The sequence below is a fragment of the Neolamprologus brichardi genome, chromosome 3 (genome assembly GCF_056152115.1).
Source record: "Neolamprologus brichardi isolate AB-2024 chromosome 3, ASM5615211v1, whole genome shotgun sequence".
NCBI classification, from domain to species: domain Eukaryota; kingdom Metazoa; phylum Chordata; class Actinopteri; order Cichliformes; family Cichlidae; genus Neolamprologus; species Neolamprologus brichardi.
The window spans coordinates 18,109,019-18,211,628 of NC_142106.1; the positions used below are offsets into that span (position 1 = coordinate 18,109,019).

The 102,610-nt window shown below is 38.2% G+C and overlaps 4 protein-coding genes, 1 long non-coding RNA gene and 1 pseudogene across 5 annotated transcripts; 4 read left to right on the forward strand and 2 right to left on the reverse strand.

Annotated features, from left to right (window-relative positions):
- Window positions 1-28,219: 28,219 nt before the first annotated feature.
- Window positions 28,220-31,633, reverse strand: LOC148103709 (low affinity immunoglobulin gamma Fc region receptor II-like). Its single transcript, XM_087838190.1, has 4 exons — window positions 31,447-31,633; window positions 29,212-29,466; window positions 28,529-28,774; window positions 28,220-28,356 (listed from the first exon to the last, which is right to left on the reverse strand). Exons 1-4 carry the CDS (start codon window positions 31,631-31,633, stop codon window positions 28,220-28,222), a joined length of 825 nt encoding a protein of 274 aa, XP_087694316.1.
- Window positions 31,634-35,336: 3,703 nt separating this feature from the next.
- Window positions 35,337-36,258, reverse strand: LOC148103710 (syncytin-A-like; annotated as a pseudogene).
- Window positions 36,259-38,939: 2,681 nt separating this feature from the next.
- Window positions 38,940-39,660, forward strand: LOC118456070 (uncharacterized). The gene is made up of 3 exons (XR_004844339.2): window positions 38,940-39,034; window positions 39,233-39,385; window positions 39,531-39,660. It is a non-coding gene; the product is annotated as an uncharacterized LOC118456070 (long non-coding RNA).
- Window positions 39,661-41,682: 2,022 nt separating this feature from the next.
- Window positions 41,683-93,750, forward strand: LOC148103711 (butyrophilin subfamily 3 member A2-like). Its single transcript, XM_087833068.1, has 12 exons — window positions 41,683-41,788; window positions 42,119-42,460; window positions 42,602-42,895; window positions 87,928-88,059; window positions 89,789-89,874; window positions 91,040-91,102; window positions 91,280-91,375; window positions 91,574-91,669; window positions 92,298-92,378; window positions 92,705-92,767; window positions 93,283-93,348; window positions 93,649-93,750. Exons 1-12 carry the CDS (start codon window positions 41,683-41,685, stop codon window positions 93,748-93,750), a joined length of 1,527 nt encoding a protein of 508 aa, XP_087689194.1.
- On the forward strand, window positions 51,358-85,201 carry LOC118455850 (uncharacterized). The gene is made up of 20 exons (XM_087839516.1): window positions 51,358-51,489; window positions 52,495-52,590; window positions 56,308-56,400; window positions 57,201-57,299; window positions 65,450-65,545; window positions 66,986-67,054; window positions 67,994-68,095; window positions 70,717-70,791; window positions 71,130-71,186; window positions 72,432-72,506; window positions 73,718-73,810; window positions 74,879-74,971; window positions 77,514-77,588; window positions 77,924-78,013; window positions 79,673-79,753; window positions 80,049-80,147; window positions 81,974-82,027; window positions 82,190-82,243; window positions 83,915-83,947; window positions 84,658-85,201. Exons 1-20 carry the CDS (start codon window positions 51,358-51,360, stop codon window positions 84,697-84,699), a joined length of 1,608 nt encoding a protein of 535 aa, XP_087695642.1. The 3' UTR covers window positions 84,700-85,201.
- Window positions 93,751-96,192: 2,442 nt separating the features above from the next.
- Window positions 96,193-100,961, forward strand: LOC148103712 (butyrophilin-like protein 2). Its single transcript, XM_087833077.1, has 10 exons — window positions 96,193-96,259; window positions 96,695-97,036; window positions 97,420-97,713; window positions 97,808-97,933; window positions 98,190-98,287; window positions 99,272-99,367; window positions 99,931-100,029; window positions 100,347-100,448; window positions 100,628-100,732; window positions 100,827-100,961. Exons 1-10 carry the CDS (start codon window positions 96,193-96,195, stop codon window positions 100,959-100,961), a joined length of 1,464 nt encoding a protein of 487 aa, XP_087689203.1.
- The last annotated feature ends 1,649 nt before the right edge of the window (window positions 100,962-102,610 follow it).

The window sequence follows — 102,610 nt, forward strand, 5'->3', positions numbered from 1 at the left end:
TGGACATATGTGATGCTGTCATCCTCCCAATGATCACAGACCTGTGCACTTATATTCCTGCAGTTTTGTTCAGCAGCAGTTTGTGTGTCATTAACCAAACACAACTTTGAAATCCTACCACTGCAAGATTGTTGACATCATCACACAACACTTAATGTTGTTAGCATCATGCTACATCAGCTCCCTTATATTTACATAATGCAGCTTTAATGTGACTCTGGTTTTGTTTCATTATTGTGTCTTAAATGTAACATTTCATCTGCAGGGGAGTTGGAATACTGACATCAGCAAAAAGCTCCAGGATGTGAAACAAGCAGCAGAGCAGCTGAAGGCTGAGCTGGAGTCCAGAAGTCGTGAGGTTTGTGTTTCCATAAACATTGGGAATTTGTTGACTCAACTCTCTTTATAAATAGAATAAAAGTACACACAAGTATTTTGTCACCATCACACCGTACAATATGTGTAGAAAAAGAATTCTGGGCTATATTTATTTAAGAACATAAAAAAGTCTCTATGCATATTATTAGTGAGGGAAATCACAGAATCTTTGGATCTTTGAGTTTAAACGCGTTGAGACAGTTTACAGCCAAACATCAGTCACAGCAGATATTTTTTTCATGTGGGTGTTGTGAAAAAATAAATCAAACAGACTTTTTGAGATTTATTTAAACGGAGTGAGTCATGACCTTGAACACAGTTTACAGTTAGTTTGTTTTAAATCTGATCATTAGTTCAAGTAAGTTACAGCTACAGACCAACGGCAAACTGAGGTTAAATCAGGTGAAACACAAATTTCACATTTCTACCCTTTTGAGTATTTTTAATTATTTTAATAACAGTAAAAATTAAAATAGAAAGTTCACATATTACAGAGTTTACGTGAACACATCATAAACTGGAAATATAAATTACCATTAGCAGTTTAACTGTTATCTAAACTTGATTTAAATAAATTTAAACTTGATTTAAATGAAGCTGTTCACTCATGAGAGATTGTTGTTCAATTAAGGAAAACATTTGGTGTGAGACATCTTTATCAAAGTTCATCTTTAAATCCATCAGCTAATGTTTCTAATGTGGAAAACAATCATCAGCAACACACACTGGAAAGCGAGATGATAATGAGCCTAATGCGAAGATGTTCTGTGACCGCTGTATATCCTGGACTTTGACAGGTATCTGGGTGATGCTGAACCATCCAGATAAAAATAAAAACACCAGTTAGCCAGCAGTGTGTCCTGTAGGTCAGTTTGGTTGAACAGATTTCAGAAAAAGCTGCTATAAAGTCATATGGTTCACAATCTGCTTCCAACAGGGAGAAGTGAAGCTGAACTCTGTGTCAAAGATTTCAAGTTGCAGTTATTTATATTTTGTATCACCTTAAATCTTCACTCAAAGACAAGCATCTTTGATAGTGTATATGTAGATGTATCATTTATAAGAGACAAATGTTGTTCGTTTAATATGTTGGCATTACTAAATTTGGCTCAATGCTTACATACATGTGTAAAAAGAAAATGTACGAGCTGTGATAACGGTTTCTGATAGAATGAAGAGTAGACTGATATATTAAATATTCCTTTATTGGGTGAGAAAATCAGACCATGTCATAACTGCTTTAAGTCATACAGAATAGATATCAGAGCCTTAAACAGGCTGACTTCTGCTAAATGGGTCAAACTGGGCAGAAAGTCTACAAACACATAACATCCTTATAGAATATGATGTAACACTATAGATCAACTTACCTCAGAATATATAAAGCATATAAACAATTACAGCAATATGATGCAACAAACACAGCAGTACTACTGATCCAAAATACTCAAAGCTTCATAGAACTGAAACAAACATTTATTTTTAGCTCCATTCTGCTGCTGATACATACTTTAGGTTTCTGAATATTAAACTTGTTTCTGCCTTTCATAGTGTGTAACTTGAAGGCCCTGAGTACTTTCTCCCACACTGAAAACACTGGGATGATCAAATTATTTGAACATTACCTAATAAGACTGATTCAGGACAGACAATTAGTTATTTTGAACTTTTCTAGCAGTCCTTCACAAACAGGGAACAGTCTGTCTATTCTCTCCATCTGTCAGCTGCTGCTGGCTCTTCCTCCTCCTCTTCCTCACACACTGCTGTTTTTGTTCTGGTGGATCATCAGGGGTGCAAAGCCTCACAGATGCCTAGCAACCATGATACTAACAGCTGGAAACGTGTCATACAGCGTTGTTTGACAGAAATGAAGGAGAACATATTTTGTACATTTTTTTTCTAATTGAGCTTTGTGTGATTTGATAAGTATCAGAGGCTGAGACCACAGGACTGTAAAACATGATTGTTGGGCTTCATTTCTGTACTGAACAGTCATTTAAGATTAGCTAGTAAATAACAATTAGCTAATGTTGTTCATGAGTTTAAAGTCATCTCACTTTGGTAATGTAAATATAATATGGCCAATATTAAAGTTATTATATTAATCATTATTAGTCATTACAGCAATGAACTTGAACTCTGTGTCAAATACTGAGCTTCAGTAAAGATTCAAGTTGCATTTATTTATATTTCCTATCACCTTAAATCTTCACTCAAAGACAAGTCTCTTTGACAGTGTATATATAGATGTATTATATATATAAGAGACAAATATTGTTCGTTTAATATGTTGCCATTACTAAATTTGGCTCGATGCTTACATATATGTATAAAAAGAAAATGTATGAGCTGTGAAAACTGTTTCTGATAAAATGAAGAGTAGACTGATATATTAAATATCCCTTTATTGGGTGAGAAAATCAGACCATGTCTGATGCAGAAATATAAACATCTGTCTTTCTTTCTGACAGATGATCAACTCTGAGAAGGAGAAGGATGAACTCATTCGGGAGCTGATGAAAACATTTCCTACACTGGAATCAAAGGTCAGTGAAAGCATCGCTCAGTAAGTAAAAATAACATGATTCTAGTTAATCTAAACCTAAATCTATGTTAACTGGAAGTAGACTATGTTTAGTCAACAGTCCACAGCTGATTGTCTCCATAGCTGGATCAGTATAAGAACAGGTCACCCAGATTAAACTAATTGGTGTTACTATAAATCACCACCTCATAGTCTCAACATATAGACTCTGTTCTTAAGAAAATGAGACAGACCATAGCTGTGGTTAGGAAATGCTCCCTCTAAATAAGATGTTATTAATGCACAGTCGAATAGATAATAAACGTTTTTGGCTTCCAGTACAAACTAAATTACACTTTGGCTTCTTTTTATTTATAAAGAAAGCAACACTGTTAAACACAACACATCTTTTCTCTGCTCAGCTGCAGTATCGTATGAAATACACAATCATGCTACACGGTTTTTAACAAACTGCAATTTAGTAATTCCTTGATCCAAAACCAATTTTATAAAGAAATCGTTATATTGAGAGCATATTTTAAGTGGAATAAACTGCCTTATGCAATTAGAGAACTAGCTACTATTCCTAATTTTAAAAAAAAAATCTATTTACACAGTTTTTAATTATTGTAAATACTGTAAGAGGGTTTTTGACTTTTATGCATTGTGCACGAAGACCAGCAATAACTGTTGTGGAAGCTAATGGGGTTCCTTATATATAAGTAAAAAATAAATAAAAACACCTAATGTTGTTAACATCATGCTACATTTCACCTGCAGTGGAAGAAGAACACTGATATCATCAAACAGCTCGTGCAGGTGAAACAAAAAGCAGAAGACCTGAAGAAACAGCTGGAGCCCCAAACTCATGAGGTTTGTCTTTCCATTTTTCTATAATTGAATAGAATAAAAGTGCACATCAGTACTTACTCACCAGCAGACTTTACAATATAAACGAAAAATAAACAAATCTAAATCTAAGGGTCTAAATATATCATCTATACATGATCTTGAGGCAGTCTACAACCAAACATCAGTCAATGTCATGGTAAATTTTCTGTGGGAGGCAGAGTTGTTGACTCTCAGGCAAAACTGTGCTGGAAATAGTTTTATTGCTAAATTCCTAGAAAACAGGTGATGTGAACATGAACTGGGAACTAACTCTTTGAAATACTACTACAGAAACTTTCTAAACAGACAAGACACACAGCTAGACAGAGCTCACAACACCAAATAGACGGAGACACAGACATCATATACACAAGAGGACATCAGGGCAGAGAGGAGACACCCGGGAAACACAGCTGGACATGATGCACACAGGACAGGAGACTGAAATAAAACGGGAAACATGAGAAACACACACTGAGACACACTGAGGGCAAATGAGACGGAGAGACATGACTGGGGACCAGAAAGGCAAATACGTATGGAGACAAGACTGAGACACAAATAACAAACAGAACTAGACACAAGAGGACGGGGAAAACAGAGGGAGGGATTATTCTAACCTAAACACACTTAAAGCATAATATAAATGAAACCAACATAGAATATTCAAACATTATAAAGTCCAGAGACCTCAAACCACTGTGTCATTGACTCAGGACCATGACAGTCAAAGCAGAAACTTCACTTTTGGTGTTTGTGATCATGTAGAGGATCAGCTCTGTTTCAGCTTCTCATTAAACTAAAGCTGCTGCTTCACTTTACATACATGATTTGTTGGCTTTGTGTGATGGTGCTGCTGTCGTAGGCTGATGGAGAGGAGTAAACTCACTGCTGTGTTAAAGGATCGTTCCTGATCTGATTGTCATTCAAATATTAGAAGCAACAAGTTTCAGTTTTCCAGTTTAGATTTCAATCTGGAAAGTCTCCTGTTGATCTCAGTAGAGAGCATTTCTTCCTTCTGCTCTTTCATCATGTAACATTTCACCTGCAGTCTGAGGAGAAAACTGAAACCATCCATCAGCTCCAGCAGTTGGAACAAGCAGCAGAGATCCTGAAGATTCAGCTGGAGTCCAAAAATCAGCAGGTTTGTCTTTTCATCATAAATATTATGAATTTGCTGACTCGGCTCTTTATGAATAAAATAATTGTCCAAATCAGTATTTACTCACCAACAGACTATTTAGCTAAATAAATAAATAAATAAATAAATAAAACTAAATGTAAAGGTCTAAAATATATTTTAAATACGAATTTAGAAGCTATACATGCTGCTGTTGATCTCAGTAAATAAACAGTCACCTTTATCCCTGTACAGTGATTTTTAGATGTTGATGAAGGAAGATGAAACACTGTACAATCAACTCCTCAGTAAAGTAGAAAATGTTTTTCCCATCAAATCAGAGTGTTTTCTAACTTTGATATGTAGAATCTATCAGAACTTAATATTTGGTCTAATGTAGATTTTACTTAAACTGACAGCATTTTGTGTTGTTGAAATTTGAGCTTATTTCACATGACATATTGATGTTATCACACACCTGATCAAATAGCAGGTGAGATTTAAAGCTTCTGTTTATTTTTACGTTTGATGTGATTAACAGTGTATAAAGAAACAAAGACAAGAGTGAGAATATTGCACATTGTAGCGTTTGACCCAATAAACATACGCTGGAGCGATTATTTTGACAGCAAACTTTTATTTGGAGATGTGGGCTCATTCACAGCCACTCCCGCTCTCTTTGTGCTGTCACGTCCGCTCCCCCTCCGACTGTCACTGTCAACATAAAAAGACACACAATCAATGTCAGGACCCAGCACACCTGTCGACCCCGCCCCTGCGCCGCCCCAGGAGCTCACTGTGTCACCCCTCCTGTGCAGCTGGCCAGAGACCACACCCACGCCACACACATTTATTTCAGTAAAGATACAGTATCCTGTAAGAGCTGTAACAATCAAATTTAAAATGAATTCTGAAGTGAAGGCAAGCACCGGGGAAATATGTTCAAGTCTTTTAGTTCGTGTCAGAAGACGAGCTGCAGCATCTGGACCAACTGCAGCTGGTCTCCAGCTGGGATGTAATAAAAGCATGGATCCTCCTTTCAAAGCTTTTAAAAGATAAAAATGATTTCAGAGATAGATATAAGGTTGAAAAAAGACCGCTGTACAACAGGGCTAATCTGTTTTTTCAAATGCGAACTTTCTGTCAATTATAACCCCCACATTTTTGGCATGCAATTTAATAAAAGGCTCAATACTGTGCAGGTTAACAAGAGAGGTGCTGGGATTGCAACTTGGTCCAAAAATGATCACTTTGGTTTTGTTCTCATTAAAGTTAAGGAAGTTAGAAGACATCCAGGCTTTAACTCCACCAAGACACTGAAGTAAGGGTTCAGGTAGGACAGAACAGTTTCTGTTCAGTTGAAGGCAGATCTGAGTGTCATTGGCATATGAATGGAAACATGTTATATTTTCCAAAAAATAGACCTGGAAGCAGCATATAAATAGATAATAAAATTTGCCACCACAAGTAAGGGGGAGCTGAGGAAGAGATAAAATCTCCAAAGCTCACAGAGAAAGTCCTGTCAGACAGGTAAGACCTGAACCACTCTGATGGAATGACCTTGATGCTGCAATGCTCCAACTGTGAGATCAAGATCATGTGGTCAACAGTATTAAAGGCAGCGGTCAGATCCAAAAGCAGAAACAGCTGAGTCACCTGAGTCAGTGGCTAATAAAAGATCACTAAGAACTTTTAAAATTGTAGTTTTAGTGCTGTGAAGAAGATTTAAACCAGACTGAAACCTCTCAATAGCACATTGTATTTGTTCAGCTGCAATCTTTTGTAAATGGACAATCTTTCCCAAAATTTTTGATAGAAAAGGAAGCTTTGAAATAGGCCTGAAATTTGGGAGAGAAGAGAACTCGAGATTAGGTTTTTTAAATACAGGCTGTACAACAGCATCTTTAAAACAGGCTGACACAACAACTGTTAAAAATCCTTAAAAAAATAAAAATAAATAAAAGATTAAATTAAGATATTCACAGTCTGAAGGTAAAGGTTCCGTAAAACAGCTGGACTCACCTGCCAGGCTTCTGCCACAAGGATTAGATGCAGTTCCTGATTAGTGATGAAGTCCTTAAGAATGAAAGTTTTGTTTGTTAGCGATCGAGCACTAACAAGACTTATCCTTCAATTCAATTTTATTTATATAGCGCCAAATCACAACAAAAGTTGCCTCAAGGCGCTTTATATTGTACAGTAGATACAGAGAAAAACACAACAATCATATGACCCCTTATGAGCAAGCACTTTGGCGACAGTGGGAAGGAAAAACTCCCTTTTAACAGGAAGAAACCTCTGGCAGAACCAGGCTCAGGGAGGGGCGGCCATCTGCTGCGACCGGTTGGGGTGAGAGAAGAAAGACAGGATAAAGACATGCTGTGGAAGAGAGACAGAGGTTAATAACAGATATGATTCAACACAGAGAGGTCTATTAACACATAGTGAGTGAGAAAGGTGACTGGAAAGGAAAAACTCAATGCATCATGGGAATCCCCCGGCAGCCTACATCTATTGCAGCATAACTAAGGGACGATTCAGGGTCACCTGGTCCAGCCCTAACTATATGCTTTAGCAAAAAGGAAAGTTTTAAGCCTAATCTTAAAAGTAGAGATAGTGTCTGTCTCCCGAATCCAAACTGGAAGCTGGTTCCACAGAAGAGGGGCCTGAAAACTGAAGGCTCTCCCTCTCATTCTACTTTTAAATACTCTAGGAACAACAAGTAGGCCTGCAGAGTGGGAGCGAAGTGCTCTAACAGGGTAATATGGTACTACAAGGTTATTAAGATAAGATGGGGCCTGATTATTTAAGACCTTGTATGTGAGGAGCAGGATTTTGAATTCAATTCTGGATTTAACAGGAAGCCAATGAAGGGAAGCCAAAACAGGAGAAATATGCTCTCTCTTTCTAGTCCCTGTCAGGACTCTTGTTGCAGCATTTTGGATTAACTGAAGGCTTTTCAGGGAGTTTTTAGGACATCCTGATAATAATGAATTACAGTAGTCCAGCCTGGAAGTAATAAATGCATGAACTAGTTTTTCAGCGTCACTCTGAGACAGGATATTTCTAATTTTAGAGATGTTGCGCAAATGGAGGAAAGCAGTCTTACATATTTGTTTAATATTCCTGACAGGAATTGTGGAACAAGCTACAAGTTAGCGTTTTTAAGACAAATAAAAAAAATAAAACACTAGTACAATCAGAGTCAGATGGCAGGCCGTACACACTGACGCAATCTTGGTTTCTCTTAGACAAAGTAGAGAAATTTTATTCTATACAGTGTGTATCATTAAGAAAAAGAAAACCACCAATCAGACTGATTATGGTTGGAAACATGTTGCTCACAGTGTGAAGCTTCAATAATTTTGTCACTTTTATCAACAAAGCGCTGCAGAAACATCAACATCTGTCTTTTTTTCTGACAGATGATCAAATCTGAGATGGAGAAGGATGAAATCATTCAGAAGCTGATGAAAACATTTCTTACACTGGAATCAAAGGTCAGTGAAAGCATCTCTCAGCAGACAGAGGTAAACATGGACACATGTGATGCTGTCATCCTCCCAATGATCACAGAGCTGTGCACTTATATTCCTGCAGTTTTGTCCAGCAGCAGTTTGTGTGTCATTAACCAAACACACATTTGAAATCCTACCACTGCAAGATTGTTGACATCATCCCACAACACTTAATGTTGTTAGCATCATGCTACATCAGCTCCCTTATATTTACATCATACAGCTTTAATGTGACTCTGGTTTTGTTTCATTATTGTGTCTTAAACATGAGTGTCTCCTTCTGCTCTTTCTTCATGTAACATTTCACCTGCAGTGGAAGAAGAATACTGACATCATCTATCAGCTTCAGGAGGTGAAAGAAACAGCAGAGAAACTGAAGCAGCTGGAGAAAAAAAATCTGGAGGTTTGTGTTTCCATTATAAACACTTTGAATTTACTGACCCAACTCTCTTTATGAATAGAATAATTGCACACATCAATATTTACTCACCATCAGACTGTACAGTATAAATGAATCAATAAATCAAAATCTTAGCATCTCAATTATAAAAAAAAAATCCCAGATATATACCTGTAAGAATGTAAGAAAAAACAGTGTGCATGCATAATCCCAAAAGGCTGATTCTGTTCATCTGGACGTAGCGTTTTCAATGGAAGAAACGTTTGGTCACTCATCCAAGTAACTTCTTCAGTTTCAGCTGACTGCAGGTTTCCCAATCTTATGAACAGTAGATTTATATAATTAATTAAAAAAAAATCAGCAGAACTTATGTGTTGTGGGAATTATATAACTTTTATATCATGTTTATTCTTCTATATCCTTTTTATTAAAGCATTTATTCAATTTATTAAACACACGTGTGGGAAGATACACAGCACTACATTGTCAACACAGATCTCTGCTCAAAGCATACTTTTAAAATAGTTTTATTATGTCAGGGTTCATGCCCCTTCTTGCGTCAATAAAGAATATAACAGGCATAAGTTATAATTAATGACATTTAAACAAGTTTACGTGTTCAACAACATTTTGCCCTATATGGCTGTCTCACCCTCCAGATGTTTCCTGTCGACTTACTCATGGCATGCTTATCTTTAACACCTAGTTGCATCATTAGTTGCTAAGCAAGCATAAAGCAAAATATGTTTCACCTTTACCCTAGAAATAAATCTATGTGATGTCTGTAAACATGATATAAAAATGATATAATTCCCACAGTGTGCATATTATTAGTAAGGGAAAAGTAAAAGCTGGTTTTAGGTTTAGAAACTCTAAATTGAAACTAAGATATTTCCTTAGTGTTATTTACAAATATTCATTTATATTATCCAGCTTATATTTACATAATACAGATTTTATTCCTAGCTTTATTTAAATCCTATTGTGTTATTAATATTGTGTCTTAAACGTGAACATTTCCTCCGTCTGCTCTTTCTTCATATAACATTTCAGGTTAAGACACATGAAATCATCAAACAGCTCGAGCAGGACAAAGAAACAGCAGAGAAGCTGAAGCAGCTTCAGGTTTGTCTTTCTGTTATAAACATTCTGAATTTACTGACTTTACTGAACTCTATTTATGAATAGAATGATTACATACATCAATATTTACTCACCGTCAGACTATTTAATATAAATGAATAAATTGATATTAAATTTAAATCTACGTGTCTCAGTTAAATAAAAATAAAAAAATCCAGGACATATATATGTAAGTATATAGGAAAAAAATTGTCCACACATATTCCCAGAAAGTTGATTCTGTTCATCTGGATGCAGCTTTTTACATAATTCATTAAATCAGCAGCACTAATGAACATTGGGCTGTGCGTGCATAGTATTAGTAAGTAAAAAGTAAAACCTGGTTTTAGTTTTAGAGACATTACATTGAAACTAAGATATTTCCTTACCATCTTCAGTTATTTACAAATATTTATTTATATTTTCCAACTTATATTTTCATAATACAGCTTTTATTTACAGATTTAATTTAACTCTGGTTGTGTTTTCATGATTGTGTCTTAAACATGAACATTTCTTCCTTCTGCTCTTTCCTCATGTAACATTTCAGCTCCAGGGTAAGACAGACAGTGAAATCATCAAACAGCTCCAGCAGGACAAAAAAACAGCAAAGAAGCTGGAGCAGCTTCAGGTTTGTCTTTCTGTTATAAACATTCTGAATTTACTGACTTTACTGAACTCTATTTATGAATAGAATGATTACATACATCAATATTTACTCACCGTCAGACTCTTCAATATAAATGAATAAATTTATATTAAATTTAAATCATCTGAATGCAGCGTTTTACATAATTCATTAAATCAGCAGCACTGATGAACAATATTTACATAATGCAGCTTTTATTTGACTCTGGTTGTGTTATTATTGTCTTAAACATGATCGTCTCTTTCTTCTGCTCTTTCCTCATGTAACATTTCAGCTCCAGGGTGAGACAGATAGTAACATCATCGATCAGCTCCAGGAGGTGAAAGACAGCAGAGAATCTGAAGAAGCAGCTGGAGTCCCAAAATTGGGAGGTTTGTGTTTCCTTTATACTCAATGAGAATTTGCTGACTCAGCTCTCTTTGGTAATACAGAATAGCCACATTATTGTCATTCAGAACATATACAGTTAGTGTCAGTATTTACATCAAATTGTACAATATAAATAAACATTACCCCACCACACACTGACTTTTTATTATTAATATTAAACTGAAATTTAGAGAGTCCAGTTAGAGAAAACGTCTTGATGCAAAGATCCAGATGATCATAATGTCTCATTATTTAGTGTAAACACACAGTCATAGATAAAAGGAAACCTCTGTTCAGTTTTTGGATTTTGGTTTATTGTTGGCTGATCTGTCATTATGGAAACTATATCATTTCAACAGTGACAGTTTATTATATTAACAAATAATATGTGTCATAAAAAATCACAACAATTACAACAACAAAATTTCAACAATTATAACAAAGTTAGACGGTGCATAAATTTAGGAGCCCCAACAGAGATATTGCATCAACACTTAATTGAGCTTCATTTGCAAATATAACTCAAGACACCTCGGATAGCCTTTGATGAGTGTCTGGATCCTAGATGAAGGCATGTTTGATCCTCCTTCCATACAAAAAAGCAAAAAAGCAAAAAAGCATCAACAACCTGCTTCAAATCATCCCACAAAATTTCAATGACATCCATGTCACGGGAATGTGGTGTTATTCTTCCACAGCACAGTGTCAGTCTGTCTCATCTAAATGAGCTTTTATACAACAAGCGATTCTGTTTGTGGTGTGAATGCAGAAAGGCCTTCTTTTCATTAGCCTCCCATACATATGTACAAATACACATCTGCAGCAAGATGCTCTGCAGGGTTTTGGAGGTGATTCATTCTCACAGTGCGCTGCATATGCAGCTCCTGTAATTTTCTTGGCCTGACCTGAGTTCAGCCACAGCTGTGCCTGTGCTCTTCTATTTCCTGATTACTGTCCTTATAGATGAAACTGAGTTCAAACCGCTGAGATACGTTTTTGCAGCCTTCCCCTGAACCACAGTACTGACAATCTTTGTTTTCAGTACTGTTTCCAGTACTCATATTTAAATAAAGTCATTGATTAATGAATTGATTTATGTAAATTGGATCAGTGTAAGAAAATTGATAAATGGGAGGCTTTTAATTAAATAACTTTTATTAAAATTCAAATACATGAGTTATTTTAGTCATATTTTTCTATAAGCAGGCCTGAAAAATGACAGAAAGCGCTCACAAAATGTCAACACATGAGACTTTTTTCCATGTCTTTTAATGTGCAGTCAGAGAAAAATGATTCTATAATTAGCATCAGCTTCATCAGGACAAAGAGAAGATGAGATGCTGAGAGGAAAATGTAGGATTTGAGGGACCAGTTAAAGTTGATGAGGTTCATCTTTCCTTTATCAGCTTCCTGAATTTGTTTATTCAACTTTGTTTATTACTGTAATGTAAAGAAAATTTTAGAATTTAAACTTTTTTGGATGATTATTTTTGTAAATAAGGAATTTGTATTTACCGAAGCAGATGATTTTACATTCCAGCATAAACCAACCAACAAACCCATAAATATCCATCCAACTAACTAACTAACTAACTAACTAACTAAGACAGACAAAAAAGAGCACGTGTTAATAATAATCAAGGAGCTCATTAAATGCCAGTTAAACATTTAAAAATAACACGTGTTCTAAAACCTTTGACTGGTGATCTAAATAAGAATGACAGCTGTTTTACTACATTAAGAAATAAACTAATCTAAATAAATTAGGATATTGCAAATGTAATTAGAAGAATATTTCCATTAAAAATATACTGATGTTTTCATTTCTCTCCTCTGCTATTTGGAAAAGATGCTCCAGGCTGAGAAGATGAGGAATGAGGAAACTGACAGAAAACTCAAAGAGGTAAATCTTTTCACCCAAAGCGCTGCTGTCATCTCTCTTTTATCTCTTTGTATACAATCCAAATTTGGAATTTCTTCACAAACATTAATTTTCCAGCACAAAAACATATTTAAGTTCATAGCTGTGATCTTTTTCTTCATTTCTCTTCTGTCCTTTAGTTGGTAAAGCAGCTGAAGGAGGAGAAGAAGAAAACTGAGCAAAATCTCAATGAGGTAAATCTTTGTCACCCAAATCAATCACCTGCTATTATCTCTGTTTTCTACGTGTTCAGGTTATAATCATACATGAGAACAAACCTCAGACACCAAATAACTGTTAGTGAAGCTCAAGTTTGTTCTCACTGTTTTCAAACTTGAAACTTAAAAACGTCATTAAACACTTTATATTTACATAACACATGTTTTAATTTACATTTAAACTGTTTTTTTTTCTTTAGTGAAGTTTGTGAATGTATTGTTGTATCATGTCTAATAATAATAATCCCCCTGAATTTCCTTCTAAACATAAAAAACATAAAATCCAAATGCAAAAGTGTTTCAAACACAAATGCAGAAAACCATTAACTTGGATATTTACCACACAAACCAGTAAAAGAAACATTTTAATTCCAGTTCATTATTTTATCTCTAAGCACTCTCTGTGTTTCTAAGGTAACGACTGCACATTAGATTTGTACTGGATCCATTTAAACAATAAAGGTCACTGCCCCGCAGTCTGATAAAAGAGAAATTGCTCACACAAGTGAATTTAATTAGACTGAACAAATATTCTTGCTGTGTGACTTGTGTTCTAATAGCTGCAGTGTAAAAGAGACTCAGCAGTATTTATATGTTTTTACATCACACAATTAATGGATACACACTGACCATTCAGTGGTTTTAGTAAGGTACGATTACCAGGTAAAAAGAGAGACACATTTGTGACACAGAAAACTCTGACTTTAATGTAGACATGAAATATTAAACCATGGAGCCATCCTCTCAAAAAACGCAGACAGTGTTAAAGCAGATTTAACTCTGTCTGTAAGGCTGGATTTAAGGAATAAGTGTTCTCTGTTATAGTTTGTTAGAATATGTGTAGATCCATCGTGTGTGAGTACAATACGTGACATCACTGGTTTGATTGGTTGGTGCTAATAGACTGACATTAGTTTTTTTAGCGAACTATAGCTGCAACAATGAGTTTCATGCTGAAAAGAAAAACAAGCATATCCTTCCCACTTTCACTGTCTGTCTCTGAAGCAGTCAGTGGTTCTTCAATGATGAAACAGGAAACTCCACCTGTTAGCTTTAAGGTCTGCAGAACACTTTATGGAGTGTGGAGCTGTTAGAGTCATGTGCACTGGTGGTTCACCTGACTAACAGCTAAAGTCTGACACTGTAACCTGTTTGATTTAGATTTTTCTTGGTGGGCTCAGGTTTACAGACTGAGAGGTGCTATGAGGTGGCAGAGCAGATGTTCACAAGCTGTGAGCAGCAATATTTTAGGCAATATTCAGGTCATAAGAAACCAAAACATATTACAACTCCACTGTAATAAAACAGAGAAATTATAAACAGACGCGACTTTAAACTGTTGTTGGGAGGAGTTACATGGAAATTTAAATGTTTCAATGTTTGTTTTACATTCAATTGATTCTCTGGAGTTTTTGTTTATTTACATTAAGCAGTAATACAATACAGTTGTATTTAAATAAATTGGAGCTTTAGCTGGAGCTTTAGTGAAGTGTGGATTTTTTTTTCTTCCAAAAAACATCTTTCACTTCCTTTTCACAGCTGTGATCTTTGTTTTTATCTCTCTTTTGTCTTCCAGTTGGTAAAGCAGCTCAAGGAGGAGAAAACTGAGGTAAATCTTTGTCAAATGAAACACCTGCTATTATCTCTCTTTTCTACATGTTTTATGTAACAGGTTCCTACATGTGCATCATGGGTACATTTCTTACTGCAGCATGATTGGGAATCCTTACATTCATCATCTTACACTCACCTTAGATGTCCTTTGGTTTGTTTGCTAAAGATTAATTTTCTTTCCAACATCCATTAATTTCTTTTCTTTAGTTATAGCAACTTAGCCATCTACTTAGATTTTTAAATCATTGTTTATCCCATGATAATCAGAAGAAGGATGGTTGGACATTATTTTAAGAATTCTGGTCGGGTTTGTTTCTTAGCTCCGTACTTATTGTTGTTACTTCCTCATACTCTGGGGGGATCTAACAATTTGTTATTTTGAAAACTGACTTGGAGTTCACACAGACTTGGTTCTTTTTGCTTTCAGAATGAACATCTGAGCAGCCTGTGTTACTTTATTTCTTTTATTTTCTCATCATTCTAATAGCATGAATCTGATGAAGTACTATGATAAACCTTTAATCTTATAATCACTGAACTTTATATGTTGCTCTATAGAAACCAAACTAATATTACGGGGCAGCTGAGGGTGTTGGGACAAACACTTTAAATCTGTCTTCCAAGTTTAGAGACTGTAGTTTTTACAGCTGTGATGAATTGTGTTTACAAACGAAGAACACTAACTGATGTCTGCCAACAGGAATCCCTTGGATCTCGGTTGATGTCCAAACTTAGGAAATGATTCAATCAAAACGAATCCAGAAGTTGCTCAACATGTAACTGAGGAGATCTTGAGGTCAAAGTGCTTCATCATGGAGAAACTTGATGTCTGTTATGTCAGTGATTCATGTTTAAATAGTCAGTGGTTCAACTTGAAAAACTTTATTCAGTCAAAACTCGGTTAAGTGAAGTAAGCAAAAGCTTATCATCCATCTAAAATTCCCAAATACTAAAGTTTTTCAGTCCTTGTTCAGTTGTACAGAAAAATGAATAAACCTTATCAACTAAAAATATGTTGAAAATGCACTGCTGATTTATTAACTTAATTTTGTTCTTTGAAAGATTTTAAACTTGTTTTAAGTTAGTAAACCAACCGATCAATAAGAAATTGATCAGGTAACAACTCCTGAGCCAAAGCACTATTCTGGGAACATTTTTGTGTCTGTGTGTTTAACCCTTTAAGACCTATCATAGAACCAAGTCCGCCAGAGCTTATATTATATTTTTACATGCTGTGGAGCCATTTTTGGGAGCATTTCAAGTTGCTATACATCAATACAACCATTATAACCCAAATTTTAATAATATGTCTGCATTAAGTGCATAGTAATTACATAAATTGCAAAAAAGTGCAATAAACTACAAAAAAATTGAAAATCGTTTTTGTTTTTTTAACATATATTTCTAGTTAGAGAAATTTAAGAGGCTTATGCCTCAAAACTGTAAATACAAAAAAGTTGCACAAAATAGTTTCCCACCACAGGACATTTATTTTGAGTGTCTTCATAGTTTTATTTTTGAAATACACCAATTTTTATATACTGCAGGAAAAACGAAAATAAATATTATAATGCAAATTTGCAGAAAAAGCAGCATATGGATCAAAATAAACTATTTTCAGCAGTGCAATATGAGTCCTAAGCATCCCAGAAACGACACAGAAAGTCATAAAGTCAAACATAACTTTTAAAAACACCAGTATAGGCTCACGAGGCCCTGATGGTAAAAAACTACATTTCCGCGAAAATGGCGTCACTTCTGGTTTCGGGCAGGTAATGGCGGACATGCGAAAGTTCGTGCTGACGTCTATTCCAACGTAGGAAATGTTACAAACAGCTGATCGGATCGGCAAAGCGTGTTTCTGGAATATTATGTTTTTGTTCTTGCAAGCGCTTTTTATGCAGTTTTTGCAAAGCTTTATGTGGAAGGAAACTGTGACCTAGGACAAGCTGATGGCATTAGATGTAAGTACAACTCCTCCGGTTTCATATGCAAAAAAAAATATTGCACTAGCTTACGTGGTTGCAGTGCTACCGGGATTTAAAAATAGTTACGCAGAACAGAGCGTGCCCGCTCCTACCGGTTTTAAAGGGTTAATATTGTGTTCATTTTTCTGTGTCAGACAAATAGAACTGTAATGTTGCTGTATCTGTGTTATGGTGTTTCAAAACCATGTTTATATAAGTCTGAGTTTAAATGTTAATTAAAGTGAGAAATGGAAGTGATAGGTTTGTAGCTTGAACCTATTCGCTGGAACGTTGAAGACAATATAATTACACAGCAAAGCAAGACACAAAGTAGGCAAAGTTCTTCATGTTTCTCGTGCACGGGAGAGAACCGGACAAACGCCGTTCCTTCGCTTGACCCCAGTTGCTCTCGTCCGCTCCCCCGTAACACTGCTCTTTTATTGAGGTTACATGAATATGCATAGGTTCATTAACATACGACGCATATATAAGTAAATATTTCTAAGCATAAATGACAATCAACATTACAAAACCTAACATTCCCCCCTTTTTGACCTTTATGCTAGAAAAGTTCCCAGTTATGATCACCTCATGTCTGACAGTTTCAATGCAAACATTTTTATACACAGCATATGTCAATCACCCTAAATTACTGTAAAAGTACACAGTTTAACAAATGTATTAGCAGTTATCCCATTCCTCATTGATCTCATCCAATGGCAAACTGCATCCTACGAGCAAACAAATGAATTGTTAATTTAATAGTTAAAATAAGAAAGTAACATTTTCAACAACATCCCAGCTATGCGGTGATCACCCATCATCTGTGCAGAGTGGTTTTAGTTCGGCAGGGCGTCATGAATGTCTCTTCCAGTTGTTTCCATCACTGTCCATATGTATGTAGAATAGAAATTCAAACATACCAGTTAGTTTTGTTGTTTGTCAACATGGGTCTCAGTTATCTCCAAAGCTGCAGACCTCTTCAGCACTCTAGTTTTATGGCCTCTACCAACCCCCATCACCTCACTTCAGGCCTTCGTCCTGCGAGGGGGATACTTATGACTCCTCCATTGTCCATGCTCTGCAGAAAAACCCCTCTGTGGAAAGGGTGCTGGGTCCAGTTATGTTACTGCTGTTAAGATCCCAGCAGTCTTCAGAGTGTCATCATATGCACAGTACAGTGACACAGCATTAGGTGATGTTCATAGGAAACTGCTGCCATCACCACCATAGCTTCTGGTTCATGTGCTTTTCACAGAATCATGATGCCATCCTTGGACTCCCTCTGCGCTGTCGATGGAGCTTGGCACGCTCCCCTCATCCTTCAGGTGCCCGTCTGTTGTCCACAATCTCCTCTGTTGGCCTCTGGAAAGCCCCCTTGGCACAGCTCTCATTCCAACGCAGCTTCAGTTCCTTGCTGTGGCTCCAAAGTCTGATCTCATGATGGGCCCCAACCAGCTCGACCTTTGACCTCAACCACTGCCTGGGCTGTCAGCTATGCCTGGAATGGTTCTTGCTTCTCACTGGACCTCTGAAGATTTCTCAGGAGATGACTGCTGCACCTGTATTTCCTTGCTAGGAGGAAAAACCTCTATTTGGAGAGCATGTCAACAATCATCAAACCACATTCTTTAGTTCAGTGAACTTCACTTATAGGCCATCAAAGCCTCATCTGAACCTGAATGCAACACTTGCATAGGTTTAATACCTGTAAATAAACTGTTAATCACACAAATCACTGCAACAATAATAGAAAACATTGTTTCATGTTAATCCTGGACCCCTCCTCTTGACGCATGGACACTCCCATGAGTCAACTCATCAAACCAAGATTCCTGTCTTAAAGAAAAAAGGTTAGCTAGATCACGTCTCAGGCAACATCAGGGTGTCTCCTCCGGAGTAGCTCCGTAACCCTGCAATAAAAGATGTTAGTGTGTTTTGCATATTAAGTTTGCTTAACACCTGGGTCTGCCAGGAGCCTGCATACACACCATCATGGCCTGGAAAACAAGATCTGGAAGTGAAATCAAACTTCACACTTGTAAACAATTGTATCATAAGAGTAATAAAGCATTCAACATCAGCAAGACAAGTGTCATGTGCAGGTTTTCTCAAATCAGTAAACTACAATTATTACCATAATTTGCCTCAGACATGGATCATCCCATGTGCTCAGTTAACATTAATGTAATTGGTGACTTCCCTTAAGCAAAGTCACTCCACTCATGTATCACTAGGAGCTCAAAAGTGGCCAGTTAATGAGCTCCATATTCAACTATTCCATAAACAATGCATCTCTTATTTGTTTTTCTCATGTCACTTGTCCGCTTCTGCTGAATTCTCTACATGTACTCTTAGAAAAACAAACATTAGTAACACACATGGACAATCCCGGTGGTCAGGCGCAGGTCGACAGGTTCCAGAGGTGCTGTAAAAAGACCATAAAGTTAGCCATCCATAGCTGTGGAAAGAATGTTATTCACATCAACAAAGTAACCTTCACATTTTCCCCAAAACACAGTGTAACAGCATCACCACTCATAACCTGTAAACACAGTTTTCTTCACACATAAACCCAGAAATCCTATAGTAGGAAAAAACATCAACCAGCTGTCCTGGTATAAATCACATGATCAAATCACATGAAGAACTGTAATGCTGTAGAAAAGAAAATGCAAATGTTAGCGCTGCGCAGATGTATACACTCTTTCTCACAGTTTCCTCTGTGAGCAACACAAGGTAGTGAATAACACCCCTGGTAGATGCACAGACACAGAGAGTGGCATTTAAAAGGTTAAACCATCACGCAACCTCGAATGTTGCTGGCATCTTTCTGCTCCTGTAAAAGGAAACACACATAGATTCATCTGCACCTTTGTCAGGTGGGGGTTAACTTCGCACAGTCATGTTACATCAGTAAAGTCTTGTCAGCTTTCGTCAGCTTTTACCAATCAGGTTTTTTTTTTTTTCCCCTCTTTCACTCATTCATTCATGCATTCATTCTTTCTTTGCTGATAGTGGAACCTATCGTCGCATTTAGATTTCCACTCTCAGCAAAATGACGTCATTTCAAAAAGAAAAAGAAGAACTTTAGATCGGATTACCTCGCTGAATCCTTTTTGGGCAGGAACTTACTTTGTCCCCAGATAAGTGACTTTCTCCTGAGCCCATTTTAATGTGGAGAAGCTCACTTGTAACAATTTTCTCGACGACGTGTCGTACAGCGCTTTCTGTTCTAATCGTGCAGATCTGCTCAAACAGAGATTATCGAACAAAACTTTCAGTGCACAGTGAAAGTAACAAAAATAAAAAGGCCTTGTTAAGTCATGACACAAGCTCCTCATCTCAGGAGGGTAAATCATACCATTAGCATGATTCATCATACCATCATACTGATTGGCAGGCTCAACTTCACAACAAAAGAAGAATCATCAGCTAGATTCACTCCAAACCAACCATCAGCTGCACAACACACAACATAGGCCTAATGTCTTCCCAGGTCTGTGCTCTTCACTCATTTAGGCCACACACCCATTTTATTCAGTTTTCCTTTTTCCCTTCATCATAAAACGTGTGACATGTCATCAGGTATTTCACAAAAGACGTTTGTTTTGACGTATTCAGAGTTGTGTATCTAGGTACAGGATTCACTCGCACATCAAAACAGGAAACTCAGTGTTTTAGAGTCTCCACTCAACACACAACAAACTCCAACACATCTCATTCACTCGTGCTAGAATTCAGTCACCTTTCATTAATCTAAGAACGATCAACTAATTTGCATATCAGCTATTAACCCACTAAGATGACAGGACAACAGAAATGCATGTTCAAAATGTTATCACAAAAAATAGAATTTCCCTCATACAGTAAATTACTTGTTCTGCATCAATCAAGCAGAAAGCATCTCCCAATTTACTATATTAACAACTAAATTTATTGTCTGATCACTGGGTGGTCAAACCAGAATCTTTTTTTTCCCCACAAAAGTTAAACTGTTGTCCTGCAACCTAGAGAGTTAGTTGTCAACATTGGATAAATTCAGCATTTGATAACAAGTGTCTGTTATATTGACACAATTTTAACACTGATGAGAGACAACACGCTGATTTTCATTGTGTATTTGTGTTATTAGAATAGAATAGAATAGAATTCAACTTTATTGTCATTGCACATGCACAGGTACAGGGCAACGAAATGCAGTTTGCATCCATCCAGAAGTGCTTTAGTGATATAGATATATTACAATATATATTAGCAATAATATAGATATGTAAGTATGTTACAGAAATGGGTCTATTATGGTATGTTATAATGTACACGGTATGAAGTATGTTAGGAATATTCTATAACTATAAGTATGTACAGGCTGTAGTGAGTACAAGCTATGTACAGCTATGTACAGGATATAAATATGAAAATAAAAAAACTATACAGAAATCTGAGATATACAGTTATACAGAAATGTGAACTATACAAGTTATAAACAGTTGTAGGATTGTAGGATTAAAAATTATCGTATGATTATTTACACAGAGCTATACAGTAGTGCAGTTAAGATAAGTGAAATATGTGGATAATTTCTACAGAGGTATATAAAGTGCTAGTGATTGTGAATGGTGGTTCAGTCCATGTTATTATTGTGTGTTTGAGGGTACGGTTGTCCATTGTGTGTGTGTGTAGGTGGTTGTGGGTGTGTGTGTGTCCAGTCCATGAGTTTAACGTGGGTCAGATGTCAGGAGGCAGAGTTCAGGAGTCTGACAGCTGTGGGGAAGAAGCTGTTCCGGTACCTGGTGGTCTTAGTCCGGAGGCTCCTGTAGCGCCTCCCAGAGGGCAGGAGGGTGAAGAGTCCATGTGATGGGTGACTGGGGTCTTTGATGATTTTCCCAGCCCTTTTCAGACACCGCTTCCTGTAGATGTCCTTTATGGCAGGAAGTGGTGCTCCGGCGATGCGCTGGGCAGTTTTCACGACCCTCTGCAACGCCTTCCAGTCCGAGGCAGAGCAGTTCCCGTACCAGACTGTTATACAGTTGGTCAGGATGCTCTCGATGGTGCAGCGATAGAAGTTCACCAGGATGTCTGAGGACAGGTGGTTTTTCCTCAGAGTCCTCAAGAAGAAGAGGCGCTGGTGAGCCTTCTTGACCAGCTTGGAGCAGTTGGTCGTCCAGATGAGATCCTCGGAGATGTGGACTCCCAGGAACTTGAAGCTGCTCACACGCTCCACAGCCGTCCCCTTAATGTGGATGGGTGGATGTGGGTCAGCATTCCTCCTGTAGTCCACGATGAGCTCCTTGGTCTTCTCTGTGTTAAGCAGCAGGTTGTTTCTGTATTAGGCAGGTTTAATCAATGTCTGTGGAGCTGCATCTCCAGCAGGGCATGTTCTTAAAGCTGCCTTTCCTACACACTTCTCTGCTATTATTTAATCATTTTGTAACTAATGTGCTATGAGTCCACTGGTCTTTGCATCACACGAGGTGACTTGGACAAGATGATAAACAGACTCACATGCTTAAGATGTTGTCTAATCTTCATGAGCTCTCTTGTGTTTGTGTTAGTAGGGTTAATGCATGTTTTGCTTGTGTGTGTGATTTTGTATGTTTCTTTTTTTGCAGTGTTTCAGACTCCTTCTCAATTTTCCAACTTAAGCAGTCAGTTTTCTTTTTCCCAGGTTTGCTAACCCAAATTTTGATTTCCCATATTAAAAACAAAATTCCTATGTGTTCTCACCACTCCTCTCACTCTATTGTCCTCTCCCACTTCAACAGTCCAACAGCCGGCAGTTCTCCTTCAGCTTTGTCCTGTGTTTCACTGTCTCTTCTTGCCATTTTACTCCAAAGGTGGCAAATGTCAAACTCCAACAGTCTCCTCAGTTCTCCTCAAACGTTCTTTTCACATGCACAGTGAAGTTGCAGCTTGTTGGGAACACAGTGCCATTCATCCAATCAGGCAGGATGATGGGTTTGCTCTTCTTCTCTGATGCTGTTTGTCCACACTGCTGCTGCTTGCTGGGACTCTTTGCTCAGGACTTTGCTGCTGTCTCTTTATCTGCCATGTTATTGCTCTTTGGAACTGCATTCCTTGTCTTCAGGGAGGAGTGAGAGCTCGCTTGTGAGATTGAGAGACACATGGTGCTGTAAGTAAGTTAGCCAAAAACTTGGCCTGAATGTTTCCAATGATGTTAAACTATAACTTTCTTCCGACCGCTGCATGTGGAAAATTGATTCAGGTCTGCTTTTCATCTGAAAGTGACAAACTAAAACATGTTCATTATTATTATCACTGCTTAATCAACACACATCTCTCTCTCTGTTTTTGCGAACTGTCCTTTCTTAAAAGCAGAAAATGAGATTGTGGTTGTTCTTGGCTGATAAACACAAAACCTTTTTCCTATGATTATTTTTCATCTACAATGTAAATTTTGTCTCTTTTTTACTCCTTTTTTTTTTTCTTTACAATAGCTGGTGACCTGCAGAATCACCGCTCTCACAATCAGAGGCAATTACTTTTACACAGCGCACAAAAACACTGTGACGTCAGACACATTCACACTCACTTTTTTCATCTGCATAAATAAATCACATGGCTGATGATATGTGCCATGGTGATCCATAAATATGATCACAAGTTTATTTAATTATTTTCAACCCAACAAAACAAATAAACAGAAACATAATGCAAGATGCAGAAAAACTGCTCACGGAAACACTGCACACTCCAGTTATCACAGTTATCATAGTTTCGTTTCCCTCTCTTTGATGAGTTCTCAGCCAGCTCTCGATCTGATAATGTGTAGCTTGCTCATCAGCTCAGAAGAGACTGCAACGCAACCTCACACAGTGGTTGTGTGCTTTGCCCCACAGTGGCAAAGACTTGCACTTTCATATTCAGATTCTCCATCAAGTAGTTTTAGCTGCTTCATACAGGGTTCAGCATATTAGTTGTTTTCACAGGTGTGCTCTATATCTCAACCATGGCTCATATTAAGATGACAGTTTTACCAAACAGGTCAAGTGCCTCTATGTACGTCATTAGTTAAAATATTTGCCTATATCACTTCATCTCATATATCATTGTACTTAATTTGAACAACCCTAAGCTTAATGCAGATTCTTTTAACAATTATCCACCTCAATTAAATCTATGGTCTGGAGCACAGGCCGTTGTCGATCAGGGCAAGCTAAAGAATAAACATTTTGTGTCAGCAAGGGGTGGGGGAAAGCCATTCACCAGAGCATATCTTAAGTGCTGCTGATGTGGGCTGGCCTTCTCCACACGCTCTTCAAGGCTGGTGTGTTTTCTGAAAACTTCTAACATTTGAATCTCTTCCATTTATAAGCCTGCGATTAACCGCACGGCTCAGGTCCGCGTGAAACCCGCGCGACCGTGCTCGCGTGAACCCGCGCTCTCTTTTATTTAAATACTTTGCGCTGCCAGGAGCAAAGTCCAGCATAAACGTCTGTCACCCTCTGACGCACTCTTGGTTGCTTTGGAACCCATGATAACAACAACAGCCGGTGTCACAGACCACGTGTTCTGCTCCGCACCCACTCACACAAACACACTCAAACACAACAACAACAACAACAACAACACAAAATAGGCCTATTCCGGACTCACACCGGACCGCTCGGGACCCTAACCCAGTCTTACGGGATCCTAACCCAGTTGTGGGACACTAACCCAGTCGCGCGACAAAACCCAATGAAGGGACGCTCGGGACACAAACCCAGGGCGATTTCAAAACCGGACACTCACCGGACGCTTGGGCCCTTGGGCGATTTTACCAAAACCTCTTTTTTCAGGACACTAACCCAGTTCTGGGACCCTAACCCAGTTCTGCGGTTATAGAGTCGCTCTCTCAACTTACTCGGCGTTGCTTAGCGTGTAATGTAGCCTCAAATCCCGCCGATCGTCATTCATCGAGGAGAAAAGACAGACAGCCAATCCACCTGCCCGATGACAATTTCTCACATCTCGGGACTTTACTACAGGAACTTCCTGGCTGACGTCAGTCTTTCAGCGTGTCTCTTCTCCCCTCGGTGAATGTCGACTCCAGGGCTCCGGCTCTCGAAGGACCAATTAATGATAGGTTTGTAGCTTGAACCTATTCGCTGGAATGTTGAAGACAATATAATTACACAGCAAAGCAAGACACGAAGTAGGCAAAGTTTTTCATGTTTCTCGTGCACGGGAGAGAACCGGACAAACGCCGTTCCTTCGCTTGACCCCAGTTGCTCTCGTCCGCTCCCCCGTAACACTGCTCTTTTATTGAGGTTACATGAATATGCATAGGTTCATTAACATACGACGCCTATATACAAACAAAGAGTACCTTGCCTGTGCGGTGTGTGTGTGTGTGTGTGTGTGTGTGTGTGTGTGTGTGTGTGTGTGTGTGTGTGTGTGTGTGGGGTCAGAGTATGACCCCATAAATGACTTCCCTAAACCTACTGGTCTGGAAAGTCTAGCACTTAGCCTAAAACAGATATAGCCACGTTTATCCTACCATAAAACAATAAAACAAGTTACGACCTCTTCCCATGCTCCCAGGATGTAGGTGTGGATTCCAGAACACTGGAATGCACACCAAGCCTTTGCAGACCATTAAGGATCACACATCCTATCACTACACAATTATTTAAACACCTCTACCAATCTAAGACTAATTATAAAACTCTAAGCATATATAAGTAAATATTTCTAAACATAAATGACAATCAACATTACAAAACCTAACAGGAAGAAACTATGTTGGATTTTTAACGCTAAATTTCAAACTTATTACAAAAAAAATAATATTTCTAATTTTTCCTGTGCTGTATATAAACATATTTTGTTTCTTTCTTTTCTCATACATTACATTTACATTAACACACACACACACGTATGTATATATATATATATATCCCTCCTGAGGGAAAACAATAGAGGCAGCCGTTCCACACTTATCCCAGCAGGTATACACTCACACTTTCTGACTGTGCTTGAAGACTGACTTGAAGTCAAACGCAATAATCCGGCGCTGGTGGAAGCTCCATCGCTCTTCTAAATAGCTCCCCAGACGAGCCCAGATGAGGAGCAGGTGTGTGGCAAGGACTTAAGGTGTGGCCAGTCCTCAAGCTAGGCCACGCCCCTCAGGCCTGAAGGAGCCTGTAACATGGCCACAGAAAACAGCAACACACACACACACCTGCCTACATACAGAGGTGGACAGAGATAAGAGGAAGTGCAGACAACACACCAAATGATAATAATAATGACAATAATAACAATAACAACAGTCATAGTCCCCACTGCCCACGGACCCTGAGTCCCCAGATCCCCCAGAGCCGAGTCCATGACAATATATATACATATGTGTATTACTCACATCTTAAACCACAAGCTGAGACTGAAATGATCACACTGTATTTTAACTCTGCTGTGAACAAACATTTTCTCGTGCGGTTTGTCTCTAAGAAGCTAAAATTACTCGAGTGTCTGCAGCATCTAAAATCACTACACGCTGAGTAAACTGAGATACTGAGTGCTCTTTAAAATCTGCTGGAAAAAAATCATAAAGAAAACTAAACTAAAGTCAAACTATTTTTTACAGTCACCCATCATGTAGCTCTTATGATTGTCCAGTTTTCTGCACTGTTTTATTACCTAAATGTTAAAACTTTCAGAACATTCTCCATTAGTCATGAATCAGTGATCTTTATATATAAATATAATTTATTTCTGTGTAACACTGAGTTTTCCAAAGTGAAGTAATCCCACTAACAACAGCAGCTGAACCACCATCACAATGATGAAAATAGTCCTCAACGTTAGGAACACGTGAACGACAGAACAAGAAGATGAGCAGGTCTCTCTGTGAAGTGTTCAACTTGTAACATTTTATTCAGTCAAGACTCAGTTAAGTCAAGTAAGCAAAAGCTCTTCTCATGCACCTAAATTTCCCAGATACTAAAATTGGTTTAGTCTTTGTTTAATTAAGTAGAAAATGCATAAATCTTATCAACCAAGAATATGTTGATAATTCACTGCTGTGTCTGATTTATTAAGTTAATTTTATTTTTTGAAAGATTTTCTCGAACTTATTTTAAGTTAGTTAAGCAACCAATCAATTATTTGATCAGGTAACAACTCATGAGCTAAAGCACTATTCTGGGAACATTTGTGTGTCTGTGTGTTTAATAGGGTTAATATTGTGTTCATCTTTCTGTGTCAGACAAATAGAACTGTGATGTTGCTGTATCTGTGTTATGGTGTTTCAGAAACATTTATATTTAATAAAAAAATGTTAAGTGAAGTAAGAAATGGAAAAAAGAATCTTGATATTTTAATATTAAATTTCAAACTTAATACTAAAAAAAATAAAGTTCTAAAACATGTTTCACATTTTTCTTTTTCTGTATGTAAACATATATTTTGTTTCTTTCTTTTCTCATAGATGATATTTTCACTGGGTGTCACATAAATGGACCCAAAAGCAGACACTATGCTCAACAGCGACAAGTTTACAGTGAGTTTATTTGCGACGAAGTAGTAAAAGTTCACGGCGGGAGTCTCGCGGGGCAAAGTGCCTGAAATGGGAGAGAGAGTGGAATTAGTCCATGGCGAGGTTTGTGACGACGAGAGATTAAACAGTGAGAATGGGGGTTTGCCTTACTTGTAGCGCGGGGGGGCAGGAGAGCTGTAGATCGAGGGCAGGTAGTTAAGGGCAGTTTCCAGCAGATGAAGAACTGCAGATGTCCTTACAGGTGGGCGACAGTGTGGGAGGACACCAGGTGAGGCTTGGATCCGCCGACTAGAGGCGGGCCGCTCTTCACCAGGGAAGAATAGCTGAGCCCCGATCACCAACACCCGAGTGGATGACACTGGGATTGTCTTTATATATATATTTTTTGTCAATTATTTTAAAACAGTTAACAAATTTAAAGGTGAATGAATGAAATGAAAGTAGTAACTCACATCCACACCCCTCTGTTGGGTCATTTTATTTTAAAATATGTTAATATATATATAAGTTATTGTTCTTGCCATGCTTACTATTTAGCTGCAGAAGATACACTGACATGTTTGCAGCTACAAGGCTTATGTAGAATTTTTAAGCCACAAGCTGGCACTGAAATGATCACGCTGACATATTTTAACTCTACTGTGAACAAACATTTTCTCATGCGGTTTGTATCTAAAAAGCTAAAATTACTGGAGCGTCTGCAGCATCTAAAATAATCACACGCTGAGTAAACTGAGATACTGAGAGGTCTTTAAACATGCTCAGCAGGCCTGTGGTTTTAAACTCTTCTGTGCATGACGAGTTTAACAGCAACCAACAAAGTCAACGGAATAAAAAAGGAAAAAAAGTATATAGTAAAAAAAAAACTGAAGTCGAAGTATTTTTTACAATATTTGCAATCACCTGTCATAGTGTAGCTCTTATAATTGTCCAGTTTACTGCACTGTTTTATTATCTAAATGTTAAAACTTTCAGAACTTTCTACATCAGTCATCAATCAGTCATCTTTATATACAGATACCATTTATGTGTGTGTAACACTGAGTTTTCCAAAGTGAAGTAATCCCACTAACAACAGCAGCAGAACCACCATCACAATGGTGAAAATAGTCCTCAACATTAGGAACACCTGGACGGCAGAACAAGAAGATGAGCAGGTCTCTCTGTGAAGTGCTGCAATGATAAAAATACATCTGCTGTAAAACAAGTAAGGTTTACCTTTAAATGACAGAATGGGAAAACTGATTGTCTCCACTTAATTATATTTAGCTACACTCTAAAATTATAATTTAGTCTAGCTCTTAATGTCTGATTCAAAATGTCTGATTTGTACCTGTGACAGTCAACAAGCTCTCTGGTGATTCTCCAGTATTAAAGATCATACACTTGTAGAGTCCTTCATCAGACCTGGAAACTTTGTGGATGGTCATCTCTCCTGTGTAGCTGGTCCCAATGAGGAAGCCATCTTTATAGAAATCAGCTGTGAGGTTTGAAGTCTTTGTCTTGTTCCTGCAGCGCAGAGTCACATTGTTTTCCTCCTCGACGGGGACAACAGGACTCTCTAGGACTACAGAACCAGCTGAAAAACAAGACTTTTTATCTGATACAGAAATCTGTAACATTTCAAACCAAACAAGCAAAACACTGAAATAATAAGTGGAACATTTTTTTAGTTAACAGCTGCCATGGCAATGGAATTTTGGACTCATTGATAGTCACTCATTTTAATGTTAATTTTTATTAATAGTACATAAGACTGAACAAATACTGTGGCTTGATTCATCAATATTGTGGCAACATTTGAATGGAATCGTTATGGTTCATTAAAATAATTAAATTAAATGCTGTTTGCAATTAATAATCACAATAATAGTTCAGAATACTATAGTTATAGATACCAATAGAACATTTTTATGTTAGAAAATGTTTCTGAATGACATTTATAAATCCATCAGGTCATAAATGACGTCATCTTTTCATAATAAAATATTTCAGTCACTCGAGTGTTAAACATACGAGTTATGGTGATGTTGACACTGATGCTTTTCTCTCCTGCTCCAGTCTCACACCAGTATTCGCCGCTGTCTGTTGCATAGGCTCGATGAAGCGCACACAGTAGTGTTGGTGAGCTCTCATCACACACTGAAATGAAGGCCTCAGTATTTCTAATCCCTTTTAACTGAGAAGCTCCATCAAGACCCTCACAGTGAAAGAAGACAGACTCCAGTTCAAAGAACTGCAGTCTTTTTGGGACGATGCGAAACACAGCATCTTAACCAGAAAGAGATCAAATGTAGTTACTGTATAGAGTAAAGGAACAATCAATAATTTCTGTAGTAAACAAAAGTTTGTAGACAAAATCATGTGATTTAAGAGAGAAACTTGCTCAGCTGCTTACCCCTGTTTTCAACATGTGCGGCCAGCAGAATAAATACAAGTAACACTGAAAAATTAAATAAATTATCAGCCAAAGAGTTTCTTACTGCAAATATAAACTCTGTTACAAATGAACTTCTGCGCACGACCTCCTGCTGAATATTTATAAATTTATATTTATAATAATATAATTTATATATTTATAAATTATGACATTTTAATCTGTCAGACCTTCAGTGAGTTTTATTTAATGCAAACTGTGAACATACTGACAAACATGACAAAGACCAGATTGACAGAAACACTGTAATTAAATAAGTTTCCAATGCTGTTAAAACCATTTGTGGAAGTTTTATTCAAGTACACAGAAATATGTAAAACCAGAGAACTCACACATTGTGAAGCCGACAGCTGTAACCTTCATGTTGTCCTGCAGCTGAATGTCTGAGCCTGAAATGCAGCTGCTCTGTACTGCAGATGAAAACTTCCTCTTCCTGTGCAGTTTGACTTTAATAACATGAAGCCTGACTCACTGTGGTTCTACCAGAGAGCAGGTTAAGGACAAAGAGAGTAGTTAGAAGTTTGATACTGACCATGAACTGCAAAAACAAGTCCAGCTGAAACTATTCTTTACATACAGATGAGTTACAATATATTTGTGTCTTTGTTTTAGGTTTTGAGTATTTATCGCTTCCTTTAAATTCAATCTGCAGATTAAACAGCAGTTTAAGATTAATATTGTGTTTTAATTTGACATTAACAAACAAATTTGACAGTTTTTGACCTCTACTACCCCAGTCTGCACGTCAAAATGTCCTTAAGAAATATATTAAACGCCATGTTGCCCAAATGCATCCACCAGAGTGTGAGTGAATGTTAAACTGCTTAAACACCAAGTGCTCTATGAATGTCTGTGTGATTGTATCAATGAGGCTTGTAGTAAAAACAGCTATGAGCACTCAGTCAGAGTAAGAAAGACTGAGAATGCATCATCTATATTTATTCAGAGTATAAACTGTATTTATAAATGTCTCACATGTGAAGTCTCTTTAAACCACATACTCTATTGTTTTTATTACATGTGATTAGCTGTTGTGTGTGTCATGTGTCATGTGTAGTGTTATCTGATTACTGTTGAGCTCATAGTGATGAAAAGTGTGAGTGACATTGCTTAAGGAAAGTCACCGGTTACAGTAATGTTGAATAAACACATGGGATGATCCATGTCTGGGGCGAATTATGGCAATAATTCTGGTTTAATGATTTGAGAAAACCTGCACAGGATACTTGTCTTCGATGCTGAATACTTCATTACTCTTATGATCTACAATTGTGTGCAAGTGTGAAGTTTGATTTACCTTCCAGATCTTGTTTTCCAGGCAATGATGGCGTGTATGCAGGCTCCTGGCAGAGCCAGGTGTTAAGCAAACCTAATATGCAAAACACACTGACATCTTTTATTGCAGGGTTCCAGAGCTACTCCGGAGGAGACGCCCTGATGTTGCATTGGCAATGATCTAACTAACCTTTTTCTTTAAGAAAGGAGCCTAGTTCTGATGAGTTGACTCATGGGAGTGTCCATGCATCAAGCGGAGGAATTCCAGGTTTAACATGAAACTATGTAACATGAAACAATGTTTTCTGTGATTTCCATGAGTTTTTCATGATGATTTTCTCCACGGCTTTTTACTGTGACTTGTGGGATTAACATGTTATGGACAGGTATTAAACATCTACAGGTGGTAAATCCATGTTCAGATGAGGGTTTGAAAATCTATAAGTGAAGTTCACTAAACTGAAAGGATAAATGTGGATTGATGTTGGTTGATATGTTTCCCAAATGGTTAGAAGTTTTTCCTTCTAGTAGGGAGCTACAAGTGCCACCCAAGGCAGAGTATTGCTGGAAGAAATCATCCCAAGGGTGGAATCTCCTGACTGAGACTGGGTGCTGATCAGAAGTCTTCAGAGACCCAGCAAGAAGCAGGGACCATTCATAGCAGAGCTGACAGCCCAGGCAGTAGTTGAGGTCAAAGGTCGTGCGGTTTGGGGCCCCACTAGTCATTATGAGAAGATTCCAGAACCACAGCAATAACCATAAAGTTGTGTTGGAACGAGAGGGTGAGGGGTGAAAAGAGCGCCCTCCTCCAACAAGAGCGCACCAAGCTCCAACTCAGCGACTGCAGAGCAGACTCTGTGCCACCCAAGAGGGATCATGAACGCAGATGACACCTTATTAAACAATCAGGCAGTTGTGCCTGAAGTAGTTCCGTGTGGTTTTGTGTTAAGGGGGTCGTTGGTGTGACATTTCTAATCATCTTATAACTGATATGCATTTACATGACTCTCTGAACATCACAAACTCTGTTAGATTCCTGATTAGAAGTGACTGGAGTAGTTATAGCATGCAAGTTTTACAGCAACCTAACTAATAATTATTTGTGTATATTTTGTAGGGTAGCTAGACTGATTTTCTAGCATGTAAGTTCCTGATGCGTAAGTGCATTAGGCCCTCATTGTCTGAGTAAACATAGTAACAACAGTTGTGAGTTCTTTTGACATGTGTACTCAGCTTTGACACGTTGTTTGACAGCCTAAAGTAGGATTTTGGGTTCATCACATTTCATTGAGGGATTTTGATAGGTCTCAAACATGCTGGAAGCACCTAAGGATGAGGTTGTTCTTCTAGAGTTAAATGTGGTTGTTTTGGTTTCTCCAATCACTGATGTGGGGACAGTAAAGATAATTGTAAATGTCTTTGAGAGGGTTTACACTGTTTAGATGGGTCTACAGTAGTAAAGAGTACAGCACACTGCATAGATAGAGAGAAAAGATCTCTCTCAGATATCTCTGTTGTAAATGTTGCTCAGAAGTGTTTGATTTATGTTGGCTGTGTGGAAATTCATGGCTACGTCCGGGTTGTACCCCAGACTGTAGATAGCACTAACACTGAAGTTAGTTTATGTTTGTGGTATTCACTTAGGTACAAATATAGTCACTGTCCTTTATGGCAAACATCTGGACAGGGCAAAGTAAATGGCACAAAGGAGTGTGTGAGATGTTTGGTGAGGCATTTGTGCCTCAATCCCTAATAACACTGGGAATGAGGGTCTTTTACAGAAACCGTTAATAAAATGGGAAACATGGGTTGATGTATTTAATGATAAAGTGGAAAATATATCACACTGAAAGACTTCCTTGTCTAAACAACGGGTTCTTATGAAAGAGCAGCTTGATGTAACTAAGGTTAAAGTTTTCTTTTGCAGATGAACAACGAAGGCTGTTTCATTTCTGTATATGATCTCATATTGTGTTTTCTTTTATGATATAACTGCCATCCTTTGAAGAAAGGGTGGAGACTCAGATGGAGCGAAGATGACCATAAAGTGTGAATTTGTTTTTTTTCCTTCTGATTATAGGGAAGATGCACATTATGGAATTTCTTTGAGTACGCAATTGTGCTGATGTTATGTTCAGTAGTTAGAAAAGAAATCCCCATGTTTTTATGTCATTCTTAATTGTGGTATCACAAAGGGTGGAATGTGGTGGCAGATTTCTTTTCTCATGTATTAATTACATATTTAATCATATCACATTAGTTATAGTAATATCACTTTCTCACTTTACCATAGTAAGAGCACTCCTGCCACTACTTTACATGCATGTGGAAAGTTAACACAGTGAGTCCGTTGTAATGGGAGACATTAAACAGATAGTGAGGCTCCTTCTGCTTATCAGGGATGTAAATCCTTAGGTGAAGGCTAAGCAGAAAACAAGGTCATAATTCTCTCTGTGAGGGAGGAGGCATACCCCCCCCCCCCATTGCAATGTGTTTATTAGGCCCACTTCAAATCAAGCTCACTGGGTGAGTTGCAGGTTATTGTTAATATTTCCATAACACAACGTTCCATTTTCAACCATATAACTCTCAGAATATGTCGACCCTATGCTTACTTGTATTTATCCATTTAAAAGGAAATCCTTCAGCCACTTGAAAATCCAACTTAACTAATAAGCCATGTCTCCACATCAAGTCATGCTTTTTCAATATGAAAAAATACTACTACTACACCTTCTTTATTTACCTGTATTTACCTAAAAATAAAATCGGATCCATCAGATCCTCTGCTAAACCCACTTTGATACTGTGATATAGAGCCTTTACTTTCTATGTAATACATCAATCTATCATTGATCATTCTCTCCATTATTTTGCATTTGTTAGAAGTCAATGCTATTGGTCTGTCATCCCCTGGTTTTGTTTCATCTTTCCCTGGTTTGCGTATCAGGATTATCACTGCTTCCTTCCCACTCTGTGCTTGTTTCCCACCTTTCCAAATCTTATTGTAGACTTAGTAAGACATCCTTGGATGCCTCACTATCGTGATTCATCGTTATATAGCAGATCTGGTCTTTTCCCGAAGTTGATATCTTGGATTTCTTAAGTGCTCTGTTCAATTACTTTTTTGTAAATTATATGCTGTATTTAGTAAATCATTAGTGTCTTCCTCTTAATAATTCTTGATTCTCAGCCAGTGTCCGTTCTTTTCCTCTTTTCCTTTCTTCATCAATATTGTCTGAACTGTGAATTTTAGCAAATGATTTTGTCATCACATCAGCCTTCTGTTCATTTCTAATTGCTTTTATTTCTCCATCACCCAGGATTGCATCCCCATATTCTCTTTTAATCCCATTAATTTTCCTTATCACTGACCATACCTGATTTATTTTAGTCTGTCCTCCCAATGAATTACAAATATTCCTCCACAAATGTGTCTTTGCATTTTTTATCATTCTTCTCAAATTACCCTGTGACCTTTTATACTCAATAGGATTCTGAGTGCTATGATTTCTTTTCAACATTTTGAAAGCTTCATTTCAAGACTTAATGTCTACATCACATTTCTTTCTCCACCACAATAAGATCTTCTTCTTGGTCTTACCTCCTTTCTTCATTATTAATTGATTAGTTGCTTCCAAAATGGCACAACACAGATAAATGTAAATCATCAGCATCAACACGTAAATCAGCTCTTTGTAACTGCTGTTCACTTATGGGCCTAAATGATTCCCAGTCAGTGCTACTGAAATTCCACCTCTCTACTGCTCCTATTTCATACTCTTCCACATCAAATTTATTTCTATTTCTGTCATTATAGGATAGTGATCACTGCCTATTGTGTTTCTTTCTGTCAAGAGATGTATTCTAAAGACACTTCTTCAGCTGAGAGTCAGAGAGTGGAGACACACACGCTGCAGTTTTTACTTGCAAAGGCGGTCACAGAGCGCTCATACCCGAGAGTGTGGCTCAGGGACTCGCGCTCTGCCACTGCTCTGGTCTTTATTTATATACAAAGGTAATACAACAGTGAATACAATGAATACACTTTTAGGAATGTTATGTGTATGTGAGTGTGTGTGTGTGTGTGTGTGTGTGTGTGTGTGTGTGTGTGCGTGTGTTTGAGTGTGTGTGAGCGGGGAAGCGACTCTTCCTGGTACGAGTGAAACTGCTTGTTCAGCTCTTATTATCGCTGTGGGAAGAAACTGATAAAAGAGAACAGAACAAGTCTCTGTAGTGAACAACAGTCTAAGTCATCAAAAGGTCATCATGCAGTATTCTATCATATGTAAACTTATATCATTAAAAGCTCATACTGACTACTAAGTACAATTCTCCATTGACATTCCCTCCTGTTGTCATGTATAACTTTTAGTGAGATATCAGTATGTAACATCTTGTTGTACATTTTCTGTCACATCGTCATTAATCACACAAAGTCTTCATGTTCCAACAGGTCGGGGTCATCATCATCATCATTTGTCACGGCTATGCATGCAGCAACAGTGGAAACAATTATGTGGTTAATCATGAGTTTTAGACATGGCAGTATACATGTTACAAAAACACAAAATAAAAGTAAAAATACTCCAACTACAATGAGTAGTCTTTTTAGCACCTGTAGCCAGGAGCCAGTGTAAAGCCAAGAAAACCAGTCACTTGTATCACTTACATAGTCCTGATTTTGGGCCTGTTGGATCTGTCTCAAGGTGTTCAGGGCGTCAGTCATGTTTGATGAGTGTACACTGTCTGGTATGTAAGTGCAGCAGGTGTTGTTGAAGAGGACGCAAAGTCCCACTTTCTCTGCTAGTATCATGTCCAGAGCTACTCGATGTTGCATCACTGCAATCCGAAATGCATCAATTTCCTGGTTCTGTTGTTCGTTGATCTTACACGAAGCGTTCAAGAAGAGTCCAAAACGGTAGTCCAGAGTTTCAATCCTCAGCATGTTTTTTTCCAGTTCCCACCCAGGGGAACAATGAATGGAGTACTTTCTGTCCGGTAGTCCATAATTTGAATTCCTTGGGTACGTCGCTCCCCCATATTGGGTCATGTGGCTGAATTTTGGGGAACGTTGATCTTCTTTTCCGGCGTGCTGTAGAAGTGGTGTTTACTGCGGTCAGCCTGAAAGTGTGGTCTGACAGGAATATGGGAGCATATGTTCCTGTCCAGCCTGGGGGCAGTATGAAATATGCCTATTGTCCACATAGCCAGGCCATTCCTTGCACCCAGTACGTGCCATTAGATGGTCCAGTCGTGTTCACAGGGGCACCTTCTCCTCCTTCAGCGGTCTGGTTGCAGTTAGTGGTGTTTCCAAGCGGCCTGTTACCTTTGCTTTGTTTATAGCACATGGAGTGGTTCTTCCCTGGGGTTTGGTCCAAGAACACTGGGAAGTGTATTCCGGTTTGTCACATTGAAGTTGATCCAGAAGTTGATTTTTTCAAATCTAGTATCAATCAACTAATTTGCATATCAGCTCATAATGCGCTAAGTTGACAGGTCAATGGAAATGCACGTTCAAAATGTTATCACAAAAGAGAATTTCCTTCATACAGTAAACTACTTGTGTTGCATCAATCAAACAGAAAGCATCTCACAATTTATTGTATTACCAAATAAATTTATTGTCTGATTACTGCTTGGTCATACCAGACTCTCTCGGTCTTTATTTTTTCTTCTCTGTTTTCACAAACGTTTCACCTATTGTCGAGCTGGAGAGTTAAATGTCAGCAGTGGATAAATTCAGCATTTGATAACAAAACTCTGTTAAGTTTTCCCTGTTTTAACACCAATGGGAGATACAGGCGCATGTATAGTGTGTGCTATAGTGTAAGCTGTTCTTCATTGCATGTATGTGTGTTAGTACACTTGCATGCAGGGCCTGTGGGCCTGTCTCACCCAAAAGGGCATTTTCTTAACAGCTGCCTTTCTCTTGCGTGTGTTAAGAAAGGCAAATGTGCTTGTAGCAGTTGTGAGATTATTATGCTGTTATATGTTACATTATACCTGTAATCAAAATGAGTACTGATACTGCTGTAGGCCACATCATACTTATTGTGTGATCAGTATGTAGTTTTAGTTTGCATCACACTTCTGATTTAAAAGAATGTGAAAATCATTAGATTTATTATATAGGTTTGTATTATCCTATGCTGCTGATTTTCTGTGAGTGAGTTAGACTATTTCATGACATTTCATATTGCTGAGCTATGAAGAGAATATTGTGTGCAGAGAGTCAGGGCCTTGCTTTTCTGATAGTAGAGACAACAGAGCACATTGCACGGGAGCTCCACCTCCACCTTTTGTTGAAAGCAGAAAAACAGGGAGCCAAGGTCATAACTCAGGCTCACTGACAGTTAGAAAGAATGTGAATGCTTAGTTTGTGGCTGTGGCACATTTTGTATGGCTTCTTTTCTTTTGTTTGGTAGCTTTCTGCCTTCACCTGAGAGGGTGTGCCCTAAGTATGTGACTTCCGGTCTCCATAATTGGAGTTTATTTAAAGATACCTTATGGCCTTGCTCAGCCAAGTGACGTAACACAGCCATGGTATTTTGCTTACACCCTTCCTCTGTGTGGCCAGTCACTAAAATGTCATCTACATAGAGTAGAAACTGTCTCACCCCTCAAAAGTGAAGCCAAATAGATGTTGTGAGTCGGGGTGTAAAGGCACTGAGAAAAAAGCGTTTGATAAGTCTATCACTGAGAACCATTGTTCTTTTGGAGTGACTTGATTCAGTATAGAGTGGGGATTTGCTACTACTGGTGGCATAATTTCAGTGATTTCATTTATTGCACGCAGATCATGCACTAGACAGTATTTTGCAGTATTAGCTTTCTTCACCACTTAAACAACACATCTCCTCTCTTTGTTTGTTTTATTTATTTATTTTAAATTCTCCTTTCTCAAAAACAGAAAATGAAATTGTAGTTGTTCTTGGCTGAGAGACACAAGACCCCCTTTTTTTCCTTTTTTTTCAAGACAAGAAACTAAGTTTTAACTTTTCTGCGTTATCACCTAAAACAAAGCAAACAACCCAGCTCTCAGCTGGCTCTGAACTTATCATCATCAAGGTCGCATGGTGAGAGCTACTTCAGAAGTCAGAAAAGCAGAAAAGAAAGTTTTGAAAGAGAAAGTACGCTGTAGAGGTCTGTGCAAAGTTATTCTTCCAAGTATTTTTTCTTCTGTTTTAACAATGTTCTACTTTGTGTAAAGAAAACTGAAGGCATTAAAATATTGTAAATATTTTAGATTTGACTGATTTACAGCAGCTGTGCAAAGTCAAGCAGCTAAAAAGTCAATTTGCAGTCTACACTCACAGCAAACTGTCTCTGTTGGCTGAAGTTTACCAGTTGTGATTCCAACTTTTCATAAACGGCTATTTTATGGAATTCATGGTGAGACCAGCTTTAGTCCATGTGCAGAAAATTATGAGATGGAAAACAATAAATAATAAATTTTAAAATACTTTTATTATGGATATCTTTTGAAATAAATGAGAACATGTGCAAACATCAGATATGGTTATCCAACTCTGAACTTTTAATCTATAAACACAGATTTTGATCAGATCACTTTGTATTTATTTGTTGTTTATTTTATATTGCACTATTTTTTTTCTTTATCCTGCTGCTGTAACAAACCAATTTACCTTGTGGATCAATACAGTACCTATCTATGAAACCTTATTATCTGATAGCTAAGCTTTCTTTGCGGCCCATTACACAATCAAAACAATCAGCAGCAGACAGAGTTCATCTCAAAGCTAAAGATGACACTGACCAAAAGTTATTCTCTAGGCTGCAATTTAGCACTAATGTGAAGTAATGTGTTCACTTCAATCAGTAACTAAATGTCTGGTGCCTTAACTCTGGAGTTAATGGAAAGTTATAGTGCTAAGTGCATGTTGAAGGCCTCATGACAGTACTTGACATATTAAAACATATAACATGTAAAATATGTTTTTAGTCTTGAATAAGTTGACTTTAATGACCTCTTGTGGCCACACTTGTATTTATCACTGATGTATTTTCAGAGCAGGATGCTTCCACAGATAGATGTGCTCTCCCTTTCTCCAGTCAAAGTCTTCAGTATTTTGATTTTCCATCTTCTAATACACTTAAATCGAGGTAAGTTTGATGTTACATGCAGAATATTTTTTTATTACAGTGGATATAAACAAAATAGTGCAAATATGTTACATTTGGTACAAACTGTAGTTTATAATTTGTTTTTTATAATTTGTTGCCTGCCTGCAAGTGTTTATTTAATTCTTTAGTGAAACATGTTTTTAATATTTTTATCTTCATCAAAATTTTTAAAACAAGAAAGAAAAATAATGCTCTATGCTGAGAAGAACCTCATAGGGAGCTGTGCTTTTGATTTTTACTCCGTCGCATGCGATGAGAGCACCGATGCTACAGACGCTGCACAGCTGCTCATTTTTTTGCGGGGAGTGGACGAGAGCACGAGCGCTTTAGGTGAGTAAAAAATATATTCCACAGTACCCGTGTGTTAATGTGCAGGTACACATGCTTCAAATATCAATAATGCGCATCAATTCTGTCACTACCCTGCTTTTGCGCACCACTTTCTTAAATGCTTTTTTTTATTGTTAACACACAGAGTACACACCGCTGTGCACAGGGCACGCACACGCAAAGTCAGCTGATCTCACCTGATGCAGATTTGCTCCTTGATCAAGTGACATTTGTCTGGATTTTTGGCACGAGTGGCGATCAGCACCGCAGCTGGATGGCCTGATTTACATACCCCAGCGCAGCTGATACTCACCAGAAGAATTTACTAAAATTATGAACTCCTGTTATAAAGTCCAGTTCAGTCTGTTAATGTTGATAACCGTTTCAAACGAACGTTAATAGGTGTGTTGCTAAGCCTAATAACTTAAATAATAAACCTGAAATGTACCCGTCCCATTTTCCCCTTTATTGTTTTTTCTCTGTGCTGTAAATCTTCAGTCTAAGAAGAAATCTGAGGCTGCTGTTCTGAGAATGAGCTAACAGAGCTTTTTCTGAATAAATCAATAAAGATCCATTTATGGAAAGCTGTGATGAAGGCAGTTTTGTCTTTAATCATATTCAAAAATATATCATATTTGACCACTTTTAAGGGATTTTTCTAACTTTAATACACTAAAGTTAAGGTCATATACCTAATTTCTAGTAAGTGGCCCAGCCCCTCCTATATTTTTAGGTATGTGGCCCTCAGTGAAAAAAGTTTGGACACCCCTACTCTACACCCTACAGAGTTTTATCAGAATACACAACCTTTTAGAGCTGTTTACAGACAAAATGAAATGCAAATACTACCAAAAACATGAGCTCCTTGTTGACAGTAATAACAAACTGCTGAGCCATTTGCACATGATCTGAACTGATCTGAAGCAGTATGCAATCAAGGTCAACCGTCTCTGTGTTCATCATGCTCAGTGTTTATCTGATAGACCAAGGAATGAACGTTAGAAACTGATCCAACCGGAATGTCTGGTTTGCAGTGACTCATTAATACTGAGTTTTTGTTTCCTGCTCGGCTCCAGTGACTTGTTTCACTTTGACAGTTTGGATCACTGTGTCGAAGTCTGGGGTCTATCTGTGGTAAGTCTTCTTTTGTTTGTTTGTTTTGTTTTGGGGTTGTTTATGAGTCAGAGGACAAACAAAAAAGAAGCTTATAACAAAAAACTACTATTTGTGGTAAAAAAAAAAAAAAAAAGAAAGGAATATTTTCTACATGTTACTGAATAAAGTCAGACTGCTGTTTCTTTGTCAAACTGTAAGAAACATACTAGATGACAAATGTCTGTCAGTTGTTAAAACCTCCCACAAAGCTCCAAATGTAGCAGCAAAGTGTGAGAAAAGCTGTATTTATGTTTATAAAGAACTGTTCTTGGAGTCAGAGACCTGCACTTAAAGCAGAAAAAAAAACTCTGAACTTTCAGTTTTAGTCGTGTGCTTAGGTTACACTGCTATGGAGCAGGTTCATTTCAAAATAAAAGGTCATAGTCTAAGCCAGGGGTAGGCAACCTTTCTGATGAACAAATGTAATTGTATAAAGTTGTTCTATATAGTGTGTAACTGTTAATACAGAGTGTTATTAAATTGATTGCTAATGCAATCGGCACATTGACTTGTTTTTTTATCATCAACAATTTTTATTTATTTCATTTTAAACTTCAATAACAGAACTTAAAGAAAAATACATAAATAAATAATTTTAAAAAGAAACAAACAAAACAACAACAACAACGACGAAAAAACAAACAAACCCCCCCCCCCCCCCCCAAAAAAAAAAAAACCCCAAACAAACAAAAAAAAAAACCACACCAATCCCCACACCACCTCTCTGTCATTACTCCTCTGTTCTTCAAGTTACATAAAGCCAGCTTGTAAAGGGGGACCAAATACAATCATATTGATGCAATTTGTCTAATAAACTATAAGTCACTTTTTCATAAGACGCCAACTTAGCCATTGTCATTAGCCACTCTTCATAGGGAGGGGGGTTCTTTTTCCACCAATGTCTTAGCAGGACCCGTTTTGTGTGTTCACTTTTATCAATAACAAAATGTCTGGTGCTTTAAATCTGGAGTTAATGGACAGCAATAGTGCTAAGATGATGACCTCATGACAGTACTTAACATATTAAAACATGTAACATGTAAAATATGTGTTCAATCGTGAATAAGTTGATTTTAGATATGAAATTGACAAATTCTTATTATTACAATAAATTCTTGCAACCACACATGTATGTATCACTGATGTATTTTCAGAGCAGGATGCTTCCACAGATAGATGCACTCTCCCTTTCTCCAGTCAAAGTCTTCAGTATTTTCATTTTCCATCTTCTAATACACTTAAATCGAGGTAAGTTTGATGTTACATGCATAATATTTTTTTTATTACAGTGCATATAAACAAAATAGTAAATATGTTACATTTGGTACAAACTGCAGTTTATAATTTGATTTTTGTAATTTGTTGCCTGCCTGCAAGTGTTTATTTAATTCTTTAGTGAAACATGTTTTTAATATTTTTATCTTCATCAAAATTTTTAAAAAGTGAAAGAAAAATAATGCTCTATGCTGAGTGTCATCTTTAACTATATATATGCATTCAAACTGGCTGCAGAAATTAATGGGCACGTCTTTCTTTCTTTCTTTCTTTCTCTTTCTTTCTTTTGTCTCCTGTCTACAGCGGAGTCTCAGGTGGTTGGTCCACATCAACCAGTAGTTGCATTAGTTGATGATGATGTTATTTTACCATGTCACGTGGAGCCTGCAGAGGATGTGACAGCTGAGATATTGGAGTGGACAAGATCTGACTTGAACCCAAGATTTGTCCATGTGTGGCGATCCGGTCAGGATCTGGTGACTACAAGAAATCCTTCATACAGGGGAAGAACATCACTGTTCATCAATGAACTGAAGCATGGAAACATTTCACTGAAACTCTCCAGAGTAAAACTCTCTGATGAAGGAACATATGAATGCAGCATTCCTTTAATGGAGAAAAAATCTTTTGTTAAGCTTGTGGTTGGTAAGTAGACTTTAGAAAAGAGAACACGCCAAATGCGTCAGAATTATAAAATTTAAATAATTTAATAACTGTGAATTACTGTCCATAATGGGATTTTTTTCACCCACTAACATCTTTTTGTAAACTCTTCTTTTTGTTCAGCATCCGATGCTGCCACCTCTCCTGTCATCAGTTTATCAGGGATTGACAAAAACAGAGGAGGAGTGGTGTTGCAGTGTGAGTCTGCAGGCTGGTATTCAGAGCCTGAGCTGCTGTGGTTGGACGGTGAGGGAAACCTCCTCTCTGCTGGACCTACAGAGACCCTCAGAGGTCCTGATGACCTCTATACTGTCAGCAGCAGAGTGACTGTGGAGAAGAGACACAGCAACAAGATCACCTGCAGAGTCCAACAGAGGAACACCAACCAGAGCAGAGAGACACACATACATGTTCAAGGTTCAAATTATATTTTTACATTTATGATAGAAACACTTTTTGAACATCTGAAGTCCAAATGTATTCAAACTTCGTTCTTTTGTACGATTTCAGAGGATTTCTTTGAGATTTTGAGAACTGAGCCCAGTTCTTCCTCTGTCATCATCGGTTTGGCTGTTAGTTTGGCTCTTTGCATCCTCCTGTTAATTTTTTCAGTTGTTGTTCTTGTACGTAGAAGGAGGAAACACATGAGTAAGTCACTGATTAATTATTCTTTATCGGTACTATGAATCAATGTTTTCGTTGAGACTCTGATGAGAGGTTTAATATTTTAATCCAAGTTTGGGCATTTCCTTCTTATTTAATTTTAATTTCAAAAAGAGAACAACAGAAGACCAAAGGATCAGACTGACTCAGGAGATGCTGAAGTTCCTCTGAGTAAGAGAGAGGGAGCGCAACTCAATACCAGCAGCTCTTCTATCAACACTAAGAAGCAGACTTCATGCGTGAGTAGATAAACATGAATAAGTTAAATATCAAGATATTCATTGTTTTCAGAAATGAAATGAAATACTAATACTAATCAGGATTTCACAATTAAAGTACCTGAAATAATAATCAACAGAAAAAAGAAGAAAAGAAGAAAAAAAAAAACTGAGTTACCACACAGACAATAACTGTATTTTGGACATTTACTAAGGTTGAGTAGAAAGAATCCTCTTTTGATTTTAAAGAGATTATTAAATACAGTTCTTTTGAATTCTTTTGGCGGCAGAAAAAGACTGGACTCAGAGTGGTCAAAGCTCAAAAAATAATCTTTATTTTACATTTCCGGAAATGGAGGCCTGAACACACTAAGACAAAAGCTCAGGTCTGAAAGCTTTAGAAGCCAGCATGGTTATATGTATATTTCCGCTGCACGTCACACACACCAAGTTTCGATGAAAACACTGCTTAGTTTCACTTTCTGTCTGCACCTCCTGTGCTCTGCAAAAGCATGCAGTTTCCTGTCAGTACTCTTGGCTCAGACTCTACTCAGAGACGGCCCTTTTAGACTATATTTAAAACAAGTAACAATAAGCACTAAATAAGCACTAACAACATATTTATTTTATGACAAGATGAAGCAGAAATAATGTGTTTCACATTATCATTGTTAGATTACTATTTCAGTAATGTCACCACAGTCTCTGTTTTGGTAAAAATGTTGCTATACTGTTTAAATGATTTTATATAATCAAACCTTTCCTGATGAAAACACACATCACCAACAAAGACAATAGGTATGCTCATAAATATAAGAAACCGCATATTTGTGTTTTTATGTCATATAAGCAGATTTATTGATTGTGGCTTTAACCAGTGTTCTCTCATGCTGTAGAAGTTACATTATTTATTACCTGGAGTGAGTAATCAATTACACTATGTGTTACATTACTTGTGTGTTACTAGATAACAAAACCAGAAATCCACCTTTACATAATTACCATTTAACAATATAATCCTTAAGAGTACAATCCCACAGACTGACACAAATCTCCATCCTAATGACGAGCAGACAAAAAAAAGAACATTTAAAAAACCTCCATTTTCTGTTGGCTCCATTGTAGAGGGTCAGACTTACAGCAGCTGGACCTTTAAGAGGACATGAAAGCTGCGCACATAAAGGCTAATTTACACAATGAGCTCTCAAACACGGACACAGATGTGTGTGAATGTGTGTGTGAATGGGTGGATGACTGGATATGTAAAGCCCTTTGGGGTCCTTAGGGACTAGTAAAGCGCTATATAAATACAGGCCATTACCATTACCAGGCCATTACAGATGTAACTGTGAAGCTGGATTTAAGAATCAAATGCTTAAAGTTTTAAAAACATGTTTAGCGCCATCTTCTGTCAGTACTTGACGTCATGTGGTTGGTTACGGTTGATAGACTTACATTAGTTTATGTTAGTTAACTAGTGAGAGAATTGAGATCTGAGAGGAAAATAACGACAGTAAAACTAAAAAGAAAGAAAAAAGCAGAGACTCCAGGAAGAGATGCCACACTCGTTGGGAGACCTTTTGTTTTTTTCCTCACATCATCTCACTGACTGGATTCCTTCATATTAGAAGTGAGGAAACATGAATGCAATGGAAGTGAAGGAGACTGTAACGTGGAGATTAATTTTCCTGCAGACATGGATGTTAGGATTTCCAATCGTCTTCGGTAAGAAATGGTTCTGTTTGTGGTTTGATACTCATGTAGTAACTGTTTATAAGGTTGTAAACCTGCAGTCAGCTGAGACTGAAGAAGTCACTTGTATGATGACGTCCAGATAAACAGAATTCTTTTGGTGCACACAAATATGTTTTGTTTGCTGAGCTGACAGAAATGTTTCATTTGAAATGACCGGACGCTTAAAACACAAATTACTTCCTTTATTTTCAGCCCTCTCTTCTAGGTCTAGTTAGATGTTGAAGTACTGCAACGGCAATTTAATTAGCCTCTTTTTAGGCAAAATCTCCAGGTGATAAATAAGTGAACTGCATTGCATTTTATGTGTTTTGTTTAGGCTCAAATCAATTTGATGTTTGAAAGTTGGCAGTGAAATATCAAGAACATGTCCACTGTAACCCCTGACCTTGGCACATGTCATCTCTTTTCATGCAAATCGGTTTGATGTTCGGGGGCTCACAGTGATGTGAAATAACTCACCTCTAATGCATCAAAACAAAAGTAACGAGCCTGTTCTGAAATGTATAATTATTCAAAAGTACAGATATTTGTTTAAAAATGCAGCAAGTAAAAATAAAAAGTTCTCAGAAAAATGAACACTCAAGTAAAGTACAGATACCAGAAATTTTCAACTGAAGCACAATAACAAGTATTTGTACTTTCTTTGTCTGCCATTTCTCAGTTGGCAGTAACTTCGAGGCGGAAGCTCCACGAGGAACAACAGAGGAGGGAGGAAGCTGAAAAGAAACTTGGCGAGCTGCAGAACGATAAAGAAAAGGTTCATATTTGGTATTTGTTATATATTTGTCGTGTGTGTGTGTAAACCAGCACAGACAGACTTCACAGAGATCACCACACTGATTCTGTTGTAGAAACATGTACAGGTACAAGTGAAGGCTGCAGTACTACAAAGCTCAGAAGCCTCATCATTGCTTTTAGCGCCTGTTGAAGATCAGGAACTAAAACAAGGAACATATGTAACATATTTAATGAAATGACTGTAATTATAATGTAAATAGTAATGTATTAAACTAATGTGTGACATCACTTTGCTACAGCAAAATGTAATGTGATTACAGTCATGTGTTAGACCGAACGCTGGTTTTATATGATATTTATTATTCACTTTATTCTCACTTTCTCTTTTTCACTTTTTTTTTTTTTTTTTTATCACTCCTGGTTATTTCCAGGCTGACCTGTAAAGTACTGCTGTTATGTTGTCTCCATTAACTCACTAACTTTAAAAAACTTCAGGAGGAACAACAGAGAAAGTAGGGCATCAAAAAGAACTTGGCGACCTGCAGAATGTTAAAGAAAAGAGTCATATATTTGTCATTTGTTTTATAGTTGTCATGTGTGTCTATTAAAAGCTGTGATGTCTCTCTCTCCTGTCTACAGCTGAAAAACGAGCTCCAGGATGAGAAGAAAAGGAACGCAGAACAAGAAGAGAAACTCAAAACTCAGGTTTGCTTTTTAAAAAAATCTTTTTACGTTTAAAACTAAAACTGATTCCAACAAGTTAAACTATTCAAACAAACACAAGACATCAAAAACTTGTTAATGACACTGAAATCCAGCTCCACTCAATAAAATGGTAAATAAACTGTGAATGTTTAATATTTTCTTTATTGTGTAAAATCAGATTTGATACATTTTATTTTGGAGGGCACGACATTCAAACTGAGATATTGTCATGATCGGGCAAATTACACACGGTAATTCGGCCTGCCCGTGTGGCGTGCTGGCTAGACCCAAACGCGGCGAAGGCTAGCGATGGGTTGGAACAGACACGCAGTTATTCTAGTAACGATCAGTGCATGAAGCATGGCTTCGGAACTGGCGTTACAGACGAAGAGCGAGCGGAGCCGGGATGACAAAAAGAATCGAGAGGAAAAACACTCACAGTTGCTGAATCAGGCGGAGACTGACGTCGGCAAGGTTTCGGAGCTCCTGACATGAAAAGAACGATGTCTGAGCGGCGAACAGGTGGGTGGCGTCTCTCTTTTAAACCCGGCCCCGTGATCAGCTGATCACCAGCTAACAGGGCCCCCCCCCCGAAGCCCAAGATCCACCGGACAGTGTAGACAGGACCCCCATCGACGAACCTGGGCGGGGGCGGGGCTGGGGAGGGGGGTGCCAGCGAGGAAGTAATGCGCTGCTTAAGCTGCGAGACGTGGAAAACCGGATGGACCTTCATGGCGGGTGGAAGCCGGAGACGATAAGTCACGGGGTTGAGCCGGGCAGTGATCTTGTACGGGCCAACGAACCTGGGAGTGAGCTTCTTGGACTTGATGCGGAGCCTCAGGTGCCTTGTGGAGAGCCAGACGCGATGCCCCGGCTGAAAAGGATGACCCGGGCGGTGGCGGCGACGATACTGCTTGGCGTACAGAGCGTTGGCTCGGGAAATGGCAGCCCGCGCCTTGATCCAGGCCTGACGACAGCGGTGGACCATCCGTTCAGCAGCAGGCACGTCGACCTCCACCTCCTGATGGCTGAAGATAGGAGGATGGAAACCATGACAGACTTCAAAGGGTGAGAGACCGGTGGCAGAAGAGACGTGAAGGTTATGAGACAGCTCAGCCCACAGCAGGTAACGAGGCCAAAGCGACGGTTGGGCGGAGACGAAGCACCTCAAAAAGCGCCCCAGCTGTTGATTGGTCCGTTCAACCTGCCCATTGGTTTGAGGGTGATAGCCGGACGAGAGGCTGGGAGAGGCTCCAATCAGGCGGCAAAAGGCTTTCCAGAACCTGGCGGTGAACTGGTGCCCCCTGTCGGAGACTATGTCCTTGGGGAACCCGTGAAGCCAGTCGACATGGTCCAAGAAGAGCTCAGCTGTCCGTTTGGCGGAAGGGAGGTCGGCCAGGGCGACCAGGTGCACCGCCTTCGAAAACCGGTCTACAAAGGTGAGGACGGTGTCAAGACCGCCCACGGATGGGAGGCCGGTAACAAAGTCAAGGCTGACATGGGACCAGGGACGTCCCGGCACAGGGAGAGGGTGAAGGTCGCCAGCGGGAGGCTGAGTGGAGGACTTGGCCTGAGCACAGGTGTCACAGGCGGAAACGAATTCCCAATTCCCATCCCAAGTCATGGAGGGCCACCAGAAGGCACGGCGGAGGAGTTGGAGGGTCCTGTCAGGCCCCAGGTGACCAGAGAGCCGGGAGGAGTGAGCCCAGAGCAAGGCCTCCTGACGGCACCGGGATGGTACATAGAGCCTCCCAGCAGGGGTGTCAGGCGGAGGTGGTTCGGCGGTCAGGGCATCCCGGATAGTCCTCCAGGGGCCACCAAAGGGGGGCAGCGAAGCAATGAGAAGGTAGGATAGGTCCAGGGTCTGACGTGAGGCCGTGCTGGGCGAACTGTCTGGAGAGAGCGTCTGCCTTAGTGTTCTTGGAACCAGGGCGGTAGGCGAGGTGAAAATTGTAAGGCTCAAAGAATAAGGCCCAACGGGCCTGCCTTGGGTTGAGCTGCTTGGCAGACCGAATATGGATCAGGTTCTGATGATCAGTCCAGATCAGAAAAGGGTCTTTCGCTCCCAGGAGCCAATGCCGCCACTCTTCTAAGGCCCACTTGATGGCAAGGAGTTCTCGGTCTCCGGCACCGTACTGTTGTAGCGTGGGAGAAAATTTCCTTGAGAAATAACAGCATGGGTGAAGTTTTCCATCCGGGCCATGTTGAGAAAGGACGGCGCCAGCGCCAACATCGGAGGCATCCACCTCCACCACAAAATCTCTGGCAGGATCAGGGTGGAGCAGGACGGGGGCCGTAGTGAACCGGTGGATAAGGTCTCGGAATGCCTGTTTTGCGCCTGGGGAGAGGCAGAAGGACTTAGGCAGGTTAGCTGGTTTGGTGAGGGATGTCAGTGGGGCGACAACGGTGCTGAAATTCCGAATAAAGCACCGATAGAAATTGGCAAAGCCCAGGAAGCTCTCTAACTGCTTAAGGCTGGAGGGCTGAGGCCACTGGGTCACGGCTTGGACCTTTTGCGGGTCCATGGTCAGGCCATCGGAGGAGATGGTGAAGCCTAGGAAGGAGGTGGACCGCTGATGGAAAGCACACTTCTCCAGTTTGCAGAACAGCTGGTACTCGAGCAGCCTGCTCAGCACGGCCCTCACATGGCGAATATGGTCCACTTCGGTGCGGGAGTAGATCAAGATGTCGTCCAGATAAGCAAACACCCACCAGCCTAGCATATCCCGCAAGACATCGTTGATCAGATGTTGGAAGACAGCAGGGCTGTTGCAGAGGCCGAAGGGCATCACCAGGTACTCCCAGTGCCCGTTAGGGGTGATGAAGGCCGTCTTCCATTCGTCCCCTTCCCTAATGCGCACCAAATTGTAGGCGCTGCGTAGGTCCAGTTTGGTGAAGACGCAGGCCTGGGAGAGGGAATCGAGTGCGGTGGATAGCAGAGGAAGAGGATGGCGGTTCTTGATGGTGACTTTATTCAAGTCCCGATAATCTATACAGGGGCGGAGCCCGCCATCTTTTTTCTTGACAAAGAAGAATCCAGCAGCAGCAGGAGAGGTAGAAGGGCGAATAAAGCCCTGTTGGAGAGCCTCAGCAAGGTACTCCTCCATGGCCTTATTCTCTGCGGGAGACAGAGAGAACAGGCGACCACGAGGAGGGACCGCTCCCGGGAGGAGCTCAATGGCCATGTCGTAGGAGTGATGAGGAGGTAGAGTAGAGGCTCGCCTCTTACTGAAGACCACAGATAGGTCGTGGTAAGCCGGAGGGATCTTATCCAGATCAATGGGCTCCGGGGGAGAGGCCTCTTCTGACTCCGAGTTCTTTTTGGTCCGCGAGAGAAGGCAGCGGCGTGGACACTGGGGACCCCAATCCAGGATCTGGCAGGAAGACCAGGAGATGTGGGTGTCATGTTGACGGAACCAGGGGTATCCAGGGATGAGAGGAAAGGAAGTGGCCGAGACTACTAGAAACCGGATCTCCTCCTGATGATCCCCAATAGACATGCGAACCGGCTGGGTCTGGAACTGGATCGGGTAGGGTTGGAGGGGTCGCCCATCTACTGAGGTCACCGGGAGAAATCGATCAACAGGAGTTAACAGAATGCGAAGTTGAGAGGCTAGTTTTTGGTCGATGAAGTTCTCAGTGGCTCCGGTGTCCAGGAGGGCTTCAGATGAGAACTGTTGGTGTTTCAGGTGAAATATTACTGGTAACAGAAAACGAGAGGGGTCAGAGGAGTGTGAAGGGCCAGGTGGGACTCCCCCGCAGTCTACCTGGTGTCGTCGTTTCCTGGACGTAGCGGGCACTGGGGACGACGGTGTCGAGCTGATCCACAGTAGGCGCAGAGGCCCTCACGCCAGCGTCTCTCTCTCTCCTCCTTAGAGAGTCTACCCAGCTGTATGGGCTCCTCGCTGGATGCACTGCTTGGGCTAGCAGCGGCTCCTTCAGAAGGGGGAGGAGGCCGCGAAGACATGGCCCTCTGAGGCTGGAAGGGTTCGAAGGCCTGAGGGGTGTGGCGAGGCCGTGACATCACTCGTTGGTCGCTCTTCAGGGCGAGGTCCACGGCCTCATCCAGAGTTTTGGGGGCCTCACGGCCGGTCATCTCATCTCGGATGTAATCAGCCAGTCCCTCCAGAAAAATGGAGCGTAGAGAAGCATCTCCCCACTTTAGCTTTTGGAATTGGGAGGCAAAGTGACAGACGGGTCGACTGCCCTGGCGTAAATGAAGCAGCTGTGACTCCACTTCCACTTCACTGCTCGGGGGAACAAATGTCTTTTTTAATTCCTCCACAAACAGGGCATAGTCATTGCAAGCTGCGGATTTATTGTTGTAGAGAGCCGCGGCCCATTCCTGAGCCTGGCCAGACAAGAGAGAGGTTAACATTGTAACTTTTGCACGGGCGGTGGCGTATTTAGTGGGCTGACATTCAAACAGCATGTCTAAAGTGGCAAGCAAACCATCAGGCTGGCCATCAACTCCGTTCCACTTATCTGGTAGTCCGATCCGGGGCTCCGCGCTCACCGGCGCTGGCTGACGTTGCAGCGAGGTGACGGAAGTGGAAAGTTGGAGGACAGTTTCGGTGAGAGACTCCATTTTTGTGCTCATCCGATCTACCACACCGCGAAGATATAGTACTTCGGCTTTCAGCTGTTCGAATTCCGCTGGGTCTATATGCGGCTCAGACATCCTGTCACGATCGGGCGAATTACACACGGTAATTCGGCGTGCCCGTGTGGTGTGCTGGCTACACCCAAACGCGGCGAAGGCTAGCGATGGGTTGGAACAGACACGCAGTTATTCTAGTAATGATCAGTGCACGAAGCGTGGCTTCGGAACTGGCGTTACAGACGGAGAGCGAGCAGAGCCGGGATGACAAAAAGAATCGAGAGGAAAAACACTCACAGTTGCTGAATCAGGCGGAGACTGACGTGGGCAAGGTTTCGGAGCTCCTGACATGAAGAGAACGATGTCTGAGCGGCGAACAGGTGGGTGGCGTCTCTCTTTTAAACCCGGCCCCGTGATCAGCTGATCATCAGCTGACAGATATTTCCTTAGGGTCTTCATTTACTTACAAATACTCCTACATTACTTATTTGCATCAAACAGCATATATTTACATAATACAGCTTAATGTGACTCAGCAGGAGAGAAAAACAGAAAAGCTGAAGAAACATTTAGAATAATGTTTATTTTTAACTGGCAGCATTTAATGTTGTTGAAGTTTGTTGAGTTTATTCCTTATTAAGTATTGATGTTATCACACACCTGATCAAATAGCAGTGAGTGGGAGTGAGATTTAAAGCGTCTGTTTATTGTTACGTTTGATGTGATTAACTGTGTGTGAAGAGACAAAGACAAGAGTGAGAATATTGAACATGTTCATTTCATTAAAGAAACAGTATCCTTCTAAAAGCTGTGGTTTTGTTTAAATTCATCATTACTCTATAAACCTTAAACTGACAGTAAAAATAAATGTGCTGTCAGACTTTAGAGTATTTGAGACCTCCATTTTTTGCGGGGCGGGGTTTGTTTGGTTGAAGGTCATAAGCTGGAGCAGAGTAGCACCAACCATAGGAAGGTGTATTTAAATAAAGTGCTAAAGACATAAAGTGACTTTAGCTTTTATGGATTTCTGATGTTAATTAAATAATCTATTTTCTTTATATTTTACTCTATAAAGTCTGCATCATTAAAAATCTCTCTTTCACTCATTACTTTTTTTTCATCATATTATCACTCCTGGTAATTTCCAAGCTGTACTGTAAAGTACTGCTGTTATGTTGTCTTCAAACAGAACTTGGCGACCTGCAGAATGTTAAAGAGTCATATTTCTAGGGTCTTCATTTATTTACAAATACTTATTTTTATCAACCAAATGTTCATGCCTTAAATATGAACACTTCTTCCTTCTGCTCTTTTTTCATGTAACATTTCACCTGCAGTCGGAGAAGAAGAATACTGAAATCACCAATCAGCTGCAGCAGGAGAAAAAAGCAGCAGAGGAAATGAAGAAGCAGCTGGAATCCAAAAATCGTGAGGTTTGTCTTTCAGTTATAAACATTCAGTATTCACTGACCCAACTCTCTTTATCTCTGTATTGTAAAAAGTTATGAAGGAATCTTTTGATATTATTTTGTTTATTTTACAATAGATGTCTGTGAAAGTAACTGTTTCTATATATTGAATAAAATTATAATTCATGTTGATATCAAAAGAAAGTACTGACATGCAGAAACCTTTTTTTTATTCATATCAACAATGTTAATTTAAAATGCTCAATTAATTATTAACTAATAATGGGATCTTTCTTTTCTAATTTATATCATACTAGGTTTACAATATAAGAAAAGAGTCTAGGATCTATATATGCATGTAAAAATATAAGAAATTGAATGTTATTAGTATTATTTAATATTTTTAGAAAGAAAAAGCTGTGCAGAATCTTAAATATATTGAACAATAATAATAACAGCAGAAAGTGTACAATCACCATTTCAGCCATGAAATGACACTGCTGTAAATATACAGTCATGGGGGACAGAGGGGAGGGGGAAGCAGTCAGGGTGGGTGGTTGGTGTGCTGATGGTTGGAGAATGAAACTGTGGTAAAATTAGTGCAGACATTGCTGAGACTGTTTAACCAGTGCTGTTAAGTGACCAGTCCAGACTGTCAGTTATCTAAACACTGAAATCCACCTCAACTCAATTGAAGGATAAAGAAACTGAATAGTTTAATCTTCTCTTTGTTGTGTCAAGCTAGAGTAAATATTACGATGTGTTCACACCAAATGCGATAGACGCCCCTATCTTGACGTGTGCACATTCGGACCTCGACGCGTGTCTAATGTGAATTTTTCGGAAATGTGGGAGGAAGCTGTGCCAGATAGTGATGGGATGGCACCAACCTCACTAAAATAAAGAGAAAAAAGGACTCCCACCTGTAAGCTATCAGGCGTGCATTGTAAAGGTATTTACAAAATGTACTAAGTTCTTCTGTGCATCAAAACATGGCAGTACGCACACGGTCTGTTTGACAGTTGGAAAGAAGGTGGAGCCAAAACACAGAGTCGAGTCCTAAATCAGTGGAGACATAATCAGTCTTTATCCAATTTAAGAAGGAAAACACAAGATAGCATTAACACCATCGTCCTCGTGGAGGGAGGAACACAAATGATATTCCCACAATGCAGATTATGACCAAGGTCATACCACCATTTTAATAAAGTACAAGCAAGTCTTCTGCCTCGAGAAATATTTGACCAAAGAGCCTACACAGGATAAACAATCTGGCAGTCGCTTCTGAAATGTTTAATCCAGCAAAAAAACAAAACAAAAAAACATCAGTCCCACAAAATAAGAAAGAACTTCCTGTACACAGTTTGTCACTGTTTCACATGTAGCTGCTGTTTGGTCACAGCAATAATACCAAAAACAAATATTTCCATAGGGAACAACAAACATTTCAGAAAGTTTAGACCTGATTTGAGACACAGAAAGAAATCAAAAAGTGATTAGTGATGGGATTTCCGGCTCTTTTTAGAGAACCGGCTCTTTCGGCTCCCAACCGGCTCTTCACGTTGTTTTGTTGCTTTAATCAATTTATTATTAACAATAATATAAAATTATGCACAAAAGGAATTACTAGTGTAAAAAAATGGTGTTATTTATATATGTTTATATATAAATATATGCGGTGGCCCCTAGAGACAAAGCACGTACAAACTCCAAAACCCATTTCTAGCGTTAACTGAACTTCCAAAACAGAGCTATCTAGATAAACCTACCTACTACCTACCTAAATTACACAACTGAAAGCATATATGTGTATTGTTTGTGTATTTATACACAAGCACTCATATATATTCAAATAATTAAAAAAATGTTCATTTACCTGTTACTACCACACACCAAATCTGGTCGTTAGTACTTGCTGGCTTGTGTAGCCACTATGAACAAAAGCTCAACACTGCGCCCAGCATCCTGGAGCACTTCTGTTGTCTTTTGTACGTGTTTTGGAGTTTTTACGTGCTTTGTCTGTAGGGCCCACCATAAATATACTTTTATTTATTCACTTCACATAAAATGTAATAAATAAATCGTATATTACAAAAACCAACTATTCACATTTCAACTTTTAACTATTTAAATTTTCAGCTTTTTCCTTTTAAAAAAAAATAAAGTGAAACAACACAAAACACTGCAAACCACAACATAATTAAATATAAATTAAAATATGAAAACAAAAAGAAGATGCACATTTTCTGTCATACGGACCTCCATGAATAAACTTTCTGAATCCTTTATCATCCGCAACTGAAAATAGTTGTGGATGATTACTATACCTTTCCAATGTGACGTTGTGGTCCCTGGCTCTTTCTCTTTCTCTCCCTCCCGCTCTGTTCCTGTGTCAGGGTTCCTGGGTCGGTGACCCAGTGTTTTCAGTTTTGCCACATCAATGTTTTCACTTCCTGTTTTTTCCCCGTGTCAGCTTGTCGCTCGTGTCATTAGTCAGATTATGTTCAGCTCTGTACTCACCTGTTTCCAATCATTGTCATCATTCAACCTGTGTATTTAAGTTCCTCGGTTTCACCAGTTCTTTGTCGTGTCATTGATGTTATGTTGTCGTTTCCGCCTGCGTTCAGTCAGCCAGCCAGCCATTCAGTCAGTCTGTCCTTCATTCATTCATTCATTCATTCATTCATTCATTCATTCATTCATTCAGTCAGTCAGTCGTCCAGCCAGCCAGCCATTTCCTACCTCTGTTCTGTGTGTTCACTCCATCGACAATAAATCACCAGGCTTCACCTACCGGCGAGTCCTGTGTTTGGGTTCCTTCTTCCTCGCCTCCACTCAGCAACCCCTGACATCCTGTGCTACTGCGAGTGTAACCAGGTCACCAGGCTCCTGATTGGTTGTCACACATTGACGCTGCAGTTCAGATTTTTCCAACTCGAGCGGTCGACGCGATACGTGCAAATGCAAAAAAACCCTGACATGTGTATTTTTATTCGCGTGTCAAACGCACCTTGACAAGCTGCTTTGACATGTTTTCGCGAAATCTGCTTCTGAGTTTTCGTGGGACCCCAGTCGCGTGTCATCACTTCTCCATTGACTTTTCATGTAAACCTGACGCTCTGGTCGCATCTAACACATTCACTGTGAAGACACCGTTAGAGTTTGTGCATTTATTTTTGATGTAAATGCTACCGTATTCACATGGGGCAGCACAGAGGCAGGGATAGCTCAGTAGGTAGAGTGGTGGCCCCATGATTGGAAGGTCGGGGGTTCAACTCCACTGAACGGCTACCCTGAGGTACCCTTGAGCAAGGTGCCGTCCCTACACACTGCTCCCCAGGCGCTACATTGGTGGCTGCCCACTGCTTCACTGGGTGAATGTGTTAAATGCAGAGGAGCAATTTCCCTACAGGGGAAAACAATTAGAAAATGATATGATGATCTATGATGCTGGCTTCTTGTATTGTCACGGCAACCCACACAAGCATTTCAGCTACAAGGTTATAAAATACCCATAGCTGTGAATGGTTGTTTGTCTCTGTGTTAGCCCTGCGATAGACTACTGAGCTGTCCAGGGTCTCCATTTATTTACAAATAATTCTTCATGTATTAGTTTTTATATATCATTCTATTACATTTACATAATGCAGCTTTTATTTACAGCCTTAACTTGACTCTGGTTGTGTTTTCATTATTGTGTCTTAAACATGAACATTTCTTCATGTAAAATTTTAACTGCAGTTAGAGAAGAATACTGAATTCACCAAACAGCTCCAGGAGGTGAAAGTAGCAGCAGAGAACCTGAAGAAGCTGTTGGAGAACAAAAATCCAGAGGTTTGTCTTTCCGTTAACATTGAGAAATTGCTGTATATATATATATATATATCCTAATTCATTTAAATCTAAAGGTCTAAAATGAGAACTCAGTAAATGAACACAGTAACCTTCACTTTAAGGTTTAAGTTAATATGTTGGAAACTACCACAGCAGAATATTTATTTGGTCTAATGTTCATTTATTTTTTTAAACTTGCAGCATTTTGTGTTGTTGAAATTTGAACTTATTTCATATTAAATATTGACTTTATCACACACCTGATCAAACAGCACTAAGTGGAGTGAGATTTAAAGCTTCTGTTTATTGTTATGTTTCATGTGATTAACTGTGTGTGAAGAGATAAAGACAAGAGTGAGAATATTGCACATTAATTTCAGTAAAGATACAGTATCCATGTAAAAGCTGTGATTGTGTTTAAGTTCATTATTGTTATACGAACCTTAAACTGACAGCAATAGTAAATGTGCAATCAGACTTACAGACACTAATTTGTGTGTGTGTGTTTGGTGGTTGAAGGTGATACGCTGGAACAGAGTAGCACTAATCCTCAGTAGTTGTATTTAAATAAAATGTGTAAGAAATTAAGTGACTTTAGTTTTTATGTGTCTGTGACTGTAATTGAAATAATTTATATCCTTTATATATATTAGTCTATACAGTCTTAGTTATTAAAATGAACACACCAGTCAGATTGAGTAAGTTTTTTTATTGCACACAGTGTGAAGCTTCAATCATTTTGTCACTTTTATCAACAAAGTGCTGAAACATCAACATCTGTCTGTCTTTCTCTCTGACAGATGATCAGATCTGAGAATGATGAAATCATTCAGAAGCTGGCAGATATATTACATATACTGGTATCAAAGGTCAGTGAAAGCATCACTCAGCACACAGAGGTAAACATGGACATATGTGATGCTGTCATCCTCCCAATGATCACAGACCTGTGCACTTATATTCCTGCAGTTTTGTCCAGCAGCAGTTTGTGTGTCATTAACCAAACACAACTTTGAAATCCTACCACTGCAAGATTGTTGACATCATCCCACAACACTTAATGTTGTTAACATCATGCTACATCAGCTCCCTTATATTAACGTAATACAACTTTTATTTATTAGCTCGCTTTCTAACAGAGAACAGAATAGCCTGGTTCATTTACTTGTCACAAGACTGTACACTATAAATGAATCAATAAAAATAAGTCTAAAGGTATAAAATATAAATGTAAGAATATAAGAAATGTTAATACTATTATAAAATGTTGATAGCAGGAACAGTACATGGGGGTAGAAAAGTGTTGCCTGCAATGCTGACAATCAGCGCTTCCATCAGGTCTCTTCCAAGAATAGGAGTTCCTTTTATTTTTACAAGAAAATTCACAGCTCACACAGGCTGGCCACATACTAAATAAGTGTCTCATGTGACACTTGTGTTAGTTTTCTGAAACCATGTCTTTCCACAACAACATTTACTTGAAGTGAAAAGTGTCGTTTTACAACAACAGAGTATTTGGCAGTGAGTAGAAAATTCTTTTTCCATTTCTTTCTAAGCAGTGAAGTAAAGTAGCTCTTCTCTTAAATAATCAGGCCCCATCTTATCTTAATGACCTTGTAGTACCATATCACCCTATTAGAGCACTTCGCTCTCGCACTGCAGGCCTACTTGTTGTTCCTAGAGTATTTAAAAGTAGAATGGGAGGGAGAGCCTTCAGTTTTCAGGCCCCTCTTCTGTGGAACCAGCTTCCAGTTTGGATTCGGGAGACAGACACTATCTCTACTTTTAAGATTAGGCTTAAAACTTTCCTTTTTGCTAAAGCATATAATTAGGGCTGGACCAGGTGACCCTGAATCCTCCCTTAGTTATGCTGCAATAGATGTAGGCTGCCGAGGATTCCCATGGTGCATTGAGTTTTTCCTTTCCAGTCACCTTTCTCACTCACTATGTATTAATAGACCTCTCTGCATTGAATCATATCTGTTATTAATCTCTGGCTCTCTTCCACAGCATGTCTTTATCCTGTTTTCCTTCTCTCACCCCAACCGGTCGCAGCAGATGGCCGCCCCTCCCTGAGCCTGGTTCTGCCGGAAGTTTCTTCCTGTTAAAAGGGAGTTTTTCCTTCCCACTGTCGCCAAAGTGCTTGCTCATAGGGGGTCATATGATTGTTGGGCTTTTCTCTGTATCTATGAAGCACCTTGAGGTGACTTTTGTTGTGATTTGGCGCTATATAAATAAAATTGAATTGAATTGAATTCTTTGTGCTTTAGGCATTCCCTGTTGCATTGAAACCAGGAAGTTAATGTACTACTGCTAATGTAGCCTTGCTGACCCAGGGAAAATAACAAACAAGCAGGGGCACTCGTCATTTGTTCATAAGACAAAAGCAGAAACTATTAAGGGCAGAAGAGTCCATGTTGGGGGTGTGTGGGGTCTTTGAGGATGGAGGCAGCTCTCCTCTGGACTCTGCGATGGTAGATGTTCTGCAGAGAGGGCAGCAGAATCCTGGTGATCTTCTCCACTGTTGTTATCACTCTGCAGGCGTTTGCGGTCCATAGCAGCAGTGCTGCCGTACCATGCAGAGATGCAACTGGTCAGTGCAGCTGTAGAACCTGCTGAGGATCTTAATAATAATAATATTTTTTTTTTATTTATATACCATATATATACTTTGTGATTCTGTCTTTCAAGACAGAATCACAAAGTGCTGCACATAAGATTACAAGTCATAAAAAGATTAAAAAAGACAAAATAAAACAGGCAAAAAATTAACCAAAAGCAGTATTAAAAAGGTGAGTTTTAAGTTGTTTTTTAAAAACAGCTACTCAGTCCGCAGTTCTTAATGTTTGGGGGAGAGAGTTCCACAGTCTAGAGGCCACAGTGGCAAAAGCTCTATCACCCTTAGTCCTCCTCTTAGTATTTTTTATAGCAAGTAAGCCCTGATCAGATGTCCTCAAGGACCTGCTGGGGACATAGGGCTGTAGCAGATCAAAGATGTAGGCTGGTGCCAGTCCGTGCACAGCTCTGTAAGTCAAGACCAGGATGTTAAAATTGACTCTAAATTCAACAGGAAGCCAGTGTAACTGAGATAACAATGGTGTCACATGTGAGTACTTGGAGGATTTTGTCAGAAGCCTAGCTGCAGCGTTTTGCACAACCTGCAGACAATCCAGAGAACCTTTGCTTAGACACATAAACAGCGAATTACATTAATCCAAGCGTGAGGAAATAAATGCATGCATAGCTATCTCCAGTTCAGAGCGAGATAAAATCGAGCTTAGCTTAGCCACATTTCTTAAATGATAAAAACAAGACCGAACCAGAGATTTCACATGCCCATCCAATGTGAGACTTGAGTCAAAGGTGACACCTAAATTCCTGATGGAGAATATAACATAGAGTGAGAGAGGACCTTTCACTACCTGTGATATTGGTATGTCTTGGTCGACATACCAGATTTCCTCAACCTCCTCAGGAAGTACAGCCACTGCTGAGCCTTCTTGACCAGCTATGTGGTGTTCAGTGTCCAGGTGACAACAAGGGAAATATACTTTTATTTTGGGATACACTACATTTAAACACAAATATTTTGTTAGGGTTTTAATTTATTCACTTTATTTGTATCCAACAACTTATGTTTACGTAATAAAGCTTTTAAGTAAAGCTTTAATTTCACTGCAGTTGTGTTTTCATTATTGTGTCTGAAATATAAACATTTCTTCCTTCTGCTCTTTCTTCATGTAACATTTCACATGAATACTGAAATCATCAATCAGCTCCATCAGGAAAAAAAAGCAGCAGAGGACCTGAAGAAGAAGCTGGACGACAAAAATCGTGAGGTTTGTGTTTCCATTATAAACATTCAGAATTTACTGACTCAACTCTCTTTATATCTGTATTGTAAAAGAGTTATGAAGGAAACTTAAGATATTATTTTTTTTTAATTTGACAACAAATGTCTATAAAAGTAACCGTTTCTATATATTGAACATGATTATAATCCATGTTGACATCCAAAGAAAGTGCTGACATGCAGAAACTCATCTTCCTTTTTCATGTATATCAACACTCTTAATTTAAAATGCTCAATTAATTATTAACTAACAATGAAATGCAAATGAATGTGTTTCTTTGGGATCGTCCTTTTGTAATTTATATTATAGCAGGCTCTTAATTCTATATAGAACTTAATTTATTAATTTTTTATGAATGAATGTGTGATTGCATTGTGTAATCACACGTGTTTTACTTTACGTCGTTGCAGTTTTTGTATCATAAACCACAAAAAACACAACTAATAAATCCACCACTCTATCTCTGTAGACATTTTTCAGATCATCCCACAAGACTTAATTTTGTTAACATCATGCTACATCAACTCCCTTATATTCACATAAAATACTTTTATTTAATCTCTTTGTGTAAAGACAGTAGAATAGAATAGAATCACCAGAACATGTGATGTGCACCACCTGTCATTCAGAACAGTTGGTGCACATCAGAATAAAATTGTGGTGCATTTACTCATCATCACACTGTAGGATATAAATAAATCAATAAAAAATAAGTCTAAATGTTTAAAATATAAAAAAGAGTCTGGATTAAATGTGTAAGAATATAGGAAAATAAATATTATTAGGACTATGGAATATTGTTATTATTAAGGAAAGGCTTTGCAGGATCTTAAATATATTTAACAGTAATAACAGCAGCAGAAAAGTGTACAATCATCATTTCAGCCATAAAATTACACAGCTGTAAATATACAGTCATGGGGGACAGAAGGGAGGGGGAGGCAGTCAGGGTGGGTGGTTGGTGTGCTGATGGTTGGAGAATGTAACTGTGGTAAAATCAGTGCAGACATTGCTGAGACTGTTTCACCAGTGCTCATGTGTTTGGTGACCAGTCTTACTTCTTAGGCCTGCCAGTCAAAAAGTCCTGTAGCCAGTCACATAGGGTCGGTTCAGGCCGAGTGTTGCCAGCTTGTGAGTGAGTTTGTGACTGTATCGGAGGCGGAGCTGTAATCAACAAAAAGTACTCTGATGTATGAGTGATCTGGTAGGTCTGGAAGGTCTTGAAGCAGGTGTAGAATGCATTGAGATCATCCAGCAGACCGCCTGCAGAGCTGATGGTGCTGGTGGTGTGCCTATACACTGCAAAAACACAAAATCTTACCACGTATATTTGTCTTATTTCTAGTCAAAATAATCTCATTAAACAGAGACTGTTTAACCAGTGCTCATGTGTTTGGTGACCAGTCTAACTTCTTAGTTATCTGTAGCCCTAGAAAGTTGACACTGCTGACTACCTCCATAGCTCTGTTGTCAATCATTAGTGGAGAATGACTGGACTGTTTTGTCCTGAGGTTGATGATCAACTCTTTGGTCTTCTTGACATTCAGGATTAGATTGTTGACACTGCACCGGTCATTTCACATCCTCTATAGGACAGATCTATGTTGTCCATAATGAGACCCACCACTGTTGTGTCATTTGTGTTCCTAATCATGCGATTAGAGGAAGTTGCAGCACTGCAGTCATGTGTCAGCAGCGTGAACAGCAGAGGGCTCAGTAAACAGCCCTGATGGGAGCCAATGGAGAGACAGGTGGAGTTGAAGATGCTGTTAGTGTACAGCGTACAGTGTACAGGAAAGTGTACAGTGACTCGACTGTACACTGTGTTTGTTTTTTCCCCCGAAACAATAAGTTCCATTGGAGCAGCCTTTCAACGCCTCTCTCTGTCTCTCGTTACCAAAGTTGACCCAGACAACAAAGTAAAGCTATTTTTCGGCTACGAGTCCGACACAGAACCCGACGTATTAGCCAGAGGTCCCTTTACTACGGTTCGGAGCCGCGGACCTGTTTTATATACGCGCTGAATAGTTTTTTATACGAGATCGCTGCAAAAAGTGCAGCCTTACCTAATGTCCACCTACTGTTACTCATTTATATTAAGATTTAAAAATCTAGTTGGTATTGATATGGCGATTAACCTTCAGTAATAGTAATAAATCACACAGCAAAATAAAATGCATGATAATATATTAAGTAATCCAAAGTATTCAGAATATGTTACTCTCATTGAGTAACGTAACGGAATACGTTACAGAATACATGTTGGGGCATGTATTCTGTAATCTGTAGTGGAATACATTTTAAAAGTAACCTTCCCGACACTGAACTTAAATCATAACAACAGTTGTAACATCGGAATATTGCAAACTGCAAGACTGAATAAACCTGTAAATATTTAGAATGTTATGTAAAATGAAAAATAAATAATTGTTCCTATTTATGTTTTTAATGTAGTTCTTATTGCGTTGGTGGCAGGTAATCCATTCTGTTAAACTAAAGTACAGCAAGTACAACTATTATGGCACAATATGGTCTTTGTGACAGAGAGGCTCGTACTTGACACATGGCAGTCTTGGAGACAGTCACTGAGGGACAGCGTACAAAACGAGTGTCATTCCAGATCTTTCCATCACTCAGCAAGAAGCCTTTGGTTTTTGTTGCTGTTACAGGAGGAGAAAATCTGAGGTCCTTTAACAGCGTGATGTGGTTTCCTCATCCTCACTCTCTCTCCTGGTTGAAAAGATGGCTTCCATTCATGACGCTTAGCATCAGTGTAACGTTGCCTCTTCAGCTGATATTTCTTACAGTAGACAGAAGGCAAAGAGAGTCTGTCTAGTTAAGTACCCATCTTTCTGCCATACATGTGTTCACAATCCTTTGGTGACTTTCATGTGCTACTGCAATCAGTGTAGGTCTCACTGAACATGGTGCAATGAGTGAGATGTGAAGAAACAGGCAGAAGCAGACGAGATAGACAGTCAGCTGTATGACTCAGAGAACCTGGGCGGTAAATAACAGCAGACCAGCGAGCCATACTCATGCTAGCCCTTTGGTCCTCAGCAGCGTTGTCAGAGCTTGGAGGTCTGTCTGCAGAGTGAAACATCAGCCTCACAAATATGTTCTCCTTTTCTCTGCAGCACACACACCAGCAACAGTAGAACATGTTTGTTCTGTTGCTGACAGTTTGGGAAAAGCAAACGCTGCAGGTTTCTCTGTGCCATGTGGTGGAATTTCTTTATTCTATGTATTGATCACATATTTTAACCATATCACTTTAGTAACAGTTGTATCATTTTGTCACTTAGGTTAGCTTCACAAACGTGTCTTATGCTCTATCACATGTGTTCTACACAGACACACACAGCGGCCGCTGCAGTAAGTCAGAGACGTTCAGGTTTGTGGGGGGTTAGATAGATAGAGTGGGGCACACCTGCTCATCTGTGGAAGAAGGCAGTGAAAAACGGTCATAAATGTCTCTCTTTGAAGGGAAGGTATAGGCCTGTGAGGCGTGGCAACATATAAGAGTTGTGTATTGTCTTTGTCTGTGTATGTATAAGATGTGAGGGCGGCAGCCATTGTCAGAGAGGACCCTGGTGTTTGTCTACAGCAGTGGTTCCCAAACTTTTTTTTTGGTAGGCCCCCTTTGTTTTACAAGAAAATCTTGCCTCATTCGGAGGCATGGGAGTTGTTTTTCAGAGTTGTTTCACTTTATGCACACAGTCAATATCCGGGGCAGCAGGGATGCAGGAAGCAGGTGATGTGTTTGTAGACAACACAGAAGCAGTAGGAGCAGCACATGGGGGTAGAACAGTGTTGCCTAAAAGGGTGATGTTCAGCCTAACACAGGAATTATTTTCTTTGTGTATGTAACCAGTTGAAGATCAGGTGGTTTTAGTGGTGTTTTGCTGAAGTGCTCTTTCTATGGACTTAGTTTGTTGAACGGCAAATTCCGTTTGTGTTGCCAGTGTAGCATCCAGAGTCAATCAGGTTCAAGCAAGACTCTTTCTCTTATGCTGGAGCTAAACACATGTTCAAAGAGCTGATTGTTTCTTCTGTTCTGTCATCAAACTCACATTTACAAGCAAGGTGACACAAGCTGACCACATACTGAATGTCTTATGTGAAGCTTTTGTTTACTTTGTGAAAGCATGTGTTTCCACAACAACATTTACTTTAAGTAAAAAGTGTTGTTTTAGGGCAGCAACAGCAGAGGCAAAAGTGTCACCTGTATTTGGAAGTGAGTAGAAAATTCTTTGTCCCTCTGTTTCTAGGAGTGATGTAAAGCAGCTCTTTGTGCTTCAGACATTACCTGTTGCATTGATGTATGTTTGCAGCCATGATGACTCAGCAAAACTCAATGTAGGGGGAAAATACAAGCAGAGTCACTCGTTGCCAAAATGTAATAGTGACTGATAATGAAACAAGTCCTCAGCAAGGAACAGGTGCCTTTGAATGTCTGCAGCACATAAACACACATGTAACGCCACATTCAACTATGTAGGTTTATCAGCTTGCCATCATTCTTCTACATTTTTAAAACACCACCCTCTAGTGGTGCAGTTTGGTATGTAGCATTATAGGACAACATGGATGAAGCCGCAAACACGGTTTGTGTCCTACAGAACAATAAAAAAAAATCCTATATGTCATTTGTGTATAAGCGAAAAGCATAAAGTACTAAAACAATATTGTTTCTCTGTTAAAAACGGTGATGTTTCTTCGTCCTGTCTGCAGCTCGAAAATAAACTCAAGGATAAGGAAAAGAGGAATGAAGAAACAAAGGAAAAAGTCAAAAAGATACTTTTATGTTTTTACATTTAATTCTGAGACTGATGCTGTTAAACTTTACCAACAAACACAAAACAGTGTAGTTGTTTCATTTTATGAATCAGATTTTATAAATGTTATATTTTGTTTGTTTGTGTGTTTAAGTAAAATCTACTTTTATTTTTGGAGACACTACATTCAAAATCAAATATATCCTTTGGGCCTTCATTTATTTAAATTATTTAGATAATTCAAATAAAACATTTAAATAAATTTTTCATCGTTACTTATTTATATGAACCAACTTATATTTCCATAATTCAGCTGTTATTTAAAGCTTTAATGTGACTGTTTGTGTTGCATTATTGTGTCTTAAACATGAACATTTCTTCCTTCTGCTCTTTCTTCATGTAACATTTCACCTGCAGTTGGAGAAGAAGAAAACTGAAACCATCCATCAGCTCAAGAAGGAGAAACAAGCAGCAGAGAAACTGAAGAATAGGTTCAAGTCCAAATGTCACGAGGTTTGTTCTTCCATTGCAAACATTTTTAATATGCTGACAAAATTCTCTTTATCTCTGCATTATAAAGAGTTATGAAGGAAACTTTAGATATAATTTTGTTTATCTGACACCAAATATCTAATTAATTCTCATTCTCTTATTTCTATATAGAACCTCATTTACTAACTTTTTATGAATGAATGTGTGATTGCATTGTGTAATCACACACATGTGTTTTGCCTTCCATTGCTGCAGTTGCAGAGTAAGGAAGGAAAATTATTTTGTTTATTTGTTGTCTGTCAAAGTCAAAGGAGCTTCCAAAGAAAAACATCTGGACTTCTTGAAGTTACTTGAAGACGTTTCACCTCTCATCCGAGAAGCTTCTTAAGTTCTAAGGTCAAATGGCGGAGAGTCCCAGATATAAACATAGTGGGAGTATCCCCCCACAGAGAGACAAAAGGACCCCCTGATGATCCTCTAATCGCCTGAGCCAAGGTGTGAAACTGGGTGTGGATCCCAATCAGACAGGGTTTCGGGTGAGCTCATTGTGAAACCTGGCCCCACCTTATCATGCGAATTCCTGAGGTCAGATGGCCCAGGATGTGAGTGGGCGTTAAGGCGTCTGGGAAGGGAACTCAAAACTGGATTATAGATGGCAGAGAGTTGGCGTGAAGTGGCTGTTTGGTCTCTCCAATGTAGAGGTCTGTACATTGGAGAGACCAAACAGCCACTTCACAAGCGCATGGCACAACACAGTAGAGCCACCTCCACAGGACAAGACTCAGCTGTCCATTTGCATCTTAAGGATAAAGGTCACTCTTTCGATGATGCCAATGTTCACATTTTGGACAGAGAGGACAGATGATTTGAAAGAGGAGTGAAAGAAGCCATCTATGTCCACTGTGAACGACCATCTTTGAACAGAGGCGGTGGTTTACGACACCAACTGTCTGCCATCTATAATCCAGTTTTGAGTTCCCTCCCCAGACGCCTTAACGCCCACTCACATCCTGGGCCATCTGACCTCAGGAATTCACATGATAAGGTGGGGCCAGGTTTCACAACGAGCTCAGCCAAAACTCTGGCTGATTGGGACCCACACCCAGTTTCACACCTTGGCTCAGGCGATTAGAGGATCATCAGGGGGTCCTTTTGTCCCTCTGTGGGGGGACACTCCCACTAGGTTTATATCTGGGACTCTCCACCATTTGACCTTAGAACTGAAGAAGCTTCTCGGATGAGAGGTGAAACGTCTTCAAGCAACTTAAAGAAGTCCAGACGCTTTTCTTTACAAGCTCCTTTGACTACGATGACCTGGATGACTGAGAACCTTCACAGACATGTCTGTCAAAGTATTTCTATACATAAACATGTTGCTCACAGTGTGAAACTTCAATAATTTTGTCACTTTTATCAACAAAGTGCTGCAGAAACATCAACATCTGTCTTCATTTCTGACAGATGATCAACTCTGAGAAGGATGAAATCATTCAGAAGCTGATGGAAATATTTCCTGCACTGGAATCAAAGGTCAGTGAAAGCATCTCTCAGCACACAGAGGTAAACATGGACACATGTGATGCTGTCATCCTCCCAATGATCACAGACCTGTGCACTTATAATCCTGCAGTTTTGTTCAGCAGCAGTTTCTGTGTCATTAACCAAACACAACTTTGAAATTCTACCATTGCAAGATTTTTGACATCATCCCACAACACTTAATGTTGTTAGCATCATGCTACATCAGCTCCCTTATATTTATGTCACGGTCCTAAGTCTGTGACTCAGTGTTTTTCTGTTTGTATTAGTTATCTTTGATTTCATGATGTGTTTTGATTCTCTTGGGTTTGATTTCTGTCACTAGTATTCCTAACTCCCTAGGTCCTTGGCATTTCTTGTGTTCTCCTTCTTAGGTCGTGGTTCTGTGTTACTTCTGTTAGTATACAGTCATTTCTGTCAGTGTGTCTCTTGTTCTGTCACTGTATCCCCTAGTTTAGTCCACGTCTGTTCAGTTTCCTGTTTTACTTTGAAAGTCTGTGTACTATGTCAATGTGTTGAGTTTTGCCTCCCCTTGTCTTGTCATGTCTGATGAGTCCCAGCTGTGCTCTCCTCCTGTTTCACATTCCCTAATCACCTCAGTATGTATTTAAGCCCTGTGTTTTTCCCTGCTAGTTGTTGCGTCCTCCATGTTTGTTGTGTGTGTATTCATTGTCGTCTACCTTCAGCATCTCCAGTCTAGTTAGTTTAAGTTGTTTATGTATCGCCAAGGGTGACTCACCAGCAAATAAAGCTGTCGTTTAAGTTAATGTTTTGTCTCAGAGTCCTGCACGTGGGTCCAGCCACTGACAGCCACACAACTCATCGTGACAATTTACATCATACAGCTTTAATGTGACTGGTCGTGTTTCATTATTGTGTCTTAAACATGAACATTTCTTCCTTCTGCTCTTTCTTCATGTAACATTTCAGCTGCAGTCAGAGAAGATTACTGAAAGCGTCAAACAGCAGCTCCAGCAGTTGAAAAAAACAACAGCGACACTGAAGGATCAGTTGGAGAAGAATTCTCATGAGGTTTGTTTTTCAGTTGTAAACATTTAAAATTTACTGACTCAACTCTCTTCATGAATAGAATGCACATCAATATTTACTCACCAAATCTGAAGGTCTGAAATATAAAAAAGAATCCAGGATGTACGAATATGTGCTGGATCTCAGGGTCTCATTGTCCTAACCCTCCCCACTCAGTTTAAGATCTGCATGTTGAGGCAGTCTACAGCCAAACATCAGTCACAGAAGAAACTTCTCTGTACAGAGATTTTTTGGATGTTGTGGAAAAAATAAATCAAAGTGATTTTCTGAGATTTTTTAAAAGAAAGTTGAAACCTTTACAAAGGGATCAATACAGCATGAACATGGTTCTTACAAGCAGTGACAAAGAAGCAAAATAATAACATCTCCTTTGAGACCGCTCTCTTTCCCAACATGTAACATGCCAGCGTTCTGTCACATCCTAAGGCGAAAGGTTCTACAACAAACCTTCAGTGTCCCTATGATACGCTTCTGGTGCTAAGACATGATCCAGCTGTTTATTCCAGCCCTAACCACAGCCTTAATCATGTCAGACAGTGTTTTTCAAAGCGATGATAAAGTAAAATAAATGTACATGTGTAGATTTATTCCAAACGGTTCTCATGTTTTCAAACGTGTAACATACAGACATGTTGGGTGGGTGAAAGCGTAACGTACCGACAATTTGTCACAGTGTCGATATGTTACGCTTTGGGATTAGAACATGTTGCTCTTTTATGGCCATCGTGTGGATACAGTCTTTATCTGTTGTAGGAAGCAGGATGTAGAACCTTCACTCATTCTTTAACAAATTTTAGCCACATACCAAAAGCACAATGAGGGTAAAAGAGGATGAAACATTACATTATCACACAGCTGATCAAATAGCACTGAGTGGAAGTGAGATTTAAAGCTTCTGTTTATTGTTACGTTTGATGTGATTAACTGTGTGTGATGAGATAAAGACAAGAGTGAAAATCTTGCACATGTTCATTTTATTAAAGATACAGTTGAAACCAGATATTTACAGACACTTCATTAAAAAAAAAAACATTTTTCTTTACTGTCAAACATCAAATCAGAGTAAATTTTTTTGTTCTGATCAATAAATATTAATATCTTTTGTATTTGTGAAATGTCAGAATAGAGAGAGATATTTGTTGTGGGTTTTTTATTACTTTCATCAGAGTCAGAAGTATACATGCACTTCTTAGTATTTAGTAGAATTACTCTCAAACTGTTTCACTTCAGCCAAACGTTTCAGATTTCCTTCCACAAACTTTCTCAATAGTTTTCTGGAATCTGGGCTCACTGAGAGACAGAACTGGTGTAACTGGGTCGGGTTTGTAGGCCTTCTTGCTGTCACTCACCTTTTCAGTGCTTGCAACAAATCTTCTGTGAGACTGAGATCAGGGCTTTGTGATGGCCACTCTGACACCCTGACTTTGCTGTCTTTAAAACACTTCGTAACTAATTTGGAGGTATGTTTGGGGTTATTGTCCATTCGGAAGACCAATTTGCACCCAAGCTTCAACGTTGTGGCTGATGTCTTCAGATGTTGCTTAAACATGTACGTGCCATCTATTTTGTGAAGTGCATCAGTCCCTTCTGCAGCAAAAAACAGCTCCACAACATGACGCTGTCGCCCCCACACTTCAGAGTTGGGATGATGTTCTGAGGCTTCAAAGCTTCCTCCTTTTTCCTCAAATATACAGTTTATCATTACAGTTCAGTTTTTGTTTGGTCAGACCTCAGGACCCAAAGATTAAGATTTTTGTCCCCATGTTGCAAACTGTAGTCTGACTTTTTTATGATGGTTTTGCAGTAATGACTTTCTCCTCCCAGAGTAACCTTTCAGCTCGACTCAGAATCTGTCTCCTTCCCGAGCAGTATGACGGTTGTACGTTCCCATGTTTTCATACTTGTGTATTATTGTCTGAACTGATGAACGTGGGACCTTCAGTTATCTGGAAATTGCACCAATAGATGAGCCGCACATGTGGAAGTCCACAGTTGTTTTCCTGAAGTCTTGTTAGATAAAGACACAATAAACTTAGTGCATGAAAGTAATGGAAAAACTGTGTTCTTTGTCTTTATACTGACATTACACAAATACAAAAAAATATGTTAATATTTATTGATCTAAAACAAAACAAAAGTTTGATCTTTGCCGGTAAAGAAAAAAGTTTTTTTATGAAGTGTTTGTAAATATCTGGTTTCACCTGTGTACTAAAGTATCCTTGTAAAAGCTGTGGTTCTGTTTGAATCCTTAATTATTCTATAAAATAAAATTCACATTAACAGAAATAATAAAGGTTTTTTTCTGGCATCAGGGTCTGCAATTATTTTTCAAGGCCATAACCTGGAGCAGAGTAGCACCAACCCTCATTTGTTGTATGTAAAGAAAGTGCTGAAGAAATAAATTAATTAATAAATTGACTTCAGTTTAGTGAGTTTGTGACTGTAATTAAATTAATCATTAAAATAACTGCACCAATCAGATTGAATAAGAGGACACAATGGTTGGAAACATGTTGCTCATAGTGAAGGTTCAATAATTTTGTCACTTTTACAAGCAAAACACGGCAGAAACATCAACATCTGTCTGTCTTTATTTCTGACAGATGATCAAATCTGAGATGGAGCTGGATGAATTCATTCAGAAGGTGCTGCAGAAATTTCTTACACTGGAATCAAAGGTCAGTGAAAGCATCTCTCAGCAGACAGAGGTAAACTTGGACATATGTGATGCTGTCATCCTCCCAATGATCACAGATCTGTGCACTTATATTCCTGCGGTTTTGTCCAGCAGCAGTTTGTGTGTCATTAACCAAATACAACTTTGACATCCAACAATCCAAGATTGTTGACATCATCACACAACACTTAATGTTGTTAGCATCATGCTACATCAGCTCCCTTATATTTACATAATGCAGCTTTAATGTGACTCTTGTTGTGTTTTCATTATTGTGTCTTAAATGTAACATTTCACCTGCAGTGGAGGTGGAATACTGACAACAGCAAAAAACTCCAGGATGTGAAACAAACAGCAGAGAACCTGAAGGCTGAGCTGGAGTCCAGAAGTCGTGAGGTTTGTGTTTCCATAAACATTATGAGTTTGTTTACTGAATTTGTAGAATAAAACTGCACACCAGTATTTTTCTACAATATGTGTAGAAAAAGAATTCTAGGCTATATTTATTTAAGAACATAAAAAAGTCTTTATGCATATTATTAGTGCGGGAAATCACAGAATCTTTGGATCTTTGAGTTTAAACACGTTGAGACAGTTTACAGCCAAACATCAGTCACAGCAGATATTTTTTTGATGTGGGTGTTGTGAAAAAATAAATCAAACAGATTTTTTAGATTTATTTAAACAGAGTGAGTCATGACCTTGAACACAGTTTACAGTTAGTTTGTTTTCAAATCTGATTATTAGTTCAAGTAAGTTACAGCTACAGACCAACGGCAAACTGAGGTTAAATCAGGTGAAACACAAATTTCACATTTCTACCCTTTTGAGTATTTTAATTATTTTAATAACAATAAAAATTAAAATAGAAAGTTCACAAATTACAGAGTTTACGTGAACACATCATAAACTGGAAATATAAATTACCATTAGCAGTTTCACTGTTATCTAAACTTGATTTAAATGAAGCTGTTCACTCATGAGAGATTGTTGTTCAATTAAGGAAAACATTTGGTGTGAGACATCTTTATCAAAGTTCATCTTTAAATCCATCAGCTAATGTTTCTAATGTGGAAAACAATCATCAGCAACACACACTGGACAGCAAGATGATAATGAGCCTAATGCGAATATGTTCTGTGACCGCTGTATATCCTGGACTTTGACAGGTGTCTGGGTGATGCTGAACCATCCAGATAAAAATAAAAACACCAGTTAGCCAGCAGTGTGTCCTGTAGGTCAGTTTGGTTGAACAGATTTCAGAAAACGCTGCTATAAAGTCACATGGTTCACAATCTGCTTCCAACAGGGAGAAGTGAAGCTGAACTCTGTGTCAAAGATTCAAGTTGCAGTTATTTATATTTCATATCACCTTAAATCTTCACTCAAAGACAAGTATCTTTGATAGTGTATATACATATGTATTATATATAAGAGACAAATATTGTTCGTTTAATATGTTGGCATTACTAAATTTGGCTCTATGCTTACATATATGTATAAAAAGAAAATGTATGAGCTGTGAAAACTGTTTCTGATAGAATGAAGAGTAGACTGATATATTAAATATTCCTTTATTGGGTAAGAAAATCAGACCATGTCTGATGCAGAAATATAAACATCTGTCTTTGTTTCTGACAGATGATCAAATCTGAGAGGGAGAAGGATGAAATCATTCGGAAGCTGATGAAAACATTTCCTACACTGGAATCAAAGGTCAGTGAAAGCATCTCTCAGCACACAGAGGTAAACATGAACATATGTGATGCTGTCATCCTCCCAATGATCACAGAGCTGTGCACTTATATTCCTGCAGTTTTGGCCAGCAGCAGCTTTTTTGTAGTAACTAGTATCTATACTTAATTACTTTTTCAAAGTAACTTGCCCAACACTGGTCACCAGCTGCTCTGTGTTGGATGAAAAGTGGTTTGTCTGAAAGAAGCCAAAAGGTTTATTATAATGGTTATTTCTCAGATAGCTGCATATGAACTGTGGTCCATCCCAAGGCAGCTGCCTCGGTCCACTTCTCTATTCAGTTTTCATTAATGATCTGCCACATCTTGGACAAATCTCATCTTGTAATGTACTTCGATGATTCCACCATGTTTTATTCAGCTAGCGATAATTCAGAATTGACCAGCATATTACAAGAAGATTTGCTGAACGTGTTTTACTGGATAAGTAAAAATAACATGATTCTAGTTAATCTAAACCTAAATCTATGTTAACTGGAAGTAGACTATGTTTAGTCAACAGTCCACAACTGATTCTCTTCATAGCTGGATCAGAATAAGAACAGGTCACCCAGATTAAACTAATTGGTGTTACTATAAATCACCACCTCATGGTCTCAACATATAGACTCTGTCATTAAGAAAATGAGACAGGCCATAGCTGTGGTTAGGAAATGCTCCTTCTAAATAAGATGTTATTAATGCATGATTGAATAGATAATAAACATTTTTGGCTTCCAGTACAAACTAAATTACACTTTGGCTTCTTTTTATTTATAAAGAAAGCAACACTGTTAAACACAACACATTTTTTCTCTGCTCAGCTGCAGTATCGTATGAAATACACAATCATGCTACACAGTGTGTAACAAACTGCAATTTAGTAATTCCTTGATCCAAAACCATTTTTTTTAAAAAAAATCGTTATATTGAGAGCATATTTTAAGAGGAATAAACTGCCTTATGCAATTAGAGAACTAGCTACTATTCCCAATTGAAAAAAAGAAAAAAAAAAAAACTATTTACACAGTTTTTAATTATTGTAAATACTGTAAGAGGGTTTTTGATTTTTATGCATTGTGCACGAAGACCAGCAATCACTGTTGTGGAAGCTAATGGGGTTCCTTATATATAAGTAAAAAATAAATAAAAAACACTTAATGTTGTTAACATCATGCTACATTTCACCTGCAGTGGAAGAAGAACACTGATATCATCAAACAGCTCGTGCAGGTGAAACAAAAAGCAGAAGACCTGAAGAAACAGCTGCAGCCCCAAACTCATGAGGTTTGTCTTTCCATTTTTCTATAATTGAATAGAATAAAAGTGCACATCAGTACTTACTCACCAGCAGACTTTACAGTATAAACAAAAAATAAACAAATCTAAATCTAAGGGTCTAAATATATCATCCATACATGATATTGAGGCAGTCTACAACCAAACATCAATGTCATGGTAAATTTTCTGTGGGAGGCAGAGTTGTGGACTCTCAGGCAAAACTGTGCTGGAAATAGTTTTATTGCTAAATTCCCAGAAAACAGGTGATGTGAACATGAACTGGGAACTAAATCTTTGAAATACTACTACAGACACTTTCTAAACAGACAAGACACACAGATAGACAGAGCTCACAACACCAAATAGACGGAGACACAGACATTATATACACAAGAGGACATCAGGGCAGAGAGGAGACACCCGGGAAACACAGCTGGACATGATGCACACAGGACAGGAGACTGTCAGAATAAAACGGGAAACATGAGAAACACACACTGAGACACACTGAGTGCAAATGAGACGGAGAGACATGACTGGGGACCAGAAAGGCAAATAAGCATGGAGACAAGACTGAGACACAAATAACAAACAGAACTAGACACAAGAGGACGGGGAACACAGAGGGAGGGATTATTCTAACCTAAACACACTTAAAGCATAATATAAATGAAACCAACATAGAATATTCAAACATTATAAAGTCCAGAGACCTCAAACCACTGCGTCACTGACTCAGGACCATGACAGTCAAAGCAGAAACGTCACTTTTGGTGTTTGTGATCATGTAGAGGATCAGCTGTGTTTCAGCTTCTCATTAAACTAAAGCTGCTGCTTCACTGTACATGCATGATTTGTTGGCTTTGTGTGATGGTGCTGCTGTCATAGGCTGATGGAGAGGAGTAAACTCACTGCTGTGTAAAAGGATCGTTCCTGATCTGATTGTCATTCACATGTTAGAAGCAACAAGTTTCAGTTTTCCAGTTTAGATTTCAATCTGGAAAGTCTCCTGTTGATCTCAGTAGAGAGCATTTCTTCCTTCTGCTCTTTCTTCATCTAACATATCAGCTGCAGTCTGAGGAGGAAATTGAAACCATCCATCAGCTCCAGCAGCTGGAACAAGCAGCAGAGATCCTGAAGATTCAGCTGGAGTCCAAAAATCAGCAGGTTTGTCTTTTCATCATAAATATTATGAATTTGTTGACTCAGCTCTTTATGAATAAAATAATAGTAAAAATCAGTATTTACACACTAACAGACTATTTAGATAAATAAATAAATAAATAAATAATGAATGAATAAATAAATAAAACTAAATGTAAAGGTGTAAAATATATTTTAAATATGGATTTAGAAGCTATACATGCTGCTGTTGATCTCAGTAAATAAACAGTCACTTTCCTCCCTGTACAGGGATTTTTAGATGTTGATGAAAGAGGATGAAACACTGTACAATCAACTCCTCAGTAAAGTAGAAAATGTTTTCTAACTTTGATATGTAGAATCTATCAGAGCTTAATATTTGGTCTAATGTAGATTTTTCTTAAACTGACAGCATTTTGTGTTGTTGAAATTTGAGTTTATTTCACATTAAATATTGATGTTATCACACACCTGATCAAATAGCAGGTGAGATTTAAAGCTTCTGTTTATTTTTACGTTTGATGTGATTAACAGTGTGTAAAGAAACAAAGACAAGAGTGAGAATATTGCACATTTATTTCAGTAAAGATACAGTATCCTGTAAGAGCTGTAACAATCAAATTTAAAACAAATTCTGAAGTGAAGGCAAGCACCGGGGAAATATGTTCAAGTCTTTTACTTCGTGTCAGAAGACGAGCTGCAGCATCTGGACCAACTGCAGCTGGTTTCCAGCTGGGATGTAATCAAAGCATGGATCCTCCTTTCAAAGCTTTTAAAAGATAAAAATTATTTCAGAGATAGATGTAAGGTTGAAAAAAGACCGCTGTACAACAGGGCTAATCTGTTTTTTCAAATGCAAACTTTCTCTCAATTATAACCCCCACATTTTTGGCATGCAATTTAATAAAAGGCTCAATACTGTGCAGGTTAACAAGAGAGGTGCTGGGATTGCAACTTGGTCCAAAAATGATCACTTTGGTTTTGTTCTCATTAAAGTTAAGGAAGTTAGAAGACATCCAGGCTTTAACTTCACCAAGACACTGAAGTAAGGGTTCAGGTAGGGCAGAACAGTTTCTGTTCAGTTGAAGACAGATCTGAGTGTCATCGAGATATGAATGGAAACATGTTATATTTTCCAAAAAATAGACCTGGAAGCAGCATATAAATAGATAATAAAATTGGCCACCACAAGTAAGGGGAGCTGAGGAAGAGATAAAATCTCCAAAGCTCACAGAGAAAGTCCTGTCAGACAGGTAAGACCTGAACCACTCTGATGGAATGACCTTGATGCTGCAATGCTCCAACTGTGAGATCAAGATTCTGTGGTCAACAGTATCAAAGGCAGCGGTCAGATCCAAAAGCAAAAGAACAGCTGAGTCTCCTGAGTCAGAGGCTACTAAAAGATCACTAAGAACTTTTAAAATTGTAGTTTCAGTGCTGTGAAGAAGATTTAAACCAGACTGAAACCTCTCAAGAACATAGTGTCCATTTACAAAAGATTGCAGCTGAACAAATACAATCTTTCCCGAAATTTTTGATAGAAAAGGAAGCTTTGAAATAGGCCTGACATTTGGGAGAAAAGAGGACTCGAGATTAGGTTTTTTAAATACAGGCTGTACAACAGCATGTTTAAAACAGGCTGACACAACAACTGTTAAAAATCCTGAAAAAAAAGAAAAAAAAAAAGAAAAGATATTTAAATTAAGATATTCACAGTCTGAAGGTAAAGGTTCCGTAAAGCAGCTGGACTCACCTGCCAGGCTTCTGCCACAAGGATTAGATGCAGTTCCTGATTAGTGAAGAAGTCCTTAAGAATGAAAGTTTTATTTGTTAGCGATCGAGCACTAACAAGACTTATCCTTCAATTCAATTCAATTTTATTTATATAGCGCCAAATCACAACAAAAGTCGCCTCAAGGCGCTTTATATTGTACAGTAGATAAAGAGAAAATCATAACAATCATATGTCCCCCTATGAGCAAGCACTTTGGCGACAGTGGGAAGGAAAAACTCCCTTTTAACAGGAAGAAATATGCTCTCTCTTTCTAGTCCCTGTCAGTACTCTTGCTGCAGCATTTTGGATTAGCTGAAGGCTTGTCAGCGAGTTTTTAGGACATCCTGATAATAATGAATTGCAGTAGTCCAGCCTGGAAGTAATAAATGCATGAACTAGTTTTTCAGCGTCACTCTGAGAAAGGATATTTCTAATTTTAGAGATGTTGCGCAAATGGAGGAAAGCAGTCTTACATATTTGTTTAATATTCCTGACAGGAATTGTGGAACAAGCTACAAGTTAGCATTTTTAAGACAAATAAAAAAAATAAAACACTAGTACAAACAGAGTCAGATGACAAGCCGTACACACTGACGCAATCTTGGTTTCTCTTAGACAAAGTAGAGAAATTTTATTCTATACAGTATATCATTAAAAAAAGAAAACCACCGATCAGACTGATTATGGTTGGAAACATGTTGCTCACAGTGTGAAGCTTCAATACTTTGGTCACTTTTATCAACAAAGCGCTGCAGAAACATACATACATATGTCTGTCTTTTTTTCTGACAGATGATCAAATCTGAGAGGGAGAAGGATGAAATCATTCAGAAGCTGATAGAAATATTTCCTACACTGGACTCAAAGGTCAGTGAAAGCATCTCTCAGCACACAGAGGTAAACATGGACACATGTGATGCTGTCATCCTCCCAATGATCACAGACCTGTGCACTTATATTCCTGCAGTTTTGTCCAGCAGCAGTTTGTGTGTCATTAACCAAACACAACTATGAAATCCTACCACTGCAAGATTGTTGACATTATCCCACAACACTTAATGTTGTTAACATCATGCTACATCAGCTCCCTTATATTTACATCATACAGCTTTAATGTGACTCTGGTTGTGTTTTCATTATTGTGTCTTAAAAATAAACATTTCTTCCTTCTGCTCTTTCTTCATGTAACATTTCACCTGCAGTGGAAGGAAAATACTAAAATCATCAATCAGCTTCAGGAGGTAAAAGAAACAGCAGAGAAACTGGAGCAGCTGGAGAAGAAAAATCAGGAGGTTTGTGTTTCCATTATAAACACTTTGAATTTACTGACCTCTTTATGAATAGAATAATTGCACACATCAATATTTACTCACCATCAGACTGTACAGTATAAATGAATCAATAAATCAAAATCTTAGCATCTCAATTATAAAAAAAAAATCCCAGATATATACCTGTAAGAATATAAGAAAAAACAGTGTGCATGCATAATCCCAAAAGGTTGATTCTGTTCATCTGGACGTAACGTTTTCAGTGGAAGAAACATTTTGTCACTCACCCAAGTAACTTCTTCAGTTTCAGCTGACTGCAGGTTTCCCAACCTTATGAACAGTAGATTTATATAATTAATTTAAAAAAAATCAGCAGAACTGATGTGTTGTGGGAATTATATCATTTTTATATCATGTTTATTCTTCTATATCCTTTTTATTAAAGCATTTATTCAATTTATTAAACACACGTGTGGGAAGATACACAGCACTACATTGTCAACACAGATCTCCGCTCAAAGCATACTTTTAAAATAGTTTTATTATGTCAGGGTTCACGCCCCTTTTCGCGTCAATAAAGAATATAACAGGCATAAGTTATAATTAATGACATTTAAACAAGTTTCCGTGTTCAACAACATTTTGCCCTATATGGCTGTCTCACCCTCCAGATGTTTCCTGTCGACTCATTCATGGCATGCTTATCTTTAACACCTTCTGCATCACTAGTTGCTAAGCAAGCATAAAGCAAAATATGTTTCACCTTTACCCTAGAAATAAATCTATGTGATGTTTGTAAACATGATATAAATATGATATAATTCCCACAGTGTGCATATTATTAGTAAGGGAAAAGTAAAAGCTGGTTTTAGTTTTAGAAAGTCTAAATTGAAACTAAGATATTTCCTTAGTGTTATTTACAAATATTAATTTATATTATCCAGCTCATATTTACATAATACAGATTTTATTTCCAGCTTTAATTGAACTCTTATTGTGTTATTAATATTGTGTCTTAAACATGAACATGTCTTTCTTCTGCTCTTTCCTCATATAACATTTCAGGGTAAGACAGACAGTGAAATCATCAAACAGCTCGAGCGGGACAAAGAAACAGCAGAGAAGCTGAAGCAGCTTCAGGTTTGTCTTTCTGTTATAAACATTCTGAATTTACTGACCCAACTCTTTTGATGAATAGAGTAACTGCACACATCAATATTTACTCACCGTCAGACTATTTAATATAAATGAATAAATTTATATTAAATTTAAATCTACGTGTCTCAGTTAAATAAAAAAAAAAATCCAGGACATATATATGTAAGTATATAGGAAAAAAATTGTCCACGCATATTCCCAGAAAGTTGATTCTGTTCATCTGGATGCAGCTTTTTACATAATTCATTAAATCAGCAGCACTGATGAACATTGGGCTGTGCGTGCATATTGTTAGTAAGTAAAAAGTAAAACCTGGTTTTAGTTTTAGAGACACTACGTTGAAACTAAGATATTTCCTTACCATCTTCAGTTATTTACAAATATTTATTTATATTTTCCAACTTATATTTTCATAATACAGCTTTTATTTACAGATTTAATTTAACTCTGGTTGTGTTATCATGATTGTGTCTTAAACATGAACATTTCTTCCTTTTGTTCTTTCCTCATGTAACATTTCAGCTCCAGGGTAAGACAGACAGTGAAATCATCAAACAGCTCCAGCAGGACAAAAAAACAGCAAAGAAGGTGGAGCAGCTTCAGGTTTGTCTTTCTGTTATAAACATTCTGAATTTACTGACTTTACTGAACTCTATTTATGAATAGAATAATTACATACATCAATATTTACTCACCGTCAGACTCTTCAATATAAATGAATACATTTATATTAAATTTAAATCATCTGGATGCAGCGTTTTACATAATTCATTAAATCAGCAGCACTGATGAACAATATTTACATAATGCAGCTTTTATTTGACTCTGGTTGTGTTATCATTATTGTCTTAAACATGATCGTCTCTTTCTTCTGCTCTTTCCTCATGTAACATTTCAGCTCCAGGGTGAGACAGATAGTAAAATCATCGATCAGCTCCAGGAGGTGAAAGACACAGCAGAGAATCTGAAGAAGCAGGTGGAGTCCCAAAATTGGGAGGTTTGTGTTTCCTTTATACTCAATGAGAATTTGCTGACTCAGCTCTCTTTGGTAATACAGAATAGCCACATTATTGTCATTCAGAACATATACAGTTAGTGTCAGTATTTACATCAAACTGTACAATATAAATTAACATTATCCCACCACACACTGATTTATTATTATTAATATTAAAGTGAAATTTAGAGAGTCCAGTTAGAGAAAACGTCTTGATGCAAAGATCCAGATGAACATAATGTCTCATTATTTAGTGTAAACACACAGTCATAGATAAAAGGAAACCTCTGTTCAGTTTTTGGATTTTGGTTTATTGTTGGCTGATCTGTCATTATGGAAACTGTATCATTTCAACAGTGACAGTTTATTATATTAACAAATAATATGTGTCATAAAAAATCACAACAATTACAACAACAAAATTTCAACAATTATAACAAAGTTAGACGGTGCATAAATTTAGGAGCCCCAACAGACATATTGCATCAACACTTAATTGAGCTTCATTTGCAAATATAACTCAAGACACCTCAGATAGTCTTTGATGAGTGTCTGGATCCTAGATGAAGGCATGTTTGATCCTTCTTCCATACAAAAAAGCAAAAAAGCATCAACAACCTGCTTCAAATTATCCCACAAATTCTTAATGACATCCATGTCAGGGGAATGTGGTGTTATTCTTCCACAGCACCAGTCTGTCAGTCTGTCTCATCTAAATAAGCTTTTATACAACAAGTGATTCTGTTTGTGGTGTGAATGCAGAAAGGCCTTCTTTTCATTACCGTCCCATACATATGTACAAATACACATCTGCAGCAAGATGCTCTGCAGGGTTTTGGAGGTGATTTATTCTCACAGTCCGCTGCATATGCAGCTCCTGTAATTTTCTTGGCCTGACCTGAATTCAACCACAGCTATGCCTGTGCTCTTCTATTTCCTGATTACTGTACTTATAGATGAAACTGAGTTCAAACCTCTGAGAGATGTTTTTGCAGCCTTCCCCTGAACCACAGTACTGACAATCTTTCTTTTCAGTACTGTTTCCAGTACTCATATTTAAATAAAGTCATTGATTAATGAATTGATTTATGTAAATTGGATCAGTGTAAGAAAATTGATAGATGGGAGGTTTTTAATTAAATAACTTTTATTAAAATTCAAATACATGAGTTATTTTAATCATAGTTTTCTTTAAGCAGGCCTGAAAAATGACAGAAAGTGCTCACAAAATGTCAACGCATGAGACTTTTTTCCATGTCTTTTAATGTGCAGTCAGAGAAAAATGATTCTATAATTAGCATCAGCTTCATCAGGACAAAGAGAAGATGAGATGCTGAGAGGAAAATATAGAATTTGAGGGACCAGTTAAAGTTGATAAGGTTCATCTTTCCTTTATCAGCTTCCTGAATGTGTTTATTCAACTTTGTTTATTACTGTAATGTAAAGAAAATTTTAGAATTGAATCTTTTTTGGATGATTATTTTTGTAAATAAGGAATTTGTATTTACCGAAGCAGATGATTTTACATTCCAGCATAAACCAACCAACAAACCCATAAATATCCATCCAACTAACTAACTAAGACAGACAAAAAAGAGCACGTGTTAATAATAATCAAGGAGCTCATTAAATGTCAGTTAAACACTTAAAAATAACATGTGTTCTAAAACCTTTGACTGGTGATCTAAATAAGAATGACAGCTGTTTTACTACATTAAGAAGTAAACTAATCTAAATAAATTAGGATATTGCAAAAGTAATTAGAAGAATATTTCCATTAAAAATATACTGATGTTTTCATTTCTCTCCTCTGCTATTTGGAAAAGATGCTCTGGGCTGAGAAGACGAGAAATTATGAAACTGACAGAAAACTCAAAGAGGTAAATCTTTTCACCCAAAGCAGTTCGCTGCTGTCATCTCTCTTTTATCTCTTTGTATACAATCCAAATTTGGAATTTCTTCACAATCATTAATTTTCCAGCACAAAAACATATTTCAGTTCATAGCTGTGATCTTTTCTTCATCTCTCTTGTGTCCTTTAGTTGGTAAAGCAGCTCGAGGAGAAGAAGACAAAAACTGAGCAAAATCTCAATGAGGTAAATCTTTGTCACCCAAATCAATCACCAGCTATTATCGCTGTTTTCTACGTGTTCAGGTTACAATCGCACATGAGAACAAACCTCAGACACCAAATAACTGTTAGTGAAGTTCAAGTTTGTTCTCACTGTTTTCAAACTTGAAACTTAAAAACGTCATGAAACACTTTATATTTACATAACACACATTTTAATTTACATTTAAACTGTTTTTTTTTTCTTTAGTGAAGTTTGTGAATGTATTGTTATATCATGTCTTATAAAAGAGCACGTCTCCAGTCACGTGTCCTCTCACCTGCTGTTAAAGGAAAAGTATTAAGACTTATACAATCAGCTGAAAAAACTAAAGTCCAGAAATCAGGGATTTCATCTCTCTGTTATAATCCTCCTGAATTTCATTCTAAACATAAAAAACATAAAATCCAAATGCAAAAGTGTTTCAAACACAAATACAGAAAACCATTAACTTGGATATTTACCACACAAACCAGTAAAAGAAACATTTTAATTCCAGTTCATTATTTTATCTCTAAGCACTCTCTGTGTTTCTAAGGTAACGACTGCACATTAGATTTGTACTGGATCCATTTAAACAATAAAGGTCACTGCCCCGCAGTCTGATAAAAGAGAAATTGCTCACACAAGTGAATTTAATTAGACTGAACAAATATTCTTGCTGTGTGACTTGTGTTCTAATAGCTGCAGTGTAAAAGAGACTCAGCAGTATTTATATGTTTTTGCATCACACAATTAATGGATGCACACTGACCATTCAGTGGTTTTAGTGAGGTACGATTACCAGGTAAAAAGAGAGACACATTTGTGACACAGAAAACTCTGACTTTAATGTAGACATGAAATATTAAACCATGGAGCCAAACTCTCAAAAACTGCAGACAGTGTTAAAGCAGATTTAACTCTGTCTGTAAGGCTGAAGTTAAGAAATAAGTGTTCTCTGTTATAGTTTGTTAGAATATGTGTAGATCCATCTTGTGTGAGTACAATATGTGACCTCACTGGTTTGGTTGGTTGGTGCTAATAGACTGACATTAGTGTTTGTTAGCGAACTATAGCTGCAACAATGAGTTTCATGCTGAAAAGAAAAACAAGGATATACTTCCCACTTTCACTGTCTGTCTCTGAAGCAGTCAGTGGTTCTTCAATGATGAAACAGGAAACTCCACCTGTTAGCTTTAAGGTCTGCAGAACACTTTATGGAGTGTGGAGCTGTTAGAGTCATGTGCACTGGTGGTTCACCTGACTAACAGCTGAAGTCTGACACTGTAACCTGTTTGATTTAGATTTTTCTTGGTGGGCTCATGTTTACAGACTGAGAGGTGCTATGAGGTGGCAGAGCAGATGTTCACAAGCTGTGAGCAGCAATATTTTAGGCAATATTCAGGTCATAAGAAACTAAAACATATTACAACTCCACTGTAATAAAACAGAGAAATTATAAACAGACAAGACTTTAAACTGTTGTTGGGAGGAGTTACATTCAAATGATTCTCTGGATTTTTGTTTACTTACATTAACTCAGTTGTATGTAAATAAATTGGAGCTTTAACTGGAGCTTTAGTGAAGTGTGGAAAATGTTTTTCCTCCAAAAAACATCTTTCACTTCCTTTTCATAGCTGTGATCTTTGTTTTTATCTCTCTTCTGTCTTCCAGTTGGTAAAGCAGCTCGAGGAGGAGAAAACTGAGGTAAATCTTTGTCAAATGAAACACCTGCTATTATCTCTCTTTTCTACATGTTTTATGTAACAGGTTCCTACATGTGCATCATGGGTACATTTCTTACATTTCTTACTGAAGCATGATTGGGAATCATCTTACACTCACCTTAGATGTCGTTTGGTTTGTTTGCTAAAGATTAATTTTCTTTCCAACATCCATTAATTTCTTTTCTTTAGCCACAGCATCTTAGCCATCTACTTAGATTTTTAAATCATTGTTTATCCCGTGGTCCCAGATAATCAGAAGAAGGATAGATGGATGTTATTTTAAGAATTCTGGTCAGGTTTGTTTCTTAGCTCCGTACTTATTGTTGTTACTTCCTCATACTCTGGGGGGATCTATTAATTTGTTATTTTAAAAACTGACTTGGGAGTTCACACAGACTTGGTTCTTTTTGCTTTCAGAATGAACATCTGAGCAGCCTGTGTTACTTTATTTCTTTTATTTTCTCATCATTCTAACAGCATGAATCTGATGAAGTACTATGATAAACCTTTAATCTTATAATCACTGAACTTTATACTTTGCTCTATAGAAACCAAACTAATATTACAGGGCAGCTGAGGGTGTTGGGACAAACACTTTAAATCTGTCTTCCAAGTTTAGAGACTGTAGTTTTTACAGCTGTGATGAATTGTGTTTACAAACGAAGAACACTAACTGATGTCTGCCAACAGGAATCCATTGGATCTTGGTTTAGGTCCAAACTTAGGAAATGATTCAATCAAAACTAATCCAGAAGTTGCTCAACATGTAACTAAGAAGATCATGAGGTCAAAGTGCTTCATCATGGAGAAACTTAATGTCTGTTATGTCAGTGATTCATGTTTAAATAGTCAGTGGTTCAACTTGAAAAACTTTATTCAGTCAAAACTCGGTTAAGTGAAGTAAGCAAAAGCTTATCATCCATCTAAAATTCCCAAATACTAAAGTTTTTCAGTCCTTGTTCAGTTGTACAGAAAAATGAATAAACCTTATCAACTAAAAATATGTTGAAAATGCACTGCTGATTTATTAACTTAATTTTGTTTTTTGAAAGATTTTAAACTTGTTTTAAGTTAGTAAACCAACCGATCAATAAAAATTGATCAGGTAACAACTCCTGAGCCAAAGCACTATTCTGGGAACATTTTTGTGTCTATGTGTTTAATGGGGTTAATATTTTGTTCATTTTTCTGTGTCAGACAAATAAAACTGTAATGTTGCTGTATCTGTGTTATGGTGTTTAAGTCTGAGATTAAATGTTAATTAAAGTGAGAAATGGAAGAAACTATGTTGGATTTTTAACGCTAAAATTCAAAATTATTACTAAAATAAATAAAGTTCTAATTTTTTCTGTGCTGTATATAAACATATTTTGTTTCTTTCTTTTCTCATACATTACATTTTCACTGGGTGTCAGGCGAACAATAGCCAAGCCCGAGTGCATAACACACAAACACACACATATGTATATATATATGTATATGTATGTAGTTAGTTCACGTCACCTCTAATAGAAAACAATGTGTTTGTGTTATTTCAGCAAACATGTAATTGGTGCAGACAGACCCTTTGTATGTGTACTGTATGTATACTGAATCACTGATCTGCTGTCAGGTCAAACAGATCAAACCTCTTGCTCAGGCTTAGCTGTCCCACTCCCATCTCCCCACTCCTGACACTGAACCAGCCCCACTGACACCTGAATTCAAAAAAAAAAATCTAAAAAGAGCTCTGTCTTTGAGCTCCACTAAGTCTCAGGACAGAGACACATTTTAGTTGACTACACTTTGTTTGAAAACTGATATACAAACTATTGTTATATTTGCCAATACCAGATCCCTGTCTCACCCCTGTTCACACTGTAACAGCTGGGAAAGGCTCCACCACCCCTGTGACACTGAAATGGATAATGGATCATTTAAAACAACCCTGATCAGTGTGTGTTCAAATATCAGTCCTGTACTGGCACCTTCAGTATGATAGCTGAGATAACACATAATACGTAAATGCTTCCCCCTTTTTGAACACTGTAAAAACAGATATGGTTTCAGCTCGATTATTTTATAACAGGTTCAAAGTTCAGCATTTGACACAGTGTATACCTGATCTAACCAGATTGGACCAGAACTTGATGCATTCATATTTTTACAGCATTATACTTTGATTAAGAAGAACTTTGAATCTTAAGAGCCTTTTTTTTCCATAAATCTGAGCTTATATGAGGGATCTGCAGTTGATAAGCCAAAGTAAGTTCAGGCCGCAGGTTAATGATTTTCAGACTTCACCTTGTTGTCTCACACAACTTTCCACAGGTAAGTCTCTTTCAAATTGTGTATTTAGTATGTTGAAGTTCTACATGCTTTTCTGATGTCTAGATATAAAGTCTAATTATAGTATAATTTATTTCACTGTCATGAATAGATCTTTGTAAATGTTATCAAATGTTTTAGAAATGAATCACCAAGATTTTAAATATTTGACTGGACAGCAGAAAAAAAACATTTTTAAATTTAAAGCATACTGTAGAGGTCTGGGCAGAGATATTCTATTGTGGATCAATATAGTATCTATCTATGAAAAGTCATACAGAGAGATACTCAGCTGTTTCAAGAACAGAGATAGCACTGATCAAAGGTTATTCTCTAGTCTGCAATTTGGCACTAATGCAAAGTAATGGGTTTGCTTTAATCAACAACTTTATGTCTGTTGCTTTAACTCTGGAGTTACTGGAGAGCAATAACATGTTAAGTGAACGTCATGTTGATGACCTCATGAAGGTACTTAATATACTGAAATAACATCTAAAATATGTGTTTAGTCTTGAATAAGTTGATTTTAGATATGAAATAAACAAATTATTATTATATTAACTTTTGTGGCCACACTTGTATCTCTGATGTATTTTCAGAGGAGGATGCTTCCACAGATAGATGCCCTCTCCCTTACTCGAGTCAACGTCTTCAGTATTTTGGTTTTCAGTCTTCTAATACACTTAAATAAAGGTAAGTTTGATGTTACATGTGTAATATTTTTTATTATCATTGATGCAAATGTTCTCACTTTTTTTGTGCAGTAAAACTGTATAAAAACCATACAGTTATTACAAAATGGTGCAAATTTGTTACATTTGGTTCAAATAGTAATTTGTACTTTGGTGCTTTTATTTGTTTCCTGGCTGCATTTTTTAAATTTAATTCTTTAGTGAAACATCAGTTTTTGACATTTTTATGGTAGCCAAGATTAAAAAATAAATAAAAAATACAGACAGATAATGCTATATGCTGAGTATCATCTTTAAGTTTGATATATGCATTCACTCCTGCTGCAGAAACTAATAAACTAATTTTCTTTCTTTCTTTCTTTCTTTCTTTCTTTCTTTCTGTCTTTCTGTCTTTCTTTCTTTCTCTTTCTCCCTCCCTCCCTCCCGTCTACAGCGGAGTCTCAGGTGGTTGGTCCACATCAACCAGTAGTTGCATTAGTTGATGATGATGTTATTTTACCATGTCACGTGGAGCCTGCAGAGGATGTGACAGCTGAGATATTGGAGTGGACAAGATCTGACTTGAACCCAAGATTTGTCCATGTGTGGCGATCCGGTCAGGATCTGGTGAATACAAGAAATCCTTCATACAGGGGAAGAACATCACTGTTCATCAATGAACTGAAGCGTGGAAACATTTCACTGAAACTCTCCAGAGTAAAACTCTCTGATGAAGGAACATATGAATGCAGCATTCCTTTAATGGGGAAAAAATCTTTTGTTAAGCTTGTGGTTGGTAAGTAGATACACGTCACATGTTCATGGTGGATTTAGTTACAGTGAAAATCCATATTTGTGTAGGATGAGGAAAGATTTTATCCCAGAAATGTTTATTTATTAACTTTACAAAGAGAAAAAAAACAAACAGACTTTGAATATCTGAACTCCAGTTTTATTGAAATATAGTTTTTTATGATTTCAGAGGATTTCTTTAACATCCCATCAAGTGCTCCCTCATTCACAGACACTTCGCCTGTTAGTTTGGCTCTTTGCATCATGCTGTTAATTTCATCAGTTGTTTTTCTTGTGCATAGAAAGAGGAAACACCTGATGAGTAAGTCGCTGATTAATTATTCTTTACCTTAACAAAGCATCAATGTTTTCACTGAGACTCTGATGAGAGTTACAGTGGGGCAAAAAAGTATTTAGTCAGCCACCGATTGTGCAAGTTCCCCCACTTAAAATGATGACAGAGGTCAGTAATTTGCACCAGAGGTACACTTCAACTGTGAGAGACAGAATGTGAAAAAAAAATCCATGAATTCACATGGTAGGATTTGTAAAGAATTTATTTGTAAATCAGGGTGGAAAATAAGTATTTGGTCACCTCAAACAAGGAAAATCCCTGGCTCTCACAGACCTGTAACGTCTTCTGTAAGAAGCTTTTCTGTCCCCCACTCGTTACCTGTATGAATGGCACCTGTTTGACCTCATCATCTGTATAAAAGACACCTGTCCACAGCCTCAACCAGTCAGACTCCAAACTCCGCCATGGCCAAGACCAAAGAGCTTTCGAAGGACACCAGGAAAAGAATTGTAGACCTGCACCAGACTGGGAAGAGTGAATCTACAATAGGCAAGCAGCTTGGTGTGAAAAAATCAACTGTGGGAGCAATCATCAGAAAATGGAAGACATACAAGACCACTGATAATCTCCCTCGATCTGGGGCTCCACGCAAGATCTCATCCCGTGGGATGATCATGAGAACGGTGAGCAAAGATCCCAGAACCACACGGGGGGACCTGGTGAATGACCTGCAGAGAGCTGGGACCAAAGTAACAAAGGTCACCATCAGTAACACACTACAACGGCAGGGAATCAAATCCCGCAGTGCCAGACGTGTTCCGCTGCTGAAGCCAGTGCATGTCCAGGCCCATCTGAAGTTTGCCAGAGAGCACATGGATGATACAGCAGAGGATTGGGAGAATGTCATGTGGTCAGATGAAACCAAAGTAGAACTTTTTGGTATAAACTCAACTCGTCGTGTTTGGAGGAAGAAGAATACTGAGTTGCATCCCAAGAACACCATACCTACTGTGAAGCATGGGGGTGGAAACATCATGCTATGGGGCTGTTTTTCTGCCAAGGGGACAGGACGACTGATCCGTGTTAAGGACAGAATGAATGGGGCCAAGTATCGTGAGATTTTGAGCCAAAACCTCCTTCCATCAGTGAGAACTTTGAAGATGAAACGAGGCTGGGTCTTCCAACATGACAATGATCCAAAACACACCGCCCGGGCAACAAAGGAGTGGCTCCGTAAGAAGCATTTGAAAGTCCTGGAGTGGCCTAGCCAGTCTCCAGACCTCAACCCCATAGAAAATCTGTGGCGGGAGTTGAAAGTCCATGTTGCTCGGCGACAGCCCCAAAACATCACTGCTCTTGAGAAGATCTGCATGGAGGAATGGGCCAAAATACCAGCTACTGTGTGTGCAAACCTGGTAAAGACCTATAGTAAACGTTTGACATCTGTTATTGCCAACAAAGGTTATGTTACAAAGTATTGAGTTGTATTTTTGTTATTGACCAAATACTTATTTTCCACCCTGATTTACGAATAAATTCTTTACAAATCCTACCATGTGAATTCATGGATTTTTTTTTCACATTCTGTCTCTCACAGTTGAAGTGTACCTCTGGTGCAAATTACTGACCTCTGTCATCATTTTAAGTGGGGGAACTTGCACAATCGGTGGCTGACTAAATACTTTTTTGCCCCACTGTATATTATTTCACACTAAGTTTTGGCATTTCCTTCTTGTTCAATTTTAATTTCAAAAAGGGACCAACAGAAGGCCAAAGAATCACACTGAAGATTTTCAAATTTCTTCTGAAGAAGACAGAGAGCGAGAGCAGCTCAATATGAAGGTAAGAGGAAAAATCGAGAAGCAGAATTTATGTGTGAGTAGACAAACATAAATAACATGTTAAATATCAAGTTGTTCTTGGTTTATCAGGAAATTTAATACTAATCAAACAAAATGTTACCACTGATTTCTCACTTAGATAGGCAACAGTTGTGCTCAGTGTATCTTATTCAACACAATTTTATTAATGTTAATGAAACTTAAAAATAAGAATATCAGGTTTTAAAACAGAACCCTAATATGAAAAACAGGGCTAAGTGTAAAAGTTTTGACCTTTTGACACTGTGTTTTATATCATGTGAGCAGATCTACTGATGTGGTTACAACTAGTGTTGGGCTCATACTGTAACTCATATTACACTTTAAAGTAATGTGTTAAATTACTTATCACTTGGAGTGAGTAATCCATTACACCATGTTTTATATTACCTTTATGCTATTCCTAACAAGGCCCGCAGTGCACTTTGATATAATTACCATTTAACAACATTAACCTAGACTAAAGTAGCACAGACTAACACAAATCGTCATCTTAACAATGACAGCAGAAGTACAGACAATCTGTATTAGACGTACAGGCACGTAAAAAAACCTCTAAAAATACTCCAGGAGAAAAATAGAGGACATGACACAAAAGCAAAACAAATCAGTCACAATTAAACACATTTAGTGACATGACTGTGACTGTAATGTGACTACTGGGAAAATAATTAGAAAAGTACTATGCTACAGCAAAATGTAATGTGATTACATTAATATTTTACAAAGTCATGTGTTAGACCAAACCCTGGTTATAACTCTGGTAATTAAATGTTGTTTGTTTTTTATTTTATTCTCTCTTTCTCTCCTTCCGTTTATTAATTCTGTTATCAAATTATCACCCCTGTTTAGCTGTACTGTAAAGTACTAATGTTATGTTGTCCACATTGACTTAATATGAATTTGAAAAACTTTATTATCTTGTAATCGCTGCCATCTCTCAATGGAAGTTGCCAATAACTTCAAGGCAGCAGCTCCAGGAGGAACAACAGAGGAGGGAGGATGCTGAAAATAAACTTGGCGACCTGCAGAATGATAAAGAAAAGGTTGATATTTGTCATTTGTTTTATGTTTTTTGTGTCTTTGTCTATTAAAAGATGTGTGATGTCTCTCCCTCCTGTCTGCAGCTGGAAAATGAGGTCCAGGATGAGAAGAAGAGGAATGTAGAACAAGAAGCAAAACTCAAAGAGGTACATTTTTCAAATATGTTTTTCATCTTTGTTTTATCTTTTTACATTTAACACTAAAACTGTTACTAAAACACAAAAAGTTTTATTTACAACTAAAATAAAATGTTATTATTATTGTGTCTTAAACATGTGCATTTCTTCCTTCTGGTCTTTCTTCATGTAACATTTCACCTGCAGTCAGAGAAGAAGAATACTGAAATCATCAATCAGCTCCAGCAGGAGAAAGAAACATTAGAGGAGCTGAAGAAGCAGCTGGAGTCCAAAAATCAGGAGGTTTGTGTTTCAGTTATAAATATCCTGAATTTACTGACCCAACTCTCTGTATCTCTGTATCGTAAAGAGTTATGGAGGAAACTTTATAAATTAGAATAAAATGATCAGGCTCTTAATTCTATATAGTACAATCATTCAATTAATCAAAAAAAAATGTTTTTTCATCTCATCTCTCTTCGTTTATCTTCTCAATTGCAGCTTTCTGACAGCATCATTGAGCTTAACAGGGAGAAAATGATAAGGGAGAGTGAAATAAACACCATGAGGGATCAGTTGGAGTCCAACAAACAGGAGGTTCATTTCATCATTTGATACTCAGCTGTCTGTCACTGTCATATGAAACATATTTAAACATGTTCAGCATGTTCTTCATCTGCTAAATAATTTTTCATCACTGGTGGAGAATCTTATTGTCTCCAGGATCTAAAGGATCAATTCTGCTCCAGCTTTTTATTGAGCCAAAAAGCACTGCAGTTTCAAACAGAGGTTATGTTAACCAGTTATAGAGAGAAAGGACCAGGGGAGCACAGAAAATTCATAGAAATATCACCACTTCAGAGCAAACATGAATTATGGAGCTTGCTGTTGTTCATTTTGTTGAATTACAGCTGTGCGTCAGGCTGCTGTCTACCACATCCTGCAGAAATTCTGTACATGTTTTGCTGGCTTTGCATGAAGGTGCAGCTGATGGAGACGAGCAGAGACACTCGTATGAAGAAGACTGACCTTGATTTGGGCGTCATTTATTGCATCAACTCATAGTTCATTATGCTGTAGATGTATTACATGTATTTCAATGTAAACTGTGAAGCACTGTGGTTGGAAACATGTTGCGCACAGCGTGAAGCTTCAATAATTTTGTCACTTTTATCAACAAAGCGCTGCAGAAACTTCAAAATCTGTCTGACTTTATTTCTGACAGATGATCAAATCTGAGAGGGAGAAGGATGAAATCATTACGAAGCTGAGGCAGACGATCCTTACACTGGAATCAAAGGTCAGTGTAAGTATCTGAGTATACAAAGATCAACATGGACATTTATAAAGGCTGTCATACTCCTGATGATCGTAGACCTGCACACTCTGTGTGTACCTCTCTGTGACTTTCTGTGAAGTGGTTGGTAGCACAGCAGCTGATGTGACGTGTTTAATGTGATCAACCTGCTACTTTTTGACTTTCTGTTGACAAACACGAACAAGAAACAAAAAGTGTTAACCCAATTAATAAATACTTTAAGAGAGGTATGATTTCATTGTATTATGACCTTTTAAAAGAACATCTGCATAGTCTGCTCTCGTGAGTCTTTTTCCCTTTTTCTTCATCTCCAGGAGGAGAAAGAGAGAAGGGAGAAAGCTGAGAAACAAGTTCAGATGTTGCCAACTGAAACAGAGGTTTGTGTTTTTAATTTGGTCATGAGCCACTTACCTGTTGTCAGCTTTTATCTCTATCTTTAAGACACTGACCAAGAAAAATTAATCCATCAATGACAACAAACATGAGACAGCAATGGACTTAAATTACTAGTGACAATGAAATCCAGTGTAATTAAGCAATATATAAATCAAGATTAGTTTAATGTATTTGTTGTCCTTTGAAATCCAGTTTGATAAAGGTTTGATTTTTTGATTTTATGTTTGAATTCTTTCCTCAATAAATATGACAGCCTCCATGTACCCTTAATAACAGGTTTACTGACTAACATCTGATCAAATTTTTTATTTTATAACCAGAACTACGATATGATATAAAATATGATTTAAAGGGAGTCTCCTTATAGGTTTTTAGGTAGGAAACATAACACAGTATTTAAGATCAAAGCAATAATAAACAAACAAAAAGACAAAGACCATGACAACAAGTGTATAATCTGCTCTCATGAGTCTTTTCACTTTTTATTCAACTCCAGGAGGAGAAACAGAAAAAAGAGGAAACTGAGAAAAAAGTTCAGACTTTGCAGACCAAAACGGAGAAGGTTTGTGTTTTTAATTTGTTCACCAGTGAGGAGCACACGCTCATTATTTTATTAGGTTTGAGAAAAGGAATTGTAATTACATGGTCAGGAAATCCAATGCCAACAAAGAAAACAACTATTTATTATTAATTAATGATCTGATTAAATGTCAAATAATTGTGGATAAAATAATGTATGTTAATTAATATATATCACCGACTTTTAAAATTTAAAGTATTGGCATGGTTGACTGTGTTGTGTAATTACTCGTGTGCCTTAAAAACAGCATGTCTCACATTCCTTAATGCTTCTGACTTGCAGATTTCTCACATCAAGAGTCCGTCCAAGCAGAAGAAAAAGAGACTGAAGGAGCCTCAGAAAGAAGTCAAGGAACGGCCCAAAAATCAGTGCTGTGCTTTCTGATTTGATTTTTATTTTTTATTTTTAAAGAATTATTTTACATTTATGTTTACATCAACAGCTAGTGTGACAAAGCAAATTGCAATGTGTATATGTGTGTGTGTGTAGGTAGGAAAGCAATTTTAAAATGTGTAACTTGAATGTTGTTATACCCCAAACTGGTCAGAAAAGATGGCTGCCCCTCCCTGAGCCCGATTCTGCTGGAGGTTTCTTCCTGTTAACTGGGAGTTTTTCCTTCCCACTGTCACCAAGGAACTGGACTCACATGGGTTTTTTTGATTGTTGGGGTTTTCTCTGTATTATTGTACGATCTTTACTTGACAACATAATGAACTTTGTCTTTGTGACTGTTGTTGTGATTTGGTGCTATATAAATAAAATTTAATTGAAATGAATTATATCTAAATGTTGTCATTGTGATTGAAATTTATTTTATTTTATCTGTTGAGCACATGTTTTAGTAATATCCCTTTTATGTCACTTAATTGTATACATGTGGGATAGCATTCAGTTTACTTTATAGCACAATCTGTTAGGCGTTGTGAGAAAATTGGAGACACTCAGGTGCCGACAATATAGAACAACAGTAGGACAATCAAAATTTGTCCTCTCGACCACATCAAGTGCAGGCTGAGGGTCCCATAAAGGTTTAAGTCCTTTGTCTCTTACTGTTCATTGTCAGGACGTCTGCCAATTTCCCTCATATCATCTAGTCACAGTCATAGTTTTACCTTTTGTTATCATGGTCATAGTTTCGTCATAGTTTTTCATAGTTATTCTTGGTGTTTTATGGTTTCATGTTCCCAGCCGAAATAGAGGCTCGCCTTCTGTTTGCAAACCCAGTGTCTGCTTTTGGGTCCGCTCTAACAAACACACCGGCGCTCCCCGCAGTGACACTAAATAAAACTTGATGCCTTGTTTCTTGGTCAAGAAGGCCATTCATTTTCAATTTTTTTACTGATTCATACTTTTCCCCTTGCTGGCTGCTGACAGGCTTGTATTGGAACTCAAATAATCAGTCACACTCTTCAAACTGACCACCAGACTCTGATTAGATGGTGCTGCTATAGCTCATCTGGCTGAGCAAGTGCTCCAATATACTGAAGGCTCGAGTCCTCACTGTAGGGACCTGGGTTTGAGTCCAGACCTTCCTGTGTGTTGTTCCCCTTCTCTCTCTCTCCTCGTGCCTATTGTCTGCACTGTCCTGTCCAATAAAGGCAAAAGTGTACATATTCTGAAAACTGTTGATCATCTTCCTGTTTTCTAAAGCTCTCCCTCATCTTTGGTTTGCAAAAAAATATTCTAATATATTATATATTATATATATATATATTCAAATATTCTAAATTCTTGCTAATGCCAGCATTGGATGAAACTAATTCTTTAATAGAACTTCATCTCTTCATTTGTTTACTAGGTTTTGCTCGAGCAGTGCTTGTGTACTGATACATTTTAAACACAAAAATAGGACAGTGGAAGCAACACAAACAGTTTGCATCTATTCAAGTTGCCAAACTTTTTTCTTTCTCTTATTTTACAGATTCTGCTGCTCTTCAATCTCTCAGGTTAATTCGCCTGCCTGATTAGAAAAGTGGTTCTATGCTCCTGCAAGAATCATAGAAGATGTGTTTACAACCCTGTTTATAACAGTGAGCAGTTTCCTCGCAACAGGCTCAAAGTTCATGAAGAAGATTTTACACACACACACACACAAACACACACACACACACACACACACACACACACACACACACACACACACACACACACACACACAGGATGTCTGGTTTCACTAATACTAAGTTTCAATAACTCAGTAATGATTTACTAACTCCGACTGTAGGTTCTTTTCAAGTGAGAGACACTTCATGCAGCAGGTATGTTGTATTTTATATCTTATTTCTAATGTCTAAGTTATATCTTACCTACTTTCTCGTCTTACTAAAATACCATCTCATACAAAATACATCGAAAACATATTTTAGTACAGAATAGCAGGTCTAAATTTAGAGCATTTACATTTAGGTACACATTATAACTTATTTTTGGTGGAAAAGTTGAAACTTTCTGCATTTCAGGGGACTGGATAATTGTTGTCCAATCAATATTTATCAAATAAATAAGTGTTTAATATCTGGTTTGTATGTTTTCTTTACAAATATTACAACTATGACCTAGTATCAGAAAAAGGCAATGAAATGTTGTATTAAACACGGTTTCAGTTAATCATAGTGTATTACACATCTGACAATATTTAAACAATTTAATTCATAATGGAATAATGAACTGAAAGTATGTGTTAATGTGTGTCTATCAAAGAAACCTCAAGGACATTTGAATTGAATGTGAAAGTATGAAACTGACTTGGTCGTGTTTTATTGTTTTATTAGTGACTTGTTTGTTGCATTCTTTTTTTTTCATTTTCAGAGCTGCATAAATCATCAGATGGCTGGATTTTCCCTTTATTGCCTCAGAAGCTGTTTTCTGTTTTTTCTTCTTCTTGTACATTTTTGTAAGTACCTTCACATATAAGATCACAGCTATTATTTGTTGGTATGTGTTTAGAAAATTACAACTCACATTGCCATGTTTACTGATATGACACATATAAGTCATTCTTTACATTTTTTTAAAATTTGTTTTATCTACCCTGACAAAAGTTTTGTGTTACCTCTCAGTGTTCTTATTTATTTATTCTTAAAAGCTGTAACCTTGTTATACCTTTGACTAATGTGACTAGATTATAGATTATAACTGAATCTGTAATTAGATCATTAGATTATAATTCACAAAACAAAAATGTAGATGTTGAATATTTTAGGTGAAGTAACATATTTGTTATGAAATATTATTTGAAAAAGAAAAAGAACATCTCTCGATTGAGGTTCATCAGGATTTCTTGGTTCTCATTCATAAAGAAATGAATAAACCGATCTTTTAATTTCAGGTCGGTCTCGGTTAATTGGTCCAACTCAGCCAATTATTGCAGCAGCTGGGGAAGACATCACTTTGCCATGTCACCTGGTACCTGGAGAAAATGTTGCTGTTATCACATTTGAGTGGACAAGACCTGACCTGGACCGCAGATTTGTGTTTCTGTGGCGTGCAGGTCAGGACCTCATAAATATGAAAAACCCCTCCTACAAAGGTCGATCATCATTGTTCATTGACGAGCTGAAACATGGAAACATTTCACTGAAACTGTCCAAAGTAAAACCTGCAGATGAGGGCAGATACAGATGTTACATTCCGGAGAAGGATGAAGAAGCTTTTATTGATCTTGTGGTCGGTAAGTGAATGAATTACATTTGTGAGCACAATGCAGACTTTACAGTAAGGTAGGTTAAATCAACACAGTTTTCAGCTATTAATTCAGCCAATGCATTACACGAGTTTGGAAATGAAATATTGTCCCAGTTGGTTTGGATGTGATATCTAGAAACTGGCGATTTCAAAGAAAATAATTACTGCATGTTCAATAACCAAATACAAAACACAAGAATTTGACTGACGGACAAATAATATGAAAATCATCAAACAGTTAGGTGGTGTAAAAGAAGTCTTTATCAGATTTGCAATATTCAAATGTTGTCTTTGGACTGGTGAATATTTTAGTGATTTGTAATACTGATCAGTATTTTAAATTGTACATAATCCATCATCTTCATCCAGCATCGAGTGCTGTCTCCTCACCTGTCATCAACTTAGAAGGGACTGGCAGAGAGAAGACAGGAGTGATGTTAGAGTGTAAATCTGAAGGTTGGCACCCAAAGCCTGAGCTGCTGTGGTTGGACGGTGAGGGAAACCTCCTCTCTGCTGGACCTACAGAGACCCTCAGAGGTCCTGATGACCTCTATACTGTCAGCAGCAGAGTGACTGTGGAGAAGAGACACAGCAACAACATCACCTGCAGAGTCCAACAGAGGAACACCAACCAGAGCAGAGAGACACTCATACATGTTCCAGGTAAATGTAGTTTGTAAAATTTATGATGTCGATTTTGGTTTGAATGAACCAGAATCTTTTAAAATAACATGCAATTCTGTTTTTATTATTTCAGATGAATACTTCCAGCTCAACTCCAGTTCTGCTGCTCCCATTATCATTGGTGTTGTTGTTAGTTTGGCTCTAAGCATCATCCTGATTTTAATTGTAGTTTTTTTCATCTGTAGACGAAACAAAACAAGTAAGACAAATTAATTTACTTAATTTATTTTATTTGTTTTGTTGTCAAAATTATTATCTAAAGTTTTGCCTACAGGGGTTAAAGCAACACAAATGCAAAGTTAGAGAATTTTTTTATAAACCTCTTTGTGTTGCATTAAAAAGAAAACATACAGCATATTTAATTAATTTATATTAAAATGAGATAATAAATGATGTGTTACCATTCTAAAGCCCAGGAGGACATCATGTTTACTTTCTTGTCTAAACTTTAACAGATGCCTGGAAACCTCACTGCTTACGAAAAAAACAAGAAACAACAAAAACTGAACCGGACCAAGAGCAGGAGACACTCATGACACAGGACATCGAGTCAGTGAATGATATGAAAGAAACAGACAAGGCAACAATTCATGTAGAAAAAAAAGTATGACAAATTTCCTGTATTTGGAGAAAATAATGTTTATAAATAAAATATAAACATTTTTAAAGAGAAGAAAGAGACAATTTTACGAACAGTAAAATGGAAATAAAACAGTTAAAAATCATCAGAGGAATAATGTGACGGGAAATATATAGTCATCATCTTCTCCTGTATGAATAGATGGTATTTTTCTACTATCCTAATATTCAAATATGTTTCATTTTGCAGTACATTATGTAACAACCCAAATGTTTCTGTTCATATCTTCTCTCAGTCAGGAGGCTCATCAGCTCTCACCAAACATCAGCAACTGAAACAAAACATGAAAAAGAAGGAATCCAATAAAACAGAGGTTAGCAAAAGTGTTTGTTTTTTAAAAAAAACAACAAAAAAAAAAACCTTTAGATATGTTTCTTGTTTGTGTAAAACATTTTTATGCTTTTTATAATTGTGAAGGAGCTGTTTTCTCTGTTTACAGGTCATTGATGAGGTTAAGATTATGAAATAGAAAGAACAGAAAAATATAAGAGTACTTCTTGTTGTTTGAGAAATTAAATCAAAATGATTGTGTTTTAATTTAATTTCTGAAAACTGGACTGAAACTTTGATAAAGGTTACAAAAACACAGAGACCACATTATCAATTATTTTATTTTATATCCTATCTTAACTGTACATAAACACATGCATGTTTCTTTTACCATAAATATATTTATAGAAATAGAAATCTTTAGCATGTTCTCATATTCAGTGACATTATTGGAGTTCAGGGTCAGTCAGGGGTCAGATTTCCTGTTTGAGCTCTTTAAGGAAGAGACATTTGAAAGGAAACAGAAAATGTGTGAACAGTTTTGGAGACGTTTCCAGACTGCTGTGTTTAACAGTCCTGATAGTTTTGTTCAGGCTGAACCTTTGTGTTCATCTGTTTGTCTGTTAGTTGGAGAAAAAACAGGAAGCTGAAAAGAAGATGAAGGAGGCCAATGAAAAAGAGAAAGAGAAGAAACATGCAGAGATCAGCAACATGAAGAAAGAAGTAAACACACACAGACTCTTGTTTTGAACACTTCAGACCAAACACACATTCATTTACTGGGACCTCACTCTGTCCTCAATCATAAACAAACAAACAAACATGCAGCACATTTACATTTATTATTGATTTTATTGGCTTTTTAATGCCAAGAAAGGAAACAAGGACCCAAACTGAGTGTGTAAAAACAGATTTCTATTACAAACACAGACAAAGACTCACATCCACACAATAAGAGACAATGGAGAAGGAAACTGCAGGTTTGCTGCAAAAACCTCTGAAATCATTCAGCAATCACAGAACAGAAGTTAAAGCCAAACAAGCCGAACATTTCAGAGACTTTCAGGACTTTAATTTCCTCGTCTTATAGTTCAAACTGAAAAAATATGAAGACACAAGTATTAATTATTTTTAAATCGCACCCGTTTTAATAAACATGACGTCATAAAATATATATTTGTATTAAAGCACAAAGTTTTGAAAGAAAACAAACCCTGCTCATTTTTAAAAAACTGTTTTGGTCAGACTAGTTTCCTCTGACGTCAGTTTGTACTGTCTGTGATCAGGAGAAAAAACAGGAAGCTGACACAAAGTTGAAGAAGGATGGAAAACTGAATTTCCAGCAGGAGATGAAACAACCATCTGTCAAAGAACATGAAAAACAGGTAAATACAGACAAACACATGTTTTCAACACTTCACTGATTTACAGTCATTCATGGAACCCTAAAAACTGGATCATGAACATCTCACTGAGAAAGAATTTGAAACTTTAGTTACTTCTGTGATTCATATTAAGACCAACAATAAAATTTTGTGTTTCTCAGCATTGCCTCACTTCACTGAATTTTTTTGTTATAAACATGGTTTTTGGCTATTTATTTAATGTGTATTAAATCTTTTAGCAACTTTTAGCAAACACTGTTTCTAATAAGCTCAAACTATTTTACATCACTCATCTGTATTTGTTGTCTCTCGCTCAGCAACAGTCAAACAAACCTAACACACTACAGAAAGGTGACATCATTGTGGACGAGGTCGACAGACATGGCAACTATATCTGTCTGAAAAACACTTCCAGTGAGGTACTGCTGCTTGCATGCTGACGAACAATGAGTACTACCTAAACACAAACAACATGTTTTCTGTATTCAGAAACAAGGTCCTTTTCAATTGTAGATACAACACAAAGATGGAAATGAAACACTTTCATTTATAAAAAAAACACCCCCCCCCCCCTTTTATTTTTCTTTCTCTTTTACAGGATATATTGATGGCAGGTTGGAAGTTAAAACTACAGAGCAGCGCCCGAACCACAACACACACATTTAAAGAAAACTTTACACTGAAACCTAAACAGGAACTCACTGTGAGTCTCTGTGTTACTAGATTTTTCTTTTAGTCTCTCTTATTATTACTTTTCACTTGGACATCTGTGACCTTGTTATTGGTTACATTTACAGGTACGACGAGTAGGTGTCAAGAACCCATATCCTGACAATGCTGATGTGATGTTTGTGGGCATGACCATGTGGGAGCCTGAAGACAACCTAAAGATCGACCTCATCAGCAGCACTGAGCTCCACAGGCTAAAGTGAAACTTACTAAAAACACAATTACATCATGTAAAGTCACCAGAACTCTTTTTATGAATAAAAGGAAAAAAGAACAATATTACATTTTATACATTTCATATAATTTAAGTCAGTGTAACATTGTTTGTTTTCATTAAATTAACAATATGTATATAATAAAGCTGATCTTGTCAGGGTTCCTGGGTCGGTGACCCAGTGCTTTCCGTTTTGTTCACGTTCAGTTTATTTCGTCACTTCCTGTTTGTTCCTGTGTTAGCTCGTCTCGTGCCGTTAGCCAGATTATGTTCAGCTGTGTACTCACCGGTCTCTCATTATCATCCTCATCAGTCTGTGTATTTAAGTCTTCTGTTTCTATTCGTTCTTTGTCGTGTCATTGATGATGTTCGTGTGATGTTGTCCTCCCCGTGTTCTCTCAGTCAGTCAGCCATTCAGTGTTCCAGCCAGTCAGTGTCCGTTCACCCTCTGTTCCTCCACTCCTTATACTAAACATCCACCAGTCTTCACCTACCTGTGAGTCCTGCGTTTGGGTTCCTTCTTCCTCGCCTCCACACAACGCCTGACAGAATGACACGACCCGTGCCACGAAGACACGATTGGGACCCAGCGGACTCGGACCTCAACGAGCGGCAGGTGGCAGCGCTTTCCCGTTGGGCAGAGTTGGTCAGGGGAAAACAGCGGCTCTTCGCGGAGAGAGAGCACGTCTTCGAGGGGACTCGCCTGGCTCTGGGCGGGCCTCGGAGACGCCGCGTTCCCCCACCTGCTGCCACACCTGCCTCGGAGCATTTGCCGCGGAGAGCGGACGTTTCGTGCCGCGTTTCGGCCGCTCCCTCTCTCGCCGCTCCGCTCCTCGTTCGCACACCCGCCGCCTCATTCGCCGGACCTCCACCTTCGCCACGGCACCGCGGCTACGCCTCCCACCTCGACTCAATGGAGGCTACCGCGCCAGATGCTCAGCTGTTCACCCCGGCCGCTTCCTCTTCCCGGAGAAAGCGGCGCACACGCCGCCATAACACGGACTATTGTCAACAACTCCCGGTGGTGAGTTCTACTAACTGTTTTCCACATCCATCATCTGATTATCCCCATAAAACACATAACAGATCCACCACCGATCCATGGGGAGTTTCCCTCCTGGAGGATGTCGACTGGGAAGATTTTTTCTGCGCTGCTCCCACAAAGACTGTAAATCGTGGTGGCAGAAAAAACAGACCGAACTCTGATAAACCTGCCAGTAGCACACACCCGGTCACCATTTCCACACCCGTCACTCAGCCATTCCCCACCAGCACGGCAGCCCAGATTTGGCCTTCTTCTTCAGCCATTTCACCTCCTCAGATGTCTAGGGCCCGGCCTACACCCACACCGGTGCCAGCTCCCAGGAGGAAGGCAGCTGCGACGCAGTCTACCTCCACATCCACTCTTGTTTCCCGGGTGGGGGTGACTGGTGTCCAGCCACCTCCCGTGCCTGTCCCAGCGCCCAGGCTGAGGGCAGCCTCAACCCAGCCTGACCTCCCTGGAGGCTTGGAAGAGCTAACCGGCCCACCTACTACTTCACCTCTTCATCCACATCCTGATCCAACCTTTCACGCCCTCGCACTGTCCCTGGTTAGGCTAGCTGAAGTTTCCCCTGCTCAGGCACCAGCCTTATTAGC

Coding starts and splice junctions, on each gene's coding strand:
- LOC148103711 (XM_087833068.1), top strand. CDS start 41,683: ATGTATTTTCAGAGCAGGATGCTTCCACAGATAGATGCACTCTCCCTT. Junction 88,060..89,788: donor AAAGAGGAAACACCTGATGA/GTAAGTCGCTGA, acceptor AATTTCAAAAAG/GGACCAACAGAAGGCCAAAG. Junction 91,376..91,573: donor TGGAGTCCAAAAATCAGGAG/GTTTGTGTTTCA, acceptor TCTCAATTGCAG/CTTTCTGACAGCATCATTGA.
- LOC148103709 (XM_087838190.1), bottom strand. CDS start 31,633: ATGACTAGTGGGGCCCCAAACCGCACGACCTTTGACCTCAACTACTGC. Junction 29,467..31,446: donor CTCTGCCTTGGGTGGCACTT/GTAGCTCCCTAC, acceptor TTTCTGGTTAAG/ATGCTGTGTTTCGCATCGTC. Junction 28,357..28,528: donor GAGCTTGTTGACTGTCACAG/GTACAAATCAGA, acceptor CACTTCACAGAG/AGACCTGCTCATCTTCTTGT.
- LOC118455850 (XM_087839516.1), top strand. CDS start 51,358: ATGATCAGTGCACGAAGCGTGGCTTCGGAACTGGCGTTACAGACGGAG. Junction 77,589..77,923: donor TTCCTACACTGGACTCAAAG/GTCAGTGAAAGC, acceptor TTTCACCTGCAG/TGGAAGGAAAATACTAAAAT. Junction 80,148..81,973: donor TGGAGTCCCAAAATTGGGAG/GTTTGTGTTTCC, acceptor TATTTGGAAAAG/ATGCTCTGGGCTGAGAAGAC.
- LOC148103712 (XM_087833077.1), top strand. CDS start 96,193: ATGGCTGGATTTTCCCTTTATTGCCTCAGAAGCTGTTTTCTGTTTTTT. Junction 96,260..96,694: donor TCTTCTTCTTGTACATTTTT/GTAAGTACCTTC, acceptor TTTTAATTTCAG/GTCGGTCTCGGTTAATTGGT. Junction 97,714..97,807: donor GACACTCATACATGTTCCAG/GTAAATGTAGTT, acceptor TTATTATTTCAG/ATGAATACTTCCAGCTCAAC.